Source organism: Lycorma delicatula, chromosome 4 (genome assembly GCF_047948215.1).
Source record: "Lycorma delicatula isolate Av1 chromosome 4, ASM4794821v1, whole genome shotgun sequence".
Lineage (NCBI taxonomy): Eukaryota > Metazoa > Arthropoda > Insecta > Hemiptera > Fulgoridae > Lycorma > Lycorma delicatula.
The window spans coordinates 165301494-165431408 of record NC_134458.1 but is presented as its reverse complement, the minus strand read 5'-3'; the positions used below and the strand labels follow the sequence as shown (position 1 = coordinate 165431408).

General features: G+C 32.4%; 1 protein-coding gene across 1 annotated transcript; it reads left to right on the top strand.

The window, feature by feature from the left end:
* Nucleotides 1-18126: 18126 nt before the first annotated feature.
* On the top strand, nt 18127-123506 carry ksr (kinase suppressor of ras). The gene is made up of 17 exons (XM_075364667.1): nt 18127-18475; nt 45177-45317; nt 49567-49711; nt 51719-51979; nt 57985-58147; nt 63901-64034; nt 70188-70334; nt 75843-75962; nt 87162-87277; nt 95947-96108; nt 101061-101186; nt 102042-102215; nt 103297-103482; nt 109774-109907; nt 113701-113838; nt 116099-116228; nt 123101-123506. Exons 1-17 carry the CDS (start codon nt 18308-18310, stop codon nt 123251-123253), a joined length of 2598 nt encoding a protein of 865 aa, XP_075220782.1. The 5' UTR covers nt 18127-18307; the 3' UTR covers nt 123254-123506.
* The last annotated feature ends 6409 nt before the right edge of the window (nt 123507-129915 follow it).

The following is a 129915-nucleotide window of genomic DNA, read 5'->3' as shown; positions in this document are numbered from 1 at the left end:
GTGATCTCCCCTTTCCTTATCCATGTTGCAGTATTTTATATAATTATTTGATGGAACAACTAAGTGAATGAACAACGCTGACTTGTCACATTTATATGCTTAGCACGACACTGTTATCATATTTCGCTATTTTTGAGATATTTAAGTTAGCTGAAAATGAAGGAATGGTTGTCGACGATTTCATGTATTTTACTAACTAGTAATTTTGTTTATGGGTACCGATTAGCTACACCAAAGTGTTTTGTTCATGTCACTGATTCATTCAGAGGTAGTAGGTTTCTATTCAGAAACTTTACTGCTTCAGTACCTGGTGTCCGAGAATTATCATAACAGCTTTGATATTGAGTAAATAATGCATTTATTAAGATATAAAAACGGGTTGTGTGAGTCTATAAATATACTGACAATTTTTTTTTATCTGTAATCAAAGCCATTCAAGGAGTGCACCATTAGTAATTCACAAAATATCCAACCGGTAATCAGTTTCACGCCATGTTCGTTGTAACATATCCACATCTATGAGTTCGAACGCGTTAACAATTCTCTCCTTAAGATTAATAAATATTCACTATACGAGTTAGTACACACATTATCCTTGATGAAATCCCATAGGAATTAAATCACATGGAAGTTATATCCGGTGATCGATATGGCCAAGCAATCGGTCCGTCACGTCTAATCCAGCGATTTGGGAATGTGTTGTTGAGTAATTCACGCATTAATAAATCCCAATGTGGCGGCGCTCCATCTTGTTGGGATACGATTTCGGGTAGCAACTCTTGAAGCTGAGGGTAAACAAACCCTTCTAATAAGTCCAGATAGATATTCGCGTTAACTGCCGTTTCCACAAAGAAATAATATCTACTCGCACGATCTTGAAGAAGTCCTCATCAAACATTAATTTTTTGGCTCTCCCAAATACGCTTCAAGTGTAACATGTAGGTTCTTTGATCCAACGTTCGGACCATTTTTCCAGACACGTGAAACGTAGGCTCGTCTGAGAACATAAACTTTTTAAGGTAACAATCGTAATTTTCAATTCTTTCCGCGGCAAATTCCTTTCTAGCAGTGCGATCTTGTGGTGTAATGTGCTGCAATATTTGTAATTTATAAGGATACAACTTTAAACCTTTCATCAAAACATCGTGTATGGTAGATCGTAGAAGATTTAACTCGCACGCTGCTCTCCGAGTCGACTTCCAGGGCTGCAAACAAAAGACTGTCGATTGATCACTTTTCCAACTGATGTTCTAGGCCTGCCTGCAGTTTTTGTTATTATTTATTTACATATACTTTTTTTTATGAAAATATATTTGCTACTTTACTATGATGCCATATTCTTTCAAGAAAGCAACCCAAAAAATCAAAAAAATCAGTCAGTGCCTTCTTTCTTTATCAGATATAACAAATATACAAAATAAATGTTGGCATTCTTTTTGAGCCAGTGAAACAGCTACTTCTTTACTGAAGTAATGACTAGGATAAAAGTCAATAAAGTCTAAAAGCGGCAATAAAAGTCCAACTATTGGCTTATGTGCCTATTTGATACAGGCCTCTTACTTTTTCTAAAATCTAAGTGTAGTGAAATTTTTTTCCTTATTGATTAATATGTTTGACATTACATTTTTGTCTTTTTATTTTAATCTTTAATACAGTTGAATTTTTTTATAGTGAATGAATGTTAACATTAGAATATTATCTGCAGATATTATAAATTACAATTTATATTTTAATCGCTTCCTAATTATTTAATTAATATAAATGAAAAACAAAAGGAATCTAGAACTGGTTGTAGGACACCTGAAGAGGAACTAGAGAACTGGATTTCTTGAAATCGGTTATAGATGCAAAGTAGCCTATTAAAAAATTCTAACGACAGGTTTAAACTGCTTCTTGAAGCTTCTTATTTTAGAATTAACAAGCATTACATTTGAAATGTTACATTTCGGCCTTGATCAGAAATGTAAACAACAGAATAATGATTCTGTTGTTCTCTTGAGCCTTTTTCCATGTAGGAAGTTTAACTTATTCCTAGGAAATTGTGCATAAAACTAATTCATAAATCCTTAAAAATAATGACCAAGGTGTTATTGCCTTATTCGGAACGTTAGCATTCAACTTCTTTTCTTTTTTTTTTTTTTGTAACCAACTAATACAATTAACTGAGATAAGAACATTAATTAGATATAAACGCTTTTATATGATTTCATCTTATTATTAAACTAATAAAAACAGATATATTTAATTCTGCCTTTATTTAAAATCCTTTTTTTATGTTAGTATGAGTTGGAACAATACCACGGTAATTGATGTGAATGTGTACCAAAGAAGAAAAGGATTTTTAATTTTGATAATATTTTATAATTTGACCATGAAAATAAATTAATGCTTGGTATTTGAAAAATTAATTTTTATGTTTTCATATTATATTTCAAATTTGTTATAATCTCATTTTATACATAAACTTAATAAAATTCAAGGCTGTGAAACATTAAAAAAAAATTGTATTATTATTTGATTAAAAAATTTTGAAAAATTACTTACATAATTTCATAAAATATTTCATGAAAATAAATCAGCTACAAGTAGTTATTTATCTGGTTTTATTTAATATATATATATATATATATATATATATATATATATATATATATATATGTGTGTGTGTGTGTGTGTGTGTGTGTGTGTGTGTGTGTGTGTGTGTGTGTGTGTGCATACGTCAGATAATATTTTAATGTATATTTTGTTATACTTGAATTTTTTTATGTTAAAATGATTAATATTAATTAATATGTTGATTAAACTTTAAGAAATACATAAAATAAAGTATAATTATTGTATTAATTTGATTTTTTTTTAATATCCAATTTTTAACAGACTTCAAAAAAGGAGATTTTCAGTACAACTCATATTTTATTTTAACAGAATGTTACACTGGTGGTCCTTTTTCAGGTGAAGTATTAGACCTTTTTTTTTTAATATCCCCATAACTAGTAAAACTATTACTATCCACGGTTCTTTCTCTCAGCTACAAGTTGTGTTCTTATTAATATACATCCTTGCGTAATGAACTACGGATGAGACAAATTTCTACACATTTATATGCTATTATTTCATGAACAGACTCGGCTTTCTACAGACCTCTACAAAAAAAGAGCTGCACCCTAAAAACTTACATACTGACTGTGACTCAGAAATATGTACAAAAATTCTAATTTTTACTAATAAGGCCTTTAGAATATTAACTTATTTCGATAAGTCGATTTAAAAATCTTATTTCCAGTAATATACCAATGACATATGTAACTGTTTCAGACAAATTCCTCCATGGATGTCATTTTATATTTCGATTTTTTAAATTTTATGGAAGTAAAGGTACGTATAGTTTCCGATATTAAACGTTAATTGAAAAATTAGATATATTTCCACAAATTATTCGTTGAGAAAAGATGAACTGAACACGCAGTTCATTACATTAAGTAATGCACGTATAGCCAGTATATTATTTGCAACATATATCTAAAGAAGAATGGGCCCAGATCCCGCTGTATCATGAGCTTGACAATACGCCTTTGTTTTGATGTTATTTGATAATTTCTGTCGCGTGTAACCACCACCTATTTCCATAATGTGCAAATATCTAATATCTTGTGTTTAAAAAAAACCTTCGCCTAGCCGTAGCCTAAGGCCTTTAAAATAAAAATATTTTAAATATTTAATTCAAACTTATTTCACACAAATTTTTTAGTCCCTCAATGCACCCAGCTGAGAATTTTCCCATACAAAATTAATTGGTGAATTACGAGTATATCTAATATTATAAAAAAGTACCAAACAAAAAAAAGGAAATATTTATTTTCAATTATTCTTTAGATTTTGATTCTTTGAAGCCTGCAACAAAATTAAGGACTAGCAAATTGTTAAATAATGTGTTTTTGATTTCGTGTCGGTTTGAAAAAAATAATATTTAAAGCAGAATTAAATAACATTAATTTTTTGTGATTAATTCATCGCATAAGCTCGAAGCTAGTGCTTGAAAATACGGAATGAAAATTTCCGAAAAATGCCATTCCAGACCGGTATTCGTACCCAAAACTTTCCGGTCGAAAGGCTGAGGTGTCACCTCTCCTCGCGAAGATCGATAACTTAAATAGATCGCTTTATAACTATAGAAGAACGTTATTTTTTAAACAGTTTATCTGAGATAAGATACTTGCAATCGGACAATTTTCTTGTTCATATATATTAGGTGTTAATAATAAAAAAGACGCACACACGCTTACATTAGACTAAATCGCTCCTTAAGGTAGAAAACAGTATAAAACTTAACAAGCACTTCATGTCAGCCTTACAAGGAAAGTGTGGAGTTAAATGTTTCTTTTTCCCCGTTGCCTTTATCATAAATCCAAATATACGGTTATATATCAACATGCCAAGCAAAGTGATATTCAGTCTTACAAGCCTAACACCTTTACTCTGATCACTAGTAGGATTTGGTTGTATCATAAAACTATCAGAGAAAAAAATTCAAATTAATATCTCTAATATATTGGGTGCTTTACAATGAGTCATAACCATAATTAAGATTAAGAAAGATGTTCTACTCTTATTGGATGTATAAAGCAATAAATTAATCTATCTTTTCTATAATTGGTTACTTTTTTAAACTTTAAACATTATTTTTTTATTTAATTCTTCCGCTGGCAATACTCAACAGCTGATGATCCAGCGCTATTAACAATCTTTGAAATATTTATTGTATCTATGAATTAATATTTATTGTGTAAAAAATAATTAGGTTGGCAACTCCCTGAAGGAAAGGGGAATCTCTCACAGGGAAACAGGGAATTTCTAAGATGGCGGACTGCGAAACTAGCGCTCCTTGTAGTCGACATGGTGTACTAGAGACGCAGTACCAGTTTTTCCTCACTACTTGCGTAATTTCATCAGCTAATTCATATTCTGTTAATAAATAGTTAATTATTTATATAGATTACCATTTTGGTTGAGTTACGGACAATTTTAGCGATTATATATATTTTATTTTATTTATCACTTACAAATTACCTTATTAGTTATGAAGGAAATGTAATTGTCTATGAAGAAGGCGGGTTTCAAAATTTGTTGATCAGCTCATCTTTGCGAAAAAAACAGTAGTCACTTATTCTTAAAAAATAGCAATATCCACTACTACCAAATCAGACAACAGAACTGTTTTTGTATAACTCAGCACAATCCTTAGGCTTACAAAAAAGGATTTTATTAACCTTCCGTGTTATTTTCAATAATTACCGAAACATTAAAAAATATTCTCACTAATTTATTTAAAAGTAATTACAAGATCTTCTTTTATAGAAGCAAAATTACTGTGGATGCATTTTTGAAGATACATTCATTTCATACATTTTTAACTGAATTTTCTGATTCCCGTTCAACGTGTAAACAGATATGTACTTAAATAATTTTTATGCCCTGGACAAAATTGAACCCCACGTCCGTGCAATACCATCTATGCACACATCCGGGGCGTACAACGATATTGTACTTCGGTACTTTCACTTGTGTCGACCAACGGGGCAATGGTACTGCTCAGGAGCTCCCTATTGAGTATAGGATTGGCGGTCCCGAGCTGTCGAACTGGTTGAAGTTGGGCTTCTCGCTATCGCTGTTAAAGGCAGATGCGAGGCAGATCGTGGTCTGTTTTTCTGCCGACGTTGGGCGAAGTGGTAACAGGAAGTACTTATCCCCCTTCCCGATTGTGGAGACCGGGGGTTAGAGATTAGCTGATGTGAGCTTGCTCTACGAAGTCTTGCGCTGTTCAACATGAGTCAATCAATCACTTCAGCTCCTAGTAGGAATTGTCACACGGGTAAGTATATCGAATCCCTTACTGCTACATGCAGTCGTGGATGTCAATATAGTCGGCAGTACCTGACTCCCCGGCCAGGGTTAAATCTGTGGGAGGCGGTTGACTGGGGAAACCCGAGCAGGATCTATGATCCAGGGCATGCCCAACCGCTTTACCGCCCGCACCTTGCGATATATTGATTGGTGACTCTTTTTAAGGATTTATCAACTTCTACAAATTCTGTGGCAGAGGGTCTACATAAAAACCCTCGGTTCGGAGAGCCTTTATATTCGCAAGGGAAGGAAAGGAAGAGCGTAGAGTTTACGAAAATAGAAAAGACGAAACGAACCAAGTTTCGACCGAATGGCAGCGCAGCAATACCAAAATATTTGGTTATCAAAAGAAAAGAAGGAGATTTTGGTAAGATTAGTCCATTTGTGAGGAGTAGTCCAAGCTGCTATAGGAACAGTAAAGGAGATTAGAAAGACGGTTATTGGACTGTTGAAACCGTCTACGGTTTACAATCGATACGGTTACTCAAGGCAGGAGTGTTAGACATTGAAGTTACGCCACACAGTCCACTAAATATCTCAAAGGGTATTGTGTCCAGGGACCTGCTGAACTGCACCGAAGAGAAGATCATTTAAGAGTTACATGTACAAAAACTTGTGTGCTGCGTGTAGACCATTAAACACGACGAAATGGGGAAGTCTTATTCCCCGTTTCGCATATCCGAATCTTCAACAAACCGATGCGTCGGAGAAAATAAAGGCTGAATTCCATAGATTTAATACACTTCCGTTTATTTCGAATTACGGTGCTTTGGATGTTAAAGATTTGGACGCACAGCGACACTTCGTACAAGAAAAGAGATCTGTGTTTGCGGTGAACCCTTGCATCCAGATGTTCGGTGTAGGGATCCATCCATACAGCTGCTTGGGTAAATTGTCATGGCCATCGTCTGGCAAGATCGCGGAACTGACCAACGCATAAGGAAGAACTTGGTTTGCCCCCCACCATTTCTCCCGCCACCACCCCATTCAGTCGCCCTAAAGCATAAGACCGAATGTCTGTGCAACAAACGACTACTGAGCCTCGAAACAGTTAAGCGACCAGTGCCCTAACAAGCTACTATAGCTAACCTAAAAGCCTGAGCGAAATAACCGTGGTACCATACACCACTCGCTTGCATGTCCCACCTCCCACTTGTCATATATCACTAAAATGGGTAGGCGCACCCCGTCAACTACTAAAACATATATGACAATCAATAATTAAATTTAGCTCGTCAAAGGCAGCAATTCACTGCCACGCCTAGGCCGCTGAATGTCAGCAAGTACCAGTCCACCATTAAAGCGCTTGGAACCTTAATCTGGCTGGTAGCCAGCCATATCTCTCGGTTAGCTCCCTACAGCAGCGCGGTGGGAGTCTTTTCCCTTAGGCAAACTACTGATATCAGTTGAACAAAGCAACCGCATCATGGAATTCCCACACGGTCGACAATGCGGCTCTCGCAACATTGACTTGCCGTTTGTGAGTGGCTCATTTTCCCCTTGACCTCTAAGTTCCAGGGTGGCTTGAGTTCTGCCCCCCTCTCCCAAAGAACTGGGCAGTTGAACATCATGCGTTCGTTCGACAGGGCCTCCCCGCAGTTGCATAGCTCATCAACTGCCAAGTGGAACCGAAACAAATAATGGTTTAAATTTACATGGTTGGAGAGCACTCAGGCTTCCGTTACCCTTAAAAACGATGGAGAGGCATACCATCCCTCCAGATCCTGTATAAAGATATACAAGAACCTTCCATTAGTCGTTGTGTGCCATTCCTGCAGCCATGCTTCCATCGCGAGGCTGTATAGCCTCCTCCGCTGGCGGCTGATGGGTAACTGTTCGAAATTTATAACCGGTGCATTGAGAACACCGTTCCGCTCCGGTACAAGACCGGCTCGAAACCGCATAACAAATACCTCGGCCTCACTGTCTCTTCGCAATTTCCACATGGCCGCCCAAACTTTCACCACTAAATCGATTGGGAGAGCCATTCCCAATACAGTGGTAGCCTCGTAGGAGGTTGTTTTAAAAACACCAGTGCATACAATTAACTCTGCGCTGGGCACTCCTTAAATTTTGAATAAGTGCTCGATTTCTTTCCAACCTATGCGCCCAAACGGACGCAGCGTAAGTGGTCATACTTTCAAAGATACCTCGGTACACCATGTACAAATGATGGCACCACCCGTAATCCTTTCGAGCAATCCCCTTGGCTTCTGCATCACTGAAACGGCGTCCGCCCACTTCTTGCCTAAACAGCAACTTCTCATCAAACAAAACACCTAGGTACTTATGAACTCGAACCCGGCTGATTACACAGCCTTTATATTTAATGCGGGGGTTACGGCTGTAAAATAATTTGTCTGCACCCTTGAGAAGAATAAATTTCGTCATGGGCACAGAAATCTTTAAATTTGGAATGCCCATCCAGCCCTCTGCGGTTGACAAAGCCACCTGCGCTCGGTCTTCCAGCAGCGGTCACGAGTTAACAACAAACTAACAGGAGACAGTCATCGGCAAAAGCCTGGGCCGTGACCCCTTCCAGGAATGTCAGTTCCAAAAATCCGTCGAATACCATGTTCCACATCAAGGGAATGAGAACGGAACCCTGCGAGCTTCTTCTGGTGACGGACCTTTCCACAACTGGTTGCGCATTCTTAAACAGACCCATGCGATCAGACAAGTAGTCACGTACTACGGCCTGCAGGGCTACGGGAACATTGCGGCGTTCCAACTCATAAAGGACAGAAATCCAACACAAGGAAGGAAGTGTTGCCTCTGTCAATAAAAATTGCCAAAACATATTTACAGTCAGCGCTTTCCACCTCGGCAAGAGCATTTAAGATGTAATCCTCGGTGCCAACAATCCCTTTCATGAATTTGTCCCACCTAACCTGTCAAGACGCAAGGCCCCGGTCTTCAATCTCCTGCTTTCGTTCTGACAATAGGATATTTACTTTGGAAATGTAGCGTTCCTTACGCTCATTAGCCAAGATATCTATTGGTTTGACTCCGGCTATAACACAGACTGCCTCCCGCGAGACTGTTCTATAACCGCCTATAACAGCCAGCAAAAGGAGTCGCTGGGGCCTCAGCAAAATGTCCGCGCAATACCTAAAAGCCATGCGGTGAGCCCAGACAGGCGCAGCATACAGCATTATAGCTTCGCTGACACCTTTGTAAAGGATTTACATGGTACGGTAATTCAACCCCCAATCAGGATGAATGACTTCACGAATTCCATAAAAAGCATCAGCGGCCTTTTTTGCTACATATTGCTGATATTCCTTGAACCGAAAATTCTCATCAAGGATAACTATCAGGTGTTTTTGAGTCGTAACGTACCAAATGGGGAGACCAGCCATCCGTACCCAGATCCATCGAGTAGCAGTCAATCGGCCCTAAGCAACATCATTGTGGTATTCTCTGGGCTGAAAATCATCATATGTTAGAGACTACACAGTAGGAGTGTCTCACAAGCGCTCCACTGTGATACAATCATATCCGGGGGCCTTGTGCCGTGCCATAACACATCACTTGGCGCACTTCCGCCTCAGTGATCTCAAAAGTCGGTCTCGAAAACCGCGACTTCCCGCCTGACTCGCCGGTGATATGTATCCTCATCCAACATAGTGTCATCCGGGAACAAATCATTTAGAAAAATGTTAAGGACACGGTCCTCATCAATTACCATACCCTCGCGGGTTGACAAGGATGACAAGAGGGCATCTTTCCTGCGCTTATATCCAAGGGCTCACAACGCCTCAAGGATCTCTATTCCCTTGTTCCTGTACAAAGGAGCGCCAGAAATTACGCTTGGAGGACCTACTGCTATGAAAGTATCTAACTCTCGCTCTGCGGTAATCTGCAGCTATGGACGCACGCCATCGGGATCAACCTCTCATTGTCCAGCCCTTCTGAGTCGGTTCACAGACTGCTTCATTGATGTCAGATTCCGAGACAACCAACCAGATATACGTCCCCGGCTAGTACCTCTAGGAATGGCGGCTTAAGCCGCCGCCACAACCACAGAAGTGAAATTTTCTGCCAGGACATCTAATGGCATACCGTCTAGGTCTCGAGAAAAAATCTCCAGTCTAAACTCCCAACAAAAAGGAAAATTTCGCCCAGTCTGCCTTCCTATGCAGGAAGACCTGGTTTGCCCCCGGCAAACAGGAAAGTGTGTCCCTCATGGCCATCGCGCAACTCATCCGTTACTTCAAAAGTTATCAACCGGTGATCGCTAGAACAGTCGTCGACCACAAATAAGTCAAGGACTCTGCCAGTGATGTCCCTACCAATTGTGATATCTAAATTTGTACCTGAAAAGGCCCTTCGTTTGTTAACCGTGCCGACGTAAGTGGCCAACTGGTCTGCAACATTAAACACCTCAAAATTGTGCTTCACGATGAAACTGTCAATTAGGCCACCGCCATGATCAGTAATTCCACTGTGCTAGAAAAGCGACTTCGTATTGACATCGGCACCAGTAAGGATTGGACCATTACTCACAATACGAAGGATCCTATCCCATTTCGCTAGGTGTGCCTCAGTAGCATCCCTGTATTGGAAATATGAACTAACAACTGTAAGGTTCAGTCCAGTAATGGCAAATCTGGCCACAACATGATATGCGTCAGAAACCTGCTGTATAAAGACACTGTCAAGCGACTTCCTGCATAGAATGGTAGACATAAAGGTATGCCCCACACAAAACTTTTTCCAGCTCTAAAAGCCTGGTAGACCATCCCTAATTACATATGGGTGCTGCCGAAGGGCAACATCGAGGCTCCGTCTCTCTACAATCTTATCTAACTCAACCTGGACTACATAAGCACTCTGGGCATTTAGTTGACCGAACCTAAATCTAAGAAATTAAAGTACAGCGCAACGGCCCTTACGTCACACTCCACACTCCCTACTCCCTACTAACAACTGGGTGCTCATGATTCTTGTACAACCTCTTACAGTTAGCGCAGGCCGGAGCCTCGGACCTATGCAAACAATCATCACGCTTGTAGCCCTCCTCGCCACAATTGGCACACACCAAGGCAAACTTACAAAATTTAACCCTGTGACCATATCTGCAGCAGTTAAAACATCTTTGGACATCTGCGTATTCTTTTATTTGGCAGGGCCCTAAATCGTCTGCCTGCAGACGTAAATTTTTGAAAAAGACTATAATTTACTTCAAAGACTCCATGATATGTCTGGGTATCATGCCTACCCGTTTTAAATACCAACCTGCAGGCCTGCCGAAAGGCGGATTCATCCAAATCAGTGTTCTGTTCCTTAATTAGGGACAACACATCTTCGTCGGTCAGGTTATAGTCAACATCATAGACTATAATACGGGGCCTACGCGTTCTCTTCGTGTCTATTTTCACATTCAATTGCTTAACCGCCGAAGAATCTCTAATTGCCTTAATGGTCTCCGTAACATCCCCTATCACAACTAATCCCTTGACGGTCTCTTTAATGTTCCCAGTTTTAAGACTTTTCCGGTCACCCCGAAGGGCAACCTGGAGGTCTTTCTTCAGCTGACTGCTGGACACTGTCGAGCCGTCCGCACTATTAACAAACGCAACCTCAGGTTTCTTAGGGGATTGGCTGGTTTCATGTTTGCCTCTGACCACCTCAGCAAACCTACGCGGTTGCATTGGGGCTGGGGCCAATTTCTGAGCTACAGTTATTTCTTTAGGCCAAGAGGTAAGATTTTCGAGACCCTCGACGAGAGCTGTGAAAGCCGCTCGGAAGAATTCGAGTCGAGGCAATAATCTCTTCTTGGTAGCAGCACTAGTACACTTGGGGTTTGCTAAATAGGAAGACAAGTTATATTGACAAGCTTTGGCTTGTCAGTTACGTCATACTCAGAAGAAGTAAACAAGGACTTAGATTTATTTTCGTATAATAAATCTTCAGTAGTGAAATATTCTAAGTCAAACGAAGTGTTATAGGGGTTCCAGTTTCAGAACTATAACTTTTTCCCTATTGCTCCGATTCCAAAAATTCCAACATATCTATCCGAATCATAAAATTTCCTATCCCCTGACCCCTCATCCTCCCCCCAATTTTCTTCAATAGTTTTTTGACATCATACATTTTACCTACCCCCAAAAAAAATTTTTTTTAGGGCCCTCCATTTTGGAACCCCTAAAATAGAGGTGTGGGTACTCGTTTGAAAAGGAATTGTCTCCAGAGTGTAACTAGCTATAATGCGTCGCTGAGGCTCACTCCCAACAGAAGATATGGCCTCCCAAAGTGGTAGTTTTGCGAAGGCGTCCACGTCGAAGAAAGTAGAGGTAAAGGGGAAAAAAGAGCACGTCAGGGTTCATCAGAAGAAGAGGAACCTTCGCCTGGAAGTTTGGGGAGCCTGTCCTATCAGTTGGGTTTGGTCATGATCTCCCTTAAGCAACATATGGGAGCTGGGCTATCCAAGTATATTAACAAACATGAGCAGGAATTGAAAAAAATATACTTGGGGTTGAAGTCATTGATGGAAATGTTGCCCCCATTGGCATCAGTCACTCAGGCTATGCAGACAGACACAGTGGCTATGGAGGTGGACATGGAGGCAGTATTGTCTGGAGATTTGTCAGACATGGAATTAATAGAGCTCTTACCAAGGAAGTGGCCAAATACATTGCGAGAAAGAATTTTAAACATCACAGAAGTTCCTGCAGAAGCGGGAGATACTTGTAGTATTAATGACATAGCAAAAATCAATAGAGCAGAGGATAGTGAAGGTAATCGTTTAAAGTGTAAGGCGGGCAATATATTAAAGGATGAAATTTCCATTATTGGAGAAGAAACGGTTGAAGTCAGAAGAAGTAAATATAAAATATACTATGATTCAAGAGCAGCGGAGAAAATAAGTATGAACATCATTCTGAAGGCATTTAGGAAGGTTTTACAACAATCACTGGGGACTGCATTTTTACTGCCGGCCGGAAGCATTGGTAATTATACCAAAAAGGCATTGTCATATATAACAAAAGACCAGGTGGAGCTGGTTAGAGTATTGACTCTCCATGCAAATACACAGGCAAGACAGTTAAGGCTGGGACAAGCGGCAATAAAGAAGGCCACTCCACCTGCGGAGGAGAGCCGCACAGTGATAGTAAAAGCAGTGGGTAAGTCGTATGCTGAGCTACTCAAAAAAATTAAATCTGCGGTAAATAGCGACGAGGCCAATGATATCATATCCCTCAAAAAAGGTAGGAATGAGGAGTTACATGTCCGCATTCAGGGGGCTCAAACAGCAGCAGATCTTACTAGTACGCTCAGGGATAAAGCTGCAGACCTGCAAGTAGACTTAAAAACTAGAGCAGGTAGAAGAACAATAGTGCACATAGGGGACATTGAAATGGATACTCTGGAACAGGATAATACTGGCAGCAATAATGAATAGGACAGCGGATGGTGAAGAGGTTAAAATTGCATCCATAAGACCAGGGTATGGTGAAACACAGAATGCTACGGTAGTCACGTCCTACAGAGCAGCATGCAGATTGGTTGACCAAAGAATAAAGATAGGATGGGTCAATTGTAGGGCGTACATACGAGAAGATCAAGAAAGGTGTTTTAGATGTTGGAGCACGGGACATCGCAGGAGTGAGTGTAATGGCCCAGATAGATTGAACCTTTGCTTCAATTGTGGGGGCAAAGGTCACAAAATTGCGGATTGTAAAGAGCACAGTAGCTGTCTTAACTGCGGGAGCCAGGATCACTGAACAGGGGCTTGGGCATATTTAAAAAATCAAAATGCTTAGGGCTCTCCTAGTTAATACTAATCGGAGTTCTATGTTATGTGATTTGGTCAGTGAACTGGCGGTGTCACAGAGGACAGATTTGTTGGTGGTTACAGAACCCAACATTTATGTAGCAGCAAGAGTTGGCTGGATAGCCGATACAGAAGGGGATGTAGTGGTAAGAGATATCAGTGGGAGAATAGCCTGGAGGAATATGGCGAGATCGAAAGGGATAGTGGCAATTGAATCTGACTCTGTACTCGTAATTGCAGTATATATTTTGCCTAATTGTGAGTTGAGTGATTTTGCGAGATGCATGGATACCATACAAAGAATAACTACTAGAAATAGGAAGAAATTCATACTCCTGGGGGATTTTAACTGTAAATCAGTGGCTAGAGGGTGTGCTTACACAAATAGAAGAGGTGAAATATTGACGCACACTATGAGCTCTATTGGCGGTCATTGTGTCAATGACAGTACCCCCACCTATCAGGCGAGAGGGCACTCGTCGGTTCTGGACCTTACAATCCTGGACAACAGGTGGAGAGGGGAGCAATGGGACTGGCGAGTATTACCTCACGAAATCGCCAGTGATCATTTAGCGACCAGAATTTGTATTGATGATCCGATGTTTGCTACTATAGAAAGACCGTTACCCCGGAAGTTTACAGCAGAAGAGATAGAAAGAACAGTTAGTAGGACATCCACGAGGCTCATAAATATGACTGAATTAACACCGCTGGTGCTGACCAATGTAGTCAAACAAGAGATTGAAAGGGAGGAGAGTAGGAGCAGAAAGAGAAGCTCAGCATATAGGTGGTCAAAGCAAATAGAGACACTAAGAGATAAGTTACAAAACTCCAGGAGAAAGAAACAACGACTCAGGATCACAGGTGGACAAGAATATGAGGCAGCGGCCCGAGTATATATTGAAGATAGACGATCATTAAATAGGGCTATTAGGAAAGCAAAGAGAAATTCCTGGCGGGTATTGTGTGAGGAGTTAGATAACAACCCCTGGGGACAGGCGTATAAAATAATTACAAACAGATTTGGCAAGCGCCTGTCTATTTTAAGTAAATCGCAAGCGGAACAGGAAATTAGCGAGTTATTTCCTTGTACAGAAGAGGTGATCGAGGGAATCATTAATTGTGACAGCAGGAGGTTCACTCTTGGAGAATTAAGTGCAGCAGTCGGGCGTGTTGGGAATAAAAAGAGCCTCGGATTGGACGGGATTCCTGCGGCGCTCCTAAAGGGTCTAGTTAGGAGAGTCTCATGGGAAATGCTGGAGATTACCAGTCAGGGCCTGGAGAATAGAAATTTCCCGGTGTGCTGGATAGAAGCCAGAATTGTGTTCCTTCAGAAGGGTCCAAAGGAAAATGGAGATATATCTTACAGATCACTTAGCCTCCTTAATACTTTGGGGAAGGTAGTGGAAAAAATGTTGGCCAGCCGCATCATCAGAGAAGTGGAGGAGGGTGTATGTATTAGCAATAATCAGTTCGGTTTCTGGAAGGGGCGATCCACAATACATGCAATACAAAAAGTAATGGATTGGGCTCTAGAGACAAGCAGAGGAACTTGGAGGACGAGGCGTATTCCCTTGTTCATCACATTAGATATTAAAAATGCATTTGGGATCATTAGATGGTCATCAATTATTGAAGCTGTGGCTCAGAAGAATATAAGTCCATATCTACAAAGACAAATTAGGGAGTACCTCTCAGACAGAAGGTGTCAGGTGGAAGCACAGGAAAAGATATTAAGATTTGATTTGTATGGCGGGGTGCCACAGGGCTCAATATTGTGTCCTTTATTATGCGTCCTGGCCTTTGATGGGATATTACAAATGAGGTATCCATGTGGAGTGCAGGTATTGGCTTACGCCGATGATTTGGCGATTACTGTAGAGGGTAAAACTATCAATGAGGTTCAGGAGAAAGCGAATATAACATTAGGGATAATCAGCAGTTGGGTAGCAGAACGTGGTTTAGAGGCAGCTATGGATAAAAGCAGATTCTTAATGTTTACAGGGAAAAGACAATTAGAATCTCCGCTCATTACTTTAAATGGACAGGCAATAGCAGAAGCCCATTCAGTTAAATATTTGGGCATTACTCTAGATAAAAGCTGTTGTTTTACGCAACATATCATAAATGTATGTAATAAAGCAGAGATAATGACAAAGAGCCTTAATGTCATTATGTCTAATAAGAGAGCTCCTAGGCCATCAAAGAGGAGAGTTATCGCATCTACAGTGGTATCATCAATATTGTACGCGGTGCCAGTTTGGTGGCCTTCAGTGGAAATAAAGAGAAATCTTCGCAGACTTACTGGGGTGCATAGGAGACTGTTGCTGGGGGTGGTCTCAGCCTACAGAACAGTTTCATATGAGGCGCTATGTGTTCTGTCTGGGGTCCCCCCTATAGACTTAATGGCATTGGGTAGGGTACAGAGGATGCAGGGGATAGAGGTACAAGAAACTAAAAATAGATTAAGGACGAGGTGGCAAAATAGATGGAGAGTGCAGGGGACCGCCAAACGAACAAAGGATCTAATCCCAGATTTATTTAGATGGTTGGATAGAAGATTAGGAGAGGTCAACTTCTATCTTACTCAGTTCTTTACAGGTCATGGAAATTTTGATGAGTACCTGTGTAGAATTGGAAGAAGGCCGGAACCGGGCTGCATGTATTGTGGGATAGAAGACAGTGCCGAACACACCTTTTTTGAATGTGGTAAATGGAGAACACTCAGGCCCACCACAGGAATTGATGGGAAAAGCCCCATAGAAGTATTTAGATATATGATGGTCAACGAGAATAATTGGAGGAAGGTGGCAGACTTCGCAAGGGGGGTTATATCACAGAAGGATGCGGATGAGAGGACACTAGGTTTTTAGGGATAGTGATAGGGAAGGGCGGACTCTTCTATAAGTGGGTTCATATCTATAAAATGCACAAAGAAAATATTTATAATAAGATAAGAGGTATAGTCGAATATGATTTTTGATAGTGGGATTTTTAGGCAGTAGTGGATATAGGAGCAATGTAAACTCTAAACAATAGGTTACAAATGTTAACGTTCCTTCATATCAATAAGTAACCTTCTGTAATTCATATAGTTGAAAAAAGAATTTGATGCCGTATTAATGAAAATTATTCTTTAAAATTCTAATTCACACAATGTTTAGTGGTTATTTTTAAGGATATTATAATTCCTCTGATAAGCATTGTTAAATATTTTTAATTTAAACTGGCTAACTGATGAATAAGGTAATCAAACACTAGATGAAAATGATTTGGATGTGCTGACTAAGAATTTAATTAGGTACCTTTAGTAAGTAGAACTAAACTACAACTAAGATATGATTTCTGTCAATTATTTATAATACAACTGAACAATTTTTTTCAGATGTAAGTTTACAATTTGTTTGAAATAATTCAAAATTTATCTGCATGTATTTTAACAGATTATTGTACAGCATGAATTCTCAAAATAATTCAGTTCTTTTACAGAATCCGACAGCCACTTTTTTCAATTTTTTTATTTTGATAGGTGAATTATTACATTTTAAAAAACAATAAACAAAAATTAAGCTGAGAAATAACTGAAAATGTACAGAATTTATTTATTTTTTTGTTTAACCTCCGGGTGCACCGTTAGGTATTGCTTTAGAGGATGAGATGAATGATTTGTAGTGTGTGTGAAAAGAATTTATTATTTAAATAGTCAAAACATTACTGTTGTTTAGTCAAGGTTAGCAAGCATAGGTTAAATTTGGTTAGATTATGGTTATAAATTCTGAATCCAACAGCCACTTTTTTCAGTTTTTTTTTATTTATTTAATAGACGAATTATTACTTTTTAAGTAATTTCTAAATATAAGTTTTGTTTTTCTTTTTATTAAAAAAAATTTTTTAATTGGCTGTCGGATTCCGAAAAAGTACCAATAATTCAAACAAAAAATTGTAATTTTGAAAACTAATTTACCACTTTATTCTATTATAATAATTATCCTAACTTATTTTTTGTTTACCATAATTTATTCTGCCCAATATTTATTTTGAAATTGCCGGGTTATTTGATGGTTTAGGCCGTTTTTCACTGCCAATAAAATATATTTCTTTTAAAACATTGTAAAAAGAATTATTTAATAAATTTAAATTTTAAATAACGATATTAGTAATCATAAAAAATCCTCCAAGTATTTTGTTTTCCTGAAAATTGTACACTTACTTTAAAAATGTCAATAAAATGTGTTATACTAACATACTTATATTATTTTAATTCATTTTTTTATATTTACTCTGTAAAACTATTTTAACAAAATTTACCTAATAGCTGAGTATATTTTTCAATCGAAATTATTATTTTATTATATATAATCTTTCAAAAATCTCCTTTATTTCACTGTAACTTTTCATCCATAGTTCGGGTTGCACTCTTATCAGTAAGGCAGTTAACACTTTCGGACAGTGGGTAGTTTTTACTCAGCTTTCGAGCTTATCCATAACCATAATGGGTAGAAATTATTTTGCGGGTTATCATTTTGTAGTAAGTTATTGTGCTAATTGTATATCTATCCCATCATATATAATCTGCCTAACTTATAACATTAATGAAATGAAGTTAAGTGTTTAGTGATATTTGTTATGGCAGACGAAGAGGCAGAGCAGGAGATTCGTCGTGCTCTAGATGTAGTGCAGTCGGTTCAGTCTATCCAATCTATAATTGACATTTCTGCTGATAGATTGGAAGGACTTAGAACACAGTGTGCTACAAGTGCCGAAATAACTCAGCAAGAAATTAGAACGCTTGAGGTAATACAAATTTTCCGTTAAGTTTATTATCGAATAAACTGTACACTTTTCCTAATTCCAATTAAGTAAATATATATGAATGTGATAGTGATATTAATATCTTTATTTCTTACAGTTTGAATAGCTGATATTTTAAAGTTTCATGTTTAACTTTGATTCTGTGTTATAGGTGTAAGAAAATTACAATTAAATGAGTTTGGTTGAACATCTAACCAGTTTTTGGTTATAATGCAGGTTTTCTGCCACCCAGTAGTTTGTAATTCTTTTAAATTATTTAAAAAAAAAAATTCCCTAATGTTTGATTTCTTTATTTTTTATTAAATCTTGTAACTTATAAATTCTGCTTTTAAATGGTGTTCACAGTGCTCATCCTTGCTGTGAAACGATTGGATTTTATTAGATGCTTATTTCATTGTACCCTGTGTTCCTTAAACTAACTCATCAATGTCAGAGCTCCTGTCAGTTGTTTAATCCTTAACATCTATTGCATATGTTTTGATTATAAATTGTTATTTTAGTCTAAAATATGATTAACCTTGTTGATGTTGAAATTGTTAGTCCATTGATTTAAACATTTAGAACAATATTAATTGGTTGCATTTAGTAGTTTCTCAGAATGTATCCTTCAGTCTTTTTATTCAGAGTTTCTAAATTTGAACTAAAGTCTATGTTTAAATGTCTGATGGATTAGTTGCTGATAAGTTTGAACATTTGTTTGTTTACCTTTGTAATTAAAATTTTGATTAAGGTATATGAATTATTCTTAGAGAATTTTTAATAAACGCTAAAATAAGAAAATAGCTGCATTGCAAAAATTATGTTATTTTTTTTTAGTAATAGCTTTCCAGTAGGATGTTTCTAATAAAGTGGAGATTTTAAATATTCTATTGAATGTGATGACATCAACTGTTTGTAGTGCCCATATGCCAGCTATTCAGTTATTTATATTAATGGAACAATATAAACTATAAAAAAAGCTTTTTGTAATACTGTTATTATTTGTAAATTGATATTATGTGTATTGAGTGTGGTTGCTTTTACAAAGTAATTTCATTAATTACTTTTATTGACATTAATTTTACAAATGCATTCAATGAGTATTTTAAAAGCATAAAAAATTAACTGGTAATTAATTGTTCACGAATGGCAACTACTTTAGGTTCTACATACATCTGTAATCTTTTAAATTTTGTTAACTTGGAATTTTAAACTGATTAAATAAATTATTTTGTTATAAAAGATTGAGAAGAAAAGAAACACATATAAATTTAAATGTATAAATTATTATTTTAATAAAAATTTACTTTATTGTTTTTCTGTTCTTCTTTGTATGTTTATAAGAACATTCGTAATGATTGCTACTTCATCAGATTAGCATGTTCAAGAAAAAAAACTATTAAAAAATTTAAATCTTAAAATGTAAGAAGGAAACATCTGTTTTCTTCTAGTCATTTATTAAAATGGGACAGGAAAGAAACATCCTTCCAACATTTTAGTATTTTTTATTTTGTAATGTTTTTATCAGAATATGCTTACCTGATATAGCAATCTCATTTTTTTAAAGATTTTTTGTAAGTAATTTTTTGCTTCAAATTTTAATATATATATTATTTTGTTTATGTTAAGTGGACTGTAAATAAAACGAAGACTGATTCAAGTTAACAATTATAATTTAATATATTTTGCAATAATATAATAAGATTGAATCCAACAAGCTTGACAACTTGTCCATATCGTATGGTTGCATGCTATGCATTAACAATTAATGAATAAAACATATGTTTAATGAAATACAAGCAAATTATGTTGAAAAGAAGAAAACACTGATGTTTAATATCATGCAACAGCCAGCAGCAGCGCTGCCTATATATATATATATATATATATATATATATATATAATGCTCTCTTATGTTTCTGAAAATAGTTGCAACTGCCCAGTATTTGTATGGAAATATATAGGATGTACTGCTTAAAACCACTATTCTCCTTGTGTTGTAATTTTGTTAAAATAAAGTTGATTTAGTTAAAAATCCAGGTCCTGAACAAAGTGGTAAACTTCATGCTTAACAATTTCACAGATGTAAGTAACTTCCTGGAAGTTAGATGAGTGATTATAATGGAAACAAAAGGGATGGTGTGATGGTACCCTTTATGTAGCATCAATGTTCGTAAATGTCAATGCTTCGACCAAACAGAGCAAAGCCGATTTTAAATGTCATCGACCTTTCCATGGAGTAGCATCTCTATTTTGAAACACTGTTCTTACTAATTTATTATTCAATATATGCTGCGATCTGTTGATGAATATTCTAAGAATTTTCAGTGCTTTCAACAAACAAGATAACGAATTTTCCATATAGTCAGCTGTTGTATCGTTGCTTGTTTACATTCAATTCTAACCATGTGCATGTGTTTTTCTTTGTAATACTTTTATTTCTGTTTATATGTTTTTATTCGTTGTTTCTTTTTAAGTTTTATTTGCTATTTGATTGATAAAAATGTCAAAAAAACTGTCTAACAATCAAATAAATGAAATAATAACACAGTGTTTTTCTGATTCCAAAGATGATGATTCAGATTCTGTAGTATAAGAGGTAAGAAACTACATAAACTTTGAAGATAATTTGGAACAGGAAGATTTTCAAATTGTTAATTTAAATCTTTAACAGTTCTTAAGTCTTAATAATAATGTGGATGAAGTAATGCTGGACATAGGAGTTGTAAGTTTTGTTCATGAAAATGATAGGCTAGACAATGGTACATGTGTCACAAAACACTGATAAAGGTGCCAGTACTAGTGCACTCAAAGAAAGTAAACCAGAACGCATGAACACCAAAAAAGATGCTCCTCCAAACCCCAAATTTACAAATTTTTTTTTGTGCATCATGCTTATGTCAAGGGTAATCAAAAATAATGCTAATGAATATTGGTCTACTGATTCTGTTATTTCAACCCCCTATTTTGCACAATTCTTTTCTCAGAATAGATTCATGCTGTTGCTCAGATTGTTAAGTTTCAGTGACAATGATAATAAGGATATTCTTGGTAATAATAATAGATTATACAAAGTGTGGTAATCCAGTCATTGAAAAAAAAAGTAGTGATGTTTTTCTCCCCATTCAAAAATTTGTGCATTGATAAAGTATCAATGCACAAATTGCTTGGAAGGGCAAGCTAAGCTATCCTGGAAGCAATTCCTCCCAAAAAAAAGGCACAGGTTCGGTAAGAAATTATTCATACTATGCGATTGTGACACTGGATTTATAATAGATTTTATAGATTACACTGGAAAATCAGACTTTCAGTCTGATCAAATAGAAGGTAAATTGGGAGTATCTGGAAATGTGTTAAACTCATGCAACAATTTATGGATAATGGGCATGTTCTTTATATTGACAATTGGTATCAAGCCCAACATTGTATCAATTCTTGCATGACCATAAAACAGGAGCTTGTGGTTCTCTAAATACGATAAGAAAAGAAACCCTGGTGTTCAATAAAGTTAAAAAGGTTGATTGTGCCACACAAAATACTGGTGTTTTGTTAGCAGAAAAGTGGCATGACAAGAGAGATGTGCACATCTTCTCATCTGTGCACTCTCATGTAATGGTCCAAGCTAAAAGAAGAAACTATAAAAGGGAAATTATTGTGAAGCCTCAGAGTGTCATGAATTACAATCAAAATATGGGTATTATAGACAAATCTGACTTGATCATTTCTTATTCTGTCTGTACAAGAAAAATATTGGAGTGGTATAAGAAACTTTTTTTTTTCATCTATTTTTCTTTGTCAATTCTAAATTATTCTGTTTTATACCAAATGAAAACTGGTAAGAAGCCTACTTTTCCTGATTTTAAACTTAACCTTCTCAAACAATTATTGGCAGAATTCAGTACAGAAAAAAATACTACACCTGGTAGAAAATCAAATACTCTATCTGAAAATCCTCTTTGTCTTACTGCTTGACACTTCATTTCACCCATTCCCCCACAGAAAAATAGCCAAACCCTCAAAGAAGATGTTTTGTGTGCAAGAATACAACATAGCGCCCAATAAAAAGACGTGAACTACCTGGATGTGCACAGAGTGTAATGCTAGCCCATGTTTTCAGGAATATCACACAAAATAAAACTTTTAGGGTTGTTGACTCAATATTTGAACTACCAAAAATTTGTGGACTTTTAAAGTTTTTAGAAGTTTTTTTAAATACTTTAGTTTGTAGTTTTTACCATTTTATCATTCATAATGTACCAAGCACTTTTTTATGTTATATTTTCAGAAGATCAATAAAACATGTATATCAGTTAAAATTTTATAAACCATTTTTCAAAGTTCAAAATAAATTAATTTTAATTTTTTGTTAACAATTTTGTTTTCTTTGTTCAATCAGAGATAAAGTAATGTAAAACTTAATGTAAAAAAATCCTAGTCCCAGGGGTGATATAGGTTCAAAAAATATCCTACGAAAAAGGTTATATGGTGCAAATTAACAAAAAAAATTCAATTTTATGATCTTGAAAATCTAGAATCAAAAATCGACTATTGAAGAATGTATATCATTCTCTGAATAAAGAGTGAAATTTTTATTTTTGAATTGTGTGTATTTAAAAATATATTTGTTACCGTAACCAAACTTTACTTTATTCATCTACTGTTTTTCTTATATATATAAAAAATAAATGTTTTTATACTTTTGTCTTTGATATATATATATATATATATAAATAAATAAATAAAATGAAAGAGAAGCTGCCTGTATTTCAAAATAGCCTTGATCATTCTTTTTTCTTTTTTTTTTTTAAATAAATTTAAATCCTCTGGGTCGACTGTTAGGTATTGCTTCAGAGGATGAGATAAATGATTTGTAGCGTGTGTGAAAATGCCATGTCTGACTGGGATTTGAAGATGGGACCTGTGAAAGGCTAAGATGCTACCACTCACGCCACGGAGGCCGGCTAGCCTTGATTATTAACCAATATTTAGTTACGAAATGGAAAAATGTTTCACTCCTTAGATGGATTTTGATATTTTTTCAATTTTAAGCCAGACGTTGAAGATTTTTAGTCAGTTTATATAAAATTTCAAGTAATTTATCACTGTTAAATCATTTTAGCATATTTCATAATATACTAATGATATATTGTATCATTAGTACATTATGATGATAGTATATCATAATTATAAAATAATATATAACTAACTATATTATGAAATAATATATTTTATAATATTAATATAGCAGTATGCATGCTACTGGAGCTTTCAGGGTAAGTGAACATTTTTTTTCTTTTTATGTAACTTAGTGTTTGATGATAATAACAGTGAAATATTGCATAATAACATACTGATATTCAAAGTATTTTTACAAGAGATTTCAGTAAAATTGGAGGATTAAAGTAAAAATATAATGTACAGATTAACTGAGAGAATTATTAGTTCATCCATCTAATCTGTCTCATTAAAATATATGTAATTCATATTATTAGTGCTTAATATACTTGTGCATTAACCGGCACGCATATTTTTTTACATATACATATTTTATTTAAGGTTATGTATTTAGATTAACTATCACTTTTGTTATTATAAGTTGTATATAATTTGTAAACATAACATAAATTAATTGAGGTTAGCGAGCATAGGTTAATTAAATTTGATTAGGTTATGTTGAGATACATACAATTCATTAGCACATGGAATCAACATAATCTAACCAAACATAACCAATGCTCACTTTGCTTGCTAGCCTTGACAGCTAAATAAACTAAATAAATGAACAAAATTATTACAATAATAAGCAGATAATGAGAAATAAAGTAACTTTGATAACAGTGTGCACAACAAAAATAATGCATAATAATATATGCAATAGCTAAATATGTAAAATAATAGCTTTATGTGCATACAGAATCTGTATATGTAAACAAAAATATGTGTGCCGGTTAATGCACAAGTATATTAAGCACTAATAATATGAATTACATGTATTTTAATGAGACAGATTATGAATCTGTCTCATCTGTTTAAATTTTATTTGGAGTTGATGCCAAATTATGGAGATTAACAAATTGATAGTTTGGTTTAAATTTGGAAAACCAATTAAAAAGTTAAAATTTTTATAAATATTATTTAAGTTTGTTTTATTTAGCAGTGAACAAAATACTAATCCACAGATATCTTGTACAATTACAGTTTTTCATAAAATGAATTTTTTTATTTAATGTTCTCTAGCTAATTATAGCAGTTGTGATAAATATAGCCATATTATCATGGGAATTGTTTCTTACCTTGAATTTATATATGTATGGGTATGTATTTGTTTTGGTGTGAGCATGTGGATAGAATGTTTGTATAATTCTGGTTTCAATGACCTACATTCATCAATTTTTTCCATCCTGAGAATTGTTGATACATATTAATATTTAAATCTTTCAGATACTTCTTTAACATTTTTTACCTTTTTTATCTGTTACAGTTGCTTTCTAATAATGTTTGCTTGAGAATTATGTGGTACAATTATGTTAAACTGGTCACATTTTTTTAAATGTATACATACATTTTTGAAATAAACCTTACTGCTTTTTTCTGACATTTAACATTATCTTGATTACTATTTTTTTTTGCTTCTGTTTTTTTTTCCTGTCATACTATAAAAGAGAGTTATTACTATTGACAAAACAGATAGAATTGCTTTCTCTGTTGTATTTTTATTTTTTCTTGGCATGGAGTCCACAATGTCCAAAAAGTGGTAAAATCCTTGTAAAATTTTTAAGAATGCTTTTATGTGTTGTCTTTTATTTGGTATGTATCATAAGAATGATTTACCTCAAGAGTTGTTGAATTTTGTGTTTGTGCATTAGAGAAAGCAATTTGTTAGTAATAAAAAAAAAATGAATTAATGTTTAGGACATAATGAGCAAATGATATAACTTGAAGGCGGTTAGCAATATATAGAAAATTTTTACTTGTTCATATTTTTATTTTTACTTCCTTGTATGAAGTAAAGTGATCCTGAAAAATTTTGGTTTTCAGATTTCAACGGAAATATCCATTTTAATCATCCCTAAATCCATTTTGACTAGTTTCGGCATGACGTATGTACATACATACATATGTATCTTGTACTCAAAAACAATTAGCTGCAAGATGTTAAAATTTTGAATTTAGTACTGTTGTAACATCTAGTTGTGCACCTCCTCTTTTGATTGCAATAGACTTGACCAAAAAAGCCCAGAATCCAAAAAATTTGGATTTTGGACTTTTTGTTAACTGCAGTTATAAGCCCTCATTGAGAGATTTTCAATGATTTGTTGTAAGTGGTATCTATTTTCATTCGTTCCAGAGTTACAGCCAAATAAAATTTTAATAAATAAAATATTTTGATCCTACAAAGGGAAGGCACATTGGTTCAAATTTGACTACATTTTCTTCTTTTTTGTAACTTTTTCTTTTAATTTAAATATACTGACTTTATTAATAATTATTAACATGTGATTTTAAAAAAAAAAATGTTACAATAAATAATAATTCAATAATAACATTAAAATATATATATATATATATATATATATATATATATATATATATATATATATATATATATATATGAAAAAAAAGTTATTATTGAAATAAAATTTTATGTACTTTTAAAGATGTGTATATATAGTTTAATAGGTGTACAAGGAAGTCATTTGGTGTCCACATCAGATGTTTTTCATTAAATATCAATGGAAATTTTTTATTACAAATTATATATTTTTTTTTATTTTGACTGGTGTTGCGACGTCAACAGGACGTCCTTGGTCAACAGCGTTGCAGTAGATTTTAGAGCGAGGGTGGCCGTATGTGTTCACAGGTGATGAATGAAGACAACACCTTGTTGATTACTGAAGGATTGTTTAATTGTACGCCGTCTTGGCGGTTTAAAATAATTTTGTAACATAACACTTGTAACTTATAAATTAACTTTAAAGATAGCAAACATAAGCTAAATAAAATTTAAAGTAATGTTCATCCGAACAAGAATTGAGAGAGTCCATCCGAACACAACCACCTTGGGTCAGGTATGAGTGTAGACTGGTATAAGACGCAACGTACTGTGCTTGTGGGAGCAGCTAGTGATGTAGAGTGACGTGATGTCTGGTGACCATACTTTGCTGTGGGCACCCTAGCCACCGCTAGGTTTCAGCAGCCAACGGAAAGAGGGGGTGAAAACATAACAACCGGTATTAGAGAATTGATAAAACCCATGTCCTTAAAAATTAGTTATATTTAATTTTTATTCTTTATGTATAAACTTGAATTTTTTAAATTTCAATATCTTATTATAAAGTTAAGAGAGCAAATTGTTTAATTGTTTTTAAACATTAATTTTTTGTTTAAATTCTTTCAAGTTCTAATTACTCTTTTTTTGGAAAATGTTGCTCCATTATACTTGCAGGTGACCTGACTAGAGTCACATTCACTCTGAAAGTAACATTGTCATTCTCAAGATCTTATGCCAGACTTTGTAGGTAACAAGAGGTGTGAAATGGTTTTCCATTGTATTTTTTATTGAAGCAAATATATATATATTTAAGTGTTCATCAGCTTCCCAAGCCCATCAAAATAGAGATGATCGTAATGCCGACTGGCCCGGCTGGAATATTAATTAAGGAAATTGTAATATATTTAATGAGGAAGGGAAAAACCCTCCCTAGAATGGTGCTTCCTAACCTGGGTGATCAGGGGAGAGCAAGGTCTAGATCAGCATCGGTGAGACGAGGAACGCCACCGGATGTTGAGAGCAAAACGGTAGTCGTTAAAGCGCAAGGAAAGTCATACGCAGACCTCCTAAAGACTATGAAAGAAAAAGTCAAAGCAGAAGAAGCCGGGGAGATACTGTCTATAAGGAAAGGCAGAGATCAACAATTAGAGGTTAGAATAAGCGGGTCGCAAAAAGCAGGAGAGTTCTCTCTTCATTACTTAAGAACAGGGGAGAGGAACTCCAGGTAGACATCAGAACAAAAGGGGATCGTAAAACGGTGGTACATGTGAAAGACATGCTCTGTGTAACCACAGAACAAGAGGTCAAAGAGGCGGTGGAAAAGGTACTTGGCGTAGAAGAAAGTTTTCAGGTAACATCTCTTAGAGAAGCATATGGGAATACCAGAAATGCCACTGTCATTACCACCCATAGGGGAGCGACAAAACTCATTGTATCTAGACTGAGAGTCAGATGGGTGAGCTGTAGAGCGTGTATTAGAACGGAAAATGAGAAATGCTACCGCTGCTGGGGGACCGGGCATGGTAGGAGAGACTGCAGAGGACCGGATCGTTCTGACTTGTGCTTCAACTGCGGGATATTGGCCCATGTGATTAAAGACTGCCGAGAAGCAACAAAATGTCTAGACTGCAGAAGCACAGCGCATAGAACTGGCAGTTTGGATTGCAATAGGAATCATGAGTAAGATACTCTTAATAAATAACAATAGAAGTTTACTATCATGCGACCTGTCTACAGAGATTACCACAAGGGGCAACTACAACTTCCTGGTAACTACTGAACCTAATGTAAATTCAGTGGCTAGAGGTCAATGGGTACCAGATAGAAACGGGGATGTGGCTATCAGGGGGATTGTAGGTAATATAGACTATAGCCTATACTACAGAGATGAGGGTATTGTGGCTATAGAGCTGCATGACATAGTAATCATTGGGGTATATATCAGCCCAAACTGCGCTCTGGAGATTTTTCAACACAGAATATTTAATCTACAACAAGTCGTGATGCGGTCCTGTAAGAGAGCAATAGTGGTAGGAGATTTCAATTGCAGAACCGCCTTGGCTGGGGCTGTTTCTAACGCCAGAGGAAGAATCCTAGAAGATCTATTGGAGGTTACAGGTGCGATTTGTGTGAATGATGGAGCAGCCACATATAGCGCTAGGGGGCACGAATCGATTATCGACCTAGATAGTAGAATACATATCGACACAATTGATTTCTCAGTGCTTAATGAAGAGACTGGAAGTGACCACAAGGCTGTTTCGATTACCATTAGAGACCATCCTTCAAGAGTAATGCAGATAAACATCAACCATAGGCTGACAGATTATCAGATTCACTGTGTGACTAGGGAAGCGGCAAATAAGATCATGAGTTGTGCGCAGATAGATCCGGAGATATTTCAAAATGTAATTAAAGACGAAATAACCAATATACCAAAGAATACCAACAGACATCATCCAGTTTATTGATATCCAGGTCTAGTGATATCGAGGATCAAAGGAGAATAATGCAGAGGAAAAAGAGAACAGCCCAGCGACTACGAGCCCGAACGGGCATGGAAGAAGAAGGTCGCCTAGCCGTAGAAGAATACAGGAATGCCAGGAAGAAACTTAACTTCCTTATAAAACAATCCACGAAAAGAAAATGGCAGGAGCTGTGTGATGATCTGGATGCCAACCCCTGGGGGAAGGCATTCAGGATCATAACCAAACGTTTGGGTAGACATGTGCCGACATTAAGTAACGAAATGTCGGCACAACAAGTAAGAGCCTTGTTCCCTAGAGAGGAGTCTGCTAATAGAGAAGTGATCAGATGTGAAGGTGGCGGCAGATTCACACAACAGGAAGTCCTGGAGGCAATTAAAAAACTGAATCATAAAAAAGCCCAGGACCGGACGGAATACCGGCTGCCATTATTAAAGGACTGGCAAAGATTATTCCCTGGGAAATTGTAGACATAGCCAGTTATGGTCTGCAAAACTGCACTTTTCCTGATTGCTGGAAAGCATCCAGGACAGTATTCCTTCCCAAAGCAGGAACAAACAACGGACAAGGAGGTTACAGACCAATCGGTCTCATATAACATGGGCAAAGTCGCTGAAAGATTAATAGCAGCCAGGCTGAGAGAAGAACTCGAAGAGAGGGACTGCCTACACCCAGAGCAATATGGCTTCAGGAAAGGACATTCAACGATAAATGCGATAAATAGAGTCATGAACTGGGCATTAACAAGCAGAAGAGGATCGAGGAGGACCAGGAAACTTCCCTTAATGGTAATGTTAGACATTAAAAACGCATTCGGATCCGTTCCATGGTCATCAATAATTGAAGCATTACAAGGAATGAACATTAGCGATTACCTGATTAATCAAATCAATCAATACCTTCATCAAAGATATATTGAAGTGAAAATGCTAGAGGGGAAGTCTACATTCCAAATTTTTGGAGGTGTCCCTCAGGGGTTCGTACTTGGACCCATCCTCTGGAACATCTTTTACGATGGGGTTTTCAGACTGAACTACCCGGAGGGGGTATTCATGGTAGGGTATGCTGATGATTTAGCGGTTTTAGTTGAAGATAAGGAGGTCGTGAACATAGAGGAAAAAGCCAATTGGGCTTTAAGTCTAATAGATGAGTGGCTAGAAAGGAACTTGCTGCAGATATCCCCTACGAAATCTAGCTGTATAATTTTCTCTGGAAGAAGACGGATAAGGAATATCAACTTAGACATTAGAGGAGAACAAATTATAGAGGTGAATAATGCAAAATATCTTGGAGTTATACTGGACGAAAGCCTAAAATTCGGGAACCATGTCGATATGATAAGTAAGAGGGTAACCCCCACTATCAAGGCTCTGAGGGGTCTCTTTCATAACCACGGCGCACCAAAGATGGAGATTAGGAGGTTGATAACTGCAGCCACTACGTCTGCGATACTATATGCGGCCCTGGTATGGGGAGACGCTATGAACATCCAGAGGAACAAAATGAAACTAAGAAGCGTTCATCGGCTTGCTTTGCTACCGGTTGCTGCAGGGTACAGGACTGTTTCATATGATGCATTGTGTATACTGACTGAGGTGCCCCCTATTGATCTACAAGTCAAAGGGCGTACATTAAGATTTACGGGACTGTCAAGAGATGAGGTTGCAGTTTTAATAGATCAGGAATGGCAGAATGCATGGGCTTGCTCAAACGTGGGGGATTGGACCAGAAGACTAATCCCTAACATAAGAGATTGGAAAGGTAAAAGAAGAGGCAACGTAGACTTCTATGTTACACAATTATTGACGGGTCATGGCTCCTTTGGTCAGTACTTATATAAAATTGGAAAAAGGGCTACACCACAGTGTGATTACTGTCGAGAGATAGACAACGCTGAACATACTATTTTTGTTTGTCCCAGATGGGCACGCAACAGAAGTGAGATCTCTGCAAACAGGCTAACACCGGATATTTTAATCAACTGGCTGGTGTTCAGTGATGTAAACTGGAATTGGTTTAGAAGGTTCGTGGATGAAGTTCCCCGATCTAAGGAAGAAGAAGCTAGAAGACGGGGAATGTAGTAGGGATGGGAGTACAGTCCCTCCGTGGTGGGCCTGTATGCCGAGGTATGCGGGTCTCTGAGAAGGGAGGGAACTCCTGGGGAGAAGTTGGGTAAAAGAAAGACCGAGTCCCAGCCGGCGGTGTCGGCCCTATGGGTGCCCTGGCACTCGGTGAGGTTGGTGCCGCCAACCAGAGGCGTGGCATAAAGACCGAGACCCGGTTCCCTGCTGAGGCGGTGGGGGGCGGCGTAGCCAGACCTCATATCTGAGGCGGGGAATTTGAGGCAGGCAAACAAAGAAGTAAAGATCCGAGACCGGGGAGGCTTACCTATCGTGCCGGGCATACTACCGGTGGGCGGGGGACTCCTCCTTAGAGTAAATGGACACTCTCCCCAACTGAGTTATACTTAATTGGATATCTAGTTGGGGGGAGAAGGGGATAAAAAAAAAATTCCTCATGAGTCGATTGAAATATTACTTATGGAATGAATATAACATGTATTACATCACTGATATGTGGTAGTATATTTGACTTGTGAATAAAACACCATGCTCCTCACTTTTTTCTTTTAAACCTGGTGCAGGATACTTGCTGTGTTTTTAGGAATGGCTTTTTCTATTTAATAAGTGACAAAGTCTTAACAATTTGCTTATGGCACTTTAATGTACACATATGTGATGTAAATTAACTAAACATAAAAATGTCACTTAATGAACAAGAGGTACAGCAAGCACCTGACTAATAGAATTGTACTGAATAACCTAAGAACTTTGACACGATACGATTCCTATTTAACACCTAAAATGGATCTCTAAATTAAATTTATTGATTAACAGATTTATTTATATTTATTCATTATTTAACTGACTTATTGATTCATATTCATCCTTTTTCATTATCCAATTTTTAATTGGATGATGCAGATCATAAACCTTTACTTAAAACTATTCCCACCATTCCTCCTTGAAAAAAATTTTCCACATCTTTTCTCTTGATCAATTCTTTTACACAGTCCAACCAACTTTTTATTGGCCTTCCTCTAGGTATTTTTACTATTAAAATATTATATATTTATTATATTTGCTATTAAAAATATTATTCTGCCTTGTTCAATTTTTCTCTGTGCCACTTTACAACCTACATCTCTTCTTATGTAGTATTTCTTACTAGTTTTCTTTATTTTCATTAGTCACTTAAATCGTATTGCCTTTCTTATAATCATTTGAGATTAAACTGTATCAGAATGGGACATCATACCTTTTGAATATTGTCTGTTTAAAGTTTATTAGCACTTTCTTATCCCATATAAAACCTCTTTGATAAAAACTTTCTACTCTTAATTTCCCACTCAATCTTTCCATACTTTGCTCCCTAAATACCTAAAACTTATAATCACTAACAATGCTTCTTAATTTACTAATTGCCTCCATTTTGATCATTTCTTGTTGCTGATGATGTTCTGCCTTTCTTTTTACTTGTTTTCATCGTCATTTTCTTATTTATTTCTCTCAGTCAGTGGTTTCATTTTACACTATATCTTCCTTTTTTCCCAAAATAAAAGGTTATTAACCAATAACTGTGCTCTTATCTCTTGGCATATACTCTTCACCTCTTTTTTAATCTCACCTGTAACAATAATAAACAGTAAGTTAAAATATAGTATTCTCCCTTGCCATAGTCCAGTTACACCACAAACTCTGTCTTCTCCCAATGTAGTTTTTATTACTCTTTCATAAATTTGATTGATCCATTGTAAGGGTTTTCTGTTTTACACTTGTGAGTATTTTTACTTCCAATTTGTTTTCTTACCTAAAAACGTTTATCAATTTCAATTATTTAAAAGGTCTTCAAACTTAGCTTATATAAAAAAAAAGTAATAGAAATAAAAAATAAAAGTATAACACATTGTTTAATGCTATCTGGTCATTTCTAAACCATTTTCGATAATATGATATACAATTCTTTCTTTTTTGCTGAAAATGCTATTATTATTATTATTATTTAAGTTATTATTGTATTTAATATTAACTTATTTACTTCTCAACATAATCCCCACCAATATTAATACACTTGTCCCAACGATGAACAAGTTTTTTTATACCTGATGCAAACAAGTTTTTGTCTTGTTGTTTGAGCCACTTTCCCACAAATTCTTTGACCTCCTTGTTACTGAACCTTTTTCCACGTAATGCCTCCTTGAGTGAACCAAACAAATGAAAATCCGAGGGAACCAAATCTGAATTGTAGGGAGGATGTGGTAGTATCTCCCAACCAATTTTTCCAATGGTTTCTTGAGTCAGCTGGGCGGTGTGAGGACGAGTATTGTCATGTAGCAATATCATGCCTTTTCTTTTGAGATCTGCGATGTTTTTCTCTCATTGCTGGCTTTACTTTTTTCATCAGCATGTCTGAGTAGTAGACACTGTTTATTGTACGCTGATTTTCCAAATAATCACAAAAGGTGACACCTTGGGCATCCCAAAAGACGGTCAACGTGACTTTTCTCGCTGATGCTTGCGTTCTGAATTTCTTTTGGACAGGTAAGCTGGTGTGCTTCCATTCCATGCTTTGTTTTTTGGACTCTGGTTCAAAATGGTGAACCCAAGTTTCATCACATGTTAAAATCTTCTTTAGAAAAGGGTCACCTTCCCTTTCATAGCATTCTTTCCAGTTTACACACACTTTGAGTCTTGTTTCCTTGTGTTGTTGCGTTAACTCTTTCCGGACCCACCTTGCACTTGTTTTGCTGTACTTGAGCTTGTTACTGATAACATTATGAATCGTGCCAACACTTACTGCAATTGTTTATGCTATATGTTCAACTGTAATACGTCGGTCTTCACAAATAATGTCAGTGCGGGTTTCAAGCGAAGGAGTTGACCCTTCAACTAGCCGCTCAGGATGTAGCTCATCAGTCACTAAGGTTCGATTGTTTTTGAACTTCTACCCACTAAATTTCCATCATTCATACAACTTTCAGCACACTGTAAAATCATTTAAGAAAAGATTTTATCTGGTTTTTCACCTTCAGAAAGCAAAAAACAGATCACTGAATGTTGTTCAACTAATGTGGAAACTTCAGTGGACACACCATTGTTAAATGCAATATTGAGGTTATAAACAAAACAGTTCTCAGCTGTTCTCTGCTTATCCCAGTGATGCCAACCTAGTCATGAAAGTACAAAACTCCTCCTACAAACTGTTGCATTTCTACATCAATTTGTCTTTAATTATTGAATGTCCCCCGTAAGTATTACGAAGTAGGAAAATTTGTAATTAAATTTTCTATTAGCCAGTTTTTTTTTAATTTTTAACAAATCTATATGCTCTATTTTAAATTAAATTATTGATTTTTAGACATAATGTTTTGTAAATAAAAATGATAATAAAATGAAATAACCAACCTAATGATCTAAACTGTTTTGTATTTACTGTTCCTTTAATACTCTTAAGTTTAACATTATAACTATGCAGATGATTTTCTATAATTGATTTTTTGTGTAGTTTTACTTATTTTAAATTGCATGTGTATGTTTACCATTAAAATGATAATGTGATTTTATTTCAAATGGTAGTTATTAGCTGTAGTTGAGGTTTTGTAATTATGCTACAAATAAATTTGTTAATAAAAAAAAAACAAACTAAATAACTATAAAAATGAATATTTATTATTTACCATGAAATTTATATTGGATTCTTATCTGTTGAGATTCATTTATATAATGAAAAGTTATTTTTGTACATTTAAAATTATAATCTTTTCTACACTTCTCCATTTCTACCGCCTGTTATTCAAGTGGGTTGATTTCTGTGTGTGATTCTAACATTGAATCATATTATACAGTAGCCTGCAAATTAATCTGAATACTGATGTTATTTAATAAAAAGTAGCTTTATTTAGGAAGAAGATCTTATACAGTTTGTAAATTTCATCTAGCCTTCTAGCAAGTATACTACAGATTTTTTTTTGATTTTTCATGAAACCATTCCTGATATTGCTTTAATGAGGTCAATTTTTGTGATACAATTCGTTTCTGAGAGTCGTTTTTTTGACTATTGCCAAAAATATTCAATTGGGTTTAAGCGTGGGGAGTTTTCTGGCCACAGGAGCACTTTAATAATTTCATTCTTTGAAAACTTTGTCCACTTTTTTGGTAACATGTCATGACATGGTACCAAATCTTGTTGGAACACTCATTTGCCTTGTAGGAATTTGTTTTGAAGTTATCACAACTCTTTCCTTCAGAATCTTGATGTATCCCGTCACTTTTCAACATGAGATTTACTGGAAGTAATGAACAAGGGCTTACCACTTGAGAGACATCTTTAATTTTGGTTTCCATTTATAACTTTCATAAAGTTATTACCTTGCTGCTTTTTTTTTAATGTAAGCCACTTTTGTGGTTATTGGTAGTATTTTTATTTTTAATTCAGAAGGTTTAATTCAAATCCCAGTCAGACATGACATTTTTCCACTTGTTAAAAATGTTAATAATTTATTCCCTGTAGTAGACTTATCAAAAACTGCATCTGACCATAACATTCCTGCCAACCTAATTTTTAATGCAGAATTAAGGCTGAAAATGGTGTAGCAACCAAAATACATTTTCAGCTGCTTAGCTCCATTTAATTAAGTTGTTTGTTCATTAATGGTAATATTTGCAAATTTTTCCCTTGCTATTTATATGAAATTGAAATATTTAGTGTGCTGTAGATGGTTTTGTTAATGCTAATACTTCTATACAGACATTTAATTGTTTAGCATCCTGGCTAGACAATTTTATTTTAATGCTTAAACAGATCATTGAACTGAAAACATTTTCAAATTTATGTTATAAGTTCTAATTAACAGCCTGGCCTGGTAATCTGTATATGTAACAAGTGGCTGGTAAACTCACTGCACAAACAATGGACACAGCTTTCTATGTTAGCTGTACCAGATATCTGGGAGATTTCCTAAATATCTTACTGCTCAATTAGAAAAAAAGTGCAATTTGTAGTGGTCAGGTCAAAAAATTTCTCCCACTTGAATTATTTTAAATTTTATGTAAAGTATGATGATTCTGAAAATATAAATTTGATTTAATAGTTTGAGTATTAGAAGAATGCAGATCCACTAAAGTTTTGAGAAAATCTAATTAGAGAATTCAGTGTAACATTTATAGGGTTGGTGGACTTTTTTACTCAACATTTTTACTCATTTATGTCTTAGAAATAATTCTAATAATTTATCATTGAAAATATCAGATATAGTTGTTGGGAAAAGATGTCATAAAGTCACCCTACACATAAAATTTCGAGTTTGTGAACTTTTGTTGCTTTTTATGTGATTGGCTTCATAATTTAATTTTTTTCCAAATGACACATTATGCTTGGAACAGTTTTCAAATATTATTGATTTGAAAATTCCAATTAACTTGAAATGTTAAAATGTTCAAGTATTGAATATTGATTTTGTAACATTTAAATATAGAATAAATAAGGTTTCGCAGTCTTCATTTATGTGTCTAAAACTTTTGTTGGGCATGCTAAAACTAATTTTAAAAAAATCTTCATTGTTATTAAGCATTTGTGAAGCCTCTGTTTTAGTACTTGCATGTTAGAAAATCTCAACGATAGAAATCATTTTTCTTTCTACTTTAAAAATATATTTGTTCCTGCTTTGCTTGTATTGACATAAATTAGTTCATTTTGGTTATTGTAATCTGGGTCTTTCATCTAATCAATGGAATGGAATGCAAAAGTGGCGGGAGTATCACAATTCTCCCTTCGAATCGCAGTACCTGGACAGTGTCCCTTGCTGCTGTATGATTCTATAATCGGGCGTATTTCAGGGGTTTATTTTTGTCGGTTATAAGTTTTAATTTTTATTATATTTATGGACGGATTTGTGATTAGCATTCCTATCCGTTTTGGACCAGCGTTCTCATCCCATTATTGGGTCCGACCGCGGGAGACTAGGCTTTTGAGCCTGGGCGGTGTTCCCGACGTAATTCCCCTTCAGAACGTCCGCAGAAGTCCTTTCGGTGCTAGCACTTCATAGGCTAGCAGGAATACGCCACAACGGGGCCCTAGTTGTTAGGAGGGAGCAATGCGCCCCCTTCTCCGGAGGGAGTTGCAATTGCTGAATTAATTAATTGTAAGGTGTGGATAAAGGTATCTTCATCTTCTTCTTCGGTGGCTGCCCTTCACGTTGCTTCTCTGCTGGGCTCTTCTTCCGGACTCCAGTCCGTAACGGCGGGTCGGGTAGTGGGTCTTCGTTCTTTTTCTTCTTCCGATGACCAAGTCATTCTCTTTTGGCCTACACTTTCCGTGACTCGGCAGTAATCGAAATTACATGCCAATAATCTTGGTGTTCCCGTGGCCCTGAAAGGCTGAACGGGAGAAAATGCAGGTTTTTCTTTTTTCGTTCTGTATGCTGTTGGTGACTGCTTGGCTCGTTCCCTCCTCTTCTTTCTTGAAAGGAAAAGAAATAAGGAACTTACAATGGGGTAAGATGATTCGCGGTTCGGGAGCGGCGATCGCCTTTTGTCGAAGTTGTAAGAGCGGATTACTCAAATACATAATAATTAATCTTCCAGACACACGTTTGTCCGGGAAGGGGTTGGGGGGACCGCAGTGAATTAACTATTGTTGAGTTGGCTGTCGTGGGTGTGATATCTGAAACATAGAAACAGAAACACACACAAAAAAAAGAAATTTTATTATTTATTTATTATTCTATTTTTGGGACGTTTAGGAAATTTAGAAAAGGAAAAGGAATTGTTTCCCTTATACGGGTGGGTTTATATATATATATATATATATATACGTATATGTAAAACTTATTAATATATATAAAAAATTAACAATTAACTTTTTATATATATATAAAAATCCTGATTTCCTTCCCCCTGTCATTGGAACTACTTTGGGGGGAGTGTCGCTCGCAAAAAAAAAAAAGAAGGCTTCCCGACACCAAACGGCGTATGAGCGACTCCTTACTTCTCCCATTCCTGGGGCGGCATTGTGGCAGGGCTCCTATTTCAGCTTTGGCTCGGCACAGTAATCCTCGATCTGAAAAAAAAAAATCCAAATGGATACGTACCGTTGTTTATGGTCTCTCCGCGAGACGGTATAGCGAGCGTGGTTCTTCTAGCTGCAGATTTACATTGGAAACGGCCACTTGCGCGGCCGAAAATTTTTCTAATTACGCGGTAATCCGGTTGTAGGTTACGCGATACAGAGGCCCCCAAGCCTGGTCTGTCAATCCTTAACTGTCGCACCGCATCTTCACAGTGGTTCGCCTAATGCGACGTAAGGCCGCTTCCTTATATCCTCAGGAGTTGGGTCCTCTCGGCAGATGTCCCGAAGATGACCGTGTTCGGACACGGTAATCAAGAGTGGAAATACAGTGGAATTCCTACAAGTAGAATATTCAAGGAAATACAGAAAAAATCAAGTTAGAGAAACATACTTGTTAAGAAATTACTACCTGCTGTAAATTCACTCACGTAAAATGTACAACTCCGTTTAAGAAAATATTGCATTTTTTCTATATACAGTCTTACTATATCACAGCAATATTTTTACATGACATGATTCAGCATTATAAATACACACGAAAATACTGTACATTATCACATTTTTTCTCACTGATAATTTATTGCACAAAAATCGTAAATGAATGAAAAATACAGAAGGCTATACTTGTGAATAGTAAAAATATCATTGTTGTATTGTATATAAAAAACGGTTCAGTTTTAAATTCAAGGATTGTGTTTTTAAAAGTTTTTCGAATAAATAAAAACAATATTAAAATCATAAAAATAAAATAAAAAGTGAATAATAATTGACTCTTTCGTAAAAAAATTTAATTTAATTAAAATCGATTAAAAAAATTGTTGATGGTTGTCTGACGTTTCTTCTGATGCAGTGTAGTGAACCATTTTTTTATATCTACCACAGCGGAAAAAACTGATTCTGGTACATCTTTCGAGTCAACGAATTGTCGAACAGACTCAACGTTATATGTAACTTCCATTAAAGTTGAGGGCGGTACGCAGGGTAATTCATTGTCGTTATCCGAATCGGTCTCTATGGTGTCATTCTCATTTGCCTTTGCGTTAATCGTATTGATTACAATATCTTCGTCAGTAGAGTATTCGGCTGATACCAAGTCGTCTATAGAAACATAATCCCGAAAACTTCCGTCACTGGGTACTTGCAAAACTTCGTAACTGACTGCCATTCATTATCATCATCACCAGTATTGTTGCTGGAACAAAGGTTTTCACTGCTAGTTTGTTCACATTCCGACAAAAAACGGGTTGTTGTGGGTCTTTAAAAACAGTTTTTTTAAAACGGTTAAAAATTGTTAGCTCAATCACATAATTCCAAGATTTCTTAACTTCCCATAGACAATGAAGAAGATTAATTTCTTGTTTTTGTTTCTTTTCAACCATCTCTTACGTTTTCATTATAATCCTTTTGCTGTACATTTGCTTAAAATTTTATATAATGCCCTGATCCATTGTTGGAGTTTTTGAGGTAACATTTGTTGGGGAAAAAACGCATTTTATCGATATCAGTTCCTGAGGAAATATTTGGATGTGCCGGGCAGTTGTCAATAAATAGAAAAATCTTTCTATTTTTCGAATAATAATAATAATCAGATTTGAATAACTATTTTTCGAAGATTTCACTAGTAACCCACGCTTTTCTGTTAGCTTCGTACTGAATAGGCAAAGATTTAACTTTAGAGAAGTTTCAACTTTTCTACCCCTGACATGTTCGCACCTAAAAGAACTGTGACGCGGTCTTCGTTGCCTACTGTGGCATTTATAACCTTTAAAAGTTAAAGTTTTGTCAGGTAAACATTTGTAAAACAGTCTAGTTTCCTCAGCGTTAAAAATGTCCGATTCGTTGTATACACTCGTAATTCCTTTTAGTACTGTTTGTCCATGTATTGCAAACTTCTTCACTTACACTGGCACTTTCTCCACAAACATTTTTAAAGATTATTCCACGCCTATCTAAACTTATTAAGCCAACTCGTACTAGCTTTGAAATTCGTACGATTGAACTGTCCCAAAGTACTCGGCTTTTTCACGTAAATTTTGGTCCACTGATAGGTAAATTTTGATGGCGACTATTTTTAAACCTCTCTAAAACAAAACAAGAACATCCTTGTTTACAGTAGCAAATAAACCCAAACAGACATACGACAACAATGCATACCAGCTGAGATTGTTATAGATACACTGAGCGATACTTCTTACCGACAAATGAGTCCCGGGGAATACTGACGCTTGATGTATAAGTTTCGTTCCCCTCTTTATTGTATGTTGATTCTTTCTTTTTAGTTATCGCGTAGTACAGGAAGTGAATCATGCGTGTTTCATATTTCTGAATTGAAAATAAGATCAGTATTATAGGCCTAATGTTAAACTTGGCATTTTTTAGTTTTTGTAATAAACTAATCAAAATTTTACTTCGACTTATAAGATTTTTGTTCTTGTTAAAGGAATTATATTTCCGTATAACGTAATAAAATACGGCCGGAAATTAGAATAAATTTCGTTACAGGAATTTGACTGTAGTTGTCAACTTTCTTAATGAAGAAAGAAAATCTTTAAGAAGAGTTGGATTGTTTTTGTGAAAATATCTCAAAATATTAACATGCAAGGTGTTCTTAATTATTTTAAACGGTCATACTACTGTATTATTTTAATTTTAATAATACAAAAAAAAAATAAAGTGATAAAGTTAATCATAATTTTAAGTTCTGTCACTTGGGAAAGGGTTATATCTTTTAAACCGTCAGCAACATTGTTGACAGCTTTTTTTCATTTAGTTGAATATATGTATTTTTTATATAGTGTAATTTCTTGGGAAAAAAATTAACTACTAATGACAACTTAGCTGTAATCCCATCATCAGTTCAGATCATTTTAAAAAATTCAGAATTTTATCTTGCTGTAGTGTTTGTTAATTTTTATTTGGTCTTTATCTGATTATTGTAACAGATTTTCTCATTCATTTGTTGATTCATTCTTTACTGTTCATTTGTACATTTTTTTAATGTGTCAAGGTATTTTAGAACAAAATTTGAGAGCAGGTTGTTTATAAATATAAAAATAAGGATCTATAAAAAATAATAAGAATTACTGTGATATATTAAATTGTTGTAATATTGTTTGCCTTCTCCCTCCCCCCATATAAAACAAAAGGTATTTAGGTAATTTAATTTTACTTCTGTTTTTCTGTTGAGAATAAAGTGATAGCCATGACAATACTATAGCAAACACGTTATATCAAGCTATAATCTTATTACAGTCACATTTGTTATACATACTGTTTAATGATTGTAAAACATCTATCGGTGAAATATATAACTTGTCATTTTCATTCCTACCAACTGTGAGATGTGTGATGTGATTAGTTTTTTGCAGGTGAAAGATTCCACAAATGCCTGTGAACAACTTTGTAGCATATGTTATAGTAATATTTAATAATAATGTTATGAGCAAAACTGTTGACACACATTCAGCAAATAAACCAAAAAAATAATATAGTGTTCTTATGAGGATCATCTAATAATTAGAAACAAATGGCAACAGCGGAAAAATGATTTACTAAAAGTCTTTAACCTTCAACTTGCCCATTCCTGAGATAAAAAATAAAAGGTGCTTAAAAAGTATTTTTATTATTATAACGCTGATAAACAAAAAAAAGAATATTTCTCCAAATGTGATACAATTTCTTGAATTGCTTTTTTTGCATACCTTACAGATCTGTAAATACAATTTTTCTATCGCCCATGGTTTGAATAAATTACACTTAAAAAAAAATTAAGGGAAAATATTGTTAAAATCTTTAAAATTTATAATTTTGCATGGGCATACCTGTATTAGAATGACTGAATGACTTCGATGATGCTTTTCGTTTATAAATAGCCTCAGGCACATCCCGAATTAATGTCCAACAGTAATAAGCTAGCATGTTAGTATTCCATTTCCCTTCATAGCGGATTTCCATCACCGAAATGTTGGTGGAAACGTTCACTGTGTTCATCACTTACAACTCCAAGTTTGACCAGGAAAAAAAATGAGAGTGGAGGAAATTTATTTTCAAAGACATATTACATCTCATAGCTCTGAATTAAGAAGTTGATTGACAATATTGTGGTAATTCTTGGATTTTTGTTCGCACAGAAAAGTTTTGCAAACTTCTTTAAATGAAACCCAAGCTGCACTTTCTACATTATTTAACATTGAGTTAAATACATCATCTTTGACGTACTCTCTTATTTGAGGACCAACAATTGCTGATGCTTTTCTTTTATAAATAGCCACAAGCACATCCCAAATTAATGTCCAACAGTAATCGGTTAACATTGTAACAGATTACTCTATTCCGTTTCACCTTATAGCTGCTTTCCATCAACGAAATGTCATTGTAGAAATGTTCACCATGTTTGTCACTTAAGTCTCCAAGGTTGTCCGAGGAAAAATCCAGATGTGAGTGAAGAAAATGTATTTTGAAAGACATATTACATCCCATAGCTCTGTATGAAGTAAGAAGTTGATTAACAATATCGTTTCTGCAAACGTCTTTAAATGAAGCCCAAGCTATACTTTCTACATTATTTAAAATTAAGTTAAAACATCTTTGACTAACTCTCTTATTTAACTAACTCTCTTATCTTTAATTTTTTCTTCACTTACTTTCGGAAATTTCTGCCTTATGTACAAAATCCGGGACTATCTTTCTTCATTGTTTTTACAAAATTTTTCATTACTCCTAGCTTGATATGGAGAGAGGGTAAAAGCATTTTTTTGGTTTCAACTAAGGGCTCATGAATAATATTTTTCCCATTTGGAGTTAAGTTGTCTCGTTTCTTCCACTCTTTGATAACAATGTTTATCCCTAGCTTGGCCGTCCCATTTGCAAAGAAAACACATGTACTTAGTATAGCCTAACTGCATGCCTAACAAAATAGCTATAACTTTCAAATCACCACATATGTTCCAGCTATGTTTTTTATAATTTATTTTTCAAGAACATCTTTCATCACATCGTATGTCTCTTTCAAATTAATACCATAAGTGATTGGTATCAAAGAATATTTGTTACCGTTGTGTAGTAGAACCACACTTACTTGAACCACATTATATTTGATCGAATCTATGAAAAGGAGCCAGTCCTCAGGTTCATGAACTTGTCCTAAGTGCAACATAAGCTCATCAATGTTTGAGCAATAAACCAAATTATTTTTATCAATAAAGTACTGAGAAAGTTCTTTTTATCAGCTTTGAAAATCCAAAATTTTTGTACTTTTTTGAAGTAAATTCCAACCTTGCAGTGTTGATCCTAGCAGTTCAACTTGATTTTTTGATAAATTTAAATCCCTAACAAAGTCATTTAATTCACCTAGTGATATAAAATGTGGCTTATTGGAAGACAAATCAAAATCATTGTTGTCTTCTTCAGTACTTCCTGATTCTTCATCACTGCTTTCAAAACATGCATTCAGTGGTGGCTCAGGAACTGGAATAATTCCAGCTGAGGTACATGCCTGATTGCAGATTGCAATGAAGGATATTTTACAGTATGTTTAGATTTTTAGAAATTCCAGACACATTTGTTAAACAAAAGTAACAATCTGTTACATGATCCTTTGGTTCACACCAAACCATAGGTACACCAAATGGCAAAGCCTTCTGTGTACCTTCCAGCCAGCCTCTTAAATATACAGAACAATTAGTGCATACTATATGAGGAGCCCACGTCTTATCCTGATCACCAATGTTACACTGAAAGTACAAATGATATGTTTTTTTAATTAAAGGTGTATTGTTTTTTCTATTTGATTTTACGGTAAACTCACCACATACATAACAAAAGGCATCCATATCATTTACACAATTTCAAGGCATTATGACACTGCACTGTTAATAAACTTAAGACAGCAATAAGACTGAACAAAATTAATTCATTCCTAAATCCAGTGCTTAATACAAACAACACAGCTGTGTTTTCAGTTACATATTTTGACCTGCACAGACATGATTAATCTTGTCCATGAAGGCTCACTCTTCAGTATTAGATATGGTGTCATAATATGTGACTATGATATGATTTAATTCTTTGTCTAATATTGTTTATTTATAGCTTAAAAATTGTGTTAACAAAGTTAAACAATAAAAAATGAGCTAACAAAATACAATATAGAAGCCTAAAATGTTAATTATATGTTGAAAAATGAAAAAAAAATCCTTTAATTAAAATTTAAACATTTTTCAAAAATGGTGGGTGATGAAAGATTCTGAGTTCGTATTCATTTTCAGCATAAAAAAACAGATTAAAATCGTGTATCGCATGTTAGGAAACAAAATTATGTTTATAAGTGTAATCTATTGTCAAAATGTTGGCTTCACTTGAAACATTTACCGTAGAAGAACAGCATGCTGAGGTAAGATTTTTAGTAAAATGTAATGCTTTTTTTAGATCCCATAACGTATGAAACTTGGCAAAGCTATAATCCAAATACCAGTATATAGATTGGAATCATCTGACTATCAACCAGGGAAAAATTTATAATTTACGCATCAGCCAGTGATGGTGTTTTGGAGCTATAAAAAGCCCAATTTATTGTGATGGTTTTGAAGAACAATGTTTATCCAATATCATCAAGTACTATTGTGACTTGCTAAAAAATAAAGTGAGACAAATAAAGAGGTAACATCCTTATTCTCTTTCGAAAGACATAGTAATGCCTGCCCTGCACCGCTTAAAAGTCACAGGAAGCTATTCAAAAGTTGGATTAGAAGTTATTGCCAAATCTACTCACAGTCCTGATCTTGCACTATAGATTTTTTCATTTGGTCCTCTAAAAGAGTTTTTACATGACGCCAAGTTCAGCAGCAGTGAGCAGGTCAAGAATGTCTTCAAGACACCAAAATGAACAATTCTTTAATACTGGAATAAGCAGTAGTAAACAATTATTTTGAACTTTATCCCAAGATAAAGGTCATACAAATATGTGTGAGGTATTATTATTCCTATTACAGCCAAGAGTACAAATGACTTGTATATCGTCACATAGAAAACGTTCTGGTTGCTACCTACACTTTGAACCCAGTTAGAAACTCAATAGTGAGTTTAACAGTTAGTAACAGATCTTCAGCAAGGTTCTGCAAAAGTTGTATATGACTGTCAGAATGTGGGGGGCTGCTGTGTGGGAAGTAATGTATGTATAAAAGTAATCATTCTAATTGTAAATTTGAATAATTTATTTTTATAATTTTCTTTTTTAACAGCTCATCAGACTGATCAAGAGCTAGAAAACCTTTATGTATTAATATAATTTTTATAATTATAATTTCTGCAATCTTTGTTACAGGGAAAGCTGATAAAGTTATTCTCAAAACAGTTGGTGGCAAAAGCTAAACTTCCAGAACAATGTTTTCCTCCAGAGTTAAAGCATATACCTTCTTTACATCAATGGTTATTAGTGGTTGGACTTAGTCATGAATCAATTCAGGTATTTATTTTTTTTTCAGTTTGAATAGTGTACTATTGTTTAATCTAGTTATTAACTTTTGAATAATTTAGTTATAGTGTCTTATAATGTAATAATAATAAATTATTATTTATGCAGTTATTGATAACATACTTGAAATAACTGCAATTTATGCACCATATGTGTAATACCAATGCTATGTCAATCTCATGTAGTCCTAATCACCAATCATAACTGATTTGTTCTGTTTACTTCAGACTTGTGTATGAAGTAGTCTTTTTTTTTTTTTTTTTTACTTATAGAATGATTTATTCTTTATTGAAAATTGTTTTGCTTATAAGTAGTAATTATTTTTAAAGTATTTATTTCAGTTAATTGTATTTTGTGAATAATTTATTGTAATTACTCTATAAAATATCATGCGCCAGAACATGACATTTAACAGCAAAAAAAATTCTTTGTTTCTTTAAGTAGTATTCATTAGCAAATATTTTTATATCTATTATTATATAAACAAATTATATTTCTGACTGAAATATAATACATATAATAAATATATACAGGCTCGTTTCGCCTGTGCTATTCGACATTTTATGTCACTCCTGCTTCGTCCATCTTTACTAATTCTACTTCCCAAATAAGAAAATTCTTCTATCTCCATAATCTTTTCTTCTCCTATTTTCACATTCAGTGGTCCATTTTGGTTATTTCTACTACATTTCATTACTTTCGTTTTGTTCTTGTTTATTTTCATGCAAGGACTTCATCCATGCCATTCATTGTTTCTTCTAATTCGTTTTACTCTCAGCTAGAATTACTATATCATCAGCAAAACGTAGCATCTTTATCTTTTCATCTTGTACTGTTACTCCGAATCTAAATTGTTCTTTAACATCATTAACTGCTAGTTCTATGTAAAGATTAAAAAGTAATAGGGATAGGGAACATCCTTGTTGAACTCCCTTTCTTATTATGGCTTCTTTCTTATGTTCTTCAATTATTACTGTTGCTGTTTGGTTCCTGCAAATGTTAGCAATTGTTCTTCTATCTCTGTATCTAAACCTTAATTTTTTAAAAATGCTGAACATTTTATTCCAGTCTACGTTATCGAATGCCTTTTCTAGGTCTATAAATGCCAAGTATGTTGGTTTGTTTTTTCTTATACTTTTCCTGAAACCAAATTGGTCTTCTCCTAACACTTTTTCCACTCTCCTCTCAATTCTTCTGTATAGAATTCTAGTTAAGATTTTTGATGCATGACTAGTTAAACTAATTGTTTTCTATTCTTCACATTTATCTGCTCCTGCTTTCTTTGGTATCACACTATAACACTTTTTTTTGAAGTCTGACGGAACTTCCCCTTTTTCATAAATATTACACACCAGTTTGTATAATCTATCAATCGCTTCCTCATCTGCACTGCGCTGTAATTCTACAGGTATTCCATCTATTCCAGGAGCCTTTCTGTCATTCAAATCTTTTAATGCTTTCTTAAATTCAGATCTCAGTATTGTTTCTCCCATTTCATCCTCTCCAACTTCCTCTTGTCCTCTGTAACACCATTTTCTAATTCATTTCCTCCGTATAACTCTTCAATATATTCCACCCACCTATCGACTTTACTTTTCGTATTATAAATTGGTTTACCATCTTTGTTTAACACATTATTGGATTTTAATTTATGTACCCCAAGATTTTCCTTAACTTTCCTGTATGCTTTGTCTATTTTACCAATTTTCATTTCTCTTTCCACTTCTGAACACTTTTCTTTAATCCATTCTTCTTTCGCTAGTTTGCACTTTCTGTTTATAGAATTTCTTAATTGTCGATAGTTCCTTTTACTTTCTTCATCACTAGCATTCTTATATTTTCTACGTTCATCCATCAGTTGCAATATATCGTCTGAAAGCCAAGGTTTTCTACCAGTTCTCTTTGTTTCGCCTAAGTTCGCTTCTGCTGTTTTAAGAATTTCCTTTTTAACATTCTCCCATTCTTCTTCTACATTTTCTACCTTATCATTTTTACTCAAACCTCTTGCGATGTCCTCCTCAAAAATCTTCTTTACCACCATTAAGCTTCTCTAAATTCCACCGATTTCATTATCACACTAAATTATGGTCTCTATCAATATATGCTCCAGGGTAAGCTTTGCAGTCTAGGAGTTGATTTCTAAATCTTTGCTTAACCATGATATAATCTATCTGATATCTTGTAGTATTACCTGGATTTTACCATGTGTATATTCTTCTATTATGATTTTTAAACTGGGCGTCGGCAATTAATAAATTATACTTTGTGCAAAACTCTTTAAGTCGGTCCCCTCTTTCATTCCTTTTGCCCAGCCCGTATTCACCCACTATATTTCCTTCCTTGCCTTTTCCAATGCTTGCATTCCAATCTCCAACTGTTATTAAATTTTCATCTCCTTTTATGTGTTTAATTGCTTCATCAGTTTCTTCGTATACACACTACCTCATCATCATCATGGGTGCTTGTAGGCATATAGACGTTAACAATCATTGTCGGTTTAGGTTTTGATTTTATCCTTATTACAATGATTCTATCGCTATGCATTTTGAAATACTCTACTCTCTTCCCTATCTTCTTGTTCATCACAAAACCTACTCCTGCCTGCCCATTATTTGAAGCTGAGTTAATTATTCTAAAATCACCTGACCAAAAGTCGTTTTCCTCTTCCCATTGAACCTCACTAATTCCTACTACATCTACATTTATCCTATCTATTTCCCTCTTTAAATTTGTAACCTACCAATTTTTTTAAACTTCTAACATTCCACACTCCGACCCGTAGAATGTTGTTTTTTAATTTTCTGGTGACCCTATCCTTAGTAGTCCCCACCCGGAGATCCGAACGGGAGACTAGTTTACCTCCAGAATATTTTACCTAGGAAGGCACCTCCATCATTGCTATATGAAAATGCAGAGAGCACATTTTCTTGGAAAAAAAGCAGCTGTAGTTTTCCATTGCTTTCAGCTGCGCAGTACTCAGAAACCTTATTATGTTAAAATAAAATTATATATTTATTATTTTTACATATAGTTGCAATTCACTGTAACAGATTTTTCATGTTGTTTTGTTGGTACCTTTATTATTACTGTGTTCAAAACATTTTCCCACAAGTGATTTAAACCAGTTATTTACTTCATCTTTTCATTCCTCATTGTTTTCAAACAGTGCAAGTCATTGTTTTAAATTGAGAAAAGGGTAAAAAACACACTAGGTGCAAGAGCAGGACTATGTGGTGGATACAAAATCCATTAGACAGCTGTCCATTACTTTTGTTCTGAATAGCACATGAAAACCTTTTGAGCAACACAGTACATATCAGTACTCATTATTTCCATGATCAAGGAATTATAAGCAATATTCTTTTGTTGTCCAAAAAGTATTGTCCATAAGCTACCTGCCAAAATGTTTTTGCTTAAACTTCTTGGCTCTCAGAGATCATTGCCAGCCACGCATCAGTTGCTTTGTTTCAACATAATGTATGATTCTAAGTTTCATCTTCAGTCACATGTTAAGCATTTCATCTCCCTTCTGGCAGCACTCCTTTTGTCCATCTGTTTACATTTTTGTTACACAACCATTTAGCACAGTGTCTTGAAATTTGTTTAAAAATAATTTTGAATTTGAAAATCATCTGTTTTCGTAAATAGTTTGTTCATTTTTTCCAACAAATCATTTATAACAGATAAGCAGCCACTACATTCTTCATCTTAAACATTTATCTTGCCTTCTCAAAACAATCTACACCAGTTTTAAACTTTATCTGCACCTGTAACATTTGGTCCATAAACTTAGCAAATCTCTTTGTGGATTTCAGTGGTAGATTTGATTTTCACCATTAAGAAACTAATTACAGTTTCAATCTAGCATTTCACAGGATTGTTTATTTTAACACTCATTTCATTTTGGTTATGCATGGCAACTAACACATATGCAATTGTGCTATTATTGTCAACAGATGACTACTTATCAGTAGTCATATAACTCATTTATATCCAAATAAGTTTTCTATGCAAGCATTGTATGCTTTCAAAGTATAAATTAGCAGAAAAAGTAAAATTGTTTTTATTTAAAAAAAAAGCCTTATAGAAGTATTGATATTATACTAGATATTACAATATGTTACTGAATGTATTTATCATGATAATCTATAAAATATTTTGTTTATTATGTAAAAATGCATTTAATCATTAAGAAAAAAGTTTTATATATTATGTTTAATTAAAAAATCTATTATTACAGAGTGTTTGCAATAAAGTAAGATCCTTGGAAGCTTTGCAAGAAAAGTCTGATCATGAACTTCGAACTATTCTTAGTGAACGAACCTTGCGGGAGGAAGAATTACGACGTCTCTGCCGGGCTTTGCATAACCTCAAGCGATATACTGGTATGTTACTTTTCTTTTTATTTAATTTTTTACCCTAAATATATTGAATTCTTTTTTATTAAAGTAAATTTATATTTTAATTAATTTTATGGAATATAAGTATAAAATTTATATAAGGTTTTGCTTACATGTAGGCTGTTTAAAAAGGTATATATATTTTATTTAATACATTTATGTACAGCCTTTATAGTAAGTAATGATAAATAATAAACTTTATTGGAAATTTGAAGAGTTTAACTTGTATTTATGTATATGTTCATCAACCAGAATGTTGGATTGACCTATTCAATGCTAATATTGCTGTTACAAAGTATCACAAAGAGGTATCCTTCACAAATGTTTAAGTATAGTGGTCAGATCCTTTCCTAATCAGAGGCATTAATCAGGTAACTTCATGACCAGAGGGATTTGTTATAGAATAGGTGATTGTAATTTGATTATTTAAAGAAAATACTTGTTTGAACTGTTATAATTTTGTAAAACCATTGCAAAAAATCATTCTACACACTACATTAAGCATGTTTCCCATTTAAGTTTTTTAAGTACTCACTTAAGCAGTAAGAAACGTAACTTATATTTTGATAAAAATTTAGAAAAATATAACAGTTTAAGAATATGTTTATTAGAAGAATTTTAACATTTAGTTATTTATATTAAATTTTTTATCGTGTGACCATATGTCTTAGTGTCATTTCACTACATGATGCAGGGAATCGCACTGAGAAACATCAGTAAATCAATCATTATTATACACCATTATTTAATTAGGGTTTTGATTACGATATTACTAGAGTTTTGTGTCCAATGAATAAAAATATGTAAAGGGTTTTTTGTTTTTTTTTAGTTTTTCATGCTCTTTCTCATGGTTTTGCCAAAAATATCACATGATAATATTTTGAGATATTTATTTTAGTTGAAAATAAGAAAAGAGGTTTTTTTTCTTATAGATGTAATGCAAATCTTATTTCAGAATTAACCTTATTCTATGTTGGTTATTGTAGGTTTGTATTAATTTTGAAAAGATGAAAATGAATAATTAAAAAATAATTTTTCAGTATATTTAAATGAAATTTTTGTTTAATCTAGTTTTTATTGTACTGCAATGTTTTTTACTGTGACATTTTTAACATAGGGTATTAAAAAGGTTAATTCCAAAGAATTATGAAAATTAAAATTAACAAAGCAATAAATAAACAAACTAAAATATGTTAAATGTTGAAACAGCTTTTATTTTCACACACAGGAAATTTCATTGTCCTTTATTTCAGAAATGTTTTATTTAAAGAATTGGTATGTTTACTTCAAAGTATGGAATGAAGACAATTTTTTAAAAGTAATAAGTTGTGTAACATTAATTTAAAAATATTATCATTTATAAATTTGAGCAGTCAGTTGAAAAAAATATGTATTAATGAAAAACGGCTCATTAAAAAAAAAAAAACTCTGACAGTCTAAAGTTTTCCATACTTGATGTAGTCAGTGCTCAGTGACAAAGACATAAGGGATTATATTTAATTGCCCAGTAGCATGTTCATTTCAAAATACATTTTGCCACCATGTTATCAGAGAATGTGTATTTGAGACACACACACCTCATAATCCGTAAAAAAATGATATTTTTTTATTTTCTTTATAAATTTATTATTTCATGGATGATTTGAATTTTCTTATTTATTACTATAATAGTTTTTTAAGCTTCCCATTCTGCTATATAAAATAATGAAATTATTTGAAAATAAAAGTTAATTTTTTAACTTTAATGGAGCTGGAAAATGATTTATAAAAATAATATTTTATGAATAATTTTTCTAAAAATGTGATTATAATAATAAAATTTGTTTAAGCAGTTTTATTTTTGTATTAAATTAAAACTACTGAATAAGAGAAAATACCTTTACTATCACTTTTATCAGTGTAAGAAATTTTAATTGTTAATTCCACTTAATTAATTCTCACAATTTTTGAACAAGCTTTTATTTAATTACTTAATATTTAATTTTGTGACAGAAATCTTAGTTCATGGTGAATGTGAAAGTGGTGATCTCCCATTATATTGGGACTCATGGGATTGCCATCGATTTGTTGGTATCGGTTCAGGCGGTAGCTCTTCGTCTCCAAGGCCAAATAGATCACGTGAAACACGGTGTTCAGTTCCTTCTGAAGAATCACTCGGACATCAACATCAACTCTCTGCTCCTCTTTCTCCTCCACTACCTCCATATCATCCATCAACTCCTCCTCCGACTCCACCTATTCAGAAGTTAAAAGGTATGTATTCATGCTGTTATCTACACTTTAAATTTCTTTCTAATGAAATATCTATTTGATAAACATTACTACAATTATTTAAATGAATTTGTATGAATATTTATATATTTATTTTCATGTTTATATTAACACATGTACTTTTAATTAATTAAAACTAATAGGTTGTTTTTCTTTTTATTGCATATGATCCATTGTTCATTCCAGCCAACTTTTAATAAAAATCTCTCAGTTCAACTCAAAAAAAATGATTTCTTTATTTGCAAATTACATATCACAAGTGGGAAGGGATTCTTTTTTGTTTAATTTGTTATTCTCAGCTAAAAGAAACATAATAGAAGTACTAATAGTTTTCTAACTAAAAAAAAAATTAAATGGGAAAAACAATTACTGATAATTAATCAGCGATATTAGGACTAGTGTAAAAAATCATGTCTGCATTCAATACAATTTTGTACTTCAATAATGTAAAATAAAGTACAATTTTATAAGTGTATAAAAATTAATAGTATTTAAAATGCTGTCTATGGCATTTAGAATATTATTCTACAAATGAGAATATGATTATATTATTATAGATATTTATAGATTTTGTAAAATACATAGGGGGATGTAATGCAGTAAGGCTGGTTACTGGTTATATTATTATTCATAAACTGCATTAAAGTTTTACAAAAGTATAATATTTATAAATATTTGTGTAAACATTTTTTGATGTCTTAACAATTATTTCTACTAAATAAGTAATTTTTTAATAGAAATTGAAGGAGCTTAGAGTCTGCAGAAGGAAACACATCTATAAGTATAAAAATCTTATATTTTTTCAACACCTCTATATTTTATTAATTAACAGAAAAATAACAAAATTGAGTAATTTCTAAAAACATTTGGTGTTAAATTATTATTTTTAACAGACTGCAAGAAAAAAGGAGGTTCGTTGATTCAACCTGTTTGATTTTTATAAATGTTCAAGTTTTACTTGTCATCAAATGGCATGATTTTGATGTTGGTTTTCATTTTATACAGAAAGTTTTTTACTTCAGTGATCACATTTTATTTTTTATTTTTTCTGATGATTCATTAAATAAAGAATTGCATTGTCTGTTTTGATGATTTCAAGATATTTAAGAATTTCTAAATTTCTTTTTATCATCATTCCTTAGTATCTGGTTTGTGTTAGTCATAGTATATTCATGTAAAGAACTTAGAAATTATTTTTAAAATTGAAGAAAAAATAACATATCCTGCATCCCATAAAAAATTTGCTCACACTTAATGTATTGCATCATTTCTGCATTTTTTACTTACATTTATCTAGATACAAGTCTTTCATCTTCACGTGTTGAGTAAATTATTTTTTTTTCATATGAATTATACTTTTTTATGAATGCCTGTCCACATTTAGAAATAAAACTAAAAGATTAAAATAAAATTAATTTAAAAAAAAAACTGAATTTAATTTATCAATTCTTGTTTTAATTTTGATTTTTATAGTCATGTTGGTAGTTGGTTTTTATATTTTTTTATTTATATTTATTTTTATTTTATTTTTATTTTATTTTATTTTATTTATTTATTATTTATTATTTATTATTTATTATTATTATTATTATTATTATTTATTTATTATTTATTATTATTATTTATATTATTATATATATTTAATATTTATTTATTTATTATTTATATTATTATTTATTTATTTATTTTTTTTATTTTTTTTTTATTTTTATTTTTTTTTTTTATATATATTTTTTTTTTTTTTTTTTTTTTATATTTGGTTTTTATAGTCATTGTTGGTAGTTTTCAATTTGGTGATGTCTTCTGGAAGTCAAAATTTAAAGATTTGGAAAAGTATTATTGTACTTTTTTTTTACTTTTTAATGGAATCTGATTTTGTTATTATTATTTAACAACTTGACTGTGATGAGATCCCAAGGAATCTTAGCTAGTGTTAGTAACAGGACAAATGAAAAAATCTTTATTATTCTCAGCTGACCACCATAACAAATACAAGTTCAATATTTTACTTATTGTTTTCACTATTTTAAGAAAGTAATATAGTTGAACTTCGGGTTAATATGGATGTGAGACCACAAATGTTCTTACTGTATTAATTCTTTACAATAGGAATAATAAATATTACATAGAATAGAATATAAATTGCAGACATTATTATAGTAGATTGTAGTTTGGTTATTTAAACTTATGGTTTCTTTCTTAAAATTGGTTATACATCCTTCGCTGTGAAATTCTTGCTGGTTGATTGCTATGAGATTGATTTTTACTAATGGTTGCTCCAATTCTTGTTAGATGAATTATGTAAATGTTTATTTTTTAAAAATAAATAAAATACTTTCTCAAAAACACAGTAAGCTTTGTTGTCTAATATATATATATATACAAAAAAAAGTTGTCAAAATATAATTTTTTTATCAAATTAAATAACAACTGTACATAAAAAAAGAAGAAAATTAACATAGGTGAAAAATGTAAAATGTATTGAGATAGGCTATGTATGTAATAGTAATTACTAGTGAATAAACTGAAAGAAAAATATCTATTTTTTTATTTATATTCTATAAAAAACTATATTAATAATAGAAGGCTGAACATACTGATAATTTAGTATGCATTCTTGGAATGTCGCTGAGCGTACTTTTTTCCAAATTTGGTGGAACATTGTTTGTAAGTTGCAGTACGATTCTGTATATGTACTATAACATAGTTCATAGCAGTTTACGTTCCTGTGAATATAGTCTTCATTAGATGTCACTAGTGCTGTTATTAAATTTTATTTATTAATATGTTGTTTTGTTCACACATACGCATGTGCACACATAAACACACACATACACATATATATATTAAATGAAATATAAACTACCAAAACACAGTAAATATATAAGTTGCAAACTTACCATTTTAATTTCAAGAATTGATTTTCGCAGTATCCCGCATCTTCAGTTTGTATTTAATTCTATAATTACATTAAAGTAAATTGTTTTTATAATTTGTAAATTTTGAATTTGTAAAAATTGTTGCTCTTTTATAAATTTTAAAATTTATTATAGACGACTATACAAATTCTGCTGTCCAATACTGGAATGTAATCTCATGGTTGTGATGGTATTTATAAAGGAAAAACAAATAGATCCTTTAAAATTAGATTACTTGAACACTGTTATACGAGGGATATCTCTAAAGTAAAGACTGCTGGGAAATTTCTCTTCTTAATGTTGGTGAACCTGTGTCATTCATGACCACACTAGTAATGTACAACACTGCATTCTTGTCTGTAAGTTGTCGCGTTGTAGTACCTTTGATTACGTGTGAGAGTTATTACGTTATAAAATAAATAGGAAAATTGATGTTGCTGACTATGAAACATGTGGTGTCATAGGTTTTTTAAACCATCAGAACATTTAAGCCGGGTGAAATTCATAGGCAGTTGGTTGCTGTGTACGGTGATAATGTATTGAATGAAGGAAATGTCCGAAAATGGTTTAAAAGGTTTAGAAATAACAGAATTAATGTGCATGATGAAGAACGTTCCGGGAGGCCCTAAATAATCACTGAGACTTGTTGAAACGTGTTGATGATGAAATCAGAAAAGATCATCGCCCAACGATTTCCGATATGGCTCTTCTTTATCCTGATGTTTCAAGAGCTGTTTTTGGTCACATTGTTCATAACCATTTAGGCTTCAGAAAGGTTTATGCATGTTGGATGCCGCGCAGAATGTCACAAAAAAATTGCAATGTAATCTGGAATTTTTGATGTGCTACACAGAAAAAGGTGATGAGTTCCTTAATTCAATTGTTACTGGTGATGAAACATTGATTTCGTATTACATGCCAGAGAGAAAACAGCATTCAAGTGAATGGCATCATTCTCAGTCACCAACAAAGGAAAAGCCACAGCCATTTGGATGCAAACTAATGGCCGCAGTCTTTTGGGATCGGTTTGGCATACTGCTGATTGATTTCATGCCACATGGAACGACTATAAATGCAGAAGCTTTCTGTGAAACTCTATGGAAGTTACGGCGCACTGTTCAAAATTGGTGATGTGGGTGACTGACCAACAGCGTTGTTCTGTTGCACGATAATGCATGTCCACATGTTGCGGGTCCGACACTTGATTTACTGAAAACATTTGGATGGGAAATTGAAAGAATTTTTGAGTGTTAAGCATTTCATGGGTGACAATGAAATTAAAAATGCTGTTAATCAGTGGCTAAATGGACTAGCAGCAGAAGAATATGACAAGGGTATATTGAAGCTGATTTATCGCTATGATAAATGTCTTAATTCATGTGGCGATTATTTAGAGAAGTAGTATAAGGTTTGTAGTTTAAGAGAAATAAAAAATATTTATAAATTTTTCAGATTAAATTTTTTTTACAATGAAATGGTCTTTAGAGATAACTTTTCGTAGAAACAGTATTATAGAAATTATAAAAATAATAAACTAAGTTTATTTAATATGACATAATAAATAATAAACATTTTATTTCTGATGTTAACATAGATTTAGAAATATTAGAAATTAATAATGATATAAAATTAAATATATTAGAAAAATATACACATATAAATATAAAAAAAGTTCAATACGATAAACCATCAAACAGTGTTTAAGGGAAACAGTCTTACATAAACTGCAACAAATTGCAGCACTCATTAAAATTAATACACATTTCGCATTATTTTTTTTTTTTAAATCTTTATTATGCCATAATGGAATTATTTCAATCATGACTGAAGATCAGGGTCCCGCGAAAGTACTTTCATGAAAAAATTAAGATAAGATATGTCTTATCTCAATATTCTTTGCTAGGGTAGTTTACTTTAATAGAATCTAAATATATATTTTATTGTTTTTCTCAAATATTTGTAATAATGAATATTCTAAAATCCATGAAATATGATTCTTCGTTCATCTGTAATTTTGTCCCCTGTATTGCAACATGTTTGCATAAAATTAACAATTTTTTTTTTGTAATTAATATTTATGTGAAAATAAATTTTCCTTTATTTTTAATGTCTTTACATGATTTCTGTATTTTTTACAATTGCTAAATTATTACACATTATTATAAACTTTTCATATTTTGCCAATAAAGTTTGAGCAATTTGGTAATTAAACTCAACATTAAATGAAAGTAGTTATAATGGAAGTAATTTAATTTTTTAAATAAAATTTAAACTTTCCTAATGATTACGAAGTATAGTTTTAAAAATTAAAGCAATTGAAAAATATAAATGTTTCCTCCTTAAGCTTTCATTTAAATATAATTAATTGATTAATTTACTTTCCTGTTTTGATCAGTTCACTTCTTTTATATATAAAATTAAAACTATAGTTTTTTACAGGATCACCAATAAATTACTGGGCTTGCTTGTTAAACAAGCACTCATGGTTGACAACTGTTTCATAAATCAAAAACACTTGTGTTTTATTAAGTAATAAAAATAAATAAGTTACAATATTGATGTAAAGATGTGAATGTTTATATTCACATATAAACACATATATCTATTATATATATCACACATATATATATTATATATATATTTTAGATGAAATTATCATTATAAGTAGTGTATTTTTATAAATGATTAATTGGTTTTCTTAGATACAATAGATTATTCCTTGTGCAGTGTATGGAGATTGATCTGAAAGTAAAAGTTAAAATTTATATTTAAAGTAAAGCAGTATTTTATATTGATAAATTATTATTTCTGTAACTTTTTTTAATAGAATATTTCTTATTATTTATATTATATACATTTTAATAATAGAAAAATTATAATATTTTTATTTTTTCATTTTATACTCTTTAAATTTCTCTACTGGAATTTTGACTTACTAACAAGTACAGTATGTTTTATAGAAATGCTGATTTGGATACTCATGAGAGCATTACTGTTTTGTAACAAAACAGTAAAATAACTTCCTACAATTTCTGGGTTAAGTATTATATGATTATTTTTTTTATTAAGGTGGAGACCGTATGAAATTTCCTACTACACCGCCACCTCGCAAAAAACATACAACTAATTTACAATCATCTGCATTGCTACCAGATTCTCACCCATTGACAAAGTCTAAATCACATGAATCTCAACTCGCAAATAAAGTAGACAGCGAAAATAATAGTACTAGGTAATTTATGGTTTTATCAATTCACTTTATGTAGTATTCTATAAATGTATTTATTTTTTAGTGACAAAAATTTTAAAGGTAGCAGACAAAAATCATATATTGTGAAACATAAAAATAGTGTGATAGAATGATCTGATTTTGTACTTGTGTTAATAAGTTATAACTTTACCTGATAAAAATCTCGGCTCCAGATTGTGTATTATGTACCAAAATTGTATTTCAAATGGACCTTAAGTCAACTCATAAGCAGAGCCATGCTGTGTAAACCATATAAATACCCCAGAGCACAGTAAAGTTTCTTCAATTGGCATGAATTGAATGGGCATCTTGCCAAAACTTGCAAAACACAAAAAAAAATTATCAGGGGTAAGAGAAATGTATAGATAATGAGAAAGTATACTCTGTCTATAGATGGAAGGTAAAATTAGGTGGATACTGAAAGAATACTTCAAGAACTCCCTCTAGTATGTACTGAACCCCCACAATTCCTTAGAAAATTGCTGATCAGTAAATTTATTGTCTTTATCATGTTACTTTTATCACTTATTACTAATTTTCTCTTTTGTCCTTATAGAATAGTAGAGATCTCTGCATCTTCAGAACTGATTTTGCAAATTAATTAATAAGTTGAAAATTAAAGTTGTTATAATAAAGGATAGAGCAGAGAAAACGCATGTTTTACATTGCTGAATAACTTTGGTTATTTTAATTATAGAGAAAAAAGTTTTACATTAAATAATATTTTTATTGCATTTTTGAAGTCAACAGATCTTAATTAGGTTTAGAAAATAATGCTAGTAAGATGATATCTTTGTCGGATGCAAATTTGGAGCTCCTCAAACTTGTGCAAAGGTTTCTACAACATTTCATTTGACACGGCTTCAGTTTCTTGACAAATGGAAATTTTCAAGTCTTCGATTGTATGTGGCTTGTTCACATACACTCTTGATTTCAGGTAGCTTCACAAAAAAGTCACAAATCAATAGATCAGGAGGGCGTGGGGGCCAAGAAACATCGCTGAATGATGAAGTGACTTCTCCAGGAAACATTTATTGAATCACTTCAATCAATGCTCTCACCATGTGAGCTGTGGCACCATCCTGTTGGAACCACATTTGCCTCATTTTGCCCTTCCAGTTCTGAATGTAGGACGTTGTTTAACTTGTCACTGTAACTGCGATTCCCCCCTCTTCAGACAAGTAAGGATCAACAATCCCTATTTTGGAGACACCACACCACACTGTTACTTTTTAGCTGTGGAGAGACGTTTCGTATAGTTCATGTGGATTCTTCGACGCCCAGTACCGACAGTTCTGTACATTAACATAGCCATCTAGATGGAGATGGGCTTCATCACTCATTATTATTATTATTAGGGTGTTTGCATCTTCCATAAGAATGGTGTTCATTATGCCACAAGATTTTTTTCTGTTGCACAAAATCCCTTTCAGTTAGCTACTGGACAATCATTATCTTTTATATGGGTGAAATTTGAGATCACCTTGTAAGATACGATGAAGCGAACAATATGACATACCCAGTGCTACAGCCTGTCATCTAGCGGATCATTTTGGACTGTCAAAACTGCCCTCCCACACTGTCTATGTTGTTTGGAGTTCAGACTGAATGGGGAAGGCCATGTGGTTGGCTTTTTCTTCATCACAGATCCAGTACCTCTAAACGCCTCAACCCATCAGAGTAAGGTGTTTTGATCTGGGACTGCACCTCGACAATCAACATTAAAATTTTGACAGAAAAGATGTTGAACTATGGCCACAGAATCACTGTTTATAAATAACTGCTCAGCAGGAAACACAGTGTTCTGTGCTTCAATGGTCCATAACAACTGAAACTGCATAGTCTGAACTATCCGCCAGAGGTTGCCAAAGGTCAATACCACCACTCGTCGCTTAGTACTAGCGCTTTAAAAAACATACGTTTCCTCTCCTTCATCCTGTATAAAAAATAAAAAAATAAATTAGTAAATATTAATTAAACTCACAAATAAAATTAATAAATTTACATTTCTAAAAGTAAAAAATAATTTTTATATTCCTTTAAATTCCAATAACTTATTGAAGAATTTATTTTAAAACTAATAAAAAATTAAATGAATTGGAAGCAATATATCTAATACTAATATTTATATTAATAAATATTTATAAAAATTACTACAAAAAATATTGTCAAGGCAAAAATGTAAAAAAAAGTGTCAGATACTTAAAAATGCTATTAGGAATATTTACAAGCATATAAATAAGATGACCTCTTCTATGAATCATGAGACCTTGCCGTTGGTGAGGGGGCTTGAGTGCTCAGGGATACAGAGTAGCTGGACCGAAGGTGCAACCATATCGGAGAGGTATATGTTGAGAGCCAGACTAAGGAATGATTCCTGAAAGAGGGCAGCAGCTCTTTCAGTAGATGTTAGGGGCGTGAGTCAGAATGACTTAAACGGCCATATCAACATCACTCAGTCCTCTGAGTACTGCGCAGCTGAAAGTAATGGAAAACTACAGCTGCTTTTTTTCCAAGAAAATGTGGCCCTCTACATTTTCATATAGCAGTGATGGAGGCGCCTTCCTTGGTAAAATATTCCAGAGGTAAACTAGTCCCCCGTTTGGATCTCCGGGTGGGGACTACTAAGGAAGGGGCCACCAGAAAATTAAAAAATAACATTCTACTAGTCTGAGCGTGGAATGTTAGAAGTTTAAAAAAGGTTGGTAGGCTAGAAAATATAAAAAGGGAAATGGATAGGATAAATGTGGATGTAGTAGGAATTAGTGAGGTTCGGTAGGAATAGGAAGGCGACTTTTGGTCAGGTGATTTTAGAATAATTAACTCATCTTCAAATAATGGGCAGGCAGGAGTAGGTTTCATAATGAACAAGAAGATAGGGAAGAGAGTAGATTATTTCAAAACGTATAGCGATAGAATCATTGTAATAAGGATAAAATCAAAACCTATACTGACAACGATTGTTAACGTCTATATGCCTACAAGCGACCATGATGATGATGAGGTAATGTATACGAAGAGATTGATGAAGCAATTAAACACGTAAAAGGAGATGAAAATTTAATAATAGTTGGAGATTGGAATGCAAGCATTGGAAAAGGCAAGGAAGGAAATATAGTGGGTGAATACGGGCTGGGCAAAAGGAATGAAAGAGGGAACCGACTAATAGAGGTTTGCACGAAGTATAATTTAATAATTGCCAACACCCAATTTAAAAATCATAATAGAAGAATATACACTTGGAAAAAGCCAGGCGATACTGAAAGGTATCAGATAGATTATATCATGGTTAAGCAAAGATTTAGAAATCAACTCGTTGACTGCAAAACTTACCCTGGAGCAGACATTGATAGCGACCATAATTTGGTGATAATGAAATGTAGATTGGGGTTTAAAAACCTGAAGAAAAGGTGTCAGATGAATTGGAGGAATTTAGAGAAGCTTGAGGAAGAGGAGGTGGTAAAGAAGATTTTTGAGGAGGACATCGCAAGAGGTCTGAGTAAAAAAGATAAGGTAGAAAATGTAGAAGAAGAATGGGAGAATGTTAAAAAGGAAATTCTTAAATCAGCAGAAGCAAACTTAGGCGGAATAAAGAGAACTGGTAGATAACCTTGGGTTTCAGACGATATATTGCAGCCGATGGATGAACGTAGAAAATATAAGAATGCTAGTGATGAAGAAAGTAAAAGGAACTATCGGCAATTAAGAAATGCTATAAACAGGAAGTGCAAACTGGCGAAAGAAAAGTGGATTAAAGAAAAGTGTTCAGAAGTAGAAAGAGAAATGAACATTGGTAAAATAGATGGAGCATACAGAAAAGTTAAGGAAAATTTTTGGGTACATAAATTAAAATCTAATTATGTGTTAAACAAAGATGGTACACCAAAATATAATATGAATACAAACTGGTGTGTAATATTTATGAAAACGGGGAATTTCCGTCAGACTTCAAAAAAAGTGTTATAGTCATGATACCAAAGAAAGCAGGGGCAGATAAATGTGAAGAATTCAGAACAATTAGTTTAACTAGTCATGCATCAAAAATCTTAACTAGAATTCTATACAGAAGAATTGAGAGGAGAGTGGAAGAAGTGTTAGGAGAAGACCAATTTGGTTTCAGGAAAAGTATAGGAACAAGGGAAGCAATTTTAGCCCTCAGATTAATGGTAGAAGGAAGATTACAGAAAAACAAACCAACGTACTTGGCGTTTATAGACCTAGAAAAGGCATTCGATAACGTAGACTGGAATAAAATGTTCAGCATTTTAAAAAAATTAGGGTTCAAATACAGAGATAGAAGAACAATTGCTAACATGTACAGGAACCAAACAGCAATAGTAACAATTGAAGAACATAAGAAAGAAGCCGTAATAAGAAGGGGAGTCCGACAAGGATGTTCCCTATCTCTGTTACTTTTTAATCTTTACATGGAACTAGCAGTTAATGATATTAAAGAACAATTTAGATTCGGAGTAACAGTACAAGGTGAAAATATAAAGATGCTACGATTTGCTGATGATATAGTAATTCTAGCCGAGAGTAAAAAGGATTTGGAAGAAACAATGAACGGCATGGATGAAGTCCTACGCAAGAACTATCGCATGAAAATAAACAAGAACAAAACGAAAGTAATGAAATGTAGTAGAAATAACCAAGATGGACCACTGAATGTGAAAATAGGAGGAGAAAAGATTATGGAGGTAGAAGAATTTTGTTATTTGGGAAGTAGAATTACTAAAGATGGACGAAGCAGGAGCGATATAAAATGCCGAATAGCACAAGCAAAACGAGCCTTCAGTAAGAAATATAATTTGTTTACATCAAAAATTAATTTAAATATCAGGAAAAGATTTTTGAAAGTGTATGTTTGGAGTGTCGCTTTATATGGAAGTGAAACTTGGACAATCGGAGTATCTGAGAAGAAAAGATTAGAAGCTTTTGAAATGTAGTGCTATAGGAGAATGTTAAAAATCAGATGGGTGGATAAAGTGACAAATGAAGAGGTATTGCAGCAAATAGATGGAGAAAAAAAGCATTTGGAAATATATAGAAGGAAAAAATTGTATAGGCGGGCCACGTTTGGAATATGTAAAACAAATTGTTAGGGATGTAGGATGTAGAGGGTATACTGAAATGAAACGACTAGCACTAGATAGGGAATCTTGGAGAGCTGCATCAAACCAGTCAAATGACTGAAGAAAAAAACAAAAAAATACGATGAACAAAAACCTAATTGTACTGATTGTATTTTATAAAATAAAAACAGTTATTTTTTAGTCTAAAAGACATGATAATTTTAGAAATTAGTAGTAACAAATTTAAATTCCTCATATCCAAAAAATACAAACAATAAGAAGAGAAATGAAAATGTAATTAATGAATAAATAAACTTTGAATGTAATGATTGGCTTAGGGAAATAATAAATGTAAGTTAGATTATTTAAAATTCGTAATTTACATTTAAAAATGAATTAATGTGCAGCAGAATAATTCATTTTGTGTAAATACTAAGATAGTAAAAGCCTATTTCTACAATATTTAAATTAATTTTAATACAAAAAAAATTAAGTTTTTATTTATTTTTTTTAATGAGAAGAGTGGTTTTAAATATAGTTATTTGCCATTTTTATCACCTTGAACTCACTGCTTGTTTTTTAATACTGAAGAATTGATCTAAATGTAGGTTTATTTATTTATTTATCTTCATTAATCAATTTTTTCTGTTGTTATTACAGCAGTGGAAGATCTCGTTTGCCTACGGAACCTGGACCTGGTGGTCATATATCTCCATTACTTTCAAGTCCTATTAAATCACCACCTCCATCTGAAAGTCCTCAACAAGAAGACGCTTGTTATAAGCGTAAGAATTGTTAGTTGCATTGCACTTGCTTCTTTTACATTTTTTGCTCATGTAGTTGTATAGTTGTATTACTTTAAGTGGTTGTATTACATTTGGTGGTAAGATTAGTATATGAAATAATTTTCTAAATTGACTTTCTTTTAAATGATAATAGTATCCTTTCTGATATTTAAGCTATTATCTATTATCTTTTACTTTCTATTTCTCTCTCCCTTTCCTTCCCCCCTCTCTTTCTGTCTCTACTACTTCAACTGCTATACTAAGTGTAATTAATGAAGGTATTCTCAGCCAAGAGTTGTGGATGCAATAACCAGTTCCATTTTTTCCTCATAAATACACATTTCTAATGATTGTTTTGTTTTTACTGATGAAAATTTATTCTACAGAACCAAACCTTCTGCTACATTCTTACTCTATATAGATTCATAACTGGATTTATTCTGGAAACTCAGTGATAATATTTAGTCCAAATTATAGTTATTAAATTCTTATTTTGTATTGCTTTAATCAATTTATTTAATTTTCTTCTATTGAACCCCTTTACCTGTTTTAATTTCTGTATAAGAATAAACTGTAACAGTAAAATTTTCTTTGGAGTTTTGCCAGAAAATAGATTTTTTAATAAAATAAATTTTTTTTTAAATATTTTTTCTAGTGTATATAGTTTATAAATGCATTGTTTCCCATAGAAATGGGTATATTATTTTATACTAACTGATTCTGTCTCTTGTATTTGTAGTGCTTGTAAAGCATCTGAGTTACCAGTGACACCAATAAAAAATTTCTTTCTATGATAGTAGTGATTATTATTACATCAGTCCCTGTAAATAAAGAAAGAATGTTAATTAGAATGTCAAATATAACCTGCATTTCAATGGGTATAAGTATGTGCTTATAGGCAGCAATATAGGTTCAGTAATGAAGAATATAAAAAACACTTAAGTCTCAATTTTTCCTTATAATTGTGTAATGAGATGCTTGTTATTCTTTATAATGGCTTTACCATCTTCAGAAGTGAGTAATGTCTTTGTCAGGTTATCTACATTCTTTGATTGTGGCATCTAACAATGTATTGATGTAGGCATTCCATTTGGTGCATGAGAGCCGGAGTAGTAGCATATATTTAGTCCAGACCCAGCATACAAATGATATGCCATGTCATTAAATTTATCTGATGGAAATTAAAATATTTGTTTGTTAAATAATTGTATAATTACCAATAAAATAACACTAAAAATTTATGAAATCGTTTTAATTGTAAATTGTTAATATTATCACAATCATCCATCCTTTATTACAAAATTAATTTGATGATGAAATCATAATGACAAAATTGTAAAATAAAACTGCATCATCTTATAGTACAATGCACAGTATAACAGTGTAAGATTGAAGGCAGTGACAATTGTAAACTACATATATGGCTTACTAAAAACTGGAATAATTATATTTCAATTTAACTTTTATCTTCTTACAAGGAATGTGAACAAAAATATTTCAAAAGATTTGTATTTATCAGTCTTAAAAACCATATTGTCATATGATTATATGGGAAACATTGACTTCTGTTAAGGCAAAAGCATTAGAAGTAATTTTTGTTGAATGTAATAATCTTATAAAAACAGTAAAGGGTTAAAAAAAAGTAGTGGACAAAAAGAATATTAAAATAATTATGTAGAAATAAATTTATTCTATGTAATTACAGTAAGCATTATTTATACATAAATACCAATTTGCGGTATTAATTACTTTTATAACAGTATTGCCATAATTTTTAATTTTTTACTTTATCTAACATAAGTTATATTATGGTGTTCACAGTTGGTATGTACAGTTTACGTATGAGGGGTGGCTAAAATATAATATACAGTTTGCTCATAACTTACAAATCAACACAGATAGTCAAATGAATCAAATTTAATATATAAATGGGAAAGTTTCTGGCGGTTCTGTCTGTTTCCAACAATAATAGATACAGCAGAGTCCAGGGGGCGGAACCTCCTGGCTAGACAAGAACTGGCTAGTATAGGATTAAAGTATGTTTTATTTACTACAAAAAGTTACATTTATTTTTCCATATAGCCACCATTTACAGCTACACATTTCTCCCAGTGGTGATCCAGTTTTCTCATTCCATCTATGAAGAATTCTGGGGGCGGTCTTTCCTTGATCTCTGACTTCACTGTATCCTTCAGTTCATTGTTCATGGTGAAATGAATATATCTGATATCCCTCTTTAATTACAAAAAAAAATTGCGAACTGCAGGGTGCTCAAACTGATGAATATGTAGAGTGAGAAATAGGCTCAAATTTCAACTTAAGAGCCTTGGTTGCTCGTAATGTATGTGACTGAGCATTATATTGTTACAGAATTGTCGGCTTGTGGATTGTCAAATATGACACTCACATCTACCTAAGGTATTTTACCGCTTAGTCTCTGTGTTGCACACAATCTACAGTTGGCTCAGGTTACATGTGGTCAGTCACGTGTGTGTTTGAAATCTCAGAAAACTGTCAAGAGAATTTTTTTTGCAGAGGGTTGTGTTTTGAATTTTTTTAATTGCAGCAAACCATACTGTCAGTACTCCTTGTTCTGACATGTTTCTTCTGGGTTGTAACAGTGGACATCCACTGTTACCACCCAGTTTGTGTGACATCCATGGTGAACAGATTTTATGGTAGCACAGTTGTAGAATAATGTATTCTACTTCTTTTGATATCCTTTTCTGAGTGGCGATGCATTTTTGTTACAACAGTCATTTTTTATCAATTCATCGATCTTGTTTTGGTGTTTCTCATCAGTCACAGAAACTGATTGACCATAGGGAGGTTGATGATTAATATTAGCTTTTTTGGCTTTGATGCACAATAGTTTATTGCTCACCTACTCACAGTACTTTGATCAGCATTTTCATCATTATAAACAGCTTTTAAATAACGATGAATGTAACTAGATTCATTTTTTCGATTGTTAAAAATTTACTTGCTACTTTAAATGCACTGACAGAGCAGGCGTACTTGACTCTATAACATGGTGAGTGACAGAAAATAAGAGGGCATGATCAGTGAGTTTTGAAATATTTGTAGTAGGGGAATGAAACTACAAGATGGCATCACTTGTTGCTTTGTGAAACATTTTGTTCTCCTGTTAAGTTCTAATGTATATTACATTTCAGCTGCCCCTCATAATTGGAGCAAAAGTGAGGAAACGTTTTTGGTAAAAATGTTAATCTGAGAATGTTTTTAAAAAACTTATCTATTACTTGCGTTGTTTGTAACTTAAATTATCACCCTGGATTTTTTTATACGCATTATTATCTTGTACAGAAGTTTATCAAAAGCAGTTTTTAAGCTAATAAAAATAACATGAACAATTTTTCAAAAAAACTATCAACATTAGAGCACCAAATCTCTGAGATAAACCAAAATTTTGCATGTGATTATTGTACATTATTATTTGTAATGGTTAACTAATATTAGTGTCTGTTATTAGTATTGTAGATTATGGCAGATTTAATACTAGTATGTAGATAAACTGGTAGATGGTATTTATATTTTGTATTCAACTGTAATTTATGCTATCTATTTATCAAACCTATAATGTTTTGGTGAAGTTAGTTGTGTCTGATAGTTAATACTGTTAGTTAAATGGTTTACTGACTTTAATAGTAGTTTATTAGCTTTGTGAAATAGAATTGCTATAATTAGTTTTATTTTTGCACAGCTTTAGCACTTAAAATAAATATTTTTTATTTGTCTTTTTAAATACTGTACATGCTGTGTACATATTTACTGTATATACTCTGTGTGAGTGTGTGTGTGTGTGTGTGTGTGTACATGCATGTGCACGTGCGTGCGACTGTTAGAAATTATGGCAGTAACAAATTTGTCTAAAATTACAAATGACCTTGTGAAAACTATTGCAAATAGGATGATCCATAATATCTATTGATTATTATAATATTCTGAAAATTTATATATATATAGTACAGGTTTCTTGGTATAGGACAAGAAGCCAGGTGCCCAATATCCATTGCCCATGCCACGAGAATGTTATTGTCACCAGGTCAGCATGTGTTAATTAGAATCTCACTACAGCAAAACAATAATGTCAAGGAAAATTTTGAACTAAAATATAACTATATGACTATGCCTCAAACTATCAACCAATTGGAAAGGCTACTTCTAGGCATCTGTGTCATTTTGACAAAAACCACATCTAATTCACAATGATGTACTGCTGGATGATTGTAATATTAATTGTGAGGTAGTATATAAAATAGTATAAAGTATGAAATTGGAAGTAAACAGTTCTTTTGTTTATACATAGCTGGTTATTTGAAATATGAGGTTTTGAAGAAAGACAGCAATTTTGTATTTCAAGAAATGTGCAACAAAGCCTGGCAAACATACATTGAATGCTTATGAACAATTTCTAGTATGGCTCATGTTTCAGTGACTAGGCTGATCTTTGCAATCATTTATATACAGGCCTTCAACTAAAAATTTCAACAGGTTGATATTAATCCACATGAAATTATTCACAATCTGCGTGAAAAAGCAAAAGTTTCTTATGAAAAATTTCAGAGGATTCTGATTAAAAATTAGTAACATACTATATTGTAGTATGTTAATAACCAGGATTGCATGAACTTGATGTGGTAGTTATTTAAGAAATAACTAAGAAGTAGTTATTTCAATGGTAAAAAACTGCCTGATCTTGACCTAAAAAAAGCTGTAATTGAAGAGCAAATTTATATAAATTTTGATTTGTTAGTGACCTCAATGTTGGATTAAAAATTGCTGTGGGTAGGTTTTACAGTTTGAGGTCTGCTCGACCTTTAAAGATCAGCATGCTGATTTTTGACTATGATCAACATGACTAATCCCCCATGCTTTTTTGTCAGTTTTGGCTGCTTTATAATTTTTTCATAACATAGTGATTAAACTCCACTGAGAATTGTTTTGACACCAAGTAAGGCATCCAGTAGAAAACACAATTGTTTGATATGCTCTTTAAAACGGACTTCAATAGAATATTTCATCAATGTGAAACCATAAATATGATACTTTGGATGCTGCCTGTAAATTAATTTCTTATGTATTGGATTTTGTAAATTCAGTATGCAAAGTTTTTTTAAAAAACTTACTGTTCTGAATTTATAATTACATTTAATTGTTTTAAATCATACTATAAATTCAAATGTGTTTAAGAGACTTATGATAGGCTGAAGTCAGTAATTTAATTTTGTTGTATTCCGAAATATGTTAGTAAAAATTGATTTGGTATAAAATACAAATATCATAAACCTTTTAATTTGCTTTTCTTTCAGTAGTTCATTTTTTTTTACCATTAATAGGCAGAAATCCATAATTGCCAGCATTTCAGCTTTTCTCAAAAACTTTAAAAAATTATTATTACTTTTGCCAACATTTCCATTCCCACTTTTTTAAAAAACTGATTTGATACTTAAAAGTTTTTTGTTAGATTTTTATTGTTAAGCATAATTAACAAATGATATCTGAGCAAAGCTGAATAATATATTAGAATGATTAACATTTCAAAAAATTAAAAAAGTAATTGCCTTCTAAATAAATTTACTTTAGCTATTATGCAGCTCCTTTATCAATAGTGTTTTATTTGCTGCCTAAATTAATGGCACTAAACTAGTGAATGAAGAACCTTTTTAGCTCATAGCCAAATATGTAATGGGGGCATAATCTTATTGTATTAGTTTGTTATTGTTTTTCCTCTAAATTTTATGTTGTTAGATCATGGCTTCTGATGTATTTATACTGATTAGATCATATCATTTAATTATTATTATCCCTTAAATTAAATACACTAAAAGATGTAGGTATACTATTTGACCACATATGAAATGTTTTTTTCTAACTACTTTAACACTGGTGCTTTTAACAATCATGCCTCCAGCAAAAAAAATAATAAATTGATAAAGCTACATGCATAATAGCCACTACTAAAAACACAAACACTTCTGAAATCACTATTCTGCTTATTTGAAAGCGAATTAATTTTTTTCTTTAATTTTTTTAATTTTAATTACATTTTTCCATGATGATTAATGTGTAAAAATGATTACAGTATTGTTAACTGTTAGATAACAATTCGGTTTATATTAATTTACTTTCAAATTGCAGCAACTAGCTTACAAGTTCCAAAATCTCCACGAACTCCAACAACAACGTCTAGAGGCATGGGTCATGTTATTGCTCATAGGTTTACAAAAACATTTAAAATGATGACTACATGTGATTACTGTGATAAACAGATGTTCATTGGAACAGGTATGTGTAATTGTAAACATTATTTTTTAAAAGTGCAGTTATATGATCACAAAATACAGTATTATCCTAATTAAGCAACTTGTAAAACAGTTTGGGTGCAGGACCAGGCACTCTAATTTAAATTTATTTTTTGTTTTTGTACTTAAATAGCAAGCAAAAGACTGAAACTCTACATTCATCATATATTTTACATTGAAGTCATTACTTAATATAACTTTCTGTAAATTGTGATCATTCATGAGTATCCATACTTTTAGTGAATGCAAATTTGCTGTTACACACTGTAACATTTTGATGGAGATATCTTCAATCCCTTCACAAAACATAGCCAAAGTGTATCATTATATTGTGTAAAAACAATGAAAGAACACTTGGCCTTTTTAATCTTCTCTATAAAGATTAATCACATACCAAAAGATTTGATCTCACAGGCTAAATCTTATTATCATTTTCATGGACTCGATGTGGTTTCAAAAAAATAACTTCTAATTGATTTTTTCACATCATAGCTGTAGCTTCCTATGCTACATTAAACCTGTAGCCTCAGCATTTGCAATCTATGATTTTATAGCAACAAATCATGATTTTGAATTTGAAATGATGCACTTCTGCTAACTCAAACTATAGCTTTGCAATGAAAAATTTAGTAGTGCCCATTTCTGTATACCACTTGGTGTAGATGTTAAAATTTTGTGCTAATTTACCAGTTCTTTGGATGATTAAATTACTTTTATGAATATTGTGATTTATCTTGCAGAGGTTTTTTATTTTTAGAGTAAAAACCTTACTGTTGTTAAAATTCAGAAACTGTTGGACTGCTGTATATTATTTTATTGAACTTTGAAGAATGTTTATGATATAAATTTTAAATTAGGGTAATGCACAATTATTCATGAGCAGTGTAGGTTAAAATGAAAATATATCTTAATTTCACATCATAATTTTTTTTGCAACAATATTTTGAGTTAATGATTTCAGCACATTATGTAAGAGATAACATCCACAAAAATTGAAATATAATAAACTAGTTTTATTTTAGTTTAATTGAATTTCTTTTTTTCTAGAAAAAGTATAATTTTTTGTAATACAGTTTAATGTAACATCAAACTGTTTATAGTTTACTTAAAAATGTAATTTTTAAGTACTCTGTTCTACCATTCCATTTTTTATGGTTGTATTTTGAATTTTAAGTCATGTAGTTAGATGTAGCTACTTTGTTCCCATGAATGAAATACATTTTAGTCATCATTTTTAGTTTTTAATTTATAAAAGGAGGAGTATTTGTTGTAGAAATATCAACAATTTAATAGATATTTAAAATTTTTCATGAGATTTCTATGTGAATGTGATTTAAATTGAAGTTTTGCTTTTAAATTGCTAAATTCTATGATTATATGATGGTTGATGAAAAATTTTAAGGCTGAGTTTGTAATTTCAAAGTAGCAGTACTTACAGGCTATTGTGATTGATTTTCTTCAAAGTAGTCCCTTTCTGACTGAACACACCAACTGAAAAAGTGCATTTTGCATAAATGTCGAAGGAAACTTTTATAGTATTCCTAGTTTACAGTCTGCCCCTTTGGGGCACATAATGCCTGTATAATCAAAGAAAACCACCAATATTGTCTTCACATTCGACCAAGTTTGTCACCCTTTTTTCTGTTGTGGTGAACTTGGACCCTTCTACTGTGATGATTGTGCCTTTTGTTTCTTGGTCATACCCATAAATCCATGATTCATCATTTGTTTATTACCTTATTTAATAAATCTGGGTCAAATTTTTAAAGTTGGCTCAATTAATTAGTTGTTGGTACATTTCAAATTGATGTTGTTACTGTTGGTCTGACAACAGTTTTGGGATGAATTACGCAGACACTCAACACATGTTCAAATCTTCAGTAAAAGTTGACTGAACTGCACAGAACTTAAATTCAGTTCTCAACCATCTTCCTAATTGTAAGCCTACGGTCAGAGTTCACAAGTCGTGAACTTATAATATTTTCATTGGTCTTGGAAGTGGAAGGCCGGCTAGACCAGGAGTCATCTTCAACTGATTAGCATCCAACTTTGAATCTCTTGAATCAGACAAAAACATTTGATCTGCTAAGACATTTATCTCCAATAGCTGTTTTTAAGAGTTTATAAGTCTCCGAAGCTGGTTTCCCAGTTTTCAAACAAAATTTGACACAAACTCATTCTATTTTTTCATCTCATTTTGCAAAATCAGTTATCCACTGAGAATTGAAAACACTCTCTACTGAACAAAGATGTTGCAGTGATCTTTTCAGGATGTTTAAAGGAAAAGACAAGCTTCCCCTTCCACAGTCACGGGAAAACCTACCTCCTCCTATTGAGTAGTGGCAACACCTTTCTTAAAACTTTCCAATCACAACTCATAAAACTGTTAGTAAGTTTTACAATTTATAGCTGGTTTTTATGAGTACACTTTTAAGTTTTATAAAAATAAAAAAAAATAGCTGAAGTCCATTTTCAGTTTCTGTTCATTATGTTGTTATTATGGATGATATAATATTGGGTGATTTTAATTTGCCCAAAATAATAGTACATTTCACTTAAGCAATACTAATTATTCTTACTATGTATATTTAAGTAATTTCTCATTAGCTAATGTCTCTTTCTATGTGAAATATATATATATTAAGTTATATGTAGTAACTTTAGATTTAATTAAAGTGCAAGTACCGGTAAGAACAGCAATATTGAAAACTCAGCAGTCACTTGTTAAAGAGGATGTGTATCATCATGCTTTGAATATCTCAGTTAACTGTAGTTATGTTACTAACATATTGTAAGTTATGTTATTAGAAGAGCTGAAAACCAGGAGAAATCTTTTGCTAGTCATAACTCAAAAACAAAGCATTTCCAGACTTATGTTTGTGTGACCTATTGTTTTCTTCAGTAGAACATGTCCTTAAAGTTTCTTCGTGGGTCACTCCTGCATATAAAATCAATTGTTAATAAATCATAATTTAGAAACTTAGGATTTATTGTTCGAAGCTACTTGGTAATTTTATGTAGAACTTATAATACTGAATTTATATTACTCTTTGGTAAGGTCTCTGTTAGAGTATAATTCCATCATTTGGATTCTTGTAAATATTAATAGCAAATTCTTGTAGTTAATAGAAAATTATTGAGTGTTCAGATCAAAATGCTGAAATGTTTGTTTTATTAAACACATGGTTTGTATTCTCTCATGATCCATGATTCATTCACTGTTTCAGCAGTGTTCACTTGTACACAAGAAATCTAGCAGGTCTTGTTTACTGGTATAAATTAATGGATGGTTATGTTTATAATTCTTTGATTTTAAGCAGTATTCTATGTCCATGTTGTTATGTCTGTATAACATTGTAGTGTTTTATGTCCATATTACTATGTCAATATTTTATGTCCTGGCTGTCAGTGGGTGTTCTAACGATATTTTTGTTGTGCCAAGAGCTCATACATGATAGCATATGCATTTACCATTACTGTTTATGATGAAATTTGTAGTGATGTAAATATTTTTAACTGCACTGTCAATGCAATATATATTATAAATTATCATACATTAAAATAACACATTGTACTAATTTGAATATATGATGATTTTTGTGTAAGATATAGGATTTACCATGGTTATTTTGTTATTGCTCATTTTGTTTTGTTTGTAATTCAATTAGAATTAGTAATGATTTTTTTGAGTAGGTACACAGTAAGCGGATGTTTTCAGTTTTGTGCCAATAAATAAATAAATTTTCTTGATTTATGTCTATTAGTACAGAAGCATTTATGAATGGTGGTGCCAGTTTTAAAGAACTTGTAGAGTAATGTGATTAGAATCTTCACTGTGTCTGCTTTGTCTTATCTTAAAAATATTTTTCAGAACGTTGTTTCTTTAAAAAAAAATAATCATCATTAACTAGTTCTGGATTATTTAAAAATAAAAATATAAGAATTAAAGTTAAAATACTTAATTTCAACTGTTACTTAATGAAGAAATGTTTTTTATTACATCACATTTCCATATAAGTAATTTTTGTGATTTATTAGGTGATAATGAATAAAAAAGGAGACATTATGGGACAAAAACAAGATTTGAAATATCAAAGAAAGTTCACCAAAAGCTTTATTTTTTCCCCACATGAGGTATTTTAGTAAAACGTTTCAGCTGACAAAAATGAAACTGGAAACAATTTCGCAAGAATATTTTTTTACTTAAAATGTAAATGAAAATTCCTCCAAGAATGCATTTAAGAAATGTAAGTAAGTAAAATTTTAAACAGTCATAAGAGACTTTTTTAAATTTTGTTGTCTTTCTGTGCTTTGCCATTAATATCTACAAGAGGTGAATCAGAAAATAAATTACACCATTGCCGTGTTCTTGAACTGAAAGGGATATATTAATGTCTTGTGGTGACAGTACTGGTTGTGTTGTTATCTTAACGCTCTCTCAGCAGCAATTCTATATGACATTCAGTATGTGAATGTTCAGAAACGGAAGAAAAAATGTGAGTGACAAACTGCATGCTGGGCGTCCTTCAACTGCAAACACGATGGGTAATGCAGAACGTGTGAATGAAGTGATCTTGAGTAACCAGCGCATTAAATTTAGAGAGATTGCAAATGAACTTAATGTCAGTTATAGTAGTATGTTTGCGATTATTCACAATCAGTTTAGTTACTTTAAGATGTATTCACAATCGGTGCCATATCTGTTGACTGACAACCACAAACATCAGTGTTTTGCATATGCTCTTTCTTTTCTTCAATGCTATTCCAGGACTGGTCCACAGTTTTTGAAGCAAATCATCACAGGGGATGAGAGCTGGTTGCATCATTACACTTCTGAAACTAATCGAGCATCATATGAATGGAAACAGAAAAATTTGCCGCAGCCAAAAAAGGGAAAACATCCCCACATGTTCGAAAGGTTATGCTGACAGTTTTTTTCAATTCTGAGGGAGTTGTTCACAGTGAATTTATGCTCCGAGGAACAACAATCAATGCCAGTTCTTACTGTGAATATATGTAATTTAAAAAAAATTGCATAAAGCCATTAAAGATCGAAGACCAGAAGATTGAGCGATGGGGTCGTTTTTCTTCACAACAATGCTACTCGTCATTCAGTTCATGTGACAAAGGAGTTACTGCAAAAATTCAAGTGGGAAGTGTGGTCTCATCCGCCTTACAGCTCTGACCTAGCACCCTGCAACTACCACCTGTTTGGTCCTCTCTAGCCAGACCTGGCAGGGGAGTGTTTTGCTAATGATGAACTGAAGGAAGCGGTCCTTAAATGATTGTTGAAGGAAATTTGACAAAATTTTTGAGAGTAGAATTGAAAAACTTGTCACAAGGTATGAAAAGTGTTTAGAAAAACTTAGTGATTATGTCAAAAAATATGTAGTTTTTTGTTCAATAAAAAAAAAATTGTCTTATAAATATGTGTTTGTTTCATAAAGCGAGTGTAACTTACTTTCTGATGGTCCCTCATATATGTTTTTAGGGTTAAAATGTAAAGAATGCAAGTATAAATGTCATAGAGATTGTGAAGCTAAAGTACCTCCTTCTTGTGGTTTACCAAGAGAGCTAGTTGATGAATTTCGAAGAACACTTCAAACTGAAGGTGAGATCTGTTTTTGTTAATATACTATGTAATTAATTTTTTTTTCTTATATGTAAACTTTATTTAGTAAAGTTTACATATAAGAAAAAAAAATATATATATATATACACACATACAGGTGATATTTAAGTATGGAAACAACATTGTACTGCATATCTGAGATCTATTTGGAGGCAGAAAGAAATGGGGTTCTATATAGTTAAAAAAACATCTGTATTATGGTGGGTTTTTAAGTTTTGTTTGCCATATGGAATCAAACTTAATATTCAGTAGAAAGGTGGATGTATGACATATGATTTCTTTTACAAGAGAAACAATGGTGAAACTCATTTTTCTGTTAATGTCTTCATTAATGAGTTATAAGCATTCAAAGTTGCAATGATAGAAATATTGTGTTAACAATAAAATGAGGTAAAACACACGGCATGAAAAATTTTATTGCATTTTACATTAATAATGTATACAATAACGAGATTAAAACAGATTTATATCTTATATATATATATATATATATACATTATATAAATGTTTGTCCCATATGCATTCCTATACCATTCATCCAATTACAATGAAGCTTTGGTGAGTTGTGCACATGCCTGTGAAGGTTTCTGAATTAGTTTGAAACAGCTGGGGGTCGAGATATTTCAAAAAATTATATTTATGGTCCGATTTGGCTCATATTCAGAATATATGTATATTAGTTATGTGAAAAGATTTCTTTTCATGTAACTAATACAGGTCAATTTTTTTTGCAAAAAATTGACCTGCTAGAGGTGGGGCTGGGGTTGAGATATCTTGAAAAATTGTATTTATGGACTGATTTGGTTCATATTCAGAATATGTATTAGTTACTTGAAAAGAAATATTTTTGCGAAAAAGGGAACGAGGGGAAGTGGTAAAGATGGGAAGAGAGAAAGAGTGAAAAAGGGAAAGGTGAAATTTTCTGGTGTTCCATAATAATATAATGTTCAGTTTTTTAATGTTTTTGAAACTTTCATTTTTGTTCCTTTAATCTATATATATATATATATATATATATATATATATGTATATACTCAAATCTAGCAATAGTAAAGCATTGCCAGGTCAGCTGGTTATTGATAATTGTAAACAATACCTAATAATTACAAACACAACAACAAATTAAACGGCTGTAACAACTGATATTACTTTCTAAATAAAAATTAACTTCCATTGTTAATATGGTATCATCTGATATTTGTTACTTATCGTAAATGAAACAAATCAGATGGAAATACTTGAAAAAGTATTACAAATTTAGTTGAGCTGTTAATTAAACAAACCAGCTGTTAATTTACAACAATGCAGTTTGTATTATGTTAAAATAATGCAGCTTATTAACTCCTAATTTCACCTTTTTGCTTCAACATACTTGTAATTGTACCTCTCAGGTATGCAGTATAAAGCTGTTTCCATACTTAAATATCACCTGTATATATGTGTATAACGGCTGAAATATGATGGCTGAAAAGAAACTTACATCTCCTCTAACTTTTTTTATAACTGAAATAATTGAAAATGTTTTGCAGCATTCTTCCTTGTACTGAGGGATTACTTCAGTGAATGTATATTTCGTTATTTTTAATTGTTGGGTGGTGGGGGTTGAGGGCAACTCAAATATTTCTAATGGGACCAGTGGTTGGTCATTTGTTATATAATTTTAAAGAGCTAAATGAGACAAGAAAAATGACCCAATTAAAACTAAATTCTGATCACCCAATCCAAAATGGAAGCCAACAATATGTTTGTTATAGATATCAGAACTATAGATAGTGAACTACAGTTCAGTATTTGATTTATATTCGATTCTCTCTGTGGAAAATGATCTCTGATAAGAAAAGCTAACTCAGTTAACTCCAATTTAGATTAAGTGGTGGGAAGGGGGCAGGGTGGCTCAAAAATTTTAAATTTCACATATATCCATGTGATATCTTGTTTTAGAGGTCTTTGCAAAGCAAACAGTTTTTAAAAAGTTGAATTCTGTCTATTTAAACCAAAATGGCGACAACAATTACCATTACATTAATTCAAAATTGAAAAAATGAATTATTAAAATTGTTCAAATACGTTGTTTAATTAAACTTCTCTTGAATTTAAAAATTATTAAATAATATCTAATATACTCATTTTTTAACATAAAAATTTTATTTCATGTGAAACTTAAGAAAATTATTTTTATTTCATAAGTTGGCAATGTCAACAGTTGATCTACAATTAAACAAAGGTAAGTTACATTTTTCAGAATTTATATTCATTGTTAATTTTTTGATAAGCAGCTAACTGAATTAGTTAGCTACTCATGAAGTATAACTCCATTAGTCTTATTTTTGGATGAAGTTTTGTCTTTTTATTAATAAGCTTAAAAAAAAATAATTTAGATTAAATAAGTTTAACTGACTTAGAAATCTGGTTTTGTTAAAACGGGTAAAAATCAGTGTTCTTTTGTTTTTTCAATTCAAGAAAGACTAGAAATAAAAACATGCAAAGTAACAGCTAATGTATTTAATGCGTGGTATCCTAATCATACAATTTTCTGATTTGTGATCCCAGTCACAAATTTTATAGAAAGATTTCAACGCATTGTTAGCATTTTAGATGATAAAAAGCCTGGTTAACCAAGTACAGATGAAGTTATTGAAGAAGAAATATTAGCAGAAATTTCTGTTGATAATCAACAATCGGCAAGAGCAATGGCACGAAATAATAATTTATCTAGGTGGTCCGTAAAAAAAAAATATGAAAAAACTATAAATACTATCCATATAAAATTTAGGTAGTACAAGAACTGAAGATGATTTTGATAGGAGGGTTGAATTCAGTGAAATTTTGACAGATTTAGAGCAAGAACTATTTCATACTGTTCACTGACGAAGCCTCATTTATTTTATATGGGGTTGTTAACAGACATAATAGTTGGTACCTGTCCCAAGAAAACCCTCATTGGTATTGTGAAAGTCATAACCAGCATCCATAGCAGTTAAATGTATGAGCTGGAGTAATAGGTGACACACTAATAGGATCATTTGTCATTAAAACAAGGGACATTCAATAATTAATGAGACAAATTGATTTAGAGAAAAAACAATTTATTCTATGAAAATAAAATTTACACTGTTCAGCATACTCTCCAGCAACATTTAGTCACTTGTCCCCTCGTTCTGTGAGTTTTCTGATTCGTGCACTGTAGATATCTTCATCTTACTGTTTGAACCATCTTTATCTTGCTGAGTTTGTACTGCTTTTTTGACTGCGTTGTTGCATCAAACTTCTTGCCATGTACACCATGTAAAAAGTCTTTGAGTGGGCTGAACAAATGAAAGTCGGATGGGGCGAGGTCTGGGCAGTAAGGAGGATGTGGCAACATCTCCTTACCCAACCTCTTGAGCATTTCTTCCATTCTCTGAGCAATGTGGGGACATGCATTGTCATGTAAGAGAATCACACCTTTTGAAAGGACGCCCTGACGTTTTTGCCTTATTGAGGGTCTGACTTTCTGTTGGAGCATGTTAGAATAGTGCTCAGTGTTCTTGGTACATTGTTATTCAAAATAGTCACTAAAAATTGGGCCTTGCAGGTTCCAGAAGACATTCAACATTACTTTACCAGCTTATGTATGAGTTTTGAATTGTTTTTTGGTGGGCGAATCGGGATGTTTCCACCCAAGACTTTGCCATTTGGATTCAGGCTTAAAATGGTGTATCCACAATCAAGTTATTGCAGACAATTAACACAGTAGAACCGTTGCGCACCATAATGCAAGCAGATAATTTTTATGACATGTAGTGGAAGAAATTAAAATTGGCAAAAAATTATCAGTTTGCATTATGGTGCGCAAGGATACTGCCGGGTTAATTATCTGTGTAGATCGTGGATACCGGTGTTCTTTGGTGGTTGAGTTACAATTAACCACACATCTCAGGAGTGGTTGAACTGAGACTGTCCAAGACACTAAATTTACACTCATTCATCCTCTGAAGTAATATCTTAACGGTAATTCCCAGAGGCTAAACAGGATAAAGGAAGGGTTAATTATCTGCAATAACTCATTTATTTGTCAACAGATTTTTACAAAGGAGGTGTCATTTTGTTTAGAATAAAATGCTTAATATATTTTGTTATAAGTAAAAATTTGATCAAACAAGTAATTGCAAAGCTATTAAAGATTAAAATATTAAGATGGCCGCCATTTTGAAATGTTTGAAGGTGACTTTTTAAAATTTTTTATTTTGTAGATAAGACATTAGTCTCCCTGTATGAATCATGAGTCCTTGCTGATGGTAAGAGGGCTTGAGTGCTCAATGATACAGAGTAGCTGGACCGAAGGTGCAGTCATATTGGAGAGGTATCTGTTGAGAGCCAGACTAAGGAATGATTCTGAAAGAGGGCAGCAGCTCTTTCAGAAAATTGACGAAGTAATTAAACACATAAAAGGGGATAAAAATTTAATAATAGTTGGAGATTGGAATGCAAGCATCAGAAAAGGCAAGGAAGGAAATATTGTGGGTGAATATGGACTGGGCAAAATGAATGAAAGAGGTAACCGACTTATAGAGTTTTACATGAAGCATAATGTGGTAATTGCCAACACCCAGTTTAAAAATCATAATAGAAGAATATACACATGGGTAAAACCAGGTGATACTGCAAAGTATTGGATAGATTATATCATGGTTAAACAAAGATTTAGAAATCAACTTATTGACTGCATTGCTTACCCTGGAGCAGACATTGATAGCGATTGTAATTTAATGATAATGAAATGTAGATTAGGGTTTAAAAACCTGAAGAAAAGGTGTCAGATTAATTGGTGGAATTTAGAGAAAGTTGAGGAAGAGGTGGTAAAGAAGGTTTTTGAGGAGGACATCACAAGAGGTCTGAGTAAAAAAGATAAGGTAGAAAATGTAGAAGAAGAATGGGAAAATGTTAAAAGGGAAATTCTTAAATCAGCAGAAATGTACTTAGGCGAAACAAAGAGAACTGGTAGAAAACGTTCGATATCAGACGATATATTGTAGCTAATGGATGAACATAGAAAATATAAGAATGGTAATGATGAAGAAAGTAAAAGGAACTATCTAAAGTTAAGAAATGCTATAAACAGGAAGTGCAAACTAGCGAAAGAAGAGTCGATTAAAGAAAAGTGTTCAGAAGTGGAAAGAGAAATGATCATTGGTAAAATGATGGAGCATACAGGAAAGTTAAGGAAAATTTTTTGGTACATAAGTTAAAATCTAATTATGTGTTAAACAATGATGGTACACAGATTTATAAGAAAGGAAAGGTCGATAGGTGGTTGTAATATATTGAAGAGTTATATGGAGGAAATGAATTAGAAATTGGTGTTGTAGAAGAAGAAGAGGATGAAAGGGGAGAAACAATACTGAGATCTGAATTTAAGAGAGCATTATAAGATTTGAATGGCAGAAAGGCTACTGGAATAGACGGAATACTTGCAGAATTACTGTACATTTCAGGTGAGGAAGTGATAGATAGATTACAAACTGGTATTTAATATGTGCAAAAAAGGGGAAGTTCTATCAGACTTCAAAAAGAGTGTTATAGTCTTGATACCAAAGAAAGCAGGGGCAGATAAATGTGAAGAATACAGAACAATTAGTTTAACTAGTCATGCATCAAAAATCTTAACTAGAATTCTATACAGAAGGTTTGAGAGGAGAGTGGAAGAAGTGTTAGGAGAAGACCAATTTGGTTTCAGAAAAAGTATAGGGACAAGGGAAGCAATTTTAGGCCTCAGATTAATAGTAGAAGGAAGATGAAAGAAATACAAACCAACATACTTGGCGTTTATAGACCTAGAAAAGGCATTCGATAACGCAGACTGGAATAAAATGTTCAGCATTTTAAAAAATTAGGGTTCAAATACAGAGATAGAAGAACAATTGCTAACATGTACAGGAACCAAACAGCAATAGTAACAATTGAAAAACATAAGAAAGAAGCTGTAATAAGAAAGGGTGTAATAAGACAAGGATGTTCCCAATCTCCGTTACTTTTTAATCTTTATATGGAACTAGCAGTTAATGATGTTAAAGAACAATTTAGATTCGGAGTAACAGTACAAGGTGAAAAGATAAAGATGCTACGATTTGCTGATGATATAGTAATTCTAGCAGATAGTAAAAAGGATTTAGAAGAAACAATGAACGGCATAGATGAAGTCCTACGCAAGAACTATCGCATGAAAATAAACAAGAACAAAACAAAAGTAATGAAATGTAGTAGAAATAACAAAGATGGACCACTGAATGTGAAAATAGGAGGAGAAAAGATTATGGAGGTAGAAGAATTTTGTTATTTGGGAAGTAGAATTACTAAAGATGGACAAAGCAGGAGCGATATAAAATGCCGAATAGCACAAGTTAAACGAGCCTTCAGTAAGAAATATAATTTGTTTACATCAAAAATTAATTTAAATGTCAGGAAAATATTTTTGAAAGTGTATGTTTGGAGTGTCGCTTTATATGGAAGTGAAACTTGATAGATTACAAACTGGTATTTAATATGTGCAAAAAAGGGGAAGTTCTATCAGACTTCAAAAAGAGTGTTATAGTCTTGATACCAAAGAAAGCAGCAGCAGATAAGTGTGAAGAATACAGAACAATTAGCTTAACTAGTTGTACATCAAAAATCTTAACTAGAATTCTGTACAGAAGAATTGAGAGGAGAGTGGAAGAAGTGTTAGGAAAAGACCAATTTGGTTTTAGGAAAGATGTAGGGACAAGGGAAGCAATTTTAGTGCTCAGATTGGTAGTAGAAGGAAGATTAAAGAAAAACAAACCAACACACTTGGCATTTATAGACCTAGAAAGGCATTCAATAATGTAGACTGGTATAAAATGTTCAGCACTTCAAAAAAAATTAGGGTTCGAGTACAGAGATAGAAAAACAATTGCTGACATTTACAAGAACCAAACAGCAACAGTAATAATTGAAGAACATAAGAAAGAAGCCGTAAGAAGAAAGTGAGTCCAACAAGGATGTTCCCTATCCTTGTTATTTTTTAATCTTTACATAGAACTAGCAGTTAATGATATTAAAGAACAATTTAGATTTAGTGTAACAGTACAAGGTGAGAAGATAAAGATACTACGATTTGCTGATGATATAGTAATTCTAGCTGAGAGTAAAAATATTTGGAAGAAACAGTGAATAGCATGGATGAAGTCCTACGTAAGAACTACCACATGAAGATGAACAAGAGTAAAATGAAAGTGATGAAATGTAGTAAAAATAATGTAGATGAACCACTGAATATAAAAATAGGAGGAAAAAAGATTACGGAGTTAGAAGAATTGTTTTATTTGGGAAGTAGAATTAGTAATGATGGACAAAGCAGGAGCAATATAAAATGCCGAATAGCACAGGCAAAACAAGCCTTCATTCAGAAATATAATTTGTTTACATCAAAAATTAATTTAAATGTCAGGAAAAAATTTTTGAAAGTATATGTTTTCGAGCATAGCTTTATATGGAAGTGAAACTTGGACGATTGGAGTACCTGAAAAGAAAAGATAAGAAGCTTTTGAAATGTGGTGCTATAGAAGAATGTTAAAAATCAGATGGCTGGATAAAGTAACAAATGAAGAGGTGTTGTGGCAATTTGATGAAGAAAGAAGCATTTGGAAAACTGTAGTTCAAAGAAGAGACAGACTTATGGGCCACATATTAAGGCATCTTGGAATAGTCGGTTTAATATTGAGGGACAGGTAGAAGGGAATAATTGTGCAGGCTATCAGAGGTAATCATTGTTCTAGCTATCTGAAATAAACATAGTTGACCGACATTTTAAATTGGGTAACAAGAGTTTAATTTTAATTGTATCGTTTTTCTCATCTAATTGAGCTCTTTAAAGTGGTATATCAAATAACCATTGGTCCCATTTGAAATTTTTGAATTGTCTCCCTTCGCCGTCCAAAAATAAAAAAAAAAACTGAAATACATGTTCATTGAAGTAGCTCCTCAGTACAAGGAAGAATGCATCAAACCTCATCCAGTTATCTCAATTGTAAAAAAAATGTTACAGGGGAATGTGTTACTTTCAGCCACCCACCATATAAAACTGGGTGTATGAAAAAGAACTAAAATTAATTTTTTTTAAATTAAATTTACTTTATTATATTTAGAATTACAAATTTACATGTTTTATTATGTGTAAATACAATGTCTAAAGTGTTTTTTTATCTTTTATTGTAACCCAATATGAGCATCATTTTACTGCCCTGCAGATATCAAAATGATAATCCACCTTATTCCTCAATCTGGTGAACTTGTCTGCAGGAATCGCTTCCACAGATGCTGTTATTGTTTGGCTCAGATGGTAGAGTGACTAGATTATTTCATGGTATATGATGTCTTTTATATTGTCCTAAAAGAAGAAATCAGTCAGTGCCAAATCAGGACTTGGCAGCAGACAGTGGGAGCTTCTTTGCCTATCCTGCCGTTTGGGATGCTGTCATTCAGTGCAGTCTGCACAATTTCTGCATAATTCTGAGGACCCCATCCTGTTAGAAAATTAGACCCTCTATATTTTCAATTTGCAGAAACACAAAATTCTCTAACATGTCTGAGTACACTATGCCTGTAATATTCTGCTCATGAAACAAAAAGGCCCAAACATTATAAATTATACATAATACCTCACTAGACATTCACTTTCAGACAGTTGGGGACAAATTCCACCAATTTGGATGGTTTTTCTGAGCCTCATACTTGGCAATTATGGCGATTCACAATTCCGTGAACATTAAATGTGGCTTCATCAAAATATTAAATATGCTGGAAGTAGTTTTTATCAGTAGAAATGAAGTCTAACATGATCATTACAAATTGAACTCTTTGTGACTTATTGTTAGGTTTAATTTCATGGAGTAGCTGCAGTTTAAAAGCAGAAATTTCAACCACTTGAGAACAACATTATGGACAGTGCTTTAAGGAATGTTTAGTTGACTACAAACTGAACAATTTGGACTTCAATGGAAAAGCATCAAATTTTTTCTGTGTTTTTGGAATTTGTTTTAGGCCTACCTGTTGATAGTCCTTTCAAAACTCTTCCGGTTCCCAAAAACTGTTCGCACCATTTATGCTTTTATCAATATATGCACTATGCTTTCTCTTGTGATGATGCCATGGTACTGAAGCTCGGGCTCATAACAGATTGGCCTATTTAACACAGTTGCTATTTGAAGTAGAATGTGTAAATTAAAACTTAATTTTTGTCACTTCAAGGTTATCTATAAAACACTATTGTGTGTTGCAAAATAAAAATTATATTTGTTCTTGAAACCCCAGATTTCTTTTTCAGATACCCAATTTATAGTTCCCCTGTTGAATAAAGCTTATTCAATAGAGAATCATTACCATTATTTATCAGGAAAAAAATATGTAACAAAAATAGTCATAGTATTTTAGTTTTTCTGTTTGTCCCAATCATTATGGCTGTGATGCATATTAAGCATTTGTAGTACATATGGCAATCATAAAGTGTTTTCTGTGAGAGTAATCATTATTAGTGTGCAGCCAAGCTAATGAGTAAAATGAATGTGTCATTTTGTGTTGGATCATAGCATTTTGGTAGCGTTCATTACTGATGTGCCATAGTAAATTCAGCTTTCTGAAATCATATCATTCCTCACTTTCCCTTGTAAAACTTGTGTGGAATGTTTCTTATTCTTGTAAATGAGAATTTAATTTTTTTTAATGGCCTATATCTCATTTCAGGTCAGTGGCTTATAACATCTAACTGAAATTTATCACAGGTCACTTAACATTACCAGGATTTAATGAATGCTTCTACCATTCATTTAATCACTTCTTGATAGATTATTCTAGTTCATGCATCACTCACAAATTATGCAGATATTGAAGATTTCCTTCATCATTTTGAACAGATGGAAATTGCTCAGAGCTAAGTGTAGAGTTAATTGAAAACATCCTATCCAAATTTTCCTCATTAATCATTTGTCGCAGCTTTAAAATGTAGATAATGCATTATCACATGATAGCATAGCACTCGTTGTTGACTGAGAATGACCCTGTTTGTTTTGCACATTACAGTACAACTACTAGAAAGTTTCAAAGTAGGCATATATAGTCTTAGCTGTTTGATGAGGCATGAAGTTTAACAGGACACCAATAAAATTCCAAAAGATTGTGGTAATTATCTTTTGTCAAGAAAAAGAGTTTATGTTGGATTTTCTGTGTATGTCATTCAGGCAACTGAAATTTTATTTCCAAGGTACTGTATGTTAACATTTATATTAAATTAATTTATAGGGTCTTGTGGCCTGAATGTTCATAACTGTTTTGAGTAAAAATTGCTCTTGTAACAGTCAAGAAAATAAGTTACGAATCCCCTGATTGTGGTGCCTTAATTAGCTTTCACCATCAGGAATGTTCAAAATGACCATTCATGTTTGTTCATTCATTAATCTAGTATTTCATACAGCAACCAGTTTATAAATTTATAGTTTTCTCTATGTGCTCCATATTGATTGTATTTATTAAAACTGTGATCATGGAAGTTACAAAATAGTTAACTGAATGAAAAGCTGTTTTGACTTCATAGATAACATTTATTCTATAGGGCAAATGATGAGGGGTGTACCATTGATTACTCTTAAATTGTCATAACTTTTTTTCCATAGAATCAACAGACCAAGCCAAACAAATTATATTTCAGCCGCACCACTTCTTCAACAATACTCTTGATCAGTACAAAATGATTGATAATAGATTTGGGTTTCGTGAATGGATTCCATAACATCATGAAACAAACCAGTATGAAAATCAAGTGTTGATCTACTTAGATTTAGTTGTTCATTTTTTAAATTGTCAATCCTTCCCGGTATAAAAAAGCAATTGCCATACAGCAAGCACAATCCATGATAAATTTCAGCACCTGAAACTCATTTTCTATTTGTTCTTTCTTGTTGGCAGGGACTGACTAAAATATGTAATTACCAAAAACAACAAATTGAATTGAGCTTATTGCAGAATATTTTAGAACCTAATTCGTTATACAAGCACTGTGACATGAGATAAAAATAATTCCCATGTTGCACATAATTTATGACCTTAAAATTAATTTTATGTACATTTATTGGCAATTAAAATTATAATGTTCCTCTATATTAAAAAATGTTGTCTCTCTTTTTACAGTGTTTGTACCAAGTCCGTCTCCAAGTTTAAGTAGTCGACCTTCACCAAGTCACCTCCCGTCCAGCCTTCTCAGTCGTCGTGATCCTAGAAAACCAGTCAATGTTCCTCCATTTCCAGTAAGTTGTATGTCAGAATACTTAACATCAATTTGTTCTGTTACCCTGTCAAAAATCCTGCCTTCTACGTCTATGATTCTAATTCTTTATTAATCATCAGTTTATAATGTGTTATTTTTTTTTGTAAGTTAATATGTGGGTGTACGTTTTTCAATACTAATCTTAATTTCTGTATTTAGTATTGTTGTGTTCAAAAATCTTTTATGTATTATTTTAGAACATGCTAATAAATGTATTGATTTTTTTTTTTTTTTTTTTAATTAAAGCTGAAAGTTTGTTTGTTATTGCATCATGCAAGAACCAACTAACCAATTGTTCCCAAATTTGCAAGATGCATTCGTGTTATCCCTGGGAAGGTTTTAAGTCATAGACCGGGGCCCTAGCTTCCTTGGGAGTGAAGTTGTGAATTAAACATTCATTAAAGCAAGAAAAGATTAATTCTTTTAATTCATTATTATATTTCTGTCATCGTGGCAAAAGAAATAAGTTATGAATTTTTCATTGTCAAAGGTTTGTGCATTTTAGTTGCATAATTATACTATTCTGTCTTGTAATTTAGTTTCTTTTTCAGGTTTCTGTAAAGCCTGAACACTTGGTTATTTTATCAGTATTATTGTCACAATCATGAGGGTAATTAATACTGTGGAGTCCAAGGGCTTTCTGGCTAGACAGGAACAATGAGGGAAGCAGAGGTCCAGGGGGCCTCTTTCAAGTGGCAAACAAAGCAAGCTCTGGGGCCCTGGATGGCTCTGGGTTCCCCTGGACCAACCTTGGCCCAGGGGAGGGTCCAGGAGCCTCAAAACAGCACTTCCTCCATAACTTGACTAACCTGAATATTTCAATACATGGTCTACTGACCTTCTTTTTTTTTTTTTTGTTCCAATAATTTATTTTTTGCTATAAGAATATCTTTAATAATCCTTAAATCTTTAATAATCTTTATTATTAAAGTGAAAGTGATAAAAATAACAGCACCATATTAATAAATTGAGATGGTTTAGTAAAGATACTCTTACAGCAAAAAATGAATTATTGGGTGAAAAAACTTTATTAAGTTTATAAGCATGAGGAATTAAAATAAAAGACTAAGTGTCTTACTCTATTAATGAAGGAAACAAAACAGCATTTCCGCCATAATCTGAATGTTTCAGTACATGGTCTACTGACCTTGTTTTTTTTATTGTATGTCTTTCCAGATTTGGCCACATGCTTCTTGAATCTTCAGATATCTTTAACCCATTATGAAAGCATAGCTCACAAACCTTTTGGTGTAACAAACAGATAAGGTAGTTGTTTGCAGTAAGTGACTATTCATTCAGTTAAGCTGATTTTACTCGCTCTATTCAGTGTTAGTTATTAAAAAATAAAAGTTTGATAAGTAGTTAATGTTTCCATCATTAGATTGAAAATTATACTCCTTGAAGTACTAGCATTTATCTACATAGTACTTGAAGAAGTAACACATTTTTTTCTACATTGCTGAGCAATGCTTTTTTAAATTTTTAAATGAGAAAAAGTCCTGGTGTATTTGAAAAAAAGTTATTGCTTTTCTCATGTTTTAAATTGAGTTTTACTTCTTGTAGTGAACGTATACCATTCAATATTAGCCAGTCATTTATACATAAATTTAGATAATAAGTGCGTTCAAAAAATAATATCCATAATATCAGCGTACTTACCAGTTATTGGAAATGGTTCCCATAAATATCTAGACATATCTTTTCATGTTTCTTTTTGTTCTCAAAAACTCTCACAAGTTGTTGGTTTAGAACATTCTTGGTGAAATCATGAATAGCAGTTTGAAGTTCCTGGAATGGTCGAACTGAGAATGTACAAGACTACACTTCATTTACACTCATACATATCATCCTCATTCATCCTCTGAAGAATTATCTAAACGGTAGTTACCGGAGGCTAAACAAGAAAAGAAAAGTTTGAAGTTCCTGGAAGTTTGTGGGGGTTTCCTTGATAAAAATTATTTTTTGCATAACCCCAGTAGTAAAAATCCAGTGGGCATACGTCCAGAAATGAGGTGACTACAAGCCCTTAGAAATAATTTGATCTCAAAAAATGTCGTCTTGTAGCTTCATAGATTTTTTTGGCCGTATGCACAGTTTTGCTGTGTTATTGAATCGAAGCATTATTAATTTGTTCACTGTATTAAAGTTAACACCATTCTTAGTGTATATGTAAAGACACAGTCTTAATCATTCAAACATCACTAACACACAATGAACAACAAAGAACCATGCACACCTTTCTTGTCTCAAGGTCACCAGTCTGATTGGCTTGCAGAAGCAAACTGCACTTTGTACAGGATTACCAGTCTTTGATGAAAATATTACTCGCAAAGCATGCAATACATTTTCTCAACATATAATCATGTTTATATAGGAATGTAATTACTTTTCGAACACCCTATATAACATTATAAACTTAAGATATCAAGAAAATAGTATTTCTTAGAGTAGGTGAAATAATTTTAAGAACTAAGATACTTTTAACTGAATTTGGTAAAAGAAGATTCTCAAATTAACCTGTATACTTATTTTAATTATATTCAAGCCTTACCCCTGTGAACAAATTTTTATGATTTGTTTGAAAATATTTTGTAGAGAAAGTTCTGGGGTCATTCCACCTCAGTTTAATCAATCCATGATAATCTACTATCTCAGACATTTATGAAACTTAAAATTCTGAGATATTTAATCTTTTGCAAGTGGTTACATATAGTTCATATAAATATGTGTCCACATAATTTATGTTATGATTCATCTGGATTTTATTTTATGATTGTTTAAAGTTAGTTAGAATGTTTTTTTTTAACGGTCTCAATTGCAATTTTTTAAAAACTGAAAAATTTCCAGTATTAATAGTTAAAATAAAAGGATTTAAAAAATACCTAGTCACTTAAAAGGATTATTTTAACTAAAAAAAGAAAAATATATGAGGTGTGGCTATTAAGTAATGAGACTAATGCTGTAAAATATTTTATTTTAAACTAGCTGACCCAGCAAAGCTTCACCATTGTTAGATTTGAGTATATATATATATATATATATATATAGATTAAATGAACACAAATAAAAAGTTTGATAAAACATTAAAAAACTGAACATTACGGAACTTCATAAAATTTAACCTTTCCCTTTTTTCTTTTTTCCTTTCTCCTCTTCTTCCCTTCTCCCGATTTTCCTTTTTCCATATTTTCGCAAAAATATCTCTTTTCATGTAAATAATATATATTCTGAATATGTGCCAAATCAGACCACAAATGCAATTTTTCCAAATATCTCATCCCCAGCACCATCTAGTGGGACCATCTTTTGTAAAGGTATTTCTTTCCATTTAAGTAACACATTCTGAATATGAGCCCAATTGTTCCATAAATACTACTTTTTGAAATATCTCGACGACAGCGCCACCTAGTGGGTCAATGTTTTGCAAAAATATTTCTTTTCACGTAACTAATATATATTCTGAATATGAGCCAAATCGGACCATAAATACAATTTTCCTAAATATTTCAACCCCAGCACCACCTAGCAGGTCCAAACTAATTCATAAACCTTTGCAGGCATGCACATAACAACTCGGCAACGTTTCATCACAGTCGGGGGATATAGGAACGCATACGGGACAAACAAACATTCATTTTCATATATATACTTGTAGACCCAGCAATGCTTCGCTATATATACTTAAATCTAGCAATATTAAATACATATACATATATATGTATAGATTGAATGAACAACACAATTGAAAGTTTAATAAAACATTAAAAACTGAGCATTACAGAATTCACAAAATTTTACCTTTTACTTTAACCATGTTCTCAATTTTCCTATTTCCCTATTCCCCTTTCCCCATATCCCCCTTTCCCTATTTCCTTCTTCTCTTTTTCCCCTTTTCCAACTTTCCCTTTTTTCTTTTTTCCTTTTTCCCCACATATAAATTGGTCCAATAGTTTTTTAGTCTGTAGCAGACACACATATGAACATTGCCTTTTATATATATAGAAGGAAGTTTGTTTGTATTGTATATTTGTTTATTTGTTTCATAAATATTGCAACACCAGTGCCACCTAGCGGGTATAGTTTCTGCAAAATGTTTTTTTTTTCACATAACTAATATGTATTCTGAATATGAACTAAATCAAACTATAAATGTAATTTTTCAAAATATCTCAACCCCAGTCCCATCTAGTGGGACCATTTTATGCAGATGTATTTCTTTCCATGTAAGTAACACATATTGTGAATATGAGCCAAATCGGACCATAAATCCAATTTTTCCAAATATCTCAACCCCAGTGCCACCTAGCGGGTCCATTTTTTAAAAAATATTTTTTTCACATAACTCATATATATACTGAATATGAATCAAATATGACCATAAATACAATTTTTTGGAATCTCGACCCCCAGCGCCACCTAGCGGGTCTATTTTTTTGCAAAAATATTTCTTTTCACATAACTAATATATATTCTGAATATGAACCCTCAGACCATAAATACAATTTTTTTAAATTTCTCAACCTCAGCGCCACCTAGCATGTTCAAACTAATCCAGAAACCTTCACGGGCATGTGCACAACTCACCAAAGTTTCATTGCAATCGGATGAATAGTATAGGAATCCATATGGGACAAACAACAAACAAACATTCATTTTTATGTGTGTGTGTTTATATATATATAAGATTTATACATATTTAGTTATCCTCTTCAATATACACCCCTCCTGTAATCCTACAACACTCCGTGAATTTTCCATTGTTCAAAACAGTGCTGGAAGTGTTCTTCTGCGAGTCCTTTCATGACACATGCTGATTTTTCTTCACAGCTCAGTGAAGAAAACTGTGACTTCAACAGTCAGAAATCTTGTTCCTTTTAATGCATATTTGACCTTGGGGAACAGATAAAAATCACATGGTGCCAGGTCATGTGAATAAGGCAAATGTTCTAACACTTTGGTGTTATACTTAGCTAGAAACATCTTGACAGACAATGCAGTGTGAGCCAGTGCGTTGTCCTGATGAAGAACCCATGACTTGTCCTTCCACAATTCGGGTCAGTTTTTTCTTATTTTTTCATGGAGTTGAGCAAGGAACTCAAGGTAGTAATGTTGATTAATAGTTTGACTTTCAGGAACCCAGTGAAGGTACACAACCCCATGAATATAAAAAAAAAAAAACAGTCATCATCACTTTGAATTTTGATTTGCTCATTCCTTCCAATGCATGGATAATGCTTAGTTTCTGGATCATAAGTGAAAAACCAAATTCATCACATGTTATCAATCTTTCCAAAAAGTTTGGATCATTTTCAGTGGCATTCAAAATGTCAGAACTAACATTTTCACGAGCTTCTTTTGTTAAATTGTGAGAATTTTAGGCACATTTTCGCTCACACTTTTTGCTTGTTAAAATTTTTTTGTAAAATTTGTCTTACACATTCTTTATCAATTCATACAGTTTCAGCAATCGCACGAATAGTTAAGCGACGGTCATATTACCAATTTTTTCAATATTTTTATCTGCTTTTGATATGGAAGGGTGACCCGGGTGAATATCATCTTCAATATCTTCTTGGCCATCTTGGAAATGCTTAAACCACTCAAAACCCGCACATGTGATAAACATTCATTGCCATGTATGTTTTTTTAATAAAAGATAAGTTTCAATAGCAGTTTTCCAAGTTTCATATGAAATTTCACAATTCTTTGCTCTAATAAAATACTTATTATCTTTTCGGCAAAACAAAAAAAGCATGTTATCTAAATGAAGACCACAGTCAGACTAATATGTCTATAGAAACTGAAGTGGTAACAACCAAAAGAGAAGGCTTAACACTGCACAGTTGTCGGTCATATGAATTTGGCATATGCAAAGTTCTATTGCAGCATTAGTCTTGTTATTTAATAGCCAGACCTTGTGTGTGTTTATGTATATATATTAATTAATTGTACAGTTTTTATAAAAAGCAAGGGTGTTCATGCTGAATCTGAGGAAAGTGAGTAATTAAGCAAATTTTTAACTTTGATAATAATCCCTAAGAGTGTTCTATTATCTGCTGAAATAAAATTTCCTTTTTAAGAAAATTATGTTTATGGTCCATTACAATTAAGAAAAAATAATACAAAAATTTTTCAACATTTTTAAAAACTTCCTTTATACTTTTTAATCATCTGTATGTGTGGGTGTGTGTATATATATATGTAGAGAGAGAGAGAGAGAGAGAAATAGTGATAGTGATTATGAAATGTTGTCAAATTCGAAACCACAAAAACTCCCATACCAAGTTTTGTCATTTTTTTTATGTCAAACAACTATTGGATTTTGTCATCTGCGATTCCAAAAACCTCACAGCCGTTTTGCAATTTTCTACACCTGCACCCTTAATTTACCCCTGTATGGGTGGATATTTGCAAAGAATATTGACACCCGACCTTAGTAACTGTGCAAAATTTCATCAGTCGGCAGTGTCAGGAAGTATGTAAAATTAAGGATGCAAGATTTTAGGACAAACATGAAAAAACATTGTTAGTTAAAAAAAAGCAAGTAATATCTTTTGTTGCCTATTTCAGACACCAATTCGAATAACCTCCAATGATCATACAACATGCTATGTGATATGTTGCAATTATTGTGAGTGCAAAATTTATAAATTTTCTATTATAACTGCAGTATAGTTCTTTCTGAAGTTTTATGTTAAGGAGTGAGTTTGTCATTAGTTTTCATTCTTCTACACTCCCTGAAGAATAAGCCAGCTTAAAGCTTCTTGTGCCAGAAAGTGTTCTTAATTTTTTTAAATAATTTTCAAAGCTTTACCCATTTACATTTATAGATTGTCATGAAATTAAATAAACTGACCTTAAGTGATGTTGGTTTTTAAAAAATTGAAAAATTCAGTTATTTTTTTAGGATTTGCTTCTCAATGATTTTTTATTACTTTCTTGTGAGCTAATCTGTTTAACTGTCCTCCCTGATCCACAGTTAAAATCCCCACACAAAATCTTTTTTACATGGCTCATTGCATAAAATGTCTTCCAAGCTTTTGGCTGAGAATCTTCATCATGCATACCAAAGTTGAGAAAGTTGTACTTATACTGTACAGTGCAACCTTAAATTTATTAAATTTCCTTGGTAAGAGTAAAAGTCTTCCATTGGAAATTTTCTGGTTCTGTAAAATCTTAGATCATATTTCAAGTCATCAGATATGAAACACATTTTTCTCTATCAACATTTCTAAAAGATGACCTGTACATGAATCAGAAGACTAATGGTAGCCCTGAGACTTATCCTATATTGTAAAGGAATAATTCTATTGTTTTACATGGCTCATTGCATAAAATGTCTTCCAAGCTTTTGGCTGAGAATCAGCCAATGTAAAGGAATTATTCTATTGTAAAGTCAATTGTAACTAATACAACTTTTTCAGCAAATTTTCTTTCTGAGATCTTAGAAATGAATTTTGAGATTTTGCTATTTAAGAGTGTGGCATGCATTTTTCTGTTTAGTTGGCTAATCACTATGTTCAGATTTACATTTTATTATTTGTGTTCTTTGATTTGAAATCCACTGTGAATACTTAATGTCATGGGGGAATGCTTAGTGTAGTAGTCTTCCTTTTTGTTTCATTGCATAATACCTTTGTAAGATGGTTGTAATCATCTCCAATTCCTACTGCATGAAATGTTATATTCTTACTATTGTAAGATTGTTCATGATTAAAATTTAAAATAACTTCATGTCATAACATAAGAAAACAAGTGTCTTAATTATTGTTACTGGCTTCTCAAAAACATTCTCAACAGATAGACCCAATGCTTTATTTTATGTCAGTTGAAGAACAGTTTCATTTACCTGGACATGTTAATTTGCCTAACCCCAAATATTGGATGACTGAAAATCCTCTAGAATGCTTGAGCATCTACTTCATGATAAAAAAATCAGTGTATATTATGTTGTTTTTTTTTAACCATATGTTGCAACCACTTTTTTGACCGGATTGTCAATACAGAAGTTAACTTTAATATCTGTTATTTTCTAAGAATTCTAGTACAAAAGTGCAGGGTGCATCCCTGTGCAGGGTGCTCAATCAAACATCTTCTCTAAAAATATGGTAAATATGTGAACTTCTGCTAATGAAAAAACAGGATTTAATTAAATTACTTTTTCATTTCATTTGTAAAATGTTGCGTTGCAACTATGTTCAGTCTGTAATAATTTGCTTTTAAGTTGCTCACCCTGTATGTTTATATTTATGTGTGTGTGTATATATATATATGCACGTTGTCCTACAGAGAAACTTTCAGGATATGTTCTACTAGCGAAAATAATGCAAAAAGTTTTTATAAATATAGGGGTAAAAATTGTACATAATTGTGTTCATGGTGTGTTGAAATTTTTTAATGTTTTAAAAATTTGTTTTTTATACATTTTTATGGTATTGTGGTAGTGTAATTGTAATTCTTTGTCTACCGATATCAGTAATGATGAAACATCTTAAAGATGAAAATTTTTTTTTTTTACCAGCTTAGCAATGAAATAAAAATGTATTCTGCTTACTTATATTTAACTTAAATTTTTTTTCGAGTAGCAAAAAAAAATATTGTTCTTTTCTATTACTTAATGAAATATTATAAATCTGGTTGTTTTATTAGGGCGGTCCAGATTCGAGTTCCAATACATCCAGTTGTAATAGCTCTACACCATCAAGCCCAGCAATCATGACGCAGACTCCTGCTGCTAATGTTTCTAAGCAACAACAGTTTCATTTTCCAGATGTTGTTACTCTCGAAACACATCCATTAGATAGATCTCAGGTAAATACAGAATCTCAGGATTATTTTACATTATTTATAAAAATATATGTTGCAAGTGTGTTTCAACCATATGTTGTAAGTAAGTAAATATGTTGTAAGAAAGAGTGTAACACTTGATACACAAAAAAACATTTTCTTAATGTTTCTCTAAGTGTGATACCGTTTTTTTAATTACTTTTTTGCATACATTACAGAACTGTAAATATAATTTTTCTATCACCCTTACTTTTAAATAAATTACGCTTCAAAAAAAATTAAGGGAAAATATAGTTAAAATATATAATTTTGCATGGCCATACCTGTGTTAGAATGACTTTGCTGATGCTTTTCTTTTATAAGTAGCCACAGGCACATCACAAATTAGTGTCCAACAGTAATCGGTTAACATGGTAACCGATTACTGTATTCCATTTCCCTTTATAGCGGCTTTCCTTCAACGAAATGTCATGGTGAAAATGTTCACTGTGTTCGTTACTTATGTCTCCAAGGTTATCCGGGAAAAAAATCCAGATGTGAATGAAGAAAATGTAAAGACATATTACATCCCTTAGCTCTGTATTAAGTAAGAAGTTGGTTAACAATATCGTTTTTGCAAATGTCTTTAAATGAAGACCAAGCTGCACTTTCTACGTTATTTAACATTGAGTTAAATACATCATCTTTGACCAACTCTCTTATTTGGGGACTAACAAATATTCCTTCTTTAATTTTTACTTAACTTATGTTTGAAAATTTCTGCCTGATGTATAAAAATCTGGGACTATCTTTCTTCATTGCTTTTACAAAGTGTTTCATTAGTCCTAGCTTTATTTGGAGAGAGGTTAAAAATATTTTTTTGGGTTCAATTAAGGACTCATGAATAATATTTTTTCCATTTGGAGTTAAGTTGTCTCATTTATTCCACTCTTTGGTAACATAATGTTTATCCCTAGCTTGGCTGTCCCAATTGCAAAGAAAACACATGTACTTAGTATAGCCTAACTGCATGCCTAACAAAATAGCTATAACTTTCAAATCACCACATATGTTCCAGCTATGTTTTTTATAATTTATTTTTCAAGAACGTCTTTCATCACATCGTATGTCTCTTTCAAATTAATACCATAAGTGATTGGTATCAAAGAATATTTGTTACCGTTGTGTTGTAGAACCACTTTTAAACTATACTTGGACAAATCTATGAAAAGGTACCAGTCCTCTGGTTTATGAACTTGTCCTAAGTGCAACATAAGCTCATCAATATTTGTGCAATGAACCACATTATTTTCATCGAGAAAGTGCTGAGAAGGTTCTTTTTGTCGGCTTCGAAAGCCCAAAATGTTTGTACTTTTTTGAAGTAAATTCCAACCTTCCAGTGTTGGTCCTAACAGTTCAGCTTGAATTTTTGATAAATTTAAATCCCTAACCAAGTCATTTAAGTCATCTTGTGATATAAGAAGTGGCTTATTGGAAGATAATTCAAAATCAAAATCATTGTTGTCTTCTTCAGTACTGCCTGATTCTTCATCACTGCTTTCGAAACATACATTAACAAGTGGCTCAGGAACTGGAATAATTTCACTCTGAGGTACAGGCCTGATTGCAGATTGCAATGAAGGATATTGTATAGTGTGTTTAGATTTTTTAGAAATTCCAGACACACTAAACAAAAGTAACAATCTGTTACATGATCCTTTGGTTCATGCCAAACCACAGGTACACCAAATGGCAAAGCCTTCTGTATACCTTTCAGCCGTCCTCTTAAATGTACAGAACAATTAGTGCATACTATAGGAGGAGCCCACGTCTTATCCTGATCACCAATTTTACACTGAAAGTACAAATGATATGCTTTTTTTAATTAAAGGTGTAATGTTATTTCTATTTGATTTTACGGCAAACTCACCACATATATAACGAAAGGCATCCACATCATTTACACAATTTTGAGACATTATGACACTGCTGTGTTAACAAATTTAATACAGCAATAAGACTGAACAAAATTAATTCATTCAACAACAACTTCTAAATTATAACTTTCTTTGTAACTACAATAAATTCTATTACCTCAGGAAGATGTTACCAGCAAAAACACATATGAGTGAGTAGGTAGGTCTTATATTTATATTAAGTCAATGTAATGTATTCTTTTTTGTTACACTGATTTAATTATCAGAAAAATAAATTTGAACAAATATTCACTGAAGGTCTTAAAAGGTCAGTGTAGTATTCATCACAAAAGGAAACAATTTTTTGAAGAAAAAATTGAATTTGTACCATTTAAACCTTCTTCTGATACATATTATGATTCTGAGTTGTAATGTGTTTAAAGAAAATCCTTTGGAATTATTTTAAATTATTTCTGTAAGGTGCCCTGTTCTCTGGTTTTCACACTTATGTAATTTTATGATTCTAACTTTATTACACAGTTATTTAAAATTTTGCATGTAAATGTATTTAAGTACATGCAAAAAAATGCCCATAGGTTTGATTTAATATGGTGGCCGTTTCCTTTATTATATATTGCTACTTTGGTTCTTAGAAAAGATAGGAAAAATTTTGTTTCTACTAAAGTATTTTAACCACACTAATACAGGAGATATGAATTTAATTGAGTTAATATCAGACTGGAAAAAGGGTTATAAAGAAAGCATAGTTTCTATTAAACATGGTAGTGGGTAACTCCACAACATAGGAAATAGTTCTTCAAGAAAGCAGCATAATTGGAAAAGTAAGTTTTACATAAAATTACAAAATTATATGAAACTTTAAATGAAAAATTAAATAAAAATAGAAATTGGGAATTTTTAATTTTTATATTATATTTAATTTTTTTTACAGTCTAATAAAAGACCTCTCTTTTTTTCTGTTTAGCCTCCAGAACCACTGTAAGGTATTACTTCAGAGGATGAATGAGGGTGATATGTATGAGTGTAAGTGTAGTCTTGTACAGTCTCAGGTCGACCGTTCCTGAGATGTGTGGTTAATTGAAACCCAACCACCAAAGAACACTGATAAAAGACCTAAACAGATTTATTACAAAAATATCATATTTAAGGATTCTGCATTTTAATAGTTTAAAGTCCTTTTCTGTGTTGAAACATTGTATGTAATTCATTTGCATAAATTATGTATAAAAAGAAGAACTTTTCATTTAACTTAGTGAAGAGAGCAAGTAAAAACTACTTAACCCATTATTTTATTTAATAAACCTGGCATAGGATGCTTATTATTTTGAAGAGTGATTTATAACATGTCATGTCACTTTATTGTTCACTAGTTAAAACAGATTGCAATGTATACATTGTGTGTAACTAAGTTTTATGGTATCTTAAAGTGAGTATCTTGGCACATGTATATTATGCTAGTTCTTATACAAGGGTTATTTTTTTTTCAAGGTCCGATCGGTCATGAAATTAAAACCACAGTGAAAATAAAAAATTTTTTATTTGTAATAAGTACTTACATAGTTACACTATTTCTCTACATAGTCACCACTCTAATTGTCGTAGCATGGTACTAACTTTCCAATACCCTCGTCATAGAACAGAGCCACCTGTGTTTTCAGCCATGTTTCTACGCTGGTCTGCAGATCAATGTCTGTGCCAAAATTTTGTCCTCCTAGCCAGCGTTTCATGTGAGCAAAGAGGTGAAAAACGGATGGAGCCAAGTCCAGGCTGTACGGCGGGTGATCAAACACTTCCCAACGAAAACGCTGCAGGAGCTTCTTTGTTACAGCTGCAGTGTGCAGCCGAGCATTGTCATGGAGAAAGACAATGCCTGATGACAACATTTCTCTCCGCTTATTCTGAATTGCCCTTCGTAGACGTTGAAAAGTCACGCAGTATGAGGCTGCAGTTATGGTCGTGCCACGTTCCATGAATTCCACCAAGAGAACTCCATTCCGGTCCCAGAACACAGTAGCCATACACTTTCTGTTGGAGAAGGTTCGCTTGAACTTCTTTGGTTTACTAGGAGAATGAGAATGCATCCACTGTTTGGATTATTCTTTTGTTTCTTCAGTTTCGAAATGGACCCATGTCTCATCCCCTGTGACAGTTTTGTTCAAAAAATTTTCTTCGTTGTGGTAGCGCTGGAGAAAGGTTAGGGAGGCGTCCATTCTCATTGTTTTGTGATGGTCGGACAGCACCTTGGGAACCCATCTCACACACAGTTTGCGGTACTGAAGTCTCACTCACAATGGTGTAGATAGCTGACCTTGAAATTTCAGGAAATGAATTGCTCAATACAGAAATTGTGAACCGACGATTTTCTCGAATTGCCTCATCCTCTCGCTAACAAGATCATCGGTTGACACTCACTTCCTTCCCTGACCGCTTGCATCATGAACATTTGTACGTCCTGCTTTAAAGTTGTTGCACTTTGCTGTCACTCATTGAAGTTTCACCATACACATTACTTATTCGTCAATGAATTTCAGCTGCATTACACCCCTCAGCCTGAAGAAATTGAATTACCGCATCACTTCACACTTAGCGGGAGATGCTATTGTTGTAGACATGTTTATGTGCTAACTGCGTGTTCAGAACTAAACAAAGTGATGCGGTGTGATTGAAGGCCATACTAGAGATGCTGCGCAACACATATGCGCAAAGGTTCATCCAATTTTTGCGCGGGTTTTTATTTCGCGACCAATCAGACCTTAAAAAAAGAATAACTCTCGTAATTATTTAATGAAACATACTCAAGCTTTTTTCTTTAGTTAAGAGAATAAGTAATTAAATAATATAATAAGGAACTATTAAATTTCAAGTTGTGTGAAAAAGTTGATAAAGTTTAGCACTATTACTTAAGAGGTGGTGTTTACTTATTTTTGCATATAAACTACATCTTAATTATTGATAATCCATTTTTATATAGAAAGTTCAACTTGTAGGAGGTTGGCTAAAATGGTATCTTACTTACTTTACTTAAATTTTAATTAATATAATTTTTTTTTACTTGTGTAGGATTCTGACCGTACAATATCAGTGTCTGGAAGTGATTCAGATAGGACACCAGTACGTGTTGATTCTCAAGACAGTCAAGTATCTGATGGTGATCCGGCAGATAGACCATGGCCTAGGCAAAATAGCGTATGTATATATTAATTATTTATAAAAGGTGCTTCTGTTTTATTTTTCCTGCATGTTTATTACTTTTGCAGAGGTCTCTGCTTCATCAGAATACATGTAAAAATTTAGATTAAAAACACAGTTAAAAAAGTTAGTATAAAGATGTTTGATATATAATGAACTGTTAATTTTATTTGTGTAGTAATCTGTTCATGAAGTAGAATGTAGAGAGTGAAATTGTAGAATATTCCATTTACATAGGAATGATAAACAGGAATTTAAAAAAAATATCCAAGCATATAAATCTAATGAGCAGAAGTCTATGCTGTTCACATTAGATATCATACATTTTCGAGTATAGAAAAGATGCAGATATTAAATATGAATAACAATAAATTTAATACCTTATTCTTGAAAAAGTTCACATAATAAAATCCTCAAAAAAGTATTAATGGTCATGTAAAATTTGAACATGATGATGTGATTAGGAAAATAATAACTATATTAACAAAAGAACAAAAATTAAACTCCTTTACCTTTAAATAGAATTATTTTAATTACCTGCCCAGGAGGATGATTTTCATTAAACAGTTTCAAGACATGAAAGTTAAAGTAGACGGAATTGTACAATTACAATTTTTTTTAAATATTTTTTTACAAAAATTTTAAATGTGGGTCCTTTTCCATCTTGCAGGATTAATGTTTTTGTGATTTAAAAGATGAACAAATTAAATTATAGTAGAAAATTTCTGAAAACAAGAATTAAATAAAATAAAATTTGAAAGAATGTTTTCTTATTTTTTAGGGTTCTTCCCCCCTGAGTTATAAATAAGATCTGATAGTTCTTCTTGTAAGTGTATTTATTATTTATTACAGTTATCTATGCGTGAGTGGGACATTCCATTTGATGAATTAAAGATGGGAGAAGCAATTGGAACTGGTCATTTTGGAACAGTATACCGTGGTAATTGGCATGGTGATGTTGCAGTGAAAGTTCTCAACATGAATTATATGGATGATGAGAAAACATTAGAAGCATTTAAGTTAGAGGTAATTTCATACTATTATCATTTAAATAAGACCTACTGAAAATGATTTAAAGCACACTTTTGTAAGTTTTTTAAATACAATTAAATATTTATTAACTAACTTCTCTTACATTAAATTGCCAAAGAATTTGTAATATAGGAGTGGGTCTAACACTCTTAGAAACTAAACTAAAATATTAAATAATGCTAAATAAGGAAGTGTTAGAAGGGGTTAGGTTCATGTTTTTGGTGACTGTCTTTTCGAAGAATTGAAAACTAATAAAGTATGTTGATACAAGGATACCAAAAGCAAGCAAGCAGCTTTATTCAAAGTTTAATCTGTGATAATGGAATTTTTAATCTTTGATAAGTAAGACTTGAAAAATTGTAAGAAAGTAGTGTAATGTGTATATTTTTTATCTTGATATAAATTACATCAGAAAAATAGAGTGGAGAGAAGGAAGAACAAGAGTATTACGCATTTTCTTGAGATGTAATTTGAGAAGGATGTTTTAACAAATACAAGATGATGTAAAATAAGGAGTAATACTTGAGAAAACACTTTGAATTGGTTAGTTTAATTGCGACAATAATTTGGTTCAGACTGTAGAGCAGGAAAGAGTTGCCAAAGCAATTATTATATTTAAATGAAAATGACAGAAGACTAAGATTTCAGTTTATGAATGTGTTGATGGGAAGAATTGAGAAGAAATAAGTTGAAAGTGACAGAGAAAATGGTTCTGGCACCGTAGTTGGAGGTCTAATCCCCCAAATCTTAGAAGAGGGAATCTGTTGCTCATTCTTTCACTTCAAAAAGTTTTTTTAGACATTTTTACATCACTTACTTTAACTTAAATGCTTAAAATCATTAACCGTTTTACATCACTTATATATTGAACATTTATTATCTATCTGGTGCATATGCAAAAGATTTTTAAGAAAGTTTCAAGATTAAGTTAATGGAACTGACTAAATGATAAAAATAAAGTTACTTGCTTTTATTCTTTTTTTTTTAATTTAGATGTTATTGTTGTAATTATTTAAAACATTATATTATTTATTAGTAGTTATTTATTTATTCGTAATCTGGATTTGCTTTTCAGGTTGCAACATTTCGTAAAACCAGGCATGAAAATCTTGTTCTGTTTATGGGTGCTTGCATGAAGCCACCTAGATTAGCAATTGTTACCAGTATGTGTAAAGGAATGACACTTTATACACATATTCATTTATGTAAAGATAAATTTAATATGAATAAAACTACTATTGTTGCACAGCAAATATCTCAGGTACGTTCTTATTCTGGAAGTATGTTTTTTTACTTACTCCTTTTTTTAAATTTAAACTTATTTTTTGCCACTTATGTATCCCGTAATTTTATTTTTTTTAAATTAAAAGAAAAAACTTCTTAATTTTCAGTCAAATTAAGGTTAAATCTTAAGAGAATATGCATTCTGTGAGATTTTTTGTGAAGTTAAGAAATGCCTGAGATCCCTTGCTTATAGGATATTAAGGTACTTGGAATTGGAACTGTGTGATATACATGTTATAACCACATTAATCCAAAATGGCCACTCTAAAGGATAAAAATATATAAGTCGAGGATATCACTTCCTGGACTACAACTATTAAAATAATAAAATGCATATAAAATTATTTGTTAAACATCAGACAACTGTTCATTAAATTTTTTTTAATCTTTCAACATTCAGGAGGTAGGCTAAAAAGCTCTCACATTAATTAAAATGTTTTTTGTTTGAAAGAAAATCATTCATAATACCCTAATTTAGTTATTTTATTTACTCCTTATGTTTACTTTAAAATGCTGTTAACTATAATAACTTAATTTCTAATTTATTTTTCATTATTCTGTAGAAAAAAGAAAAAAATATTAAAATGACCAGTTATCAGTAGCCAACCATTATGATAGCTAATCTGTGAAACTTACGGATTTTTTTCAAATTCAGTTAAAAGAATAATATTTCTAACTTTTTTATCAGAGTTTAATTGATTGTAATGTTTAAAGAGTGGTCACTCAAAGATGAGATGAGACACTTTAAGCTTAACTTGATTATTGAGTTTTAAATTTATTATAAAGTTTAAAAAAATGTATTTGCATGACAAAAAATTATATATCTTGATTGAAATCTTATAATTATTTATCATAGTTTTTGCACAGTTTTACTCCGTGCATACAGATTTATTGCACTTAAGAGAACAGGAAGGATATTTTTTTTTTTTTTTTTTTGTCTTCAGTCATTTGACTGGTTTGATGCAGCTCTCCAAGATTCCCTATCTAGTGCTAGTCGTTTCATTTCAGTATACCCTCTACATCCTACATCCCCAACAATTTGTTTTACATACTCCAAACGTGGCCTGCCTACACAATTTTTCCCTTCTACCTGTCCTTCCAATATTAAAGCGACTATTCCAGGATGCCTTAGTATGTGGCCTATAAGTCTGTCTCTTCTTTTAACTATATTTTTCCAAATGCTTCTTTCTTCATCTATTTGCCGCAATACCTCTTCATTTGTCACTTTATCCACCCATCTGATTTTTAACATTCTCCTATAGCACCACATTTCAAAAGCTTCTAATCTTTTCTTCTCAGATACTCCGATTGTCCAAGTTTCACTTCCATATAAAGCGACACTCCAAACATACACTTTCAAAAATCTTTTCCTGACATTTAAATTAATTTTTGATGTAAACAAATTATATTTCTTACTGAAGGCTCGTTTAGCTTGTGCTATTCGGCATTTTATATCGCTCCTGCTTCGTCCATCTTTAGTAATTTTACTTCCCAAATAACAAAATTCTTCTACCTCCATAATCTTTTCTCCTCCTATCTTCACATTCAGCGGTCCATCTTTGTTATTTCTACTACATTTCATTACTTTTGTTTTGTTCTTGTTTATTTTCATGCAATAGTTCTTGCGTAGAACTTCATCTATGCCGTTCATTGTTTCTTCTAAATCCTTTTTACTCTCGGCTAGAATTACTATATCATCAGCAAATCGTAGCATCTTTATCTTTTCACCTTGTACTGTTACTCCGAATCGAAATTGTTCTTTAACATCATTAACTGCTAGTTCCATGTAAAGATTAAAAAGTAACGGAGATAGGGAACATCCTTGTCGGACTCCCTTTCTTATTAGGGCTTCTTTCTTATGTTCTTCAATTGTTATTGTTGCTGTTTGGTTCCTGTACATGTTAGCAATTGTTCTTCTATCTCTGTATTTGAACCCTAATTTTTTAAAATGCTGAACATTTTATTCCAGTCTACGTTATCGAAAGCCTTTTCTAGGTCTATAAATGCCAAGTATGTTGGTTTGTTTTTCTTTAATCTTCCTTCTACTATTAATCTGAGGCCTAAAATTGCTTCCCTTGTCCCTGTACTTTTCCTGAAACCAAATTGGTCTTCTCCTAACACTTCTTCCACTCTCCTCTCAATTCTTCTGTATAAAATTCTAGTTAAGATTTTTGATGCATGACTAGTTAAACTAATTGTTCTGTATTCTTCACATTTATCTGCCCCTGCTTTCTTTGGTATCATAACTATAACACTTTTTTTGAAGTCTGATGGAAATTCCCCATTTTCATAAATATTACACACCAGTTTGTATAATCTATCAATCGCTTCCTCACCTGCACTGCGCAGTAATTCTACAGGTATTCCGTCTATTCCAGGAGCCTTTCTGCAATTTAAATCTTTTAATGCTCTCTTAAATTCAGATCTTAGTATTGTTTCTCCCATTTCATCCTCCTCAACTTCCTCTTCTTCCTCTATAACACCATTTTCTAATTCATTTCCTCCGTATAACTCTTCAATATATTCCACCCATCTATCGACTTTACCTTTCGTATTATATATTGGTGTACCATCTTTGTTTAACACATTATTAGATTTTAATTTATGTACCCCAAAATTTTCCTTAACTTTCCTGTATGCTCCGTCTATTTTACCAATGTTCATTTCTCTTTCCACTTCTGAACACTTTTCTTTAATCCACTCTTCTTTCACCAGTTTGCACTTCCTGTTTATAGCATTTCTTAATTTCCGATAGTTCCTTTTACTTTCTTCATCACTAGCATTCTTATATTTTCTACGTTCATCCATCAGCTGCAATATATCGTCTGAAACCCAAGGTTTTCTACCGGTTCTCTTTATTCCGCCTAAGATTGCTTCTGCTGATTTAAGAATTTCCTTTTTAACATTCTCCCATTCTTCTTCTACATTTTCTACCTTATCTTTTTTACTCAGACCTCTTGCGATGTCCTCCTCAAAAATCTTCTTTACCTCCTCTTCCTCAAGCTTCTCTAAATTCCACCGATTCATCTGACACCTTTTCTTCAGGTTTTTAAACCCCAATCTACATTTCATTATCACCAAATTATGGTCGCTATCAATGTCTGCTCCAGGGTAAGTTTTGCAGTCGACGAGTTGATTTCTAAATCTTTGCTTAACCATGATATAATCTATCTGATACCTTCCAGTATCGCCTGGATTTTTCCAAGTGTATATTCTTCTATTATGATTTTTAAATTGGGTGTTGGCAATTACTAAATTATACTTCGTGCAAAATTCTATAAGTCGGTCCCCTCTTTCATTCCTTTTGCCCAGCCCGTATTCACCCACTACACTTCCTTCCCTGCCTTTTCCAATGCTTGCATTCCAATCTCCAACTATTATTAAATTTTCATCTCCTTTTACGTGTTTAATTGCTTCATCAATCTCTTCGTATACACACTCTACCTCATCATCATCATGGGCGCTTGTAGGCATATAGACGTTAACAATCGTTGTCGGTTTAGGTTTTGATTTTATCCTTATTACAATGATTCTATCGCTATGCATTTTGAAATACTCCACTCTCCTCCCTATCTTCTTGTTCATCACGAAACCTACTCCTGCCTGCCCATTATTTGACGCTGAGTTAATTACTCTAAAATCACCTGACCAAAAGTCGCCTTCCTCTTCCCACCGAACCTCACTAATTCCTACTATATCCACATTTGTCCTACCCATTTCCCTTTTTAAATTTTCTAGCCTACCAACCTTTTTCAAGCTTCTAACATTCCACGCTCCGACTCGTAGAATGTTATTTTTTAATTTTCTGGTGACCCCTTCCTTAGTAGTCCCCACCCGGAGATCCGAACGGGGGACTATTTTACCTCCGGAATATTTTACCAAGGAAGGCGCCTCCATTATTTCTATGTGAAAATGCAGAGAGCCACATTTTCTTGGAAAAAAAGCAGCTGTAGTTTTCCATTGCTTTCAGCTGCGCAGTACTCAGAGGACTGAGTGATGTTGATACGGCCGTTTAAGTCGTCCTGACTCACGCCCCTAACAACTACTGAAAGAGCTGCTGCCCTCTTTCAGGAATCATTCCTTAGTCTGGCTCTCAACAGATACCTCTCCGATATGGTTGCACCTTCGGTCCAGCTACTCTGTATCCCTGAGCACTCAAGCCCCCTCACCATCGGCAAGGTCTCATGATTCATAGAGGAGGGAAGGATATTTACATGGTGAAAAATATTTCTTTTAACTCTTCAGTGCACAATATTTGGACAGGCTTGTTATACTTCCTGTATACTTTTTGTTTCAATTTTTAATCAGTTATTAGGTACTGTGTGTTTCAAAATGAGTATCAGGATTTTGAAGTTATGTAATATTTATTAAGTTTTACTTTCATTGATATTTTATACATTAAATGAAAGAGCAACTCAAACAGTTTTTTCCTGTAACTGTTCATTGTGATCACCATTCATCACACAGCACACATCCAGCTGACAGGAGAGTTCATCCCATACTCTTATCAGCAATCTGGAGTAATTGATACGACAGCTGCTTCAATCTTGTGTCAAGTTGAGTAGGTTGTCTTAATCCCCTAGGGGAAGACACTCTTGAACCACCCCCTCCATACCTAGCCTTGATGGGCTTTACCAGTCAGCTGGTAATGGTAGCACGTACACTTGATCCTTTTTAAACCCCCAAAGAAAAAAATCACTCGGGATCAGGTCGAGCAAATATGATGGAGGCCATGGCAAACAAGCCCTGTCATCTGGTCCCCATCATCAATCCAGAGGTTGGGTTGAATTTCATTTAACCAATCACATACAGCGTTATGCCAGTGAGGAGGGATATCTTGCTAAATAAAGTTCTGTGGTTGATATTGAAGTTTAGAAAAGAGCCATAGTTGTAGCATATCAAGATAGTTCATTCCAGACACACTTGCTTCTGCAACAATGAATACTGTAAACTTACCGTCAGGATACTGCACAAAAAACATTCAGTTTTGAGGATTCTCGTTCACACTGCAATATTTCATGAGGATTTTCTGATCTCCACCTATGCACATTATGAGTGTTTACTTTTCCATTAACAGAGATGTTGATTTTTCACTGAATAAGACATGATAAAGAATGTCGTCTTCATTGTCTCTGCATCATTTTATTTGCAAAGCTAGCACGCAAACCATAATCTGTAGATTTTAGAGCTTGTGCACAGCTAAAACTGTTTGAGTTGCTCTTTCATTTTGTGTATAATTAATATATGTGAAATTTGAGAAATATTATATAGCTCTAAACCCTGATATTCATTTTGAAACACATAGTATTGTATGAAAATTATTTTTCTTTCCAGCTTGAGTATAATCTGTAACTAACATTTTTCTCTATTACAATACAATATTACTCTACAGTCTAGTCTTATTTTTACACAATTTTGTGTGGTGTATGGCATAATTCTATGGCAGAATTTTTCCATTTCCATACACGTGTAATTTATGACAAGATCACCTAATTGGTTGAAATACAGTCAGTAGAAGGCACATTAAAGAGCAGTATAATAAACATAGCAATTGCTTTCCCATATCTATTTTAGGTTAATAGATTTAAGTACTTATATGATCTACACTTCAGCTGCTTGTTTGACTTTTTGTGCAATTCCGGATTGGTAGTGCTTCGAAAAGCTCTTAGACACAACCACCATATCACCAAGCCCCCTAACAACAAACACCTGCTCCTTCCACTATCAAGACGTTTGTATGAACCACAAATTGATTCATTCTCCTGAGAGGTTCTTAATATATCATTTGTAACTTCAGTCTCTGTTTTGCTCAATTTAAATTTAATTCCATCTCATGTGTTTTTAGACCCTTCATTGTGAATCTTCTTTTTTTTTAATTCTAATCAAGACCCTGCTAAAGACACAATTTCTCAAAGAGAAGGAAAAAGGACATTGATCAGTATTAAGAAAATTAATTAACATTAGTATTATATTAATTAGTTATTAACATTTCTAAATAGCCTATGAGTTTAATTCTGAAGTAAGTATTTATAACTCCCATGAAGTTTATTTTTTGAAATAGACATTATGAGGTGATGTTCAGAGTTTCTTTCTATACTTATTTATCTTAATTACATAAGTGTTTATAATCTGTTATATCACAATTTTAAAGTAATAATGCTGTATAATTAATTATATTTCAATTTTTCTATTCTTAATTATTTTTAAGTTGTTTTTTAAATTATTTCTTTACTTACTTTTTTAAAAATATATGATAATTATGTTCTAGGGAATGGGCTACCTTCATGCTAGAGGTATTGTACACAAAGATTTAAAAAGTAAAAATATCTTTTTAGAGAATGGAAAGGTTGTTATTACTGATTTCGGGTTATTTAGCGTCACCAAGTTATGTTTTGGTAACAGGTAATTCATTGCACTTAGTTTTCAGTTTTTCTAGTTTAAAAATATGTGTATGTATTTTTTTGCAGTTACACTGTGAATTGATAATTAAAAGAGAGATGATGATTCATAGAATTTTCATTAAATAAATTTGTCACTCCAGTTAGACTTGTCTAATCAGTTGTCATTAGGAAATAGACCAACATGGAAACACAGTTTTTCTAACTTCGAAAAGAAATATTCATAAGTATGTATTTGAAAACCAAATTTAAAATCTATCTGGAAGTGTGCAAGAAAGCTCCATAACATAAAAAACATTTTTAGAAAGCACACTTCTGTGAATTTTGAAGTCAGTTTTTTATTACTTTTGGTTTTATTAATATGTTACACATCTATTGCATGAAAGAGGTAATAAAGAAGTTACTATGCGGACTATATTTTAAGAAAAAAAGCTAGTTTTATCCAAATGAGTCTTCAGTGGCCATATTGAAGTCATTATTGGAAAAAAAAATTCTGTCTGTATTTTTTAAATCATTAATAGTTTATATAACCTGAATTACAAAATTTTAAGCTTATCATATTACTATGTTTTAATGACAATTATTAAGTACTATATAATTATGGTATTGTATTGAAAAACTGTAGCGTTCCACCTTCATTCCTGTTGTTTTTTTAATTGTGTCATACGTTCACCTCAAGTGAGTAATTCTATAGCCTCTGAAGGGAGAGTTTTCCTACAATAGCCTCCCTTCTGAGTTTATTTAAAATAATTGGTAAATTTTTTAGTACAAATTATTGGTTAAGTAAAATGGAAAAAGTCAGCAAAGAGTTACATAACCTTCCTGGTTTTCATTGGGAAAGTTACTCTGGCTACCAAGGGACTTTATTCTCACCCCCTTTATATTCCCCCAATACCTCAACTAAATTTAATAAAAATTATATGGCATCAATGACCCATATTCAGAACTCATTCTTCAAAATTTTATAAAAATTTGTTAATCCAGTCTGTAGATATTAAGCAATCCATTAACTGATGAAAATAGGAAAAAATTAAGCTTTGAATAAAACTGGCTAAATACTATGTAACAAAAGTGTCATATTTATTACTTTAATGAAATCAGCTAGTACAAGATTGTTACTTGAGTCCAGAAACAACAAAGTATAAAAGTGTTTTTTGTCCTTGCTCCTTTCTGAAGCAGTAAATAGGATTGAATACTATCAGTAAGTAGCTTAATTCACCTAAGGGGCATTATATTATATGAAGAAATTACCTTCCCTTTAAATAAGATTTTGAGATGTGGAACACATAACATCCACGTCTGCCTGCCTTTTTTGTGGCCAAAATTAGATGGCATTAGTGCCACATATACAGAAATCATTGTGTCAAATTTTATCCAAATCAGTCCATTCAGTTGGGAGATATCAAGCAAAAAATAGGCTAACATACATACATCCTTTCAAAATTTTTCACTACTAAAGTTGTGGTTTTTGGTTTGAGGTCATGAAACATCAAAACCTGAAAAAACCTCAACACGCAAAATTTTACCCGATCAGCATACTTTTCTTAGTGAAATGTAGCTAATGGATGAAGTGAATAACACATAGCAACTTCATAGTAGAATCTAGGGTATATTTGATAGCTTTAAGTTAGAGAGTGAACAAATAAACACTATATGTAGGTAGTGTTTGTTTAACCTGATGGGGTGGTATGTGGAAAAACTGAAGATAAAACTACAAGTAGTTATATAGTGCAGCAATAATTAGTTTTTCGTTATACAACTTGTTTGATGTTCCCTCTGCCACCCACGTTGCACTTCCCCTTCCTCAATGGCAATCTTAGCTCAGTTTGCAGCCTTAACTCAGAGGAAAATTCTTTTATTGTTCTAGAATACTCATCTTATTTTAATATGTCATGTAATGATGATGAAAGGGATGTAAGAACAGATATTTATTTATCAAATTACTCGCAGAACAACCAGTGTTGTTGGAAGAGTCAAGAGTGCCAAAAGTTATTAATGAAAAAAGAAAGCATAGCATAAATTCCGAAAGTACTGGAATTGAAATCTCTGCGGTCTAAATGAAGAGAATGCTACAATGCATGAAGACTAAAATATAAAAGGAAACAGATGAAAACACAATGGAAAAAAATATCAAACTTAATGATGGAAGGAAAATGTTTTTATCAATATTGGGTGAAATAGAAAACCCAGTTTTCACCAAAGTTCCCAGAAGTATTTCTGTTGGAGTATCCCAACGAACTGAAGATAATGGCTTCCTGTCTATTAGTAGTGATGAACACAGTGACCCTCCAGCTTCCTCAATTAATAAGTTTACGTATTCTCAAATTGTATAACAGGGGAATACTACAGCTGCAAAGTTTTATGTGAGACCCACTATGAAGAAGATGAAGTCCTACAAAAATTAAAGACTTCTTTTCCTTATAAAACTCCTCAACTGCTGGTCCTGTTGCAACAATTTGAACTACAGGTAATCCAAATAGAGAAAAAGAAAAAAGAATTGGAGAAATTAAGTCGAAACTACACTGATAATGAAATAGACTGACATAACCTCAGAAGTTAATTTTTATGAGATTTTAAATTAAAATCATAAATAACTGTATATTAATCTTTTTCCTTTTCCTTCAAAAAAAAAATTAAATAAATGAATAATAAATAAAAAAGAGAAATGTAGGGCAGCACAATTTGCATGATCTGAGTGAACACACAGTTACTAGATTAGTTGTTGTCATCATGCTGGCCATTAGTATACCTAGTGCTTGTGCCTGTCTGTGGCAAGACAGTAGGCCTAATAATCGTAGCTACAGGCTTAGTTGACATCTCGATTCCCCCCGAGGGGAGAAGATCCCACCTCGTAGCGTGTCCGGTCGCTACACCACCCCCTCCGTTCCTAGCCAGTAGTGGCTTTAACGGAGGACATCTTCTCGCCCTCAAACTGATTGCGCACCACAGCTTTCAGTCCAGGCCCCGCAGAGATGCCACCGATGCAGATGCCCCGAGGGACATATGCATCGGTAAAGTTCACCCCGAGATAGTTTTTTGTGTTTATGCCTTCAGAATGAAGACAACGGACACCTGCAGGCTTAGTTGACAGCTAAAAGGTTGGTTCCAGCGGCACGGCACCAAGCAGTGGGCCATGACTGTGATGGGAATTAGCAAGCCAACCAATAATAGAAAGCCAGCTCATTGTTGAGCATATCAATTGTATAATTTACATGTATTATCTTGCTAATACTATCTGCCAATAATTAGATTAGCTGTGTACACTTTTGAGGAGAAAGAGAATTACTTTTACTAGGGATAATTTCTGCCTGATGAACCTTTTATTTGTGTTGCACAGCTTTTGAAGCAGTGATTACATTTCATGGTACAGATCAGCTATATTTTTTTATTAATTTGTTTAATAGATAACATGGAGATAAAAACAAATTTTATTGTTTTAGAATCCAGAAGGTTCTGGGCTCAAAACCTGTTCAGGCTTGGCATTTTTCATATGCTGCAAAAGGAGGATTATTAAATATTTTGTAACTGGGCTTACCAATTACATTTATTTAAGTGATGTGAGTCTATTGTTACTAAAGATAGATAAATTTTAATTAATTTATTCTTAACTCTCTGATGACAAATTATATCTCTTAGACTTAACCTCCTTCCACTTTATTATTAATCTTAAGTGTTTTTAATATGTCAGTCCTTATTTTTCAGGCTTCAATCTGTAATTCAGCAATTATTTTGACTTACTTTCATTGTAAATTTATACAGTTTTTAATCAAAATTTTAATATCCTTTTGTTAATGCAGGAAAGCTGATGGTCTCAGTATACCTCCTGGTTGGCTGTGTTATTTAGCACCAGAAATAATTCGTAGTTTAAGAGCTCATCAAAAACCTGAAGATGATGAACTTCCCTTTTCTAAAGCATCTGATGTATACGCATTCGGGTAAGTTTTTTTTTTTTTTTTTTTTTTTTTTAATTATATAAATTTAAGTAAATGTTATGTATTTTTTTTTTTTAATTAATAATATTATGATTATTGTGTTCACTATAGTCTGGGTACTGTTAAACTCATGACAAGTTGTTGCTTATTAAGTTATGTTTCTTTACAGACCAAACATTAATTATTCAACACATTTTAGAGGTTAATAAAAAATGAACAAAGCAATTTAGCACACACTGATTATTTTCAAACATCCTGTAGGTGCTATTGTGAGTTGCTGATCATGAATGAACACACCAGCACAATGTAACAACAGGGGGGATTGTCAGTTGGTAGTGGCTACCGTGCAAGAGAAAGCGATATGCTTACTTTGATTTCGTGAAAGCAGATTTCTTATTACTGTTTGTGGAAGTTTTCATTTTAAGGATATAGGAAGTGAAGTACACAAAAAAGGTACTGGAGACCTCTTGTCTCTGAAGAAGTCATGGATTGAATAAGAGAAGCTAGGATAAATGGACTCATGGTGCAAGTTTAAAACTTGGAATACTGCAATCGACAATTGTAAAAGTTTTACACAAGCACCTAAAACTTCATGCATGCAATTAAAGATGATGTTAAATAATGCTGCTACAATTTTGGTATGGACATACTTGATATAGTGAATGAAGATGATGTGTTTTTAGTAAAAGCAATCTTTTCTGACGAAGTTACCTTCCAAACATCTCAGTTTGACCTTTAATTAATTTTAGATCAGCCCTCTGGTATATTATATCAAAATAATAGAAAAAAATTCTTAGGTATAAAATGGATATATCTAATAAATGTAATATAAATAATGGTTACGAATTAGTAAATAAATTAAATAGCTTAAATGTAAATAAAGACACTAGAATGGGTAGTTATGACATATGGTCACATTAACTGTAATAATTGTCGGATTTGGGGTAGCAAAAACCCTCATGTTGTTCAACAAGCAAAATGTGAGAGCCTGAAAATTAACATTTGTGTATGTTGACTGCTTATGAAATGATCAGACTATTCTTCTTCACTGAGCCAATGGTTACCAGTCCTAGTTTTCTAGGCGTCTTATAGGAGTTTGCAGTATCACAAATTGAACATTGGCAACCCAACGTTTACTTCCAACAAGATGACGCAACACACTGGGGTTTGCATTGTTAGAGACTATTGATATGAACAATTTCCTCAATATTGGGTTGACTGTGATGGACCAATTCCCTGGCCATCTCAATCACCTGACATTACACCAGTCGATTTCTTTGGTGGTTTGTCAAAGCCTGTGTTTGCAGTAAAGGTTGTCAACAATGAAATAAGAGGAATCAAAGGTGTAATTAATGGAATAACTCCAGATATTTTTCATAATGTGTAGCATGAAATTGAATATTCCCTAGATATTTTATGCATCACAAAAGGTGCTCATGTGGAACTTGTCTGACATTATTAAGTATTATAAACAAAATTGTTTGAAATGTCTTCTTCAACAGTAAAACTTGCATGTAAGTAGTACATTGCTTTGTTATTTTTTTATTAACTTTAAATGTGCTGAATAATTTATGATCACTTATACTTCTACTTGTCATATGTACCATTCATTTGTGATGCAAAGGAAGAGCTCTAATAAACAGTTGTTGAAATAAATTTAGAACGAGAAAATGCTCAAAGATCTTTATCAGTAATTATGTATGATCTAAAAATATTTTTAAATTCAAATGAAACTTCTGAATTTAATTAGTTACTTTTATAAGTGGATTTTGAGTACTTTCTTATTTTCCATTCTGTTTAATCAGAGAAAAAAACATCTACAATGATTAAAAAAATATTAAGATGAGAGAAAATAAGAATAATGAAAAGTGCTTTTTTTTTTCAGATGAATCACAATTTTATGTTTAGGATATAGAACGTAACATGTCAGCAGGATCTGTAATCATTCACAAGACCATAAAGCAACCTCAGAAAATTATGTTTGAGGTCATTTTTCATATTACATTATCTATCCTTTTTATTATGCAAATGTATAATAACATCAGCATCAACCCATGATGATGTTTATATTTGCTATGTGAACTTTCTTTTAAATTAGTTTTTAATTTTTCCCATACATATGACAAATAGTTTCATTCACCATCATGAGCCTAGGAAAATGGTCGTAGAAGACAAAAATAATTATTCCAAATGTTAATATTATTATGTAATAATTATTCTTTAAAATTATACAATAAAATGTCATGTTTTTGTTTCTTTACAGAACAGTATGGTATGAATTATTGTGTGGTGAGTGGCCATTTAAATCTCAACCTCCAGAATCGATCATTTGGCAAGTTGGTAAAGGTATTAAACAAACTCTTGCCAATTTACAAGCTTCACGTGATGTTAAGGTAATCTTTAATTATTATTAAAATCTTACATTATTTGATCTATTTGTAATTCTTGTGGATTTCATATTTTGTTATTAATCATTCCTTATTTTTCTAGAATGACTTTGAAAGGTAATTTTGAAAATTATATCAATTTGTAAAAAAAAAACCAATAAAAGTTTTTATAACAGTAATTGTTAACATTTTATAATTCAGGACCCAAAAAAAAAGGGTAAATTAAAATTTACCTATCTGAATATTAGAATTATTTTGTAAACAAAACAATTAATATTTTTAGGGATAACATTTTTGAAGTACAGAGATAGTTCTCTTTCTGTCATTAATGAGTATCCAACAGATGTATCCTTTTCTTTTAGTGTACTGTTAACATGAAGTAACAACGCACACTTATAAAAAATAGCAACACTTTCGTGAAGAAAAGACATTATTTTATAGAAAATTGTACACTTTATTATTCTTTTTCAGTGAATGCAAAGGAAAACTCAGAAAACTTCAAAATTGATTGTTTTGTATTTTTGGATATCATATTTAAATGTCCATTAATAGCTAAATTCTTAAATTCCTCAGAAATATGCTCAAAAATAAAAGTAATATTTACAATATATTTTCTACATAAAAAAAAAATTGTCATTACAAGTTATATTATTTGGTTGTATAATAACTTATACAATATTTTCCAAATTAATGGGAACACTTTTTAACTTGATCAAATTTTGACAATCTCAAAACCATATACAGATTGCACTGATTATCATTTTCTCCTTTGCCATACAGTCCAATTTCCTTGTTTCCCTCTAGGATATGGCCCATTAATTTTCAATATGGTTGAGATCAGGTGAGTTTCCTGTCTAGTTTAATAGGTTGGTATTGTTCCCATGAAAGTGGTTGCCAGTTTTGAAGAATGGCAGGAATCTAGCTCTTGCAGTGCACCCAAGTTTTTTTTTTTCTCAGTAGACAGAATTTATTTCTGTTTATTATGTAGAAAAAGAGTTTCTGTATTTATTATAAATTTGTCTTATTTTCTATAGGAATAAGATAGATAGTCATTCATCAGAAACATATCCACCTTAATATTTTATTTATTGGACATTTCACAGACTAAATTATGTGTTTGGAATAGACAGATCCTCCAGTGCCCTTTGAACAAACTATTAATGTTTCCCTTCCACAATAAAATCCGTGTTATCAGAGACAATCACTTTCAACCAGTCTTCAAGTCAATTCACCTATTTTTAGTCCATTTCAGTCTTTCTTCAATATTCTGTTACGAGCTGCTTTTCTAATCTTGTTCATCCAAATACTTCATCACTCAGCTTGATCATGAATTTCTACACCAAAGTCAGCTGCCGTCTCTCTTTAAATACCATGACTTGATTTTTGCGGATCAACTTTAGGATTTGGCAAGATATCATTTCCTGTAGTAATTATACATTTTCTGCCGTACTTTCTCCTTCGTGATTTGACAGAACCGGTTTCTTTTTTCAGGCAGATAATTTAATTGGCAGTTTTAAAACTCACCCTACATTGCACCTACAAATTCGATATTGACACATTCAGAAATGTTCATGGAGAGTTGTGATGTTAGTTTCTTTTGTAAGATTCGTGTAAAAAATTAAAATGGAATGATTACAATAAAAAAAAATCCCTTTCGGCATGCTGGAAGGCAGAGGTAGATTTCACCGGTGCTAAGTAGAGAGTAAATAAGATTTCCACCTTAAAGTTAAGAAAAACTTCAAATTTACTAAATACAATGGTTGTATGTGAAAAAAAGTTTCAGTTGTTTAGCAAACGACAAGCCCCATCTTCTTACAGTTCCAGCAACATTTTGGTCATTTGTTGCCATAAGGATTGGTCATATCAAAAATTGTTGCAGACAAAAGTTTTAGGTAATGTTTAAAGGACTAACAACCACTTTAAACCAATGTTATACTGTGCCTATTACGGGAGGTATGATTTTTTTTTTTGTCTTCAAAACCCCATTTTTTCCACCCCCTGGGGCAATGGTTGGTGATATCAAAAAAATTTACTTTTATAAGGTTTAGGCCCTTATCCGAAGAAGAGTAGGAACTTTAAACAAGTTCGATATTTAACTTAATAAGAAAGTTATAGCAATATTTTGTTTTTTTTAAAAAGCTCCCCCATTTCCAACCCCATGATCAGATTTTTCCCATTGACAAACTTGGCTGAGATTTTGGGTCGTTATATTTTTTATATCAATTTGAAAGTGATTGTCACAAAATCACAGCAGTTATTGTGTCCACAAGTGAAATATATATATATATATATATATATATATATATATATATATATACACACATACATGAGGTGTGTTAAAAAAGTAACGAGAATTTTGAAATTTCACGGGTTGTACTAGTCCAATTCTCAGGATTTTTTCTTTGTTGTACTGGTAAACATGGCTGAAAGTATGTGTACATTTCTAACCATATTGGATGTTTAGTCTGTTGTCAGCTGTCAAAAGGATAACGCATGTTTTGGTACGATCGGCGATTTTTATTTGTATAAATAATGGATCAGAGAATTTGTATTAAATTTTGTTATAAGAATGGAATAAAGTGTAGCAATGTTTTAAAAATGTTAAATATTGCTTTTGGTGAGTTTTTCTATGTGTAAAGCAAGGGTTTACGAGTTGTATAAGCTTTTCCAAGAAGGTTGTGAAGATGAAGATGACGAGCACCCCGGATGCCCCAGCACATCAAAAACCAATGAAAATGTGGAAAGAGTGAAAGAAATGATTATGAATGATCACCGAATCACAATCAAAGAAGTTGCTGATGATGTTGGGATATCAACTGGCTCATGCCATGAAAGTTTTACTAATGTTTTGGGTATGAAACGTGTCACAGCAAAATCTGTTCCAAAATTGTTGAATTTCGAACAAAAACAGTGGTGAATAGAGGTTGCTCAGGAGTCGCTAAATGAAGTTAACAATGATGCAGAACTACTGAAACATGTCATAACAGGTGATGAAACATGGGTTTACGGATATGATGTCGAAACTAAGGCTCAATTGTCCCAGTGGAGGCATTCTGGATCACCAAGACCAAAAAAAGCTTGACAAGTGCAATTGAATGTGAAGGTTATGCTCACAGTGTTCTTCAATTTTAACGGCATAGTGCATCATGAGTTCTTCAAGGTCAAACGATCAATAAGGAGTATTACCTACAAGTTCAACACAGTTTGCGTGGAACAATCCGAAAAAAACACCCAGATATGTGGCGAAACAATTCATGACTTTTGCACGATGATAATGCACCAGCTCACACTTCATTGCTTGTTCGTCAATTTTTAGCCAAAAACAACACTGTAATGATACCCTAGCCACCATATCCACCAGACATGACCCCATTTGACTTTTTTTTATTCCCAAAAATAAAGAGAACTTTAAAGGGCCATTGTTTTACAAGCATAGATGAGATTAAAAGCAAATAGCTGAAAGAGCTAAACACTATTCCAAAGATTGAGTTTCAGAAGTGTTTCAGGGATTGGAAAAAGCACTGGCATAAGTGTATAATACCTAATGAGGACTATTTTGAAGAGGATAACGTTAATGTAGACAAATAAATAAAATTCTTTCCAAAAAACAAAAATTCTCGTTACTTTTTGAATACACCTCGTACATATTATATTAATCTGATCAACCTAAGTACAGAATTAATAAATAAAATTTTTGGCTAGCTAGTCCACATGATTTCTATTTTGTTTAAATTATCTGTTTTATTTTGTTTTTATTATTTGATTTAGTTTTGACTTTTATTTTAATTTTAGTAAATGACTTCATATTTATATATGTACAATTTTTAATTTTATATTTAAAAAAATAAAATTTTGAATTAAAAATTTTTAGTTTTATTTCTGTTTTGATTTTAATTTGGTAAAGGATCTTTTAATAATTTTAAATCTTAGGTATATTATAGGATGATTTTTAATTTCAATTTCAATATGTAATTTGATATGAATGATCTGAAAAAATTATATGTAGTAACTGATGATGCAAGTAACTCATGAAAGCACTCTTGCTTGAACTATGGAATAAAGTAGGTGTCATCCTATTTTATTTTATTTATTATTTCTGTTCTTAGGTTGATTAGATTAATATAATTTGTATAGTGCAGAGGAATGTGATTCTTGAAAGGATTGACTTTAGAAAAATATATAAACTTTTGAATTGACAGTGGTTTTGGGGTCTGGGGGATGTGAAATGCAAAGATATGTCAAAATGTTTCAGAACTCGAATCATGATACCCATTACAATAAGTAGCTTTCTTATGAAATTACCTAATTACACAACATGTAGCAAAAATCAAATGCATTGACTTCAAAAATTAAATCTAATGTTTATATAACTTAATGAGTTATATAAACCAATTATTTTACAAGAAACTACATGTATAATTTCTCACTAGCTTATAAAAGACAAACAATAACTGTGAGCATAGATCTTCACAAATTACCAACCAAGGTAGCCTTGCAAAGAACAGTGTGACTATCTTAACTGAAATTTCCCTCTACATTGCAGTGTTTCCATTAATTTGTACAACACTTAAGCATCAACATTGTTATTGCTCATGCTTTCATCTTCAACATTCACTTATGCAACCATTCATTTCATCTAAATCAAATTCATTATTATATGTATTGCGTTGTTTGAAAGGTCTAAAATGTCACCAAAAATTAAAAAGAACTAAATGTGTCAAATAAGCATTAAACACTTGACTGAGCCAAATGGCAGCATTGTTTATTTTGTGTTATTTTTTAACAGCTATATAGTGTAAAAGTAAAAGGGTTAAAGAATTAAAATTTGTGAAGTAAACTAATTTTATTTATCTTAAAAAATCTTACATTATTTGCTTTCAAAGTAATGTAACCTATGTTTTTAAATATGGCATTTATGAGTTCTGATTACTCAACGTTGCAAAAATATGTTAGAACAGCCTCTGCTAAAGTTTTTCATATTTATCTTCTTTTTTTTCTTACTGCTATATACAATAAAAAATTTTTTCTATGTTTTTACTATGAATTTTTTACTATGTTTCGATTTTAAATAGTCTCGATCGTTATTTTGTTATCTTTAAATTTAAAGTTAAAGTTCTTAAAAATTTTATTTTATCGTTAAATTTTCTTGTAGTAGCAGTTAAGGCTGAACTCAACCTTGATATTTTTCTTCCTTTATTGTGCTTAGGTTCTTTTAATGGTTTCAATAAAAGGAGGATATAATCATTTAAATTTTCTATATTGAATATCTACTTCAGTTTTTCTATATTGCGAAGATCCTTATTTCTCAGCTCGTTTATATGGGTATATAGCAATTCATAATACTGCATATGATACTCTGATTTTGTTTGTTCCACTATTCATTTCAATTTTTTCTCCTCTTACATTAATCTTTTATTTCATGTTAAATTTAAAATGCATTTAGTGAATAATGTAAAGTGACGAATACTTGCAAATAAAGCACATTTTTCAAAGTGTTACTGTTGAAAGTTATGCCCTGATAGAAATTCTGTAGTGTTCATTCCTTCATATCTGCATATCACCTACATAATTTTTGTTATTGTTTCAATTTCAATAATAGTGAATTGAGATTCTGCTTATTATAAAATAAAAGTATATTCTTGTTTTAAATATCTCAGTGTGAAATGAGATTTCTTTAAAATTGCACTTTAAAAACATGGTACCACTTTTTCTGTTGACTAATACCTGACAGTGTTTACTCTTTTGTTTTATGTTTTCTAGAATTTGTGTGGTTCTTCAATTTTTTTCAGTTAATTATCTTTATTTAGGTCTAACCTTAAAATTAGTAAGGGTAATTCCTTACTAGTAATGACTAGGCAATGCACTAGTATCTAATTAATCTTCTGTCTGTTAGTTTTCAAACTTTTTCCCACTTGACTCATTTGTTTCATTTCACTCAAATCATCATAACTTAGTTCTACATTCTTTTTTTTCAGGAAATTATTCATACTAGTCTTATTTTTCACTAAACCTCTTACTCTTCTCAGCCATATTTTGCTTTAGCTTATTTTTTCCTTTTATTTATGTTAACTTTGCCTGCCTATCATTTAACTTGCTTTCACTTTATTTATCTGGTTTTTTCATTTTATTCCTTCCATGTCTCAGATTCATTCATTAAAATCAATTTATAATTTTGAATGTAATATTTTTGCTCTTAAAATCTAGATTTTTTTCTCTTTTGAAATCTGGAGTTTATTTCTATATTTATATTGCTTTTCAACAGATGACAAAGACTGCTAGCTGGGGGTACAAATTATTCTTTCCATCTCAACTCTTTTTATATCCTATTTTTAATTGAAAAGATGAGATTAATTTCACACTATAATAGTACTGCTAAAACTCAGTTCAGTGTAAAAAAAAAATTATTTTCTTTGCCATGAGGAAAATGCAATTTTTTTTAATGGAAACTATATTGAAATCAACTGTAAGAAAAGTTTTAAAAATACTTAAATTACAGATGAAAGTTTATAAAATATATCTGAACACCAGTTTTTTTTCTGTTGTAACAAATTTAAGGAATGTTAAGAAGTCTTTTTGTTTAATTTAAAAGTTTTTTTGTAAAATTAGACACAAAATTTCTTTTAGACTTTTTCAAAATAAATTAAGGCTCACTAAAAATTAACATTTAGTATGATAAAACTCACTTTTTTCCTTCAAGCAATTTATAAGATATAACTCTACAAAGATAACCTTTTTTGTTTATTACAAGTACTATAGTTAGGTTACTTCAACCTTCTAATATTCAGAAAATTTATTAATTACCTTATTTTTTATTGTTCTTAAATATAATTTTTGTATTTACAATTAATATACTGTTTTGTTTGTTTTCACCTCTCCAGGATATCTTAATGTTGTGTTGGTCGTATAGATCAGGTGATAGGCCTGATTTTGTTCAGTTACTGAAGACACTGGAAAAACTTCCAAAGAAAAGATTAGCTCGTAGTCCTTCTCATCCTATACATTTATCACGATCTGCCGAGTCTGTTTTCTGATCCAATGTACAAGATCAAGGCAAGACAAGAAATTTAATTTTAGTATAGTTAGGTTATTATTTATTTGACTATTTATTTACTTAGTTTTTTTTTTAAATTTATTACAAGATATCGTTATGCATAGTCTCTTAATTTATTTTGCCTTGATCATGTTGTATAATGTATAATAATATAAGAATTATTAAAATACCTCTGGAGCTTACAGTAATTATGTAATAGGAATATAGAAATTTATATATTTTCATGTTTCATTCATGACATTTTCATTCTTAATCTATAATACCTAACCTTACCTTTCAAATAATGTGTAATTAATTACATAATTATCAGTTAAATAAAGACGAACATGTATTGTTTTTTTTTCCATTTTTAAGTTCCAACTATAACTTGTTATAATTTCTACAGTAACTTTTTATAGTTATAATACTTTTATTCTATGATACTTATTAATAAGTTATTCTTTAACAGTGAGTTACATGATTTTTAAAATTAATTTTTAATGGTTGAATCTCAAATGTTTTTATTTAATTTTTTTTATAGAAAGGGTAACTTAACATTAAAAATATATTGTACTCTTATATTTCTAAGTACTGTGGAACCCGTTTCTTGTTATAAAAATTATAAAATAACAGTTTATTTTTATTTACACCTACTGGTTGTAGTAGAATCTCTTCTATCAAAATAAACTATTTTATTTTTTTACTATTTCTTTTCCTTGTTATGGTTAGGTATTGTAAACTTATATGGAATGTAAAATGTCTTAGGAAAAAAGTAATTTAATCTATTTGTAAATGATTCATAATCCAGCAATTTCATTTTAATATTACTAAGTTTTTGTTTTTAAGAAAATTTTATTTTAATTAACTGGATAAATATTTACACACTTTGTAGCTTGAATGTTCATATTACGGTTATCATGATTTCTTAGCATTAAATACTGAGTATGGCTTATAAAATCTAACGTAGTATTGATGAAAATAATTTTATTATTTGTGTATGCTACTTATTCCAAAGTAAATAGTGCTGTCGAAGATGTAACACTTGCTTTCATTGTTATGTAATTTATTTTCTCAGCATTAAAGCAAACATTTTTTTCAAAAATATTGTTAATTTAATGATATCTGATGAGCTATAGCTTATCAGTAAATCCTTTTTATTTCCCTACTATTGTATAATAATGATCAACTTTAAATAAATGTTGTAACTAGTTATAAAAAAAGTTTGTTGATTTCAGATTATTGATTATTTATTAATGATTGTACAATATTAGATTAGATTAATGATTATTATTAATTATTAAGTCTTAATTAAGACTTTTCTATATTAAATTATTAAAAAATTTCATAGAAAAAAGGCTATGAATTAAAAAATGTTTAAATTAAAATTATTCTACTGTAGTTTTGTAATATTTGCAGTACAATTGTGAAATATAATTAAATTTCATTCCTTATTGCACTAGTTAATACATTGTAAGCTAGAAAAAACTTAAAAAATAACCTCTCCTGTATATATGTTTCATGAATATTTTAACTGACTTGCCTATTAGAAAAGAAAATTGTTTTTTTTAGTTTCATACTTACTGTCACTTTAAAAACAGAATTATTTTATGAACTATTTTAAAACAAAGTTGTTTTACAAAAAATAAGTGTTAAGATTCTAAAAATTATTTTACATTCAATCTCTGTAATATAATTTTCATTTAGCTTCAAGTTAAAATGTTTTATAAAATATAGAGTTTATAGTACTCTGAATAATTTATGTCTCTTAGGAAATGGGTAGAAAAACTATTAAACTTTTAAAACTACCTCATTGTTGTATATGTAAATTGTGTATTGGTATTTTAACATATTAAAGATGTTAATTTTTTTTTATTCTGAGGCTTGACATTGCTCTTAATCGCATTTACAGGAAAAAAATTACTGTTTTCAATCACATTATTTTACACAGTACTTAAAAGCTTCACAGCCTTTAGAAATCTGAGAGTTTGGATTATTCCTAGCTGGTTATTTGTAAGGTTTTCTTTGATGTTACCTTTTAGCTCACATCTTGATCTGAGGTTGGTGTGGAGATTGCAGTCTTCAATGGTGTGCTTCACTGTAAGTGGCCTCCCATAAGAGCAGATAGATTGTTGTAGTCCCTGTAGAAGTTAGTTTTGGTAGAAGTTTTGGTGAAGTTAGCCATGTATATATAATTCTCAGCCTGGCTATACAAACTTGTTCACGTCAACTGTACTTTCCAGGTATTGGTCATATGTTGACCCTTGTTTTTTTTTTTTTAATTTTGTATACATGTACATGTTCACTACCAGAAAGAAAGAATGTTGGTTGCATTCATTGCATCTTCCAATCTTACTCTTAATTTCTTTGACTGCTGAGTTTTTTACGGTATTCCTAGTGGCAGCATCTGCTTCCTCATTGCCTTGACTGCCTATATGGCTAGGGCTCCAGATGAAAATAAATAACAAGCCTTGGTGCTGTAGCTTGGGTCACAAATCAAGAATTGATTTAAGCAATGGATCTGTTGTAGACTTTTCAAGTGGTTAGTAAGCTTAGAGAATCTGTACAGATAACAAATCTTTTAATACCATGGGTTTCACAGTAATGCAATGCTATCAACATAGCATACATACATTTCAGCAGTGTATGCACTTGCCAAGTATGGGGAATCCTGTTAATTACAATGGTGTACCGCACCCTACTACTCCTTTTCTGTTTCTGTTTTTGATCCATCATGTAAATAACTATGTGATTGATACATATTCATCAAGAATTGATCTGAACAGAACCCTCAATTCTGTTGGACATAGAGGAGAGTGCCCAAATCCAGACCCCCATTTTGTTTTTTAATTTTAAAAAATTTACTTTTTATCAAAATCAAACTAAAGCATCCATAATGTGTAATGTATTTAGTTACATATACATCTTTAAGAATCTAATTCCAAAACATTTTTGGTTAAAAAAAAATGTTTTCACCCATACTACACTCTGCGGATTTTGTAAATGTAGCATTTGTAATGTGTAATGTGTTTATTTACATATACATCTTTAAGAATCTTAATTCCAAAGCATTTTTTGTTAAAAACAATTTTTCACCCATACTACACTGCGGGATTTTGTAAAAGTTGCTTAAATCAGACCCCCTAATAAAAAAAAACTTAAATAATACTTATCAAAAATAGAATAAGGGATTAAATCAGAGAAAACATTATACAATTTTAAACTACACTTTTAATACATCAAATGTACTTTTTAAATACATCAAAAACAGATTACAATTATTTACATAGGTTGGCGACAAAAGTGGCAAATATTTTTTGTTAGCCCCTGCACAGTCAACATGGGTACATATCAAACACATTATGCATGTGACTCAAAGTTCACCCGTAGTGTCATCTGAAAACTTCCCATCACAAAACATACACCAAGCATAATTGTCTTTGGCAAGAAACTCCTGGAGGAAGCTCTAGTTATGAGATACCGAAAGACACGATTACCATGTTTGCTGCTGGATTTTTCTACTTTTCTTTTAAAACAGAGCGCTTTTTCACTAGCTCTTTTACTTCCTCAACATCTGAAGATTCTAGATCAGGTATTGACCCTTGTCCCTGGCCAAGGTTGAGTCTACAAACATGATATTCCCCCTTGCTGTTCAGCATCTTTAGCTTGTTTGACTTCCACCATTTTGGTTTGGAAGGCAAAGCCAAATGAAGTTGTAATGATCATAGAGCTGCTGGCCTTTCTTCCCCTATTCTAGGTCCTCTTACACACTTATGGAATAAGAGTGATTTCAAATGGGCTGGTTTTAGAAGATGTGTGATACATTGAAGATCTTTAACTGACTGCAGTTGCATAGAAATACAAAAATTGAGGAGTTATTCTGCAGAGAGGGGGGTTCATTTTCACTACAGGACCCTTGAATTTTTTACTAGAAACTATTGGCAGTGGAACATCCTTACCTGCTATAGATGTTCTTGGTTCATTCGGATCAAACTCTAGCTCAATAACTTGTGGTTCATCCTAATCGCACCTTTCTCTATTCTCTGGAAGATTCAAATGATTTCCTGCTGTCTTATTTTTTAACACAGATTCATAAAAAGAAGAATCTTGCTTTTTGTTGGCCTCTTCAATGTATTCTGCATCTGAGAAATGGTTTTTGTTGAAAGGATAAATTCCCATTACTTTAAATCTGTTGATTGCTATTTGGGCAGTTTAGCATCTGATATAGCCCTAGCTGAACAGCTCTATTACATCAAAATCACTGAAAGCACCTTCATTATGTCTCAACCACTGTCGATTTCCTCACTATAGTAGACTTTGAGAGGGTCCATGAAAGTTTTGTTTAAGGGTTGTAATGTTAGGAGGAGTGAGGTGACAGCAGTTAGTCTTCTGCTAAATCAATATTCTGTATATGGCTGAAGTGTCCATTTAAGAGTAACAGCACAGGTTTTTGCTTTGTCGGATTGGCATACTTGATGGAAGTGTCGAAACCATTGTATGAAAGAGTTGGTTTGGATGCAAAGGGTGTGCTGCAAAAATTGTTCCTGTTGGAGCCCCTTTTTTATCTGATCACTCATATTTTTCCTCGGGAATATGACTAAGGGAGGCACAAATGAACCACTTGCCTTTATGCAAGCAACAGTTGTATTAAGTGCCCCACATTCTCCAGATGTCAAAGAAGTTACCTGTTTTTTACCACAGAGACCTATTACTTTTTCCCACTTTTGATTGTACAATCGTGATCCCACTGTCATCAACATTGTAGATTCTGTCAAGAGTGAATGTACTCTTGTCAAAAATCTTTGAGAAGATTAAAGAATTGTTTTGTGTTTTATTTGCTAAACCCAAGGGCCCTACTGTAGGTTGTTCCAGTATACTTCCTTTCCGACAGTTTGGTTTTGTGGCATTTAAGAAAAAGACTAATCCACTTTTTCCTAGCAATTTCATCCTTGAAAGAATGTGCAATGAGATAACATGAGAGGGATGACAACTGCTTCTTTCCATACTTTTGGATGGTTTTCCTGTGCCTAAATGTCACCATATATATATTCAACAATATGGTTAGTACTAACTACATCTGGTAGTGGGCACAGTATAAGGAAAGGAATATATGCAGTCCTGTTGCCGTGTCTTCAGCAACATGTAATGTTGACCGCAGTTTGCTCATTGTGGATGGCGTGTTGTGCATTATCACCACCATCACGACCCGCTTTCTATTGTAATTGAAATTTACGGCACAGTTAAGGGTTCCAATTGTCATTTAGTGCATGATTATCTTTGTGCTAATTATCATTTTCTTGGTTTATACAAAGCTGCAGCTACCACCAGTTGGGATTCTGTGAATAATGCCTCTGATCCTGGAGTTGCTGCCGAGGTGTTGAATAACCTAATCCAACATAATCTGGACGTACAGATAGATTTGTTTCTGAATGTGAGCTGAAGCCCAGAAAATTTCCACCTTTTTTCTCTGGAGCGTTGATCTTTACCCTAAAATTGAAGAGGAAACTTCACTGTAAATTTAAGAGAACAAGCATACAGAAACATTACATAAATTTCTCTAAATTTTGAAAGAAAAATTTTCCAAGTTTTATTATATAGAGATAGGATTAGGCATGCTTAGGACATTAAGAGAAAACTTGATGCGATGTCTAAGGGTTTCTTCGGATATATTAAGAATAAAATGAGTGAAGCTCGAAGAGTAAGTCCCATTAAGTACACTGGAGATATCTTTACTGATGCCACAGAGTTGTAAAAATTATTTGGAAGGTATACTGTCATACTGTTTACCAACCTTATGCAGATTATGGATATTGCTTCTGAGGCTCAAGGTGTAGTACGTATTCATTAGTATAAACTTCATCATTAGAGTATCCCTCCCTTAATTTAGGCCAATCCAGTTTTCAGTTACTCTAGATATAACTCACCAGATGAGTGAACAGAAATTTTTTCAGTATTGTGACGATTGCAAAAGCATTGCATCCTTGAAGGACACAATGAAAATTTTAATTCATTTTAGATGCAAAATCCTCAGCTTTCTGCAATAGAAATGGATCGTTTATTAGAAAGCAAGAGTTTCTTTGAATTTTGAACCATTTAAGTAATGTTTTGTGAGGTTCTGGCTACTCCATATTTATTATTTTTTCAGATGAAAAGAATTACTTTTCTCAAATGCTTGTTTAATTTTATACCAATTTTTTTCCAAATTGTTGAGACTGTTGAGCAACTCAATGATAATTTTTTACAGATATCGATGTTTTTTCTCTAAATTATTTGTGCTTTTTCTTCTACTGACAGTGATTTTCTTTTAGAGATTTTAAAACCCACAATAAGAAAACAAAACAAAAAATATAACAATAGAACCCTATATTGAATTAGAAATCAGTATTGTACATAGTGTTCTTTGTTAACTTAACAACTGCTGAATGCGTAATGTTAACATTCATGTTTTACATTGCTTTTAAAGGAACCTATTAAATGCAGGACAAAATTTCAAGAATCATTTAATCATAGATGCCAGATTATCAGGCAACGATGCTACAGCTTATCATGAACATATTCTTGTGATACTGTTACTACAGTTCAAAAGGAATGCTGAATACAATACAGGATTTGTTACAGTGCAGTGAATTGAAACTCATTGTATTTTAATAAAATCAACCATAATAA

Coding starts and splice junctions, on each gene's coding strand:
- ksr (XM_075364667.1), top strand. CDS start 18,308: ATGGCAGACGAAGAGGCAGAGCAGGAGATTCGTCGTGCTCTAGATGTA. Junction 18,476..45,176: donor AAGAAATTAGAACGCTTGAG/GTAATACAAATT, acceptor TCTTTGTTACAG/GGAAAGCTGATAAAGTTATT. Junction 96,109..101,060: donor ATCCATTAGATAGATCTCAG/GTAAATACAGAA, acceptor TTACTTGTGTAG/GATTCTGACCGTACAATATC.